Source organism: Myotis yumanensis, unplaced genomic scaffold, assembly GCF_028538775.1.
Source record: "Myotis yumanensis isolate MYYU_CA2020_CCGP unplaced genomic scaffold, mMyoYum1.0.hap1 SCAF_2, whole genome shotgun sequence".
Lineage (NCBI taxonomy): Eukaryota > Metazoa > Chordata > Mammalia > Chiroptera > Vespertilionidae > Myotis > Myotis yumanensis.
Window position 1 is genome coordinate 159,705,098 of NW_027223753.1, and position 124,856 is coordinate 159,829,953.

The following is a 124,856-nucleotide window of genomic DNA, read 5'->3' on the forward strand; positions in this document are numbered from 1 at the left end:
CCAGCAAGTATCCCCTGCTGAAAGAAGCCCACCTTGAGCCTGTGATAGGTCATGGTGGTCAACTCCAGGGCAGAGGTTCTTCAACTGTTTTTGGTATTTAAATCACCTGAGGTGTCTGCTGAGACTGTAAATCCTGGCCCATTCCAAGGGAGCCAGATTCTGTAGATATAGAGGGTGCCCAGAAGCCTGCATTTGCAGCAAGCACCTCAGATGCTTCTGAAACCCTTGGTTCCCACAGCCACTTAGGACCCTCATGGGCCCCAGGCACTTTGGCCTTTGTGGGTCTCTTACCCTATTAAGTATTAAAACTTCTACTTTTTAACTTCATTGATATAAACATGAATGTACTTGAGGATGGATTAAACTTTTTTTTTAAAAGAAACTAAACCACTTTTGTGACCCTTGAAAGCTCAGGGGCTCTAGCCACTGTGCCTACTGTATAGGTCAGCCTACTGTGACTGTAGGCACAGGATGAGCTTGTAATCCTTAATCCCTCTAGCCTGTAGCACAGTGGTTCCCAATGGGGGTACACACCCACTGGGGGGCAATTTGATTTTTAGGGTGGGCAATTTTAGAATGAGTTATTAACAGTGAATTTTTTGCATTTCTTATGGTTCTAGGGGCCTCATACCAAGTATATAAATATATATTGTGACATATTTATGCATTTCAGTTCTCTTTGTTTTGAAACTTTATTTGCTATTTTTTCATATCACTTCATATTATTATTATTTTTTAAACAATTTCTTAGTGATTTCTTCCTCAGTACTTCAATTGTCTTTTCATTCTTTTGTTTTTCTCTTTCATGGATGCCATGTTCTTTGGAAGCTTATTTAGACCAAGTTAATGGCCTTTAAGGCTTCTTCCATGTGAATATGAGTTCACTTTTTGAATAATAAGAATTATATGTCACAGGGAGTGGGGGGACATCAGGTTTTAGAGATACTGAGGTGGAGCATGGCTAAAAAAAGGTTGGGAGCCACTGCTGTAGAGTAAGTGCTTTAATAATTGACTTCCACTCATTCAGGCAGCTCATTTGAGAAACAGAGGATGAAACAGGTCCGAGGTACACAAGAACCACTGCTCTAGGGTAAGTGCTTTAATAATTGAACTGCCCTAGCTGGTTTGGCTCAGTGGATAAAACGTCGGCCTGCGGACTGAAGGGTCCCAGGTTCGATTCTGGTCAAGGGCACATGCCTGGCTTGCAGGCTTGATACCCAGAAGAGGGCTTGCAGGAGGCAGCCAATCAATGATTATTTCTCATCATTGCTGTTTCTATCTCTCTCTCCTTTTCCCTTCCTCTCTGAAATCAATAAAAATATATTTAAAAAAATAATCGATCTCACTTACTCAGGCAGCTCATCTGAGAAACAGGATGGAATAGGACCGAGGTACCCAGGTGGCTGACAGCCTGCCCTTTCACTCTCTTCTCTCTCAGGCTCCCCACTTGCAGAGAGCCAGGACCTCTTGCTGCATCATAATCTCTTTATTTGAAGTCAGGAAATTATATCCTATTACCTATTTACACTTTGAGTCCATTCATACCAATGTATTTTTTAAAAACTGTATTTTTTATTGACTTCAGAGAGGAAGGGAGAGGGAGAGAGAGACAGAAACATCAATTAATCAGCTGCCTCCTGCATGCCCCCACACTGGGGATCAAGCCTGCAACTCAGGCTGGGAATTGAATCGTGACCTCCTGGTTCATATGTGGACGCTCAGCCACTGAGCCACAACAGTTGGGCCCAATGTCTTAATTGTTTCCAGCTCTGCATGTCAAAGACTATAATCTCTGAGTCAAATGTTTTGTCCCAGAACAACTTTCAAATGTTTCTGACCTACACTAAGAAATACATTTTATATTAGGCTCAGTACACACAAAAATATACCTGAAAAGTTTTATGAAATATAGTTACCCTGAAAAAAAATACTTTTTCTGTGAAGTTTCACAGAATACTTACATTTACTATTGAATTCATTGAAATTACCTATTATGTCCAATTAAAAAAATGTTGATCACACTCGATAGGTTGATTTTTTGACTCATTAATGCAGTGGTTCTCAACCTGTGGGTCGCAACCCCTTTGGGGGTCGAACGACCCTTTCACGGGGGTCGCCTAAGACCATCCTTCATATCAGATATTTACATTACGATTCATAACAGTAGCAACATTACAGTTATAAAGTATCAACGAAAATAATTTTATGGTTCGGTCACAACATGAGGAACTGTATTTAAAGGGTCACAGCCTGCAACTTGAAAAACAATGGGCAATGGAGTAACAAACATAAAAAATAAAATTTTTGAAGACAAAGATATGTATATTTCTGCAATAGAGATACACCTACTAAGGCTCATGGACATCATACCCTTGGCTACAACATCTGCCCCAATGTATTTGATGGAGTATTGCCAACAAGGCATCCCTTTAACAATAACCCGCTCAGATATTTAACAAACACCTGCCATATTCTGGTCACTGATCTGGCTCTGTGAATACAGCAATAATCAAAGTCCAAACCCTCATGCTGTGAGATTCTGGTTGGGGAAGATAAACAACAATCAAATAAATAGGTAAATATATAGTGATCAGATGGTGGTAAGTGCTACAGAAGGGTTTTTTTCCAGATCCTCCTTTCCTGGTCATGTTCACACAACACCTCCCTCCCTCGCTCTCACCTGGAAGGCAGTTTTTTTATTTATTTACTGATACCTTCAGTCTGAAGACTGAGAAGGATGGGGCCAGTAGTGAGCTAATCAAAAAGGTGACTTAGTCTATCTTTTGTTATGTATTTGTTTCATAAGTGGCTATGCAGAAATCAATATGCTTTTCTAATTTTTAAATTCTTACAGAGTAATGGTAATAATTATCCCCAGATCTTGCAAATGTAATGAGTGGGATCAATTTCACCAAACCAAGCCAGTGGAAAAGTAGTACATAGAAAGGTGGTATAAGTGGTGAATTAGAAGAGTGGACACTGGTGCAAGGGAACTTCAAAGGTGGGAGAAGCAGGCACGAACCAAAGTCAGGGGCATCCTGGATGAAGGAAGTGTGATTTGAACCAGGGCTGGTAGAGAGTTTAGACAGAAAAGTATGAGGACCTATCAGGAGGGAGAAGTGGCACAGACAAGGGAGGTGGGACTGTTGAGGCACAGCAAGTAGGCCAGTCTTACCACTGCAGATGAGAGATGAGGTGGGAGAGTTAGTTGGGTGAGGGTCTGTGGAGGGCTCTGAAATCAGAACACAGAGTCTGGATTTTATCCTATTGGCATTGGGAGTGGCTGAGAAACTTTGAGTAGGGGGATGGTTAAAATAGCGACATTATGGCAGAGTGTGGGAAGGACGAGAGATTCTTGCAATAGTCCAGTTATTAAATGTTAAGATCTAAATAGGAAGGTATAGTAGACAAAAGCAATGGGCAGAGTCAAGGAGGACTGCACTTGTCCTGCCCCAACTCCACCCCTCCTCCCATGGGCCCTGCTCTGTGTGTGACGGGGTGGAGCCGCAACCTCCCCATCGGCCCTGCCCTGAGTATGGCAGGGGGGAGTACCCAAACCCCCTGATCGGCCCTGCTCTGTGGGTGACAGGGGGTGACGCCCCAACCTCTTCATCATCAAGCTCTCCTGTATTTGCCCTCAAAACCATTTGTGCTTGTCAGACTCAGTATGAGATTTCCTCGGAAGGCTGAATAGAGCACATGGAGATGCCTCAAGCTTTTGGGCTTCAAATTTAGGAAAGTGGTGGCACTGGATATGGACAAGCAGAGCTGCGATGTGGGAAGAGAGCATTTTTCAGTGAGACAGGACTAAACAGAACCACTGGATTCCATCATTAGGAGGTCATGAATGTCCCATCACAGAGTATACTTTCAATACAGTAGGAAGAGAGAGAGCCAGTTTGCAGTGGATTAAGTAATGAGCAGGATGTAAGCAAAACTGATATGATAGACAAAAACACTCATTGAAATTTGGCTAATAAAATGAAAGAAAAAATAAATTACAACCACTTTACACCCACTAGAATTTTTATAACCATAATAAAAATAGTAAAGAGAAATAGCAAGTGTTGGTGAGGTTGTAGAGAAATTGGAACTGTCAGACGTTGCTGGTAGGAAGATAAAACGAAGCAGATAGTATGGAAAAAAGTTTGGCAGTTCCCCCAAAAGTTAAACATAGAGTTACTAATATGACCCAGCAATTCCACTCCCATATATGTACCCAAGAGAACTGAAAACATCTGTATGTACTGTAGAGAGCACCTGGGAAGGCACATGAGCTGATTGTCGGCTGAATCCAGTGGCAGTGGCATTGGCAGAGCCACATTCTGAAAACATACCATGCCAGAGGCAAGTGTGTTGTCAGCCTGACCCTTAGCTCAGGTGCCAGGGGGTGGGTTTCATTATCGAAGTTCAGCCAGGCGCAAGGAACAGACACAATTATCCAGGCTCAGCCAGGAGTGACAATTACAAAGAAGACACAAGAACGAAGAATTGCACCTTGATCTGTAACCATGATTTCCCATATTTTCCTTTGTCTTAAACTATAGTAAAACTTCCTGGATTCATGCTGTATATAATAAATGCACTGAAGCAGCTCTGGGTCGCTGTCCCTCCATCAGAGGGCAGTGTCCCACTGATCCCAGCTTTCCCTACTGTCTCTGTGTCTGTCTCTTTCTTTTTCTCAATCCCCCATTGCCCCTACTCAGGACTCGTTGTCTGCTCTCTCGCCGTTCTGGTCGCGGTCCAGAGGGAGAAAAGTTATATCTGGTGCCCGGAACTGGGAACTGAATAATGGGGAACTCTTAGCCAGGTGAGGGGAATGCTCTAGGATTGTGCACACAAAGAACTCAAGAAGTAAGGTAAGGAGCGTAAGGTAAGAATTGGTTGTAGAACATGGGAAATTCAGGTGTGAATGATGTGACAGCTGCGATCTGCGTGGCTAGGGTTCAGGACCTGAAGAAGGGCTACACAGTAATGGCAAGACTAGGCAAGAAATATGAATTTGGAAATTATAAGGGGCCAGGTAGAGAGCCCAACTCTAGTGTTAGGGCTTCACCAATGGCCAGGCCCTGGTAGCTTTTTATTCAATTTTAGATACACATCTTGCCCTTAGTCAAGCAGGCAATTCCGGTCTCAGACAGACTATCTTAAAGGTCAGTAAATATTAGTATAGATGCACTTTGAGACTATTAGGTCAGGAAATTGCTTAAGCCACCATTGTCTTGACTAAACAATCATTGCATAGCTTTGGCCCTTGCCAAAGCTCAAGGTCCATCAGCCTTCTGGGTTCCTTGTTTACACTTTCCTGATAGTGTAGACAATGGATAGCTTCCAGCATTCAAGGCTCAGGAAAGAGATCTCTACTCTCAAATGCTTAAAACTCTGCTTAACTCTAGAGGATGCTCTGTTAAGTGTAGTCAAATTCTTGATTTCTTAAGTTTTGTTAATGAAACTTGCCTTTGGTTTACTGAAGAGGGAACCCTTAACTCTCAAACCTGGGAAAAGGTGGAAAGCAGTTGCGTGACCGATACACAGCAGAAGGTCCAGAGAAGATTCCTATTCCTACATTCGCACTTTGGTCTTTAATTCGTGATTGCCTTGATCCAGAGCAGGAGAGTTTAAGAATCTCTAAGCAGGGTGTGGCCACGGCTTTACAGCCTATAGTGGAGGGGTGTGAATGTCTAAAAACACCACCTCCCCGCTCTGCGCCACCTCCTCCTCCAACTGCGGCTCCTGCCACCGCAGTTAAAAGCCTGACTGATAAAGATTTACCTCCTACTTATGAGCAGGAGCTAGAGTTTGAGACAGAGTGGGACAAGTGTCACCATGAGCAGGATGACTCAGATAATGAGGAAGATTTTGCTTGCAGTTTGGCGAAAATGACCCTAGCCATCCAGCCTTTAAGGCTAGAAGCAGGCACACAGCCGAAAATGAAAGTAACTTCTGCACTGATGTTGTCTCCATTACAGCAGACCTTATGGGAGGCAAGGGAAGCTGGAGAGGATATTGCAGGATTTTTATTGTATCATGTTGTAGAGAGGCCAAACCCTACCAATCCAGAGCAAACACTGTGAGTACATGAGCCTATTCGTTTTACAACCCTCAAGGACTTTAAAACCTGTTTCTACGTATGGCCCCACATCTCCTTTTGTTTTGAGCTTGCTTGACTCTGTAGCTAGCGAAGCTCTGCCTTTTCTCTACTGGCAAACACTAGCTAAGGCTTGTCTTTCCCCTGGAGATTAATGTAGAAGTCCAATAGGACTGAACTTAGTGCGGAACAAGCGGCTAGAAATCAGCAACGTAATGTGCCTATCACTCTCAAAATGTTGGTAGGAACCGGGGCATATCAAGGCTTACAGGCTCAGATGACATTTCCTTTATCAACAGATAAATATTTGTAGCACTAAGTCTTGGAGAGAGTTGCCCACTAAAGGAGGAAAATCCATGGACATTACTAAAATTAGACAGGGACCTGAGGAGCCCTATTAAGACATTGTGGCATGGTTGCTTCAGGCAGTAGACAGAATAGTTGGAAATCCTGACACAGGATCTCTATTAGTGAGACAACTGGCTTTTGAGGCTGCTAATAGAACATGTCAGGAGGCTCTATGCCCCTACAAGAAAAAGGGGTCAACTTCTGATTTCATCCATATTTGTGCTGATATTGGGCCCGTCTATGTTCAGGGATTGACTTTAGTTGCCACATTAAAGGAGGCTCTACACAGCCACCATTCAGGAGACAAAGGAAAAGGGACTTGTTTCACTTGTGGGAAGCCAGGTCACTTTGCAAAAAATTGCAGGCAACGAGCCACTTCAGGGTAGCAGGGAAGTTCCACTCCTAGCTCCTCATCTCAGCAGCCATGTCTTTGTCCTCGCTGCCGCAGAGGGAAGCACTGGGCCAGTAAATGCCTCTCCCAGGCAGACATTAATGGTCAGCCTCTTGACCCACATCAGGGAAATGGCCAGCAGGGGGGGCACTGTCACTCACCCCGGCACAGCCGTACCATCCCAGCCAGCTGATCAATCCACTGTCAGGGAATTTACTGTGCCACCCCAGGAAGCGCAGGATTGGACCTCTGTCCCACAGCTGAATATGTACTAACTCCTGATGTGGGACCTGCAGGGATTTATAGACCATTACCTAAGGGCACCATAGGACTTATTTTAGGAAGAAGTAGCTTAACCATGAAAGGATTTCAAGTTTTACCAGGAGTAATAGATCAAGACTATACTAGAGAAATTAAAGTTATAGCACAACAAATACCATAATTCAAGTTCTGCCAGAAACTAGAATAGCTCAAATTATACTTTTGCCTTATCATACAGCAGGAAACTTCTCTCCACAGAGCCTCGGGGAGAGGGAGGATTTGGATCCTCTAATCCAGCGGTTCTCAACCTGTGGGTCGAGACCCCTTCGATGGTCGAATGACCCTTTCACAAGGGTCACCTAAGACCATCCTGCATATCAGATATTTACATTAAGATTCATAATAGTGGCAACATTACAGTTATGAAGTAGCAACAAAAATATTTTTATGGTTGGATCACAAGGTAAGGAACTGTATTTAAAGGGCCAGAAGGTTGAGAACCACTGCTCTAATCAAATGTACTAGACACAGCTAGTTAAACAAGGGCGCCCAGAACTAGAGTTGAAATTAAACGGGAAAGCCTTCCTAGGAGTAATAGATACGGGGACAGATGTTTTAGTGATTGCCTCCAGGCATTGGCCCTCTGCATGGTCTCTTAATACAGCCACTGCCAATCTACAAGGCATTGGACAAGTCTCTCAACCTCAACAGAGTGCGCAGCTTATTAAATGGGAGGATCCAGAGGGGAATACAGGATATTTTACACCTTATGTGCTTGATCATCTACCTGTTAACCTCTGGGGAAGGGCCATTCTAGAACAAATGGGGCTATTACTCATGAGTCCTAACACTGTGGTCACAGCACAAAGGTTAAATCAAGGATTTTATCCTGTTAAAGGATTAGGCAAAAGGCAGTAAGGCAGATTATCTCCTATCCCCACGTCCACACAGCCAGAGAGAAGAGGGTTAGGATACAAGGACCCACAGCCTTTTCATTAGTGGCCTTGGTCGTTTCTCCAACCCAAAAGACTGCGGCAAAAATTACTTGACTCTCCAACGACCCTATTTGGGTTGATCAATGGCCCCTAACTGGAGAGAAGCTTCAAGCAGTGCAGCTTCTAGTGCAAGAACAGCTTGAAGTTGGTCATATAGAGCCAACTTATAGTGCTTGGAATACACCTATTTTTGTAATTAAGAAAAAATCAGGTAGGTGAAAGCTTTTACAAGACCTCCGAGCAATAAATAGGACCATAGAGGTTATGGGCCCCCTTCAACCAGGGCTACCCTAACCTACTGCTATTTCTCTTAATTATGAGGTACTCATTCTAGATTTAAAGGATTGTTTTTTCACTATATTTTTGCATCCAGATGATTGTAAACAATTTGCATTTAGTGTCCCTGCAATAAATTTTAAGGAGCCAGTGAAAAGATACTGCTGGAAAATGCTGCCGCAGGGAATGGCTAACAGTCCTACGCTATGCCAGGACTTTGTGGATACAGCTATCTACCTCATACAGCAGCAACACCCCCAGGCATACATCATACATTATATGGATGACATCTTACTAGCTCATGAGAATGTAAACACTCTTCATAAAGCTTTTGCAGACTTACAACACTCTCTTTTAACAATGGGGTTGTGTATTGTGCCAGAAAAGGTGCAGAAAATTTCTCCTTTTCAATATCTAGGCAGTCTAATTGAGGGATGTACTGTGCGTCCTCAACGCTTACAAATTCGGATAGATACATTAGTAACTTTTTAAAAAAATATTTTATTGATTTTTTACAGAGAGGAAGGGAGAGAGATAGAGAGGTAGAAACATCGATGAGAGAGAAACATCGATCAGCTGCCTCCTGCACACCTCCTACTGGGGATGTGCCCGCAACCCAGGTACATGCCCTTGACCGGAATCGACCTTGGGACCTTTCAGTCCAAAGGCCGATGCTCTATCCACTGAGCCAAACTGGTTCTAGCTACATTAGTAACTTTAAATGATTTTCAAAACTTACTCGGGGACATTAATTGGATCCGTCTCTCATTGAAATTGACTACTGCAGATTTAGCTCCTTTGTTTGATATTCTTCAAGGCGATCCCTCGCCATCTTCTCCCAGACAATTAACTGCTGAAGCTGATACTGCTTTAACCAAAGTAGAAGCCACCCTTCAAGCTGCTCAGCTTACAAGGGTAGATTTAACTGCACCCCTTCAGGTGTTAATTTTCCCCACTACTCATACTCCCAAGGTGGTCATTTGACAGGAACCAGGAGTCATAGAATGGCTCCATCTGGCCCATTCTCCGACTAAGGTGCTAACACCATTTCATGATTTAGTTTCTCAACTCATAGTGAAAGCATGATACAGATTAGCTCAACTTGTAGGGCAAGAGTCTTCCCTCATTATAGTGCCATTTACCACGGCACAGCAAAGTTGGCTATGGCAACACTCTATCAATTAGCAAATGGCTCTTGCTAACTCTCCTGGTCAAATTGGGAGTTATTATCCTGCTAATGAGATTTTACAGTTTTTGTCTGTTACAGCTTTTATTTTTCCAAAAATAGTTAAGCAGTGACCTCTCCCTCAAGCACTGATCATCTTCACTGATGGGTCCAGCTCAGAGAAAGCCGGATTTCATAGTGAAAAGGATTCTAAAGTATTTCAGACAAATTATTCCTCTACACAACGAGTAGAAATCCAAGCTCTCATTTATGCTTTAGAAAATTTTACCTCTGAGCCCGTCAACATCTACAGTGACAGTGCTTATGTAGTAGGAAAGGCTACTATTATTGAAACTGCTACCATTGGGCATATGAACTCTGAAGAGCTATTCTACTTGTTTATCACCTTACAAAGAGTTATTAAAAAACAACAGTTTCCATGTTTTATTGGCCATTTTAGGTCCCATTCTGGTCTTCCCAGTGCCCTGGCTGCAGGTAATGAGGAAGTAGATCATCTCATTGCCTCAGTAGAGAAGGTCACTCCATTTTGCATGGCACAGGCCTCACATGCCATACACCATCAAAGGCCTCTGTCTTGCGCAAGGAATTCCATATTTCCTGAGAGCAGGTTCGCCAAGTTGTTAAGCAATGCCCTCAGTGTGTTATCCACCTCCCTGTACCAGCATTAGGGATAAATCCCTGAGGACTTAAACCTAATCAAATCTGGCAAATGGATGTCACTCATGTACTGAATTTGGCAGATTTCGGTGGGTCCATGTCTCTATAGACACATGCTCACACTTCATTTTCACTACTCCCCAAACAGGGGAAAGCGCAAAGCATATAATTAACCACTGCCTAGCTGCTTTTCCTGTCATAGGATGGCCCCTGGAGATAAAAACAGATAATGACAGATAATGGACCTGCTTATACTAGCTTCTCCTTTCAGTAGTTTTGCAAGCAATACCAAACAATGCATAAAACAGGAATTCCTTATAATCTTCAGGGACAGGCAATTCTAGAAAGAGCCAATCGAACCTTAAAGACACAGTTACAAATACAAAAAGGGGAGGTGAAAATGGCGGAATAGACAGACATGTCCCGAGCCTTGTCTTGGAGCAAATAGAATGAGCAGCTGAAACGAATAACATCCAACTGAAATTGGCGAAGGAGACTCAGCTGGTGAGACAATTTGCAGCTGTGAAGGGCAGAGGATGCCTGGAGAAAGGTAAATCAAGGATCTGGGCAGGAGAGTCTGCCAGACCTCTGAGCCCAGAGGGTCAGAGGGAAACCGCACAGCACCGAGCCACGTCCCTTGGGACAGGCACAGTGTCTGACTGTGGAAAGGAGTTCCGCAGGACTGCTGGAGGCAGGGGACTCTAGATCTGGGTCCACAATCACAAAAAACTGAGCCCAGTGGGGCCATCCTGAAGGGCTGAGCATACCACGCAGGGCCGGCAGGAGAGGAGCTCACAGAGGCACAGCCTTTCCCCTCTCTTTGGCCTGTGCTGTTCTTCACTGAATATAGTTCATAGGACCTTTTGGATACAGACACTCACCTGTGGCTGAGGTGTAGGAGAAGGTGTGGACGTGTGGAGTATGGGGAGAGGCTGGGGAAAGGAAGGGGTCCAGGAGAAATGGCAGTGAGTCTGGTGCTTAGTCATTCCTGAGCCCGGGACCTGGGCAGTTATCTTCTCCTGAAGAGATAGCCTCTCCCTCCAGTTTCCAGGTTTCCAATACAGCCACACTCAAATTCCACCCTGAATGGTACAAAGTATTTAAAAAAAAAATCTGAATAGTCCCTGAGAGTCCACAGTGTCTGTTCTAAAGAGAGGCCCTCAGTCCCAGCAAAAGGAAATTGAGAAACCACAGACAATACAGAAGACTGGGATTTTAAGCCAGCCAAAGGAATGAGACTTCACTTTTTCATTTTTATTTATTATTATTATTTTGTTATCTCTTTTGTTCTTCTTTTCCTTTGTTTTCCTTTTTTTGTTTGTTGCTTTATTTTCTATTTCTTTTCACATTATTTTTCCATCATTCTATTTTATTTGCTATTTTTTATTTTTTATACCATTTTAAAATCAATTTTTTGTAAATTTTTATTATTTTCTCGTTCTTTCTCTTCTTATCCACTTGCTGGGGTTCTTGTCCCAGCATCAAGAAGGGTTCAGGAATCTGGAGAAGGGGCTATGCGTAGATGACATAGGAATCCAGAGACTAATAAAGAGTCCGGAGATGAGATATAATTTTGAAAGTCATTGGGGGTCAGGGGATCTTCAGGAACTGAAGACTCCCTCCTTGTCTGGGACCCTTGCTTTTATTAACACAATTTTTCCTAAGGCAAGGTGGAGATAATACACTTCAAAGAGTAAGGTTTCAAAGGGTACAGAAGCATTGTCAGTTTGGGGAATAGCCTACAGCTCTTCAGGTGTTTGGCCAACAGGAGGCAATAACATGTAGATTAAGATGCCCTTTAACTGTCTGGCAGCCACAATCAGTTTCCTATTCAGGTCTGGGGAAATGCCTTTAACTGTTCCCAACAGGTGACTACATGTGTGACTCAACCCTGTTGAGTCCCCAAGTCTCATCAACCTTTTGATGAAACTCATGAAATTATGACATGCTGGAATTGGTTCCCAGCATCCACTCATCCCCTTTCTACTTCATCTATACTGAATTGAGGTCCTCCCCATATTCATCCAATTCTTAACCTTATTTTCTGTATATAAGCTCAGCCTCTACAGATTCTGCCCAACCCACTTTGGTGGTTGCTTGGTGTTTGTGTTTTTTTTTGGGGGGCATTTATCTATTGGTTCTGTGGTGTTTTCTCCCCATACATATACATATTCTCATTTTTCTTCCTTTTTCTTTTCTCTCTTATCTTTTTTCTCTCTTTAAGATAATTTTTGCTCTCTTTTCTCTCCCTTAATTCTCTTTTCTCAGGTGGTCACTTATATTGGGGTTATTGATGTGAGTACATTTGTGCTTTGTTCCCTTAGTGTTGTGTCTTGTCGAGCTGAATTTTATCCTGTCTGACCAATGTGCTAGAGAGCGAGCCACATAACCAGACACTTGGAGAGGAAACTCCATCCACAAACGGGTCAATAATACCCCAGATCCAACTACAAAGGCAGGAAGAAGACGGCAGTGAGGGAGAGAGCATGAATGAGTGAGGGAGCAAAAGAGGAGTGTGTGGTTATATGGTGTGTGTGTGTGTGTGTGTGTGTGTGTGTGTGTGAAGCACAGTTAGATCCCACAGGACCTTTGGGGGCAGGCTAACCGGGCTCACCTAACTAGGCAGCCTCTGCTATCCTTGCAAACAGTACCGGAGGCCTGCTCTTCCTCAGAGGTCTCATCTTTTTGAAGGAGAGAGCTGCTGTAACTGGGATCCCAGCCTCACCTCATCCCAGGGTGCCCTCAGATAACACCTGGGACTCTACAGCCACCCCTGCCAGGGACCTGTTGCCTTGGCTGTGGTCCCACAGTCACCGAGACTCCTGCCACCCCTGGCACAGGCTCCTGTGAGCTCTGAAGCACACTCCTCTCTGACCAGCCCAATGCTTTAGCCCAGGGCACTGCAACTATGTGAGCAGCCCGCTCCTGTCCAAGGAGAAGCAGTCCCATGAACAGCCCGCCCCAGGGCTAAGAACAGCAGCCTCATGTGGCCTGCCCCTATCTAAGGAGCAGCAGCTGTGTGAGTGACCTGCTCCCATGTCCGAGGAGCAGCAACCAGGTAAGCAGCCTGCCCTGTCCAATAAGTAGCAGCTGTGTGAGCCCATACCCTATACCTGTCCAAGGAGCAGCAGCTTCGTGGGCAACCTGCCCCCGTCTGAGGTGCAGTAGCTGTGTGAACAACCTGCCCCCATTCAAGGAACAGCAGCTCCGTAAAAAGCCTGCACCCACTGAAAGAACGGTAGCCACCCAAGCAGCCTGCCCCGGTCTGAGGAGCAGCAGCCACATGAGCAGACCACCAACATCCGGGAAGCAGCAGCCCTGCACAACCTGCATCAGCCTGAGGAGCAGCAGCCACACACAGCCTGCACCCGTCCGACGAGCACCAGCCGGGTGAGCAGCCCGGAACCTTCCGAGGAGCAGCCTGCTCCCATACGAGGAGCAGCAGTCCTGCAAGCAATCTGCCCCTGTCCAAGGTGCAGCAGCCTCACGAGCAGCTCGCCCTAACCGAGGAACAGCAGCAGTATTGAGCCAGTCCCTATCCAAGGATCAGCAGCCGTGTGATCAGCCCACCCCTGTCCATGGAACAGCAGCAATGTGAGTAGCCTCCACCCACCAACAGAGGAGCCACTACTGCTGCAAACAGCACCCACCAGAGCAGCCACTGCATGACTTGACATTGAGATCCGTCAGTAAGATAAAAAATGGGAAGACAAAGAAACCCCCAAAGGAAAGAAAAGGAAAAATCTTCAGAAAAGCATCTAACTGAAACAGAGGCATGCAATATGTCAGAAAAAGAATTCAAAATAAGGGTCATACAGTTCATAAACCAGATGGATGAAAAAATTAATAACTTATGTAAGAATCAAGAAGAAATGGGTGAAAAAAATCAACAACTTAGTAAGAATCAAGAAGAAATAAAGAGTGATATAGCTGCAATAAAAAACAACATGGAAAGTTTCAACAGTAGACTAGGAGAAGAGAAGGACCAAATTAGCAAATCAGAAGACAGGGAAGCAAAACACACCCAAACTGAACTTCAATTGGAGAAAAAAAATTAAAAGACAGGTGGAGATCCTAAAGGAGCGATGGGACAACATGAAACGAAGCAACATACGAATAATAGGGGTGCCAGAACAACAGAAAGAGGAACAAGGCTTAGAAAACTTATTTGAAGAAATAATGTCAGAAAACTTCCCTGAGGTGGGGAAGAAAAAAGTCGCACAAGCACAGAAAGTCCCAAACAACATGAACCCCAAAAGACCAACACCAGGACACATCATAATTATGACGGCAAATGTTCAGGACAAAGAGAGAATCCTAAAGGCTGCAAGAGAGGGACAGGAAGTTACGTACAAGGATCTCCCATTAGATTATCAAATGATTTCTCAACAGAAACACATCAGGCCAAAAAAGAAGGGAAGGAAATTTACAAAGTGATGCAAAGCAAGGGACTGAATCCAAGAATACTCTATCCAGCAAGGCCATCATTCAAAATTGAAGGGGAAATAAGGGCCTTCACAGACAAAAAAAAGTCTAAGGGAGTTTATCACCACTAAGCAAGCAATGCAAGAAATGCTAAAGGGACTGGTTTAAAAGAAGAAATAAAAAGGTAAGAAGGAACACAGGCACAAAAAATAAAAATGGCTACAAACAAATACCTTTCAATAATAACTTTAAATGTAAACAGACTAAATGCTCCAATCAAAAGACATCTAGTGGCTGAATGGATAAAATAAAAAAAAATGACCCATATATTTGCTGTCTACAAGAGACCCACCTCAGAAAAAAGACTCACACAGACTGAAAGCTAAGGGGTGCAAAAATATCTTTCAGGCAATTGGGGGGGAAAGCAAGGGTAGCAATACTTATATCTGAAAAAATAGACCTCAAAGTGAAGGCCATAACAAGAGATAAGGAAGGCCACTTCATAATACTAAAGGGATTGATACAACAAGAGGATATAACGCTGATAAACATATATGCACCCAATGCAGGAACACCCAAATACATTAAAAAATCCTAGACGGTATTAAGGGAGAGATCGACAATACAATCATAGTAGGGGCTTTAATACACCACTGACATCATTGGATAAATCCTCAAGACAAAAAATCAACAAAGAAACAGCAATACTAAATGACTCAGATGGATTCTGAGAGTTTACAGCAATACTATCAGATGGATTTAATTGACATCTTCAGAACATTTCACCCCAAAGCCACAGAATATACGTTCTTCTCAAGTGCACATGGGACATTTTCAAAGAAAGACAACATATTGGGTCACAGGCAAAGTCTCCCCAAATTCAAGAAGATTGAAATCATATCAAGCATCTTCTCAGACCACAAGGGCATAATATTAGAAATAAACTACAATAAAAACAATCCAAAGGACTCAAACACTTGGAAGCTGAATAGCATGCTATTAAACAGTGACTGGGTTACCAAAGAGATCAAAGAAGACATTAAAAGCATCTTGGAAATGAATGACAATGAAAACACAAAAATCCAGAATCTATGGGACACAGTGAAAGCAGTCCTGAGAGGGAAGTTTATAGCTCTACAGCCCTACCTCAAAAAAATAAGAAAAAAAATGGTAGTTAATCATCTAACTCAACAACTCAAAGAATTAGAAAGAGAGCAACAAGAAAAGCCCACAGTATCCAGAAGGAAGGAAATAATCAAGTTCAGAGCAGAAATAAATGACATAGAGACCAAAAAATCAATACAAAAAATCAATGAAACAAAGAGATGGTTCTTTGAAAGGATAAACAAAATTGATGAACCACCAGCCAGGCTCACCAAAAAGCAAAGTGAGAGGACCCAAATAAACAAAATCAGAAATGAAACAGGCAAAAGAACAACAGATGCCACAGAAATACAAAGGATTGTTAAAAAATAATATGAACAACTCTATTCCAACAAACTGGACAAGCTGGAAGAAATGGACATATTCTTAGAAAAATACAACCTTCAAAATTCAATCAAGAAGATGCTAAAAATCTCAATAGGCTGATAACTAAGGAAGAAATTGAAGCAGTAATCAAAAAGTTTGTCAAGGGCGGGGAAAAAAAAGGACACATATGTAATACACTTTGTAATACTTTAAGCAATAAAAAAAACAACAAAAAAACAAAAAGTTTCCAGCAAATAAATGCTTTGGGCCAGATGGCTTCACAGGGGAGTTTTACCAAACATTCAAGGAAGAACTAAAACCTATCCTTCACAGACTATTCCAAAATATTCAAGAGGAAGGAACACTTCCCAGCTCATTCTATGAAGCCAGCATCACCCTAATACCAAAACCAGATAAAGACAACACAATGAAAGAGAATTACAGGCCAATATCCCTCATGAACATAGATGCCAAAATCCTCAACAAAATTCTAGCAAATTGGATCCAGGAGTACATCAGAAAGATAATACACCATGACCAAGTAGGATTTATCCCGGGATGTAAGGATGGTACAATATCCACAAATCAATAAACGTGGTACATCACATAAACAAATTGAGAGATAAAAATCACAGTCATATCAAGTGATGCAGATAAAGCATTTGACAAAATCCAACACCCTTTCTATTTTTAAAAAATATATTTTATTGTATTTTTTTTACAGAGAAATGAAGAGGGATAGAGAGTTAGAAACATCGATGAGAGAGAAACATCGATCAGCCGCCTCCTGCACACCCCCCACTGGGGATGTGCCCACAACCAAGGTACATGCCCTTGACTGGAATTGACCCTGGACCCTTCAGTCTACAGGCCGATGCTTTATCCACTGAGCCAAACCGGTCAGGGCCCAACACCCTTTCTTGTTAAAAACTCTCAGCAAGGTGGGAATATAAGCATCATACCTCAACATAATAAAAGCCATATAGGACAAACCCACAGCCAACATCAAACTCAATGGGCAAAAACTAAAACTATTTCCCTTAAGAATAGAAATGAGACAGGGATGCCCACTCTCACCATTCCTGTTTGACATAGTGCTGGAAGTACTAGCCATTGAGATCAGACAAGAAGAAGAAATAAAAGGCATCCAAATTGGAAAAGAAGTAGTAAAACTGTCCTTATTTGCAGATGACATGATACTGTATATAGAAAACCCTAAAGACTCCATCAAAAAATTATTAGACTTAATAAATGAATTCAGCAATGTAGCAGCATATAAAATTAACGCCAAGAAATCTATGACATTTCTATACACCAATAGTCAACTTACAGAAAAAGAGACTAAAAAGCAATCCCATTAACCATCCCACCAAAAAAATTAAGATACCTAGGAATAAACTTAAATAAGGAGGTAAAAGTCCTGTACGCAGAAAAATTCAGGACGTTGAAAACGAGATAGAAGAAGACATAAACAGATGGAAGAACATACTGTATTCATGTATTGGTAGAATCAACATCATCAAAACGTCCATACTACCCAAAGCAATCAATAGATTCAATGCAATCCCCATTAAAATACAAACGGCATATTTCACAGATCTAGAACAAACGTTCAAAAATTCATCTGGAATTTAAAAAGTCCCTGAATAGCTGCAGCAATCCTGAGAAAGAACAAAGTAGGTGGGATCTCAATATCAGATATAAAGCTGTATTACGCCGAGGCCGGTTTGGCTCAGTGGATAGAGTGTCGGCCTGCGGACTGAAAGGTCCCAGGTTCGATTCCGGTCAGGGGCATGTACCTGGGTTGCGGACACATCCCCGGTGGGAGATGTGCAGGAGGCGGCTGATCAATGTTTCTAACTCTCTATCTCTCTCCCTTCCTCTCTGTAAAGAATCAATAAAATATATTTAAAAAAAAATAAAGCTGTATTACAATGCCACTGTTATCAAAACAGCCTGGTACTGTCACAAGAACAGACATATAGATCAATGGAATAGAATAGAGAACCCAGAAATCGACCCATGCCATTATGCTCAATTAATATTTGACAAAGGAGGCATGAACACACAATGGAGTCAGGACAGTTTCTTCAATAAATGGTGCTGGGAAAATTGGACAGATACACGCAAAAAAATGAAACTAGACCATCAACTTACACCATACACAAAAATAAACTCAAAACGGATAAAGGACTTGAACATAAGATGGGAAACCATAAAAATACTAGAGGAATCCACAAGCAGCAAAATCTCAGACACATGCTGAAGCAATTTCTTCACTGATACTGCTCCTAAGGCAGTGGTCGGCAAACTCATTAGTCAACAGAGCCAAATATCAACAGTATAACGATTGAAATTTCTTTTGAGAGCCAAATTTTTAAACTTAAACTATATAGGTAGGTACATTGTTATTAACTTAATTAGGGTACTCCTAAGGCTTAGGAAGAGCCACACTCAAGGGGCCAAAGAGCCTCATGTGGCTTGAGATTCACAGTTCGCTGACCATGGTCCTAGGGCAATGGAAACTAAAGAGAAAATAAACAAATGGGACTACATCAAAATAAAAAGCTTTTGTACAGCAAAAGAAACATAAACAAAACAAGAAGAAAGCCCACTGCATGGGAGAACATATTTGCCAATGTCATCACCAATAAGGGTTTAATCTCTAACATTTTCAGGGAACTCATACAACTTAACAAAAAGAAGATAAACGATCCAATCAAAAAATGGGCAAAGGACATAAAGAGATATAATTTCAAAAGAAGACAGAAGGAAGGCCAAGGGACATATGAAAACATGCTCAAAGCCACTAATAATCTGAGAGATGAAAATCAAAATGACAAATGTGGTGCAGGCACAGTGACCCAGCACTGACTGCTGAGGGGGCTGTGGATCAGGCCCGGAGAGAGGCCTGGAGAGAGAAGCAGGGTCTGATCCATAGCCTCCATGGCAGCTGTTGATCAGCCCTTGCCTCTCTCTTTCTCTCCGGGCCTGGCCAGCTGCTGCACCGCTCTTTCTCTCTGGGCCTCCATGGAGGCTGCAGATCAGCCCCGCCTTTCTGACCAGGTTCAGAGATAGCCCGAGACCCTGACTGGCATAGAAACCGACCAATCAGAACCAACTCTGGGTGAACTGTGAGGAGCCAATGGCTGCCTAGGAGGCGGAACTTTAGACACTGACTGGCGTAGAAACTGACTAATCAGAGCCTAATCTGGGTGAACTGTGAAGGCAGAACCTAAGGTGGGAGATGAGGAGAGGTTTTAAGGGCAACAGCTGTTTGGTGTAAGGTGTAAGAAAGCAGTTCAATTTTTTAATGACGGGTTTGGCAGTATAGTGCATATGGCTGGCTATCAGTCCAGATATAGGGATTATGTATTTTTGTCTGCCACGTGCATCTCCTCCTGATGAAAAAGGCTCCCCCCCGCCCTCACTTAAGCAATCCTATCCTATATAATCTATCCATACTACCAAAAGTGTAACATGCAAATTAGTCCAGGTCGACTGGCTATCTTCCTACGTCTGACTGCCTTTCGGACAAAGCCATGGTGGTGGGGGCTGAGGTAGAGGCCTTTAGGGACGATCAGGCCGGCTGGGGAGGGCAGTTGGGGGCTAGATCAGGCCAGCAGGGGAGGGCAGTTGGGGGTGTGATCAGGCCAGCAGAGAAGGGCAGTTGGGGGCGTGATTAAGCTGGCAGGGGCAGAGGGGCAGTTGGGAGCGATCAGGCAGGCAGAGGCAGTTGGGGGAGATCAGGCCAGCAGGGGAGAGCAGTTGAGGACTAGATCAGGATGGCAGGGGAGGGCAGTTTGGAGTGCAATCAGTCAGGCAGGAAAGAGCAGTTGGGGGCGAGATCAGGTCGGCAGGGGAGGGCAGTTAGGGGAGATCAGGGATAAGATCAAGCCAGCAGGGGAGGGCTGTTGAGGGCGAAATCAGGCCAGCAGGGGAGGGCAGTTGGGGGCAACCAGGCTGGCAGGGGAGGGCAGTTGTGGGCAAGATTAGGCTGGCAGGGGAGGGCAGTTGGGGCAACCAGACTAGCAGGGGAGGGCAGTTGGGGGTGAGACCAGGGCAGCAGGGAAGGGCAGTTACAGGTGATCAGGCAGGCAGAGGCAGTTGGGGGCAAGATCAGGTCAGCAGGAGAGAGCAGTTGGCGGTGAGATCAGGACTGTAGGGGAGGGCAGTTAGGGGAGATCAGGCAGGCAGGCATAGGCAGTTAGGGACAATCAGGCAGGCAGGCAGGTGAGCGGTTAGGAGCCAGTGGTCCCAGATTGCTTGAGGGATGTCCTATGGGATCCGGCCTAAACCAGCAGTCGGACATCCCCCAAGGGGTCTCCGATTGGAGAGGGTACAGCCTGGGCTGATGAACACTGCCGCCCCCCTTGCACAAATTTTGTGCACCAGGCCACTAGTACAAGAATAAACTTTGTGAGTCTTGTCCAGCTTGACTCAGTGGATAGAGCATTAACCTGTGGACTGAAGGGTGCCGTGTTCAATTCCAGTCAAGGGAATGTACTTCAGCTGCAGCCACCTCGCCAGGTGGCAACCAATCTGTGTGTTCCTCTCACATAGATACTTCTCTCTGTTTTTCCCTCTCTCTAAAAATCAATGAAAAAATATCCTCTGGTGAGGATTAAAACAATAAATAAGTAAATACATAATAAATAAATAAATAAAATTTTAAAAAGCATAAACTCTGTGTTTCATGTACTTACAACTATAAACCTACTTTTGCCTAACCCATGAATAAAGAGTTTCAGTTTAACTCTGATTTTATTTCTTGAAAGTGATTATGTGAGGAAAAAGAAAAACTGTTTGCCCAGTTCTGGTGACCCAAATTCTGGTGAGAAGAGGATGTTGATTTTACTTGTGGTTTGGGGTGGGACACCTTGTGGGGAATTAGTCACTGCTGTGAGGCTGAGGCTATGACTTGCCCTCTGTGCCCTCCCCATTTCCTTGGCTGTGGACCAAGCTGCTTTGAACTGGATGATGAGCACCACCTGCAGGCAGAAAACTGGAGAAAATATCTGAATACAGTTCAGCATTATTATGGATCAAGACAAAAGCCAAGTAAACTCTCTTCGGATCATCTCTGAAATGTAGTTTCTTTTTTATTAAGGGACAATATGTCAGGTCCAGTCCTGCAGGGGGAAGCAGCCTAATTTTGGCAGAATCTGAGAGACTTCACTACCTTCTTCACAGAGCAAACAGAATCCACCAGGGAAGAACTTCCATACCTTCCATCAACAGCCATTCGGAATTCCCCACTTCTCTACTCCATCTCCACCTGTTACTGGTGAGTGGGAAAAGTGTCCCCTTCCTCAGGTTACCACTGCCTTGAGAATTCAACCCCATCTTCTCCCACAACCTGTATCTTCAACCTTCCTTCACTTCTTTCTACCAATATTTAAACATGCCCAAGACTCTTCCATGTTAAAAAGATTTTAAAACCAGAAAACAAACGTAACAATAACTGCCTGATCTTATAACCCCATAAACTGCTGCCTAACTCCCTTTCCACTTCAGTCACACTTCTGGAAGAGCTGGCTTTGCTTGTCTCCAGTTCCTTCCCTTCCTTCACTCCATCCAGGGCCATCTCCGTCTCCTGCCCTGACTAGGAGACAGTGCTTGCAAGGTCCTCAGCAGTCCAAGAGACACTTCTCCAACCTGATGCACTGGTAGCGTTTGAATGAAAATCGCTCCCTCTCACAGGAAACACACACACTCCTAGCCTCTCTTCCACCATTCTGGCTTCCCCTGGGTGTTCCTATTTGGTAGATGTCATTATGATCTAGCCCCCCCACTTTTCAACTATTTTCATCTCATGGCACACATAAACCAATCACTAAAATTCTGTGGCATGCAAAAGAAATTATATTTTTTGCCAATCTGACAAAAAAATAAAAGGTATAATTTTGATTCATTCACACCAGACGGCTATTGTTGTGTTGGATGTTGTCATATTTTCACTTGACAGTTTAAGGGAAGAGAGGTCAATGTCCCTGACTAAATAGTTAGGTATTGCATGTTTTAAAAATTCTTGTGGCATACCGGTTGAAAATCACTGATCCAGCCGGTTGCTTACGCCATCTGTCATCCCACATCCTTCATCCAGGCCTGCAGCTGTGCCTTCAGTATGGATTTGGAATCCTACCTTTTCTCAGAAGGTCCTCCTCTGCCAGCACCCTGGCCTCCGCCACTCTCATCTCTTACCTGTGTCAACGTAAAAAACCATTGAAACCTGTAAAGAATTTTTGTGAGTTTATTTGAGCCAAACTGTCGACATATGCCGGGAAGCAGAACCTCAACGAATTGAGATAGTGCTCCGGAGAATGGCAGGGTTACATCCGTATTTATACATGAAATTCATTGGTGACAGATTTAAGGAGGTGGGATTAAGCGAAGCAGGGGGAAACCTCTGTGATAGGATAGCAGGATCAATTAACATGATAATGAAGGAATTTGTAGTATCTGTCCTGGCGCCCAGAACATTTGGTTGTGCCCCAGGGGCTCCAGAAAAAAGGGAAGTTACAAGGTACCCAGACATTTCAAGGGTATGTTATCTTAGAGGCAAAAAGGCAAATGGGCTCAGTAAGGATCAAAGTTGATCTTGTCAGTGAAGATACTGGCCTAGGACGTAACTGCCCACCAAAACTGCTTTTAGTTAAAGTTTAATTTCAGACCATCCTTTGTGGTTACTTTAGGTCTCCGAGTCTGCAGAACTGCCATGCAGGCCTCTCCTGAGCTTGTCAGGTCAGCATGTGGCCCCTTTCGTCCACACCTGGGACAACACAGTAGCCGAGTGGAGGTTTCCCTGCCTCTTCTCTACCTGCCACACGTGGTTCAGTACACGTACAACACAATGGCATGCCCTCTTCTCACACCTCCAAGGTTATCCCCCGTCATCCTTAGGCCTCAGGTTACACCTCACCTCCCATAAGTCCTCCCCGAACCCCTCCTAATTTGTTCCATTCTGTGAACACCTCTGTATTCCTTCCAAGAGCACTCTTTCCACTGTGTCCTAACTCCTTTGTCCCACAGCTTCCTGAGCTCAGAGAGGGCAGGAACTGTTTCCATCTGTTAAATCCATCTGTTAAATCCATCCCAAGCGCATGGCACCTTGTAAATGTTACGTAAAAAACCTGTGAATGTACTGTCCTCCCCTCTGGCCCCCATTTCTAGACATACAATATTAGCAGATCCGGGAACAAACTGCAAAGGAAGGAAAAGGAGGTAAAATTCTCACAGTTCATTAATTGTTGAAAGGAGTTCCCAAATGGATCCCAAATGTTCTAAAGATCCACAGTTTGATGAGCCATTTTGCTTCCTTGTCAAATGTCCTGTTGAGGCAAAAATAAAGCTGCAGGAAATCTTGTGACACAAAGCCGCTGATTGCCCCTGTGGCTTGTGTGTGTGGCAGATGAGCCCTGGGTTTAGGGACCCCTGTTCACCCAAATACCTGGATGGCCTTGCCCTGGGCCCAGATGAAAGTTAAGAATTTGAGAGGATGACTCATCAAATCTGAGGTTGCTGTTTACAGCCAAAGGCAGTAACCTAAGAGCAGGGAGGAGTTTATCCCTGAAACGAAAGCGAAAGAGGCAAAGTTAACTGCCTGAGCTGGGGTAGGACTAGCAGTCCCTCCCTGAACAGGGCTGAGGATGGCTGCACCCGGCTACTTCCCGCTACTGGTTGAGGGGTCCTGGGGTCCCGATCCCCCGAAGAGCTTGATCACCAAGTTGCAGTTGTACTTCCAGAGCCAGAAGAGATCGGGAGGCGGGGAGTGTGAGGTCCGACAGGAACCCGGCAGCCCGGCCCGCTTCCTAGTGCTCTTCCACCCGCTTGACGGTGAGGGGCGCCGGGGCGGGGGTGAGAGGAGACCATGGGGCTCTTCCTGTGGGGACGCTTGGACTGCGGCGCGCAGCGGGACCGGCTCCAGCAGCAGCAGTTGGCGGTGGGCGGGTTGCAGAATGGACCAGAAATGCGCGGAGTCGCTGCGTTCCTCTGCCCCGCGCTTCTAGGAACTCAGCGGTGCTGCCTCTGCCTGGAGGTGGCCGGTGGGGGCAGAACCGCGCCAGGGAGAACAGAAAGGCGCTGAGAGCCTGGGTACTCGCCTCATTTTAGAAGGCTACATAGTGCGTTAATGTATTAATACACAGAGTGCTAATGGCAGAGTTGCAACTCTAGCGCTTTTTGTCTTCTGCCAATTGAGGCAGCAGTTCTAGAACTCCCTAGGTTTATGGGAACACGATTTTAAGGGAAGAGAAAGTTTCCAGGGATAAAAGTCCAACTATACGTTAGGGAGATAAATTTGGTTGAAAATAGGCACATTGGTTTCTGTTGGGAGAGACCATGAAAATCAGACCTTTGAAGAGATAACTGCAGTTATTCTGAGTGAGGACAAGTGAGTCCTTAACAATGAAAGTCAGTGTGGGGCTGGAGAGACATATTGTGTGCTGTTCTGGATTTGGTAACTGATTCTCTGGGAATGGCTGGTGCTCCATGTGAGAGGGAGGGAGAGCCCCTCTTCTTCTGTTAATATTTAGGGGAGGGGAGAGGAAGGAAAGGGGCTAAGCAATGGGAGGAGCCATGAGATTTCCCCATGTATTGTGGAGCTTCCCAGTAGTTCTGGGGTCACCTGGGCAGGGGCTGAGGCCTGCTTAAAATCACATTGCCTGGGTGACATAGAGAGAGTTATTGCAGGGAGATGACCACTGTCTTTGTTGGCCATTTGCTGGTACCTGTCCCTGGGTTTCAGGCTGGTCCTCAGACTGGGTTGAAGGAGCTGGAAAGTTTTGAGCTTTTGAGTAAGAACTTGCCCCCTCACAGGCAGTGTAGCAGCCTAGTTCTCTCCTCCCGCTTGCTTTTGCTATTGAAGAAAAGGGGAGGTCCTGGCTGGTGGGTTTAGTGGTTAGAGCATTGGCCAGTGCACTGAAGGGTTGCAGGTTCAATCCCGTGTGGATGTGTCTCTCTCACATCGAGGTTTCTCTCTCTCTCTCCCATCCACCTCCTTTCCACTCTCTAAAAATCAATGGAATAAATACCCTCTCGTGAGGATTAACAACAATAACAACAACAACCACAACAAACACACACAAAAAAGAAAGGGGGAGGACGAATATCAAACATCTGCTTGCTTAAGACAACCATCAGGTCCTTCAGGGGGAAGCACATGACCAGACACTCCCAGAGCACACACTTTTTCCATTGGAATCTCCCAGGAGAGGATGTGGACAACTCCTAATCCCGCTTTTCTTCCCTGGATTTGAGAAACATTTGGGCCAGAGGAGAGGCAAGGAGGCTTACAAGGCCATGAGAGCAATTGGAAAGCTTTAAGCAACTATCCAGGAAGGAAAGATGAAACCCAGAGAGGAAAGGGGAACACAGAGGAGTGTGAAAGAAGGGAGGCGGGCAGGGGGCAGTACATGGAAACCTGCTGGGCCCAGAGCTTTATGGAAACAGGTACAGAGTTTTCCAAGGATTAATTTCACCAAGGAATGCACAGAATTGCAGCTATATGATATAAGGCATTTCCTCAAGGATGTTACCACTTTGATTCCAACTGTTAGCATCACCAAGATTCTGGCCCTTAGCAACTCTTCTTTCTTCTTTAGCATCTTATTAACCCTCAGCAGGTTAAACAGACACAGCCCAGCTCTGTCCTAGAGACTCAGGAACCCTGAGTGTGGGTGGGTGAGGGCATCAGCACTTTGAACCAGCACACTCGGTGACTCTGAGGCACTAAAATTTGAGAATGCTAGTTGTTGATGTCCCTGGATCAACAAAATGGGAGCCCATATAGGAAATACACACAGCATAGAAATACAAAAAGTGCAAAATATGATTCTGTGATGATATCATCATTCTGTTCTAGCCCTCAAATTAGAACCTATTTTAGTCTCCTGACAGGTTCTTCCTTCACCTGTTCTAGCCCACGACCCCCTTCTCCCACCCCCCAGGCTGCTCAATGGCCCCTTTGTGTTACCCTCAGCACAGATACCTCATAATCCCTGTAACTGATGACCTTTTGTGGTCAAAGTTCTTGGGGAGTGGAAAGTCCCAGTCAGTTTCGGTTTCCTATCAGAAGCAACTTTCTCAGCAGCAAGTTGCCAGGCAATTTGCTAACAATGAATCACCTGCCCTGGCAGTCCAAGGGCAGGAAATCTTGTCTTTACAGGGAGTCCCATCCCCTCCACACCAGGAAATGAACTAAGCAGGTGCAGTCTTGTCTTGAAACATGCCTTTAGTCATATAATTCACATAATCAGGCTGAGTCCACCAGCATTTCTCTGTGGAAATTACTGTAGAGCAACCTGAACTATTGAGAAGCTGCATCTTACTTTTATATAGTTCATTGAATTTCTGAAAAGTTGAGTGTAAATTGACTTGGGAGATTTTTGGATGCGTACATTTATCATCGTCTCTGGTCATAATTTGGCTTCTGATTTTTGTCAGTTTCTTTGGGGTAAGGAAACCCATTAATAAAAGTAAGTGTGAATGGTTTGAGATTAGTGCAGAAGGGACGTAGATCAGGGTGGCTGGACATCAGAGATTCATCCTTATTCCTCCCAGATTCACCGTTTCCTTGTTGGGGAGCACTTACTGATCTTGCTACCCTCTGTCCTCTTGAAGTAGTGATGCCCATGCATATTGCACACAGAACAGGATGGCACATTTATTTATTTTTAAATTATTTTTAATAGATTTCAGAGAGGAAGGGAGAGAAAGATAGAAATATTAATGATGAAGGAGAATCATTGTTTGGCTGTCTCTTGCATGCCTCCTATGTGGGATAGAGACCGAAACCCAGACATGTGCCCTGACCGGGAAATCAAACTATGACCTCTCGGTTCATAGGTTGAAGCTCAACCACTAAGCACACCAGCTGAACCAGGCTGACATTTTAATTTTATAATTTAATTTAATTGGTTTAATTTATTCTCACCCAAGGATATTTTCTTCCATTGATTGGAAGGTATAGGGGAAAAAGGAAGAGAGAGAAAAAGAAACATTGGTGTGAGAGAGACACATCAATTGGTTTCTTTCTGCACTCACCCTGATTGGGGCCAGGGGATGGAACCTGAAGCCCAGGTACGTGCCCTTGACCAGGAATCAAACCCCTGGCCCTTCCAAGGAAAGGTCAACACTCTTACCATTGAGCAACACAGGCCAGGGCCAGGCTGCCACATTTAAATGTGTGGCCCTAGCCAGGCCCGGATTCCATCGATTCCCGTCAAGGGCACATGCCCAGGTTGTGGGCTCCATCCCCATTAGGGAGCATGCAGGAGGCAGCTGATCAATGATTCTCTCTCATCATTGATGTTTCTCTCTCTCTCTCTCTCTCTCTCTCTCTCTCTCTCTCCCTCTCCTTCTCTCTCTCCCCCTCCCTCTCTCTTCCTCTCTGATATCAATAAAAAAATAAGTGTCTGGATCGGATTCTACCAAAGTCTAGGGAATAATAAAAGGAAGGTATCACAGAGGTCCATGGACAACCTGACTTACAAAACTTAGCTTCCTCTCTGGCACCTGGTTCTTATTCAGCCCTTATGGAAGCTTGGGGCAGCCCCTTAGGAGTCTTTGTGAAGACATCTTTCCTCTCATCAAGAGTGAAATTTGAGTCATATTATTTCTGGGGGTCTATTTCATTCTATTGGCATCCTATCCTTCCATGGACGGTTGAGGTGGGAAAGCTACTTAAGCCCCCTTTTTTGAAAGATTCCTACCTGTATCCTTCGCCTCATCACACCAACCATATCAGAATGCAACATGGTAACCCAATATTCATGGCAGGGCTACAACAGTGAACAGTAGGGAACTCTCAAAGGTTCCCCTTCACCCCGATATTTTTGCACCATCTGACTATGTCGACTACATTTCCTCATCTAAACTCACTCCCTATTCTCCACACTCTGAGATACACTAACATTGCCTTTCTTTCTCTGCCTGCCTCTTATAATTATAACTTACATTTGCATACCTCTTGTGTGTGTTACAAAATTCATTCACAGAACACCGGTTTGAATGAGAAAACAGATTTAAGAAAAGTTCAGATAGTTTCTCAATGTCACTCATCTAGAGTTGGAATTCTGATCCAGGTTTTTTGAATGCTTATGTTCATTGTTCAGTTTTTTTCACTACAGCCCAGCTGCCTGATGTGCGATTTTGTTTTTAAATCTCTCCATCCATTTTTTCCTTTTTCTTTTCCTATCAGATGTGAGGCTTTTCTCTTCACAAGTTAAAAGAATTGATTGAAAAACTTATTAACCAAGCTCATGGCCATTCTGCTCCTAGTTACCTGAGTCACCTTCCTAAAACATGGCTTTTATCATGCCATGTCCCAGCACCCAATGTACACAGGCTCACCGTGACTGATGTTGTAATTATTTCCTTTACTGTACAATAAATATTGCTCCTTTTCTGAGTGCCCACTGAGCATCAGGTACTATACCACATTCTTTATGTTTCTTCAGTCGAATCCACGTAACACCCATATAATACAATCTTTATTAATTGCTTATTATACAAGAAGACTGAGGCTCTGGAAATACTTAAGGTTAAAAAAATAAGTTTAAAGATAGAATTCAAATCCATGCCTGCTTGATACACTTTTCCATTATTTTTTTCTTTTTATCACCTAAAACCTCTCTTGGGCAAATGACTGAGTAATTGATTGATGATGACAAAGGCTTTGAAATATGGAATAATGTTGTGAATAAAGGTTGCTTGATGGTTCTCCTTCTCCTTCTTTTTTTTTGATATTTCAGTTCGGCAGAATGTTCTGAAGAGAGAGAACCATGAGTTAGCATTGCCAGGAAAAGGAACATTTAAGTTAACGGTCAAGTTGCTTCCAGACCCAAATGAAGTCCATGATGTCTCTAAGGAGAAAATTCCAGCAAAGGTTAGTAAAGGAGCAAGTAGCCAGGAAGTAGGGTGTTCTCCCAAGGTGTATGGGATGGGAAGCACAATGAGAGACACCTAGTGGAACAAAAAATATAAATCAAACTGCAGTGAGAAATGCAACTTACAGATGTGATGGGACAGGTATGGAATAATGAAGGAGGAGGCACATTTTGTTTGCTTTTAGACACTTTTGGAAAAGTCAAGATTTGGGGGTTATAATAAGGGTGGTTTGAGATACAAAATTTTAGGTAGCTCTTAACCTGGAACTTGCTGTATTAGTTTTACTTTTACATTGTTTTGAGGAGATAGCATTTCATACTGCATGTACTAAGTATTTCCTAAAATGGTATAGTAATAGTATATTTACCTTGTTGGTTTGTTGGATTGTTGTGAGGGTTGGATGAGACAACCGGTGTAAAGCAAATGGTACAGTGTTCATGGGAAAGACTCAATAAATGTTAAATGGGGAAAAGATGCAGATCTTACCCCATGCCCCGCACACTTGGTAATCACTGGGGTTTCTGTTATTTGTGACTAATTTTTTTTTTATTGAATTTTTATTGTTCAGATTACATTTGTTCCTCTTCCCCCACCCCCCATAACTCCCCTCCTTCCAGTTCCCGCCCCACCCTCCGCCCTCACTCCCCACCCACTGTCCTCATCCATAGGTGCACGATTTTTGTCCAGTCTCTTCCCGAATCTCCCATTCCCCTTCCCCCCCCAAGAATAGTCAGTCCATTCCCTTTCTATGGCCCTGATTCATTATAATCACCAGTTCATTCTGTACATCAGATTATTTATTCACTTGATTCTTAGATTCACTTGTTGATAGATGCATGTTTGTTGTTCACGATTTGTATCTTTACCTTTTTCTTCTTCCTCTTCTTAAAGGATACCTTTCAGTATTTCGTGTAATACTGGTTTAGTGGTGATGAACTCCTTTAGCTTTTCCTTGTCTGTGAAGCTCTTTATCTGACCTTCACTTCTGAATGATAGCTTTGCTGGATAAAGTAATCTTGGTTGTAGGTTCTTGGTATTCAGCACTTTGAATATTTCTTGCCATTCCCTTCTGGCCTGCAAAGTTTCTGTTGAGAAATCAGCTGACAGTCGTATGGGTATTCCCTTGTAGGTAATTGAGTCTCTTTCTCTTGCTGCTTTTAAGATTCTCTCTTTGTCTTTTGCTCTTGGCATTTTAATTATGATGTAGCGTGGTGTGGTCCTCTTTGGATTCCTTTTGTTTGGGGTTCTCTGCGCTTCTTGGACCTGTAAGTCCATTTCTTTCACCAGGTGGGGGAAGTTTTCTGCCATTATTTCTTGAAATAGGTTTTCAATATCTTGCTGTCTCTCATCTTCTGGCACCCCAATAATTCTGATATTAGTCCGCTTGAAACTGTCCCAGGGGCTCCTTACACTATCTTCACACTTTCAGATTCTTTTTTCATTTTGCTTTTCCAGTTGGGTGTTTTTTGTCAAATCTTTGGTTTGATTCTTGTGCTCCTCTGGTCTGCTATTGGGTATAATATTCTTTATTTCAGTCCGTGTATGCTTACTTTCTAATTTCTTTATCGTAGCATCGAGGTCTCATTAGTTTTCGTGAGGCTCTGCTCAAGTTTATAGCAAGCCCTCAAAATTGCGATTTTTAGCTCCATATCCTCCATTTCTGTCATGTTTTTTTGTCTCCGCATCTTTTATGCTTTCTTGGTGCACCCCCTTGTGGTCTTTGTGCGCAGTCATGTTCTAGCCAAGCCTTAATTGTTGTAGTTAACACTAGAGGGATTTGACCACCAGGCCGACTGGCTGTAGGAATCAGCTGTGTGGAAAACTTCAGTCCTCTGGGGAGGCGCTAATCCAGCCTTTGCCTGAGGCGATCCGGCAAATGGCTCTGCGCAGGGCTTGGGCGGGGCGGGCTCAACAGGGGGGGTGGGGAGGGAGCAGCTATGGCTGCTCTCAGTCCGTCCCCAGGGATTCTGCCTCTCTGTCCCCACAACCGCTGCAAACCTCGGAGGGACCGTAGCCAGACAGTCCCGCTTCTCCCGTTTGAGTCTGGGTCCCTAGAGACTCGCCTGGATCTGTAGCCCAGAGTCTGAGACTCACTCCTGATTGAAAACGACAACCACGCCCTCAGCCACCAGCCCGCTTTGCGCGTGCACCACTGTACCTTTAAATTTTCCACACTGCGCCTCCTCTGAGCCTCGTAATGCTGTTGTTTTTCCTTCTAGTTGAAGAGTCTCTCCTCAGCCAGCCTTCCTGTGGTTCTGGTTGATGTCCGTTCCGTCTTTTAGTTGTATTTTTGAAGTGGTTGTTTACGGTGGCATAGCCGGTGTTTACCTATGTCGCCATCTTCGATTCTCCTTGTGACTAATTTTTGCCAATGATTTTTGTTCTGAGTAACTGGAGGTGCCACTACATAAGGGGGGTCATTCAAAAGCATTATTGCTGTATTTTTTCACTATTGTGACTGCTGACGTTATATCTCCAGGCTGGTCTAAGGCACATTTTCTTAATGTAAAGAAATTTGCATTATTGGCAATTTATGAATGTTACTTTATTGTTTGAATTTCAGGAATCCAAGGCCAAAGAACATGCCGAAGAACCAGGTAAGGTCTCAATTGAGATGACTGGCCTTCACGAGGCAGTTTTGTTTTGATTAAAGATAGAACTTGTAGACATACATCATCCTTATCTTCTTTACTTCACAAGGCAGGTTTTTCTCAACTTGGTGGTGCCTTGGGCTCATTCTCATTATACTCTCAGCCAGCTGTTCAGAGGGTGAACACTGGGGCAGCCACTCGAGCTCTATGGCCTCAGGTCAGAAGGATGAAAACAGCTCTCTCTGTGGGGACTGGGAGACACCTTGCAATTGAGCAGAGGACTAAGAGGGCCTGGAGGAAGGTGATGAACTGACCTTTAGAGCCCACTTGTGCCGAAGCTGCCATGGAGAAGCAAGACATATCAGTGGGTGCTGTGTGTGGCCAAGTCAGTTTCTAAGCACTGGGTGTGGGAAGTGCTGTCCTCAGGAGTCACTACAGGAAGGTGTGGGTCCTCTGTGGATGAAAGCTTGAGTGCTGGGTGCAGGATGGGGTGCAACCCTCCAGAGCAGCAGCAGCTCCTCTCCTCCCATCTGCTGTAAGATAGAGCCCGACACCTAGTGGCTGTTGTGGAGTCTGTTGCTTAACTAGTGTCTGAGTGTTAGCCTGTGGCCCCTGACATTTACTAAAGAAGCCAGTACTCTCTACCCCACTTTTCTGGGCTAAGCATGGTGTTATACAGGGGACGAAAAAGTGAAATGTGTTGAATGGCCGAGCAAGAGAGGTAAAGTGATGCATATCCAGATCTTAGGGAAAAGAAAACTCCAAAAAATGTGTAAATATTTTCTTCTAAAGTAGAAATTGTCTTGAGAACATGTTTAGATTTTTTCAACTTTCTCTTTTTGAAAATGGCACTGTGATGAGAGCTTGGGGTCATTGTCAGGGCCTTGGGTCCATTGTCAGAAATCTAGAAATTCATTGGAAAGGTAAGCAAAATGAGGATGGGGGGTGGTTACCTAGAAGGTTCCATATCTAATGGATGAGGAGAGCAGAGGACACAGCACCATGAAGGCACTAGGCATGCCTGAAACCCAGAGCTTCAGGTTAAAGATTGACAGGCAGTGACAGAGCAGGGAAAGGCGCACACCAACATCAGGGGGTATGAGCACTAAGCCAGTATCCGGTTTTAGGTCAAGCTGAACTGGGTTGGGCCTCAAATGTGGAAACCAGCAAGTGGAAGAACTAGGAGAAGAGAGACGAACAAGAGCAGAGAAATTCTGGTCACTTGTGGTCAGAAAATTCTGTTTATTTCGAGTCTATATTTCAAGCCTGGACGCTCTTCTAAATCCCAGAGCTGTGTCTGACCTTTCTGTTGAAAAATATGTTAGGACCAATGTGTCTGAAGCCATGTGTGTCATCTGCCTCCAAACCAGTGCCCTCTTCTGCTTTTTTTATATTTCAACAAGTGCATAACCAGTTTGCCCATCACCTACTAGAAATTTGTCTTTTCTTTAAGTTTTCACATGTGTTGGCCTCATTCATTCCTCCCTCACCCCAGGCCCCCATTATCACTTACAAATCCAGCATGGCAGAATACCCTGCTTGGTCTCTCTGTACCTGATGTCCTTCTCCTTAAATCTGACCAGTCTTTTGTATTGCTGGATATCTGGTCATCTTTTTCACAGAAACCTTCCCTGGCTCACCTTACCACCAACTGCAAGATAAAGTCCAGACCCCATTCTGGATGAAGCTGACTTTTCTGGCCTCATTTCTTACATCTCTGTACATGAGAGCTCCTTGAGCTTTTTTGGTCAGATCACCATTTCCTAAATAGTTTGGCACAACACGATACTCTGCTTGTATTCTGTTGCTCACAGTACTCTCTACCCCACTTTTCTCTACCTAAATCCGATAGACCCTTCAAAATTACTCAGATTCCTCCTCTTCTCTAAACCCTTTCCAAGCCAGCCAATCCCTTTATCTCTTTTTCTTGGAATCCTGACTTAATTGTTGGTGCTCTTTATATGGCAATGCCTCTCTTGTGATGAAGCTTCTAATAGTGGGGTGATAAAACTGTATTGCTAGCAAGGCTCTTATCATTCACTCAGTCCAATACTCGCATTTTTAAATTAAGAGATGTGCCCAAGGTCACATGGCTAAAGAGTGGCAGAGTCAGGGGTTGAACTCATAGGGCCTTACCTCCAGCCCAGTACTCATTCTGATTTGTCATTCATGACTCATTGAATGCTAGTTTATGTTGCTATTGAATCCTCAAGCTATTTTTTATTTGGCATAAGTGTGTGTGTGTGTGTTTTTGTGTGTGTGTGTGTATTTATTGGGGTGATCTAACTGCTGTAACAAGTCCCCAGATTACAATGCAGTGTAGTTGGCAGCTAGGGACGTGGGTGGTGTCTAGACTGCTTTATGCAGTCATTTGGGAATCCAGGCCCCCTTATACATGGCCTGCAAGGTCACTGCAAGAGAGAATGGAGATCCATATGAAGGAGACATGCATAGGTCATGGTTGGAAGTGGAATTCACCCCTTCTTCCCATATTCCATTAGCCACACAAACTTTACTGTAGGAACTTAACTGTAGGAAGTCTGGGCAATATTTCCCAGAAAGAAAACAAAATGGATTTGATAAGCACATGACATTTTACTTCGCCATAATAAACATTTACAAATGTCAGTTTCTTTTCTTATTTTTCTTCATTACCTCCATTAGAAAATAAGTTCCTTATCCAATGTTTTTTGTATGTACCCTCTCCACATATCCAGTACCTTTAACATGCCAAGGGTTCCAACTGTATAGTTGTGTAAAGATTGTCTAAAGATACTATTATACCCATCATGGTTCACTGCACTGGATTAAGAATAGAGTAAGACTGACCTTATGCATATGTGTAACTCACTTATGGTCAACAATGGAGAGGAACAAGCTGGCTGGAGTGATTGCTATTCACTGAGTTTGATGTACACGTATAGCTCTCTAGAGTCTAGGCCATTTTACCGTCTCTGTGTATCCCCTACTCATTCAGTGCAAGCATCTTTTTTTCTCTTCAGTGAAGGGAAGTACTGCTTCTCAGAGCATAAAGTGTTAGATCATGCTCATGTTTGGCATTATCAGATATTCTTGCTTTCCTCCAGTGGTCCAAGCACTAAATCTCCAATTCAACAGACACTCATTGAGACTCAAGTATATACCATGTGCTAGCAATACCAGAATGCATAAACATGTTCCTTACCTTTGAGAAACTGAGTTCAATAATTATACTGTGGTGCTGTGATAGAAGTATATGTTAGCAGAAAGAGGTGTAATAAAATTGAACATAATCATCACAATTCATTTAAGCTAAAAGCCCTCTAAGATCTGTTTTTATTTGAGTTAGCTAAGAGGTTGGGAAGGAAAAAGGGCAGTGTCTTATGATAATTTACTTTGCTGAAATCATGGTAGATAAATATAACATCTTTACCTCTTTTGTATCCCTAAAATCAGATGCGTCAGAAGATACACAAATCTCTCTCAACAAAAGATCAGAAAAAATGGAAGATATCCCAAAGCAATGTGAAAATATTCCCTCTTTGGTTGCATTTGAAAATCTCAAAGCAAATGTGACGGACATAATGCTAACCTTGTTGGTGGAGAACATAAGTGGCCTGTCCAGTGATGATTTTCAAGTGGAAATAATACGAGATTTTGATGTTGGTATAGTTACCTTTCGAAAATACATAGGTAAGATGAACTGACCCTTCATGTTCAGTCTTCTTTGCACAGCACTTTTGAGATTTGGGACACCCAGCTAATGGAATGTCTCTGAAAGTTTGACTCTTGTTAGTAGCTGGTAAGAGACGACGCCAAGTTAATATAGATCATTTTTTATTTGAAAGAGAAGCAATTTTGTTGTGAATCCAAATTATGGCATGTTTAATGAATTAAATTTATTGTATGAGTTTTGTGTGTATGTGAGTGTGTAAGAGAGAGAGAGAGAGAGAGAGAGAGAGGAGAGAGAGAGAGGAGAGAGGAGAGAGGAGAGAGAGGAGAAAGGAGAGAGGAGAGAGAGAGAGAGAGAGAGAGAGAGAGAGAACACACCTAAATGAAAATCTAATGAAGTCCATGGATCTTAAAGTGATTCTGAGCACAGGGGTGAGTGTTTTCACGTGCTACCTCATTGAGAGAAGTAAATATGGATCTGTGTTACCAAATTGGACTTGAAGGTAATAATTATAATACTCGCAAACGCTCAAATGCTGTTAATGTAAATCAGGTACTATGCTAAGATCTTTACATGTATTACTTAATTTGTTCCGTTCAATAACCTTTTGAGATTATTATTATTTACCATTTTACACCTGAGGAGACAGAGGTGCAGAGATGCTAATAAATGAAGAACTGGATTTGAACCCTGGCAGCAGACCTCTATACAGCCTCTTCTGTTATCCCCTTTACCATATATCTTCTCAGTATTTTCAGGGTCATCCACATATGCTGGGAGAGTAAGTGCATGTGATGCAGAAAATGAGTGCTCTTTGAGGCCTGTGGGAGGAGTCTGTGAGTTGGAAGAGCCATCTCCAGAAAAATACAATACAATACAGAGGACTGGACTTGTGTGGCTTTTGTCTTGTTTATTGGCAAAGGTAGAGGACATTTTCCAATTCCAAGTCCTCACTGTTCCATAGCTGAGGCAGTGGAATGGTTAATTAAGAGCACAGGTCATGCCTTGCCCAGGTGGCTCCATTGGTTAGAATGTTATCCCATGCACCAAAAGGTTCTGCGTTTGATGCTGATGTTTTTCTCTCACATTGATGTTTCTCTCACTCTCTCCCTTCCTTTCTCTCTCAAATCAACAAAAACATATCTTGGGTGAGGATAAAAAAGAAAGAGCAAGGCCATGAAGTAAAAATTCTAGCTTCAACATTTAAGTAATTATCTGAGGTTGGCCAAGTTACTATCCTCTGTGTGCTTTGCTTTCCTCACCTATAAAATGGGCATAAGAATACCTACCTTATTCAGTTTCTGTGAGAATTAAAGAAATAGTTTTTGAAAAGCTCTTCACATTGTTCCTGGTAAGGACATGGTAAGGATTCAATAAGGGAGCTATTCTACTTTCAAGTTTATGATTATTTCTCATAAAGGAATAACTAGATGGATCTGCTTTTGTTTATTGAGCAAAAAGTTTGAATGCCTACTATGTGCACATGTCTAGGTGCTGTAGTAGTAATATGAGATGTTGATGTTGCCGAGAGGAATAATTCTTGGTCCCTGCTTCTGAGGAACTCCTACGGGCCAGGGTGGGAACCAATACACAAATGAACAGTGAAGATCAAGAGGAGAAGTTGCCTCCCTAGGCTGTGAACAGCAGACTGTGGGGAACGGGAGGAAAGGGAGCCCAAACAAGGCAGCGTGGCTTTGCCCTGCCTCTGTCCTTCTATGAAGCTTAGACTCCTGCAGTACCAGGCTATCAGGTCCCCAATATACTATGTTCAATGTCACTGCCGTTCCCTCTGCCTGAAATGCTTCCTCCCTTATCTATCTGGTAAACTCTTCTTCATCCTTCAAAACTCAGATTGGTGACTACTTACTCTGGGAATCCTTGGCTGAGTGCCAATATTAGTCTTCCTGCCTCATTTGATACCACAATAGACCACTTGTTTGCTTTCAAGAGTTCCTCCCTCCTGGAAGGTGAATGTTCAAGAACTTGTTGTATTCAACTCCCTCCCCACCTCCTAGTACAGTACCTGGCACAAGGGCCCAGCATCAATATTTATTTATTTGAAAGAGATAATTGGTTTGAGTCCTGAAGGAGGAATAGGACCAAGATAAAAAGTTGGAGGAGGTCATTTCAAGCACAGGAAACCAAATAAACAAAGACAAAGGAGAATGGTTTTCAAAATAATGACTAGTTTCTGTGGCAGTATGAAAATAAAATCAATGGCATGGAATAACCAGAGGTGATATTTAGAAGTCAGTTTGGAGTCAAATAGCAAAGGACATATTTCACCTAGCTCAGGAGTGTGAACTCATGCCTGCAGGTAATGGGGAGCCATTGAAAGACTTGAGAAAAGGATGAAGTGAGGAGAGTTGAATAGTAGAGAGTACTCAGGTGGTTATATCAAGGAGGGTTGGAGCGGGCTATGAGTTGAGGTAAGGACACAACTCTGTGGTAAGACATTCATAGATGCATCATTGTTGAGAGACTCGGAATTTTGGGCAAGTAAATTCATATTTAGGAATTAAAATCTTGCACCTAAAAAGTGAGTGCTTAGCTCCGCTCTTTATCTCTATTAATTCAGACAGTTTTTTATATAATATAAAGATATAATTTTCTGATTGATTAATTTTGGTTTGCAGATGCCATGAAATTTGTTGAAGATTGTGTCATGCACCATTCAGTGACACGACTTCAGCTTTCTCCAAGACTTCTGGAAGTAACAAAAACAATCAGGGTTGAAAACCTGCCGCCTGGCGTTGACTCCTATAATTTGAAATGTTTATTTGAAAATCCTCAAAATGGAGGGGGAAGAGTTGTCAGTATTGAATGTTTTCCTGAAGAGAGTTCAGCTCTGATAGAATTTTTTGACAGAAAAGGTAATGTCTATTAGCCTGATTTTGTATACCTTACCTGGCATAATTTAAATATGTTAACAGATCTTATTATTATAGTTATCAGTTGAATTCTGATGTATTTTATTTTTATTCATATATTTCCTTGGTAATCCAGTTAGGAATCCTGTTCATCTGGGATATGATACTTAATGTGTCCAGTGACTCAAACATTAAAGAAGTAATGTCACTTTGTTGAAAGATATAAAGTTTTTCTTATAAGTCTCTACCTATGATAACTGAAAAATATATAATTCTTAGAATCCTGGAAATACTATGTTAAAAAAGAGATTATCTGCTTTTTAACTGTACACTTGGCAGAAATTCTCAAGTTTATTTCAACAAGTTTAGATAAGGAAATACTCAGAAACGCACATGCTCCTAGAAAGTATCACTATGTCCCCTTTCACCTGTCAGGGTCATCATTCAGAAGTTAATAGGGGCAATTTCACATGATCACAGGCATTCTGATCCCCTGTGAAAACCATGTCCAGCTGAACCTCAGGGAAGCACTCCTGAGGGTTTTGTAGACATAAATTGCCAGTCATCTGAGATACTTGCAAAGCCGGCTTGGAGATTCCATTCATGTTCAGAGGTCAAGGAGGAGGAATTAGAGAACCTGACTTCTTAGGGAAAGAAGAAACATCGTGTTTGGGATTAAATGGGGGAGCATGAGATAGGATCATGTGATATGCCACCCACTTAAGATAAATTGCTTCATGGGGTGTTTGGAAGAACCTTCTTCAGCTTTTATAAGTTGGAGAAGATGGGGTGAAGGTATGTTTTAGCTTAAAATAGAATGAAAGACCTAGTGTTCCTTGGGCAAAGGTAGAGCTACATACAGCTGTCTACTCTAGAACTTAGCTCTCAACCAATAGTGGGAGGTGACAACTTTGGGGTACCACTAATAATAGGAAGTATTTAATTGAGGCTTATTTTATTTTTAAAAATTTTTATTGTTGTGTTACATATAGTATTACATATGTCTCTTTTTCCCCCCATTCACCTACCCCCACCTACCCCACCCCCAGCACATGCCCTCACCCTGCTAGTGCCTGTGTCTATTGGTTATGCTTATATGCATGCATACAAGTCCGTTGGTTGATCTCTTACCCCCTTACCTCCGCCTTCCCACTGAAGTTTGACCACCTGTTTGATGCTTCTCTGTCTCTGTATCTATTTTTGTTCATCAGTTTATGTTGTTCATTATATGCCACAAATGAGTGAGATCATGTGATATTTATCTTTCTCTGACTGGCTTATTTTGCTTGGCATAATGTTCTCCAGTTCCATCCATGCTGTTGCAAATGATAAGAATTCCTTTTTTTTTTAAACAGCAACATAGTATTCCATTGTGTAGATGTACCACAGTTTTCTAATCCACTAGTCTGTTGATGGGCACTTAAGCTATTTCTAAATCTTAGCTATTGTAAATTGTGCTGCTATGAACATAGGGGTGCATATATGCTTTTTGATTGGTGTTTCTGTTTTCTTGGGATATATTCCTAGAAGTGGGATCACTGGGTCAAATGGCAGTTCCATTTTTAATTTTTTGAGGAAACGCCATACTGTTTTCCACAGAGGCTGCACCAGTCTGCATTCCCACCAGCAGTGCACAAGGGTTCCTTTGGCTTGGCATCCTTGCCAGCACTTGTCATTTGTTGATGATAGCCATTTTGACAGGTGTGAGATGGTACCTCATTGTTGTTTTGATTTGCACCTCTGGGATGCTTAGTGACTTTGAGCATGTTTTCATATGTCTCTCGGCTTTCTGTATGTCCTCTTTCAAAAAGTGTCTACTTAGGTCCTTTGCCCACTTTTTGATTGGATTGTTTATCTTCCTTTTGTTAAGTTGTATGAGTTCCCTATAAATTTTAAACCCTTATCAGAAATAACATTGGCAAATATGTTCTCCCATGCTTTGGGCTTTCCTGTTGTTTTTTTGATGGTTTCTTTTGCTGTGCAGAAGCTTTTTATTTTGATGTGGTCCCATTGGTTTATTTTCTCTTCTTTTCCATTGCCTTAGGAGCTGTATTTCTAAAGATATTGCTATGACATATCCGCTATTGGTAAAGATATTATTATGACATGCCTACTATTTTGCTGCCTATGTCTTCTTCTAAGATTTTCATGGTTTTTCATCTTACGTTTAAGTCCTTTATACATTTTGAATTTATTTTTGTGTAAGTTGGTGATCTAGTTTCATTTTTTTTTGCATGTATCTGTCCAATTTTTTCAACACCATTTATTGAAGAGACTGTCTTGACTCCATTGTATGCTCTTGCCTCCTTTGTCAAATATTAATTGAGCATAATGGCTTGGGTTGATTTCTGGGTTCTCTGTTCTTATCCATTTGTCTATATGTCTGTTCTTGTGCCAGTACCAGGCAGTTTTGAGAACAGTGGCTTTGTAAGATAGCTTGATATCTGGTATTTTGATCCCTCCAACATTGTTTTTCTTTCTCAAGATTGCCATAGCTATTTGGGGTCTTTTTAAAATTCCAGATGAATTTTTGGAGAGTTTGTTCTAGGTCTTTGAAGTATAAATTTGGTATTTTAATGGGGATTGCATTGAATCTATAGATTGCTTTGGGTAGTATGGACATTATAATGATGTTGATTCTACAGTTCATGAACACGGTATGTTCTTCCATTTGTTCATGTCTTCCTCTATCTCTTTTTTCAGCGTCCTGTAATTTCCTGAGTATAGGGCCTTTACCTTCTTGGTTAAATTTATTCCCAGGTATCTTAATTTTTGTTGCAATGGAAAATGTGATTGTTTTTTTAGTTTCTCTTTCTGTGAATTCATTATTGGTGTATAAAAAAGCCATAGATTTCTGGGCATTAATGTTGTATCCTGCTACATTGCCAAATTCATTTATTAAGTCTAGTAGTTTTTTGATAGAGTCTTTAGGGTTTTCAATGTACAATATCATGTCATCTGCGAATAATGATGATTTTACTCCTCCTTTTCCAATTTGGATGCCTTTTATTTCTTTTTCTTGTCTGATCACTATGTCTAGCGCTTCCAGTACTATGTCAAACAGGAGTGTTGAGAGTGGGCATCCCTGTCTTGTTCCTGTTCTTAGGGGAAATGGTTTGTTTTTGCCCATTGAGTATGATGTTGGCTGTAGGTTTGTCATATAAGGCTTTAATTATGTTGAGGTATGATCCCTTTATTCCCACTTTGCTGAGGGTTTTTTTTTTTTTTTTTTTTTTTAACAAGAAAGGGTGTTGGATTTTGTCAAATGCTTTTTCCGCATCAATTGATATGACTATGTAATTTTTGTCTCTCAATTTATTTATGTGATGTATCACGTTTATTGATTTGTGAATATTGTGCCAGTCTTTCATCCCTGGAATAAATCCCACTTGGTAATGGTGTATGATCTTGCTGTATTTGATTTACTAGAATTTTGTTGAGGTTTTTAACATCTATGCTCATCAGGGATAATGGCACCTGTAATTGTCTTTCTTTGTAGTGTCTTTACTGGTTTTTGGATTAGGCTAATGCTGGCTTGGTAGAAAGAACTTTGAAGTGGCCTTCCCCTTGAATTTTTTATAATAGTCTGAGAAGGATAGGTTTTAGTTCTTCTTTCAATGTTTGATAAAACTCCCCTGTGAAGCCATTTGTTCCAGGGCTTTTGTTTGCTGGTGGTTTTTAAATTTCATCAGTAGGTATTGGCCTATTCCGATTTTTTGATTCTTTCTGATTGAGTTTGGAAGCTTGTATTTTTCTAGGAATATGCCCATTTTGTCAAGGTTGTCCAGTTTGTTGGAGTAGAGTTGTTTGTAGTATTTTGTTTTTTTTTTACAAACCTTTATATGTCTGTTGGGTTGTTACTTCACCTCTTTCATTTCTGATTTTGTTTATTTGTGTCTTCTCTCTCTGTTTCTTGGTGAGCCTGGCTAGAGGTTCATCAATCTTGGTTATCCTTTCAAAGAACCAGTTCTTGGTTTCATTGGTCTTTTGTATTTTTTTTTTTTTTTTTTTTGGTCTCTATGTTGTTTATTTCTGTTCTGATGTTTATAATTTCCTTCCTTCTGCTTACTCTGGGCCTTTCTTGTTGCTCTATTTCTAATTCTTAAAGTGACAGGGTTAGATAATTTATTACCATTTTTTCTTGTTTTTTTGAGGTAGGCTTGTAGAGCTATGAACATCCCTCTCAGGACTGCTTTCACTGTGTCCCATAGATTTTGGATTGTTGTGTTTTCATTGTCATTTGTTTCTAGGATGCTTTTTATTTCTTCTGTGATCTCTTTGTGACCCAATCATTGTTTAATAGGATGCTATTTAGTGTCCAAGTGTTTGATTTTTTTCATTGTAATTGATTACTAATTTTCTGCCTTTGTGATCTGAGAAGATTTGTTATGATTTCTATTTTCTGACTTTGAAGAGAGTTTTTCTGTGTCCTAATATGTGGTCTATCTTTGAAAATGACCCATGTGCACTTGAGAAGAATGTATATTCTGTAGCTTTGGGGTGAAATGTTCTGAAGATGTCAATTAAGTCCATCTGATCTAGTGAGTCATTTAGGATTGCTGTTTCTTTGCTGATTTTTTGTTTAGAGGATTTATCCAGTGGTGTCAATGTGGTATTAAAGTCCCCTACTATGATTGTATTGCTGTCGATCTCTCCCTTGATATTTTCCAGAAGATTTTTTTTAATGTATCTGAGTGTTCCTGTATTGGGTGCATATATGTTTATCAGAGTTATGTCCTATTGTTGAATTGCTCCCTTTAGTATTATGAAATGGCCCTTCTTATCCCTTATTATGGCCTTCACTTTGAGGTCTATTTTGTCAGATATAAGTATTACTACCCCAGCTTTTTTCTTATATACATTTGCCTAAAAATTTTTTTTCTATCCCTTCACTATCAGTCTGTGTGAGTCCTTGGTTCTGAGATGGTTCTCTTATAAACAGAAAATATATGGGTTATGTTTTCTTATCCATTCAGCTACCCTATATCTTTTGATTCGAGAATTTAACCCAGTTACATTTGAGGTTGTTATTGATAGGTAATTGTTAGTCGCCATTTTTATTCTTTATGCATGTGTTCCTTCTTCCCTTTCTATTTCTTGTTTTTATAGCAGTCCTTTTCACTATTCTTGCATTACTGGCTTGGTGGTAATAAACTCCCTTAGTCCTTTTTTGTCTGTGAAGTTCCTGATTTCACCTTAAATTTTTATTGATAGCCTTGCTGGGTACAGTATTCTTGGATTCAGTCCCTTGCTTTGCATCATGTTGTATATTTCATTCCGTTCCCTTATGGTCTGATGTGTTTCTGTTGAGAAATAAGTTGCTATTCTAATGGGAGATCGCTTGCTGGTAACTTTCTGTCTCTCTCTGGCAGCCTTTAGAATTCTTATTTTGTTGTTGATGTTTGCCAATTTAATTATGATGTGTCTTGGTGTCAATCTTTTTGGGTTCATCTTGTTTGGGGGTCTAGGTGCTTCTTGGACTTGTGTGGCTTTTTTCTTCCCAACATCAGGGGAAGTTTTCTGTCATTATTTCTTCAAACAGGTTTTCTATTCCTTGCTCTGCTTCCTCTTAATCTGACAACCCTATTATGTGGATGTTGTTTTATTTCATGTTGTCCCAAAGGTCTCTTAGGCTCTCCTCCTGCTTTGTAAGTTTTCTTTCCAGTTGCTGCTGTGTTTTTTTCTACCTCGTCTTCTAACTTGCTGATGCAGTACTCCACTTCTTCTAGTCTACTGTTGAAGCCTTCCATTGTGTGATTTCTTGCAGCCATGTCATTCTTCATTTTCTCTTGATTCCTTTTCATATTGGTGAAATTCTCATTCAGCTCCTTATAATTCTCATTGAGTTGTGTGTATTTATCATTCAGACTTTTAAGCATCCTTAAAACTATTACTCTGCTTTTTTTCTCTGAGAAGTTACTTCTCTCCACTTCATTTAATTCCTCCTCTGGTGATTTCTCTTTTTCTTATCTTTAGAGATTGTTTTTTTGTCTCCCCATTTTTTGCTATAACAATTTAATTGTTTCTATGTCTTAGATCCAACTGCTTTTCTACCCAGGTTCTTTTGGGGGTAGTGCTATGTTGTTGATGATTTTGGGGACCCAGTGGTGCAGAATCTCATATTCCCTGGGCTTTGTGATCTAATGGAGCCCCTTACTTGAGCTATTTGGGTTCCCCTGATGTACTTGGGTCTTGAATGTTAGTTTCTGGTTCATAGATAAAGTCTTACCATGGATTGTCTGGCAATGTGACTCACTTCCGGCTTTATTGTGCAAGCTGTTGTGGATGTGATTGTGGTTCCAGCTCTCGTGAAAGGGGTTGCCTGAGGTCTCACTGGAATGTGTTCACTGTGAGTTCCTGGAGTCCACAGCCTGGGAGGAAGGGGTTACAGGGCCTGAGGCTCAAGTACTATGACTTTGGCCATTGTTGTGTGACTCTTGCTTGGGTAGTCTCACTCTGCAACTCACTATGAGGATCTCAGAGCCCATGACGGTGAGGGGCAGCTGTCCTGTACTATGCGGTAGAGGCAATGGAACTCTGGCCAAGGTGATTTCCCTCTGTGAGTCACGAAGGGGTCAGGAGCCAGCACCTGTGGATGTGGGAGTCTCATAGTCTGTGGTTGGAACAGTGTGGGGAGTCCTCAGTAACTCACCAAGGCGTCCAGAAGCCAGCAGTCAGGAGGGGGAAGTCATGGATCCTGCTGAGGGAACTTTGCACCCTTGGTTGGAGAGGCATGTGCCCAGTGGCAGCTCATAGAGGGGCCCCGAATGCTGGATCAGCATGACCACTGTGTTCAGTGGTCATTAGCCAGGGAGGGGGAGGTGCCAGTTTTGTTGCAGGCACTGTGTGTCCTTAGTTGGATATGCGCACACCCAGTGGAGGTTCACAGAGGCACCCTGGGACTTCCTGCCAGGGCAGCAGACTCAGGGGAGCCTGGGTACTGGTTTGGTGCAACTGGGGTGTCTGGAGGTCAGCTGCCAGGGAGGGGGAAGTCCCACTTACTGCTGCAGGGGCCTTGTGCTCTTTGTTAGATACGCTCGTGCACCCAGTGGCGGCTCACAGAGGCACCTGGGGGCTGCCTGCTTGGGTGGCAGACTCGGGGGACATGCACACTGGAGCAGAGCAACCACTGTATCTATGGGCCATCAGCCGAGGAGGGTAAAGTCTGAGTTTTTGCTGCGGGAACCATGTGCCCTAGGAGGTGGATGTCCTAGGGTCTGTAGTTCTGTGGGCAGGGCAGCAGGATTTTGACTTTTGTGACTGCAGGGTCCCAGGCATTGTCGAAGGCCAGTCTGGGTGATGGTGATGTTGAGTTCCTAGAGGAGGCTGCTCCCCCTTGAAGGTGGCATGAGCTCTGTGTCTGAGCCTGGCAGCCCAGGGAGTGCCTGCATCAATGCCAGGGGCTCCCTGTCCAAGAGAGCCTGGTCTGCTAGCTCCTGATACTCCTGCAGTGTCTGACTATCCCTCACTCACTCACACACATAGCACACATATCCACATATCCCCTCACTCACTCACACCCTCCTCTTCACCTCAGTCCTGCCAGCGCCTTCTTCCCACGTCTATTAAGGTTTATTTTATACCCGAGCTACACCTGTGAACAGTAGGATCCTCTCAAAGGTTCCATTTCACTTGACATCTTTGTACCATCTGATTATGTTGGTTATGCCTCCTCTTTAACCTTGCACATTCCCTGTTTTCCAGGGTCTCAGATACACTGACTTTCCCTTTCTCACTCTGGACATTTGAGGAGCTCTGCAGAGTGCTACAAGGTGGACTTATAGACATTGCTTTACAGCCGTTGCTATTATTGTAATCCTTATTTTACAAATGAAGAAACTGAGGTACAGAAAGGTCAAATCACTTGACCAAGGTTCCACAGCTAGTGAGTGACAGAGGCAGGACTTGAACCTTGGCAGTCTGGGCCCATAATCAATGCTTTTAAGTTCTCCACTTTTCCCCAGTTTCCCGTTCACCTATAACATGAATTTTTCTTGTGGGATATTTCACCACTTACGGTGGGTTACCAATAATGAGGCAAAGTGTAGATAAAGATGGGTTAAGAACAGAATTTATTCAGCAGTATTGTTTTATATGTAGATTATTTGAGATGAATGTTAGGTACTTCACTCTGAAATTATTTGGTTCCATTCCCCCAAATCTGATTCACAAAATCTTCAGGAAAGGAACCCTTATGAAACACCTATTGCAGGTGAGATTTTTTGCTGTTTTCTGCCATAGTATCTCACTGAATCACCATAATAACCTGCATGGTTCGATTACTGCATGGTTTGGTTACTCTTTCTTTACAGAAGAGGAAATGGGATGGAAAATTTAAGATCTCTTTGATGGTTCCTGTATCAGATAGATCCATGTTCAAATCTGGCTTTGGTTCTTACTAGCTTTGTGATCTTGGACAAGTTACTAAACCCACCAAATCCTATGTTTTCTCATGTGTAAAACAGAGTTCCTCTATTACTTACCTTGCAGGAACATTATGAGGATTAGATGAAATTATATCTGCAAAGTGCTTGGCACATGGTGGGTGCTCAGTCAGTGTTAGTGGTCACTGGTACTGCCCAGGCTTGTAGCGTGTACGGGGCCACATGGGGAAGTTGAGGCTATGTGTCTGGATCTCTGAAGGCCATGTTCTTTTTATTATGTCTGGCTCAAGGCCTAGGATCCAATCATCACAAGTGAAGTTATTTTTAACATCTTTACACAAGGATGCTATTTTAATCCAAGTTGTTACTGGAATTCATTCTAATTCCCTTCCTTCTTAGACTCCTTGTAATAACTACCACAAAATGAGCGTGGGGAGTAGAGTATCCCCCCACCCAAACACACACATGCCCATATACCATCCTAGCGACTGTCCCAGTAAAAGTGGCAAGAGACTGATTATAGCAGGGATGAGGGAGGTGCAGGACTTGCTGAATCAGTCTCTGGGATGTGCTCTGATGACTTTGAGGATGACCTTGGTTTGGAACCCCTGGTAGAAGGGCAAGAGTGTGGGCTTTGGTTTCAGACAGATGCTGATTTGAATCTTAGCTCAGACATTTACAGTCTGCATGATCCTATTCGAGTTATCAAATTTATACTAGCCTGAGGGTTTTTTTAAGATTTTAATTTTATTTTTATATGTTTTTATTGATTTCAGAGAGGAAGGGAGGAAGAGAGATAGAAACATCAGTGATGAGAGAGAATCATTGAATGGCTGCCTCTTGCACACCCCACGGTGGGGATTGTGCCCACAACCCGGGCATGTGCCCTTGACTAGAATCAAACCCAGACCCTTCAGTCCACAGGCCCATGCTCTATCCACTGAGCCAAACCAGCTAGGGCTAGCCTGAGTTTTATCATTTTATCAAAAATAGTGATGATGATAATAATAGTGTGTCCTATCTCAAGGGTTGTTATGAGGATTAAATTAATTTAATATATGTAAAGCACTTAGAATAGTGTCTGACACTCAGTAAGCTATGATAATTATTATTATGCACCTTCCCTGAGAAGTAATAATGGAATCTAAGTCATCTATTAAGCCTAAAATTGCGAGAGGCACAAGAAACAGCACATAGCATGATTCTTAGACAAGGTTGGCTTTAAACACCAAAATATTCTTTACACTGGTGCAAACAGTATCCCCATGCTTGTCACCAAAGTCATATCTATTTCTTAACCTGGTGGTGATATATCAGTGTATCACAAAAACGGAAAATGGAATATACATAACAGAATTTCACCATACAGTGATCTTGGCCAGAAAGTAATTACTGCATTACACAAGGGATACCTGTGCAGTGTTAATACATATCAGTTCATATTTGAGCACTTTGAGAGTAAAGCTGCCCTTTTAATACTATGTTGTAACATTAAAGTTCTATAAACACTAGGATTGCCCCCCCCCCCCCCCACAATAGGAAAGTTTTGTTTGTTTGTTTTCATTTGAAACCTATTACCCTGGGATTACTTTACTTTATTTCTTTCCTTTTAAGTGTTAGACACCATCATGACCAAGAAGCTTGACCTCAATAATATGCCGCTGTCAGTGTTCCCATATTATACCTCCTTGGGCACAGCTTTGTATGGAAAGGAGAAGCCTCTGATCAAGCTTCCAGCACCATTTAAAGAATCTTTGGATCTTTCTTTATGGAAGTTCTTACACAAAAGGAATCATCTGATTGAGGAGATAAATGAAGAAGTGAGACGTTCTCACTCTGAGCTAACATGGTCCCCACTCAATGGTGAAGTTACCATCAGACCTGCAGCCACCTTAGTCAATCAAGGAAGAAAAAGAATCAAGAACTGGAAGAAAGATGCTTCCGCAGCCTTCTTTGGCATCAGGTCTAGATTTAAAGTTACCCCATTTAAAGTGGACCCAGTAGTGTGGGACGTCATGAAAAATGACTTAGAAGATGAAAGAATTTCGATTGAGTTTGATACAGGTATGGGGATTGTAACCTTAGTGGGGAAATCAGAGGATGTACAAAACATTGAGCCACAAATCAAGGAATTAATAGAAAAGGCCACTCAAAAAATTAAAAGAGAAGAGCAAAGTCTGAAGGAGAAAGTGAACATGTCTCCAAGAAAGTATTCTCTTTTGTGCCACAGCGGAGTGCAGGAGTGTCTCCGCAGGGAGTACCCAGAGATGGAGATTTTTTATGACAGAGCCACCCAACACATGTGCTTTAAAGGACTCGGTATACATGTGTATAAAGCAAAAAGTGAAGTCCAGGATAAGGTGTACACCATGGATCAGAAAAGCATTCAACTTCCCCCGGAGGTTTTGCAGTTTTTGCAACAGGTCAACTGTTCAGAACTCTCCAAGTCTCTTTTCATAAAACAGAAAATTCTTGCAGTTTATGAGCTAGAGGGCACAACTGTTTTCTTAACCGGCTGTTCTTCTAAAGTCCTCTTAGAAGCTGAGAAGCAAATGGTCAGTGCCTTAAGTTATAAGCGCATAGACATTGAGGACAAGGAAGTTCTTAACAGCAAGAAATGGAAAGCCATCACTAACATTTTGTCGAAGAAACTTAATTCCTCCTCAAAGACTGTAACGATCAATGAGTTAACTTCAGGAACCACAGCTGAGGTCATTATTGCAGGCTGCGTGAGAGAAGTAAATGAAGTCTACCACTTCCTTTGTGACTTTGTGGAAAAAAACATGAAAATAGAGAGATTCCTTGAAGTAAAGCCTCCATTAGTGATTGATTATTTAAAGGCAGAGAAGAAGCTATTCTTGCAAAAGATAAAGATGAACAAGCTAAATGTTCAGGTAGATTTCAATTCTAGGAACAAACCCAAAGGCATTTTACTAACTGGCTCAAAAGCCGAAGTCCTGGAGGGAATGAACATCCTCAAGCAAGCCAGGGATTCAGTTTGTGTTAAAAGCATCAGTATTGATAAGCCAGGAGCCAGCCAGTCCTTCCGGGATAAACCATGGTATTATAAACGTGAGGTACGGACACTTGGTTGTTTTGTGGAACTACTGCAGAATGAAGGAAAGAAGGAGGGAGGTGGCAGTGATGGGCAGAAGTGCTCCTGTCGGACAGAATTGGCCCCTGGAGTCTCGCTGATTGTACAGAAGGGAGACTTGACACGGTTTCCTGTTGAAGTGGTGGTGAATGCCGCAAACGAGGACCTCCGTCTCAGTGGGGGCCTGGCTGCTGCTCTTTCAAAGGCAGCGGGACCTGAGCTCCAAGCAGACTGTGACCGGATAGTGAAGGAAAATGGTAAGATCGCAGTTGGCCATGCCACCGTCTCGAAAGCAGGAAAGCTCCCATACCACCAGGTGATCCACGCAATAGGACCCAAGTGGAACAGCAGTGATGTTCTGGGGTGTGTGTCACAGTTAAAGAATGCCGTGAAGAAAAGTCTCCATTTGGCTGCTAAATGCCAGTACCAATCCATAGCCATCCCTGCCATTAGTTCTGGAGACGGTGGCTTTCCCTTATCCCAGTGTGTGGAGACCATTGTTTTGGCCATCAAGGAAACCTTCCAGTATAACTGGGCTGGATGCACCTTGAAAGAGGTTTACCTTGTGGATTTTGCTGAGAAGACTGTTGAGGCCTTTGCTGAAACTGTGAAAACTGTATTTAAAAACAACAAGCCTGGTACTGCTTCCCTGCCCAGTGTACCAGCAGGAGTCCAGCCGGGCCCGAGAAACACTGATGGAAACAGACAAATGCTGCTGTGCCCAGGCGGTCTGAGGATCCTGTTGGTGAAAGGAGACGTGCAGAATGCTATGGTGAGTGTCCCTTTTACAGAACACCCACTGGGTGCTGCAACTCCAGGGAGTCTGTTGCCAATGGAAGATTAGGATTAAGGGAGAATTAGGGAGAAAATCCCATGCTCTCCATGGTGACCTGGAAACAAATTTACTTAGAAAATTGGGCTACTTCATCACAGCATTTACTAATAGAGAGTAGCCAGTTATCTGTGGGACCTGGAAGTGTATTCAGATCACCAGGTTCCCAGTAAATGTGAAAATCCACAATAATGGCTTACAATTACAAGGCTCTCTATATTTGTTCAGGGCCTTTAGACCTGTGATATTTGGGCAAATGTGAAGTTAATTTCTTATCAAATTTACTGATAGCAGATATACAAAAATTAGAGTGTAGAGTGGGGACAGCAGACAGGAATCTTGTCAGTGGAATTGAACCAGGTTGAGCCTGGAGGCCTGAGTCTGAGGGCCAATCAGCACCCAGCACCAGTAAGAAGCTGTGGGAAGGAAAGTGGAAACTGTACCTGGAAGTGGTCTGAGTACTATGTGGGGACAGTTATTGTAGGTCTGCCAGGGGGGGTCATGTGTTTTTTTTTAAAACATATTTAACAACCTCTTCAACACGGGCTCTAGCTAATGGAAATAGCCCTGGAAGCCCCTGCTGTGCCAGATGTTCCTTCCTTCCTTTGAGGATTGTGGGCAGGCCTGGGGAAGAGATCCCTAGGGAAGGCTAATTGCCTATCTTCTTTGTAGAAATACCTATTCATATCGTTTGTCTACTTTTAAATTGGGTTATCTTTTTTTAAAAAAGATATTTTTATTGATTTCAGACAGGAAGGGTTTGGGAGAAAGAGACGGAAACATCAATAGTGAGAGAGAATCCTTGATCAGCTGCCTCCTGCACGCCCTCTACTGAGGATGGAGACTGCAACACGGGCATGTGCCCTTGACTGGAATCGAACCTGGGACCCCCTCAGTCCACAGGCTGACATTCTATCCACTGAGCCAAACCAGCTAGGGCAATTGGGTTATCTTTTTATTACTGAATTTTAAGAATTCTTTATGTATTTTGGACATAAGTCCCTTACCAGATTATGATTTGCAAATGTTTTTTCCCATTCTGTGGGTCTTCTTCCTTATATGTATAAATCTTAAATGATAATTAGAAGACTAATTGCTAACAATGATTATTTAGTATGAGCCAAGCACTTAGCATAGTGCTTGGCTTGCATTTTCTCATTCAATGCCATGAGGTAGATTCCAGGATTATTATTCTTCTCAAAGAGATGAAGGAATGAGACTTAGAGGGGCTAAGTAATTCACCCAACTCTCACAGCTAACAAATGGTAGAGGCAAGATTGGAATCTGTTCAGGCACTATTTAAAAAATGTTATAAAATGATTTAGTTTCTCATTAAAAAAACAAATACATAAACAAGAAACTCTTTTGACCCCTAGTCAGTAATTGGAATGTTCCATTCCCTGTCCATCTTGAACACTAAATAGTAAGATATTTCTTCCATTCCTTTTTCTCCCATAGATGTTTGAGTTCTGATGCCACAGTACCTGCCATGTGTTGCTTGTCTGTGACCCATGCAGGACAGCTTTGAAAATGGCTTAGACACGTTTCTTCTCCTCTCTTCTCTTGGTGTCTTACTCCAGCTGATTAGTCTGCTCACATGTCCTGCTGGAAAAGCTTCCATAGCTTCTCACTGTCTGTCGGGAAGTCCAGATGGCCTGGCACTTTAGGTCCTCTGCAGTCTACCCCCACGGTAACATTGCCAGCCTGATTTGCACCATTTTGCTGTAGAAGCTGTCTATCAGCTCAACAGCTCACACACACCATGCATGTGTTCCCCCTTCTGAATGATTTCCCGTCTCCTCCTGCCTGCTTCAACTATTCCCAAAGGGCCCACATCACACAGGGTGTACTCAGTGGCCACCAATGGCACTTCCTCTGGACTCCTTCAGTGATTCCAATTTTTGACAATTCTCTTTGTCCTGGAGTGTAATTTAAATAAGTATCTAATAACACATTGTCTTGGGTCGTATTTGTCTCTGAAGAAGTCATCTTTAGTTGTCCCCCTTGTGCCAAGTCCAATGGCTCAAATACAGTAATCCTTGGTGAATGCTTTTTGTTAGAATGTGAAACAAATTGTTGGTTTTGTCTTTAGGCTGATGTTGTTGTCAACTCCATTCCTCGGGATCTCGACCTTAATAGTGGGCCCCTTTCTAAAGCCCTCTTGGCAAAAGCTGGGCCAAATCTCCAGAAGGAATTGAACACAGCTGGACAAGGGATAGCTGTGGACTTGGGCACGATTCTTCAAACCACTGGTTGTAATCTGCAATGCAACCAAGTGCTTCACGTGGTGGCTCCAAACTGGAACAATGGCAACACATCTTCACTCAAGGTGGGGTCTAGTTTCAAATTCTCCGGGAAATTGGGTACCCCATTGTTCTCTTTTCAATAATTGCACCCTGTCTGTTTCTCTTCTGCAATAACATCACATTCATGGCAGGTTCCATCATTATGACCCTTTCTTTTAGTATAGCTGACTACTCCTGAAGACTATTTATTGAGATAGTGAAGAGTTATTGAAGATAGCATATCTTTTTAAAAAAATTGATTTCAGAGAGGAAGGGAAAGGGAGAGAGATAGAAACATCAATGAGAGAGAATCATTGATTGGCTGCCTCCTGCACGATCTCCTACTGGGGATCTACCCTGCAATCCAGGCATGTGCCTTGACCAGGAATGGAACCATGACCTCCTGGTTCATAGGTCGATGCTCAACCACTGAGCCACACTGGCCGGGCAAAGATAGCACATCTTTAGTGAGGAAGGTAAGGTGAGGGTATGAAGAATGGAAGAGCATGGAGGATTAGAACAGTAGTTGCTTTGATTCTTTCCTTCATTGCTAAGTGCATGTGAATCTTTTTGAAGGGTTTCTTACATTCTCTTTTCCTTTTCCTGCATTTTTCTTTCCGCTTCTGACTGCCCTGAGCCTGCTTTTTGTTTAAAGCAAAAAGGAGTAGACAGAGATCACAAAGTTGCTAAATTCTTTTTTTTTCGTAACTCCCATTTCTAGGAAAAAATGTATAAGAATGTGCTTTGTACTTTTCAGATCATGCAAGACATAATCAGAAAATGTTTGGAAATGACTGAGAACTTGTCCTTAAACTCCATTGCGTTTCCAGCCATAGGAACAGGCAATTTGGGGTTTCCTAAGACTGTTTTTGCTGAATTGATCATTTCGGAAGTGTTCAAATTTAGTAGCAACAGTCAACCAACAGCTTTACAAGAGGTTTGCTTTGTGCTGCACCCAAGTGATCACGGAAATATTCAGGTACAGCTTCACTCATTTCTGGTTATTTTGTCAACTGAGCCCTAATGGTATCCAATGTCTTCTTGGTCTAACGGGTTGTTTCTTCCATATATTTCCCATGCAGGAAAGTAAAGTAGCACTGTAGGCTAGTTGAAGCACGGTAATTTTCAAGCAAAGTTATGGATATAGAAAAATTAGCTTCTTATTTAGGAAAACTTCAAACATGTACAAACATAAACAAAATAGTATAATAAACTCCCTTATAACCATCACTCATCTTCACAATGATCAACCTATGGCTAATATGTTTTATCTCTATCTTCTTTATTGCCCTTTTCCCATACTATTTTTAAAATTATTTATTTATTTTTAATGGTCACCTGAGAATGTTTTTATTGATTTTTGTTTTTAGAGAGAGAGGAAGGGAGAAAGAGAGAGGAAGAGAGACAGAGAGAAAGAGAGAGAAAGAGAGAGAGAGAAAGAGAGAGAGACATTGATGTGAGAAACATCGCACACATACTTACTGGGAATTGAACCTGAAACCTAGGTATGTGCCCATCCCACAACCTTCTGGTGTATGGGAAGACACTCCAACCAACTAAACCACTTTGCCAGGGCCCCCTATTATTTTGAAGCAAATCCAGAGATACATTTTACCCATAAACAAGTCAGTATTTATTTTAGACATTGGAATTTAAAAAGTAACAACACCATGTCTCTGGCTGGTGTGGCTCAATTGGTTGAGCATTGTCCCATGCACCGAGAGGTCTCAGGTTCGATTCCCAGTCAATGCCTATGCCTGGATTGCAGGCTCGATCTCTTTTAGGGGGCATGTAGGGGACAGTCAATCAATTTTCTTTCTCATCGCTGTTTCACTTATCTCTGTCAAGTCAATAAAAACATAATTTTTTTAAACAAAGAAGGGTTTTCCTTCACTTAAAAAAGTAACACCACCACAATACTCTTTCACACATAAAGTAAATTGACAATCATTCCTTTATTTCATCAATTATCAAGTCAATGTTCAAATTTACAACTGTCACATAAATGTTTTGTTTTTACAGCTTGTTTGTTTGAATCAGAATCCAAACAAGGCCTATATATTGCAGTGGAGTTGACATGTTCCTTAACCTTCATTTAGTGTATAGTATTTTCTTCCATATGGTCACAGAAATTTTTATCTTTAATAATAAAAGCATAATATGCTAATTAGACCAGACAGCCTAACAACCTTGCAGACATCATTCTGCACGTCCTTCCAGATGAAGCCGTGGTGGTGGGGGTCGAGGTAGGGGCGGTTAGGGGTGATCAGACTGGCAGGCAGGTGGATAGGGTCGATGGGGAAGGCAGTTGAGCTGATAGGGGTAATCAGGCAGGCACGTGAGCAGTTAGCGGTGGTCAGGCAGGCAGGCAAAGTGGTTCGGGGCGATCAGGCAGGAAAGCAGGCAAGCAGTTAGGAGCCAGGGGTCCTGGATTGAGAGAGGTATGTCCGACTGCCGGTTTAGGCCTGATCCCACTGGCAGTTGGACATCCCCCCAGGGGTCTCGGATTTTGAGAGGTTGCAGGTTGGGCTGAGGAACACCCCACCCGTGCACTAATTTCGAGCAATGGGCCTCTAGTACATAATATAAAAGCACAGTTGTGGTCCTATAAATAGGAGATTGTCAGGAAGAAATACAACTGAAGGATATGGTAAGAATGAACTCAGCACATACCCCGTGGAATAGGAGATTTGGTACCAGAAGTCAAAGAGAGTTCATCGACCAGCTCACATTTGCTGAATATCAGCTATGGGTGAGCCACTGGACTCTACATTATGGGAGAACAAGAGGCATTTAATAAGAGATCATTATCCCTGCCTCCAAGTCCTTAAAGTCCAGTAGAGTAAATGACATTAAATGTTTGAAAACTTCCATGGTCGTGCAAGAATTAAATGATCAGATCAAGACCAGCAACCCAGCAGATGTCCATGAATGGTTGGACCATTTGAATTTTTAGGTCATTCATTTTTTTCCTGGATCTAATACTACCTTTAAGTTCTTACAGGCAAACAATTCTAATCTAAAGTCTATTCAGACAACCAAACCACCTGACCAACATAATATGGTCCATTTAGTTGGTCTGAATAACTATAGTAATTTCTAGTCAATACATGCTTTTTGAACAACCCCCCTATGACCGGCATTATACAAGGCGATGTGGATCATGGGATGGGTATGTAGGACACACTTCCCCTCCTGTCAATCATAATTACTCTGGGAGCTAAGATTTATACACATAAAATGAACTAAATTAGAGAGAAAGTGCTGAGCGTTTTTGAATGGGTTAATAGGGGAGCGAGTCCTCTGACATGGACCTGAACCTTCAAATTTCATTATTGCTGTGCAACCCCAGGCCCTGTTTCCTTTCCTAAAGGCTCAGGATCCTCTGCAAGTATTCAGGAGGAGGATTAGTTTCTGCAGACACCTTTACTGCCACTGGAAATAGTATTGATTGTCTGTACATGGCTGTGACACTTTTTCACTTAAGACTTTTGAAGACAGTTAAACTTTGGTTATATTTGCACACAAAAACAACAACAAACTTATTGAGATGTTTAGAGGTAACAGAAGTTGCAAACAGCAGCCCATGGTTTGAACATGGCCTCTAGATATGCTTTATTTGGTCTAGTTTTAAAAATTGTTGAATCAGTTCCTAATATTTTAAAATCAAACATTTCACATAATACTCCAGATGTCCACTTGTACCTAAAATTTCAAACATTCTGACATATTGGGAGTGGGTTTCTGTCTGAACAGTTTGCTGTGGCTGAATGGCAGGTGCTGTATGGTCCTCCATAGTTACATCCTTCACTTTTACACTTGTAGCTTCCTACCTGGCCCCTGTAGGTCTATGAGTCTGACACCCTCAGTCTATAATCTGTTCCAGTCCTTTTCCTTTATTGTATCAGCCTTTTAGCCAAGATGTTACTTGGTACTTTTTGTTTTTTACCAACAAAATTATCTGTTGCTTGTTTACAAAATAGTGATGATTTTGGAGTGTCATTACCAGGCAAAGAAATGGAACTCATAAGTTCATTAAACCTAAAATACAGTCTCTTGCTCCAAAATGCACTACTCCACTAGCCATTCCTCTTTTGGTATAATTAAGAAGTTATAAACTGAAGTGTTCTTGTGATTGTCTTTCCATTAACACTATATTTTTAACAACTGACAACTTACTTGCTCTTACGGAATATGAAAGAAATACATATTCATTGTAGAAACTTTGAACAATGCAAAATGCATAAATTATTTTAGTCATATTTCATTCTAGTCTTCTTCTATATATATGTACTTTGCAAAGTGGTGTCATAATAATATAATTAAAGTTAACCTTCTTTCATTTAATAGTGTAAAGTGAGTATTTCCCTATTCCATTAACTACTCTTTGAAAATGCAATTCCTAATGGCTGCTAAATATTTTAACACAGGGATATACTAAAATGTATTTAACCATTTCCCTATTGGATTTTAAACTGTTGTATTTTCTTCTTGATTTTAATAAAAAGCACTGTAATGAATATTTTTGTATTTATATATTTGTTTCCATTTTTATAATTTTCATGGGATGCATTTGTAGAAATAATATATGTATTTTTATAACTTTAAAATATATAATGATAATAACAGTACTTTGAGAATTGTTCTCTCATCAATATTTGTGCATGCATGATCATAAGCTGTGATGAATCAAATTTGTCTATCTACTAAGGATTGTAGTAATCAAAACTGTCTTTGTGTTTCCAGGCATTTTCAGATGAATTTGACAAAATAGCTAATGGAAATTTCATCAGTGACAAAATTGCCAAGACTCAGAATACACAAGGTTCAGTAAAGATATAATTTCATATTTCTTAAATTTATTTCATACTTATTTTGTTGTTCTTTTCTTGGGTTCAGAAAAAATATTAAATTAAGAAATTATTTCTAGTTATTAAATGACTACTTAACGATAAGTGAAAGATGGCAATGATGATTTTTATGAAAAAAATCCATTTGTGAGAAAGGAGATATTAAATCATATTCCATACACCTGGGCATGCAAGACACTGGCCATGATTGACAATCTTGAGGGGAAGATTAAGCAATCCAAGTTAGATAATCTGTACAGAGGGCTTTAAGTAGTGATGAGGCTAGTATTTCCTAAGGATGATGTGACCTGTGTTTTTGGAAATAGACACATTTAAAGAGACAATGCCAACCAAATGCTGCTTCTCTGTCAAATTTGCTGTTACATGTTTGGCTTTATCCTATTTGGAGTTTTCTGAGGCTTCTTGAATCTCAATATGTACGTCTTCCATCAAATTTGGGAATTTTTCAGGCATTTATTCAAATAGTTTTCATGCACTCGTCTCTCATCTCCTTTGGGGGCTCCAATAACATGAATGTTTGGCCTTTTGATGGTGTCCTGCCAGTTCCTGAGGATCTGTTCTTTTTTTCCTTTTAATCTTTTTTTCTCTGTTTTTCAGATTGGATATTTTTTATTGATCTGCATCCAAGTTCACAGATTCATTTCTCTGTCTACTGTTGAGTCTATCCAATGACTGTCTAAATTTTCAGATATTGTATTTATAAGTGCTAAAATGTCCATTTGATTCTTAATTTATAATTTATATTTCTCTGCAGAGACTCCTATTTTTCCACTCATTCCAAATCATTTCCATTCATTCAAATATATTTAGTTTGACTTCAGGGAGCATATTTATAGTAGACACTTTAAAGTTTTTGATAAGTCCAACATCTGGATCATCTTGACAGAAGCATTCATATTGAGTATCTTTACCCTTGAGAACTGCTCACATTTTCTTGGTTCTTTGTATGACAAGCAGTTTGGGATAATAGAATGGTTATTTTCATTATTATGTTGTGACACTTGGGTCTTGTTAAAAATCTCCTGGAAAATGGTAATTGTTTCAGCAGGCAGTCAGTCAGTTAAGTTAATCCTAACATCCTGTCTCACCTTCTATGGGCAGTGTTCCCATGTCACTTCAGTTCTCAGAGCCTTTGCTGTGCTGTTTGGGACAGCTCCCCCATGTGCAGCTCCGCAGTGGGCTTAGGATTTATTCCAGTTTGTCACAGAACCGGGACCCACCTTCTCCAACTATCCCCTCAGCAGAAATCCCCTCACACTCCTGGCTTGCAGGAGCCCATTTTCTAGGCCTCTCCCCAGAGAGACAATGTTCTCTTAGAGTTTAAGTTGCCTGTTCTGTTGCCACATAACTTTGTGTGATCTGGGTTGTCCTTGGGAAAGAAAAGAAGAGAGAAAAAAAATAACAGGTATTTCCCACACACAGCCATGTACACTTTTCAGACCATAAGGGCCCCTTTCTCTTGATCTTCTGGATAGAAATACAGAACTCTAAGAGCTTTAATTCCCTGTGGGGCCACTATGGAATTCTGCAACTGGGGTCACCTTCGGGTAGGACCTGGATTTAAAAAAAACAAACATGGGACATGTATGCATGCATGTAAGCATAAGGATGGATGCAGACAACAGGGGGTGAGGGTGAGGGCAGCACTGGGGGTGGTGGGGGTATAATGAGGGGATAAGGACACATTTGTAATACCTTAATTAACAAAAAATGTATATAATGTAAAAAAAAAGAATATCAGAATAAGAAATGTTTGATTCAAAAAAAATATTAAGTATATGTACACATACATTTTCCAATGGAAGCTGTGCCAATTTCTAAATAAAGCTCAATTGGATCTCAAAAAAAATATATATATGGAAAATAACAAAGATCCCTGCCATACTCTTCAGCTCACAGGGCCCCCTTTTCTCAATCCTCTGGTCACAAAGACAGGGATCCTCTGAGAGTTTTGTTACCTGTGCTCGTGCAGTTCCACAAGTAGGGCCACCCTTGGGTCAAAGCTGGGAGAGAAAATAAGAAAATTTCAAAACTTCCCTCTTTACAGGTTGCCTCTTCAGGTTTTGACTCCCCTTCCCAATCTGCCTGCTGTTGCTTACTTTTCCTCAGTTACTAGATATTGAATTTGCCCCTTGTCTTAGTTGTAGTCAATTGGAGAGATAGGCTCTCTTGGGCTGACTTCACCTTGGCCAGAACCAGAAGCCCACGTTTGATATGTTTTATCTAAATATGTAAAAGGCTCAGGGACTGTCTGACTGTCAGACTGGTAGCTATGACGGGCAATGACCACTAGGGGACAGACGCTCAATGCAGGAGCTGCCGAGCAGCCTTGACTTGGCCGTGGTGGTTCTCAGAACCAGAGACTAGGGAGCCGGATTCCGGGGAATGCCACCCGAGAACTGCCCTCTCAAAATCTGGGACCCCTTGGGGGATGTGGGAGAGTTGGTTTTGGCCCAATCCCCGCAGGCCAGGCTGAGGGACCCCACCTACAGGAGGGATTACCCTCACTCCGCAGATGCCCTTCAAGTCACAGTGCTGCCCCAGGTGTGGCCGGCCTGTAAGGGACCTCAGGAGGTTGGCTCCAGGATATGCCTGGCCCATCTGGCCCAGTCCCACCCTGCCAGCCACCTTCTAATTAATTTCCTTCAGTGTGCACGAATCTGTGCACCGGGGCACTAGTATTTTCTAATGCTTTTTCAGAAACAGACCATCCTTGGGGCTAAGGGTCAGGACCATATTGAAGGCCAGAGATACAGGGTTTGGGATGGAGACGGAGAGAAGTACTGTATGGGAGGGCCACATGGGAGGAGCATGAGACTGAAGTCATTCTTGCTATTGTTAACTCGATTATTAACTCCATTTCTTTTTTCTTTTCAGGTTTGTATGGGACTGTTACCAGCCCCGCTTCAGGAGTGCACGAAATGAAAATTGGCCCCATCACCTTCCAGGTGGCCACTGGAGATATTGCTAAAGAAGCGGCAGATGTGATTGTGAATTCAACAACAAAGACATTTGATCACAAAGCAGGTGCGTTACTTGTAGGACTGTTGCTACGGTAATGGTCACAGTAGATCCCTTGAAGGAGGGTTTCTATAACCAAACTATTCTGCAGCTGCTATAGCCAAACTAGTTTCTACAACTTTGGCTTAGTAATATGAATTAATAATTTTAAAATTATTTTGACATGGTTTCCTATAATAGGTAACAGTTATTTCCTGAATTTTTCTTTTTTTGATCAAAAATGCCCAGGTTGTAAGATTCCTTTAATAATGGGGAAAGACTTTAGATAATGAGGCAATCATTGTGATCTAAGTGTACTGTATTGATTTTTTATTCATGTTTGTAAATATGTTGATGTTCTCATGTAGGGGTCTCCAAAGCAATTTTGGAAAAGGCTGGACAAAATGTGGAAATAGAATGTTCTCGCCTAGGTAAGGCACAATGCTTTTTTCAGTGCTAAAGTGTAAGTGGAAGGCTGAATGTGGGAGGCTGTGGAGAGGGAGACAACATATTAATCTTAAAAATCACACATTTTACTAAAGAATTCCACTCATAGAGAAATAGAAATGAAGAGGAGTGAAAAGTGAGATCATGGCTGAAAAGAGAAGGTAAGCGAGAGAGATTCATCAGAGGTAGTATTTCAGGAGTCTCTTATTGGAGTAAAATGCTTTATTTGACAAAGCAGACATTTTGCTTTGTAAACAATCAGAGAGTAGGTTCAGCATCTGATTTTGCATCTTTCTGTTTTGTGTTTCTTAGCTCAACAGCACAACAATGGGTATATAATTACTGATGGTGGATCACTGAAGTGCAAGAATATTATTCATGTCGTTGGTGGAGCTGATGTCAAGAGATCAGTTACCTGTGTTTTGCAAGAGTGTGAAAAACGGAATCACTCGACCATTTGCCTCCCAGCCATTGGGACAGGTTGGTAGCCTCTCAAGGCTAACTTCTTAGGTGTCCCTTTTCCCTTTGATTTCCTGCTGACTTGAATGTAGTTGATGCTGAGTCTGAGTAAGGGCAGCATCCTCACCCCAAGGCAGTCACTGAGGGAATGAGCAAGACATCTGCTCTCTAATATGGAGGGGAAGAGAGAGGAAGGGAAAGGAGCAAAGAGAAAGAATGGCCATCCCTCCTTCTCTTTTCACCGGTTCCTGTCTCTTTTTCCATCCCTTCCATATCCCCCATTATTTAGTACTTAACCTTCCCCTCCATCCGCTCTCCATGGAGAACATCAGTGCATTGCCTCCCACCTCCCTGTAACTGACTCCCAGATGAGCATTGCCAAGCCTCTTCTCTCAGCTCTTGAGCAGTGGCTGTGCAGGTTGGCCTTAGGGCATCTCTGCACAGAAACCTTTCAATCACCTTAACCCAGTGGGTTCTAATGGGTCAGAAACTCAACTCATCGCCTTTCTCTTCTCAGCCTCCTTGCCTCTTTCAAGTTTCCTGTTTTCCTCTAAGTATATAATGATTGTATGATTGATTCTCCATATAGAAAGATGTGCTTTGGGTTTATCATTACTAAGGTTAGGCTCTTTGAGCTCGTTTCCCAGGAATCTGAGTTCTATGCATTGATTAGGAATTTTTGCTTGGTGTCCCTTAAGAGAGCTGGTCAGGGGAGGCAAATTCCCTCAGGCTTGAAGTGGAATGGAGCTGATCCGTTCCAGATGGGACCACTCGGCCCTGGATTGATCATTCCACTGCTCAGGAATCTAAGTTTGAATGTCTGCACTGGCCTGGTAGGCCCTCCAGAAGTTTAGCCTCAATAAACTCACCCATCCTTGTCAGTTTCTGAACCTGCAATTTAGCTGGTTCTCCTTGCTTATCTTCTTTGCCTATCTCTATCACCACCTGAGCTGGTCCTTAGACTAATGGATGGGGACGCTTTCTCCCTTAGTGGTGTTTATGAGTTGAGTTTGACTGGGAGGGATATAGACAGCATCTGGCTGTAAAAGAAGCCCTCTACCTAGTACCTACAGATATCTGCCCTCAAGGAGAGAATGGGTGGTCAGTGATTCCTGCCAGCACCTCAAGTTCAATGAAAACTCCAAACCCAATTCATTGTCTTCTTTCCCAAAAAACTTACCTCCTGTTATATCCCTGATCATATCACTTTCTATCTAGAATCCTTGACTCTACTCTCTTTATCACTCCCATGTTCATTAGTTTATTAATTAGTTTGATTAAATGTTTTCTGAGTGACTGCCATGTGCCGGGCACCATGCTGAGGCCTGGAGGACAGAAAGATGACTAAGGAAAGGATTCAGTCCACAAGAACCACCTAGCTCATTGTGAGACAGACATGTAAACAAACAACCGCAGTGCTGTGTGCCAATGATACACACATGAAGATGTGTGGGTGACAAAAGCAGGTACATTAGGTCAGGTACACAGAACAGGTATATAAGCAGTTGGTCCCTAGGTCCTCCTGACTTTATTTCCTAAATATCTCCTTGCTCTAGTCCCCTTTTTATTTAGCTCTTGTCGTTGCCTAACCTTTAATTATAGCCTTCTATCTAGACGTGGGTTCTCTGCTCCAGTGCGTCCCATGCCCCCCCCCCCCCCCCCCCCGCATGGTAGGCCCTGCAGACTTATTTTTCTCAAAAACAGATCTATTTCCCTGAGCACACCAGGTGAGGTTGCACATATCACACCCCTATTACTCAATTCTAGGCTTTCCTTCAGTTTTCCATACTTCACCTATTGAACACCATTTGTCTTTACATATTATATGCATTGTGTCCTAAGTGCCTAGATGAGCATCTAGTTTTTGATGGGACACATTAAATATTTGTTGAAAGTGAGTGACTATATCTTTACACTCCTATTTAAATTCTTCCAAATATCATGAGATAACCACAGCTTTGCAAAGGAGAATTTCCCTCTTTCCCTGCTCATCTAATTAAAAACAAAAGCAAAAAACCTGAACAAACCTTCTTGGTTAGTTTTATGTGGGGTTTATCTACACTCCCACAATCGTCTACAGAGCCAAGTCACAGAGGTCTACTCTTATTTCTGCAGTGATGGTGGGCACCATCGATGGAGATAAACCTAGTGGGCCCTTAGTCTGTCACACCAGGTTTGTCAGGGGACTTCTCCACTGTTACCTGCTCCTCCCCCACCCAATGTGACAGCTGCTGTTCAGATGGGACTGCTTCCATGGTTTTCCATGAGAATTTTCAAGGAACTTGCCATGATCTTACCAAGGCATTAAGCTGAAGGAAAAAAGGTATGGAGCATGCTTAATTAGGAGACGACCTGCTCAGGTGGCAACCTTAATTCCTGCTAGTCAGCTAAAATCTCACCAAGTGTGGGAAGAAAGACTTCCTGGAGGTTCAACATAACTTGCATGTAAAAAGTTCTATATAATAACAAAAGCTTAGAGCTCTAAGCATCTTACTAAATTATCTTAGCATAAATCAAGTCCACAAAGAAAAAGGATACCTTGTAAAGTTAATTGATGATTAAGCAAAACAAAAATTGTTGTCTTTAAAGAGCATGATAATTCATTATGTATTAGTATCTTTTACTTTGGATGCTTTGAGAACACTAGTGAGCCAAGAAAGATTAACTGTGCTTGGTAACACAGAGAAACACAATGAACTGGACTCCGCTAAATAGAGCAAATATGAACATCAGACATCAAAAGTTAGATTTCCTTTTTTTATTGTTGGGCTTTTGGCTTCTTCACATCCTGGAACAAGAACTCTCTATTGCATCTAGGGCTTCAAAAGCCTTTGCTGATGGATTGTTAGAAAAGTACATGGAGGTGAAAAATTTGGGGTGTGTGGATACATTCTTTGAGAATTGGAATCCCTAATTTATTCCTCAGCCTTTTCCAATTGGGTCTTTATTTTTCTAGTCATTTTTATTTGCCTTTCTAGGACAAGCTCAACAAGACACAGATAAGGTTGCTGAAGCCATGATGGATGCCATTGAAGACTTTATCCAGAAAGGACTTGTCCAGTCTGTGAAAAAAGTTAAAGTTGTTATCTTTCAGCCTCAAATAATGGATGTTTTTTGTGCCAACATGAAAAAAAGAGAAGGCTCCCAGGCTCCCTCACAGTCTATAATATCTAAAGTTGCATGTGAGTTATTGATTTTTATGAAATGCATGTTCCTAATGTTGAGGTCATGTGAGAAATAGCTAAAATTGTACATTATTTTTTGTGGTAGTTTATTAGCTTCCCCTGGTTGTATTGATATATAATTGATATATGTCACTGTTTAAGGTGTACTGCATAATGGTTTGACTTTACATATGTTACTGCAATATGTTTAGTTAGTTTCCATCATCTCATACATGTCTTAAACAGAGAAAGCAAAATGATTTTATTTCCTTGTGATGAGAACTCTTAGAATTAACAGCTTTCATATATATCATACAGGTGTGTTAAGTATAGTCATCCTGCTGTACATTGTATCCTTGGTCATTATTTATCTTGTAACTGGAAGTTTGTACATTTGACCTCTTCTTTCAGTTTCCCCTTCCCCCAATCCACCTATGGTAACCACAAATGTGATCTCCTTTTTCTATGAGTGTGAGTTGTTTTTTTAGCTTTTTTACTGAGATTCTTAAAAATATATATTTTTGTTGATTTCAGAGAAGAAGGGAGAGAGAGAGATAGAAACATTCATGATTAGAGAGAATCATGGGCCGCCTCCTACACGCACCCTACTGGGTTTGAGCCCACAACCTGGGCATGTGCCCTTGACAAGAATTGAACCCAGGACCCTTGGGTCCTCAGGCTGATGATCCATTCACTGAGCCAAACCAGCTAGGGCTGTAAGTGTGATCTTATGGTATTTGTCTTTTTCTGTCCACCTTGAATCGGCTAATCTTTAATGAAATATCAGAAAGAAAAATTAAGAAAACAATCCCATTTACAATTGTATCAAAAAGAATAAATTATGTAGGAATAAATTTAACCAAGAAGATAAAACTGATAACGCACTGATAAAAGAAATTGAAGAAGACAAAATAAATGCAAAGATATTATGTGCTCACGTATTGTAAGAATGAACATTGTTAAACTATCCATTCTTCCTAAAGCAATCTACAGATTCAGTGCAATTCCTATCAAAATTCCAAAGGAATTTTGTCAGAAACACAGCAAACAATTGTAAAGTTTGTATGGAACCACAAAAGACCCCAAATAGCAAAAGCAATTTGAGAAAGAATAAAAAAGGTAGAGGCATCACAGTTCCTGATTTGAAAGTGTATTACAGAGCTACAGTAATCAAAACAGTAGGGTATTGGTGTAAAAACAGAAACATAGATCAATGGAAGAGAATAGAGAGCCCAGAAAGAAACCCATGCATATATGGTCAATTAATTGATAACAAAAGAGCCAAGAATATACAATGGGGGAAGGGTGGTCTCTTTAATAAATAGTGTTGGGCACCTACTTCAGTAGCAGATATCTATATAAATAAAAGTCTAAGTGACTGATACGACTGGTTGACTGAATGACTGGTTGACCAGTCACTATGACACGCATTGACCACCAGGGGAGATGCTCAACACAGGAACTGCCCCCTGGTGGTCAGTGCGCTCTCAAGGCCAACCTCCTGCTGTCCCTCCCCCAGGGAGGCCGGCCCAGATTGGCCCTGATCAGGCCAAGGCACCCCACCTGTGCATGAATTTGTGCACCGGGCCTCTAGTGCTAAAATAAATAAATGGTGTTGGGAGAACTGGACAGCCATGCAAAAGAATGAAACTGGCCACTATCTTACACCATACACAAAAATACACTCAAAATAGATTAAAGACTTGAATGTAAGACCTGAAACCATAAAACGTCTAAAGGAAAACATAAGGGGCAAGCTTCTTAACATCTGTCTTGATAATAATTTTTTGGATTTGACACCGAAAACACACACAGCAAAAACAAAAATAAGCAAGTGGGAATATATCAAACAAAAAAGCTTCTGTAGAGCAAAGAAAACCATCAATATTTTTCTACTGATTGAGAGAAAATATTTGCAAGTCATATACCTGATTAGGGGTTAATATAAAAAATATATAAAGAACTCATACAACTCAATAGAAAAAACCCGAACAATCCAATTTAAAAATGTACAGAGTATATGAATAGACATATTTTTTCCAAAGAAGATATACAAATGGCCAACAGGTACATGAAAAGGTGCTTAGCATCACTAATCATCAGGGAAATGCAAATGAAAATAGTAATGAGCTATCACTTCACACATATTAGAATGCTATTATGGAAAAGACAAAAAATAAGTGTTGACAAAAATGTGGAGAAAAGGGAATCCTTGTGCACTGGGAAAGTAAACTGGTACAGCCACTATGGGAAATAATAGGAGGTTCCTAAAAAATTTAAAAATATAACTAACATATGATCCAGTAGTTACTCTTCTGGGTATTTATCTGAAGGAAATGAATCATTATCTCTAAAAGATATCTGCTGCCCCATATTTCATTGAAGCAGTATTGAGTAAGCCAAGACATGGAAACAACAACATTGGCAAAATAAATGGATAAAGATGTGGTATATACAGGGTGGGGCAAAAGTAGGTTTATAGTTGTGAGTATGTGAAAATGAGTTTATTCTTGTATAACTACTTATAAATTGTTGTATTACTAGAGGACAGGTGCAGGAATTCATGCACAGGTGGAGTCCTTTGGCCTGGCCGGCGATTGGGGCCGCGGAGTTTGGCTGGTCATGGCAGCTTGGCTGTGGGAGTGCACTGACCCCTGATGGTCAGTGCAAGTCATAGGTACGGGCTGGTCATCTGGTTGTAACAGTCCCTTAGGCTCTTATATGTATAGATTTTCCATATGGACAACTGTAAACCTACTTTTGCCTAATCCTGCATAGATGATGGAATATTATTCAGTCATAAAAAAGGAAATCCTGTCATTTGCACCAACATGGAGGGACCTTGAGGGCATTATGTTAAATGAAATGTCAGACAGAGAAAGACAAATAGTGTATAACAAGTCTAATCTGTGGAATCTAAAAAAAACTGAAGTCAGATACAGAGAACAGATTGGTGGTTGCCAAAGGTGGGGTGGTGGTAGGTGGGCAAAATGGATTAAAGTGGTCAAAATGTACACACTTCCAATTATAAGATTAATAAGTCCTACAAATGTGATATGCAGCACAGCAACTATAAAAGAAAAAAGAAGGAAAGAAGGTAGGGAGGGAGGAACAGAGCAAAGGAGAAAGAAAGGGAGAAACAGCTAATAGCTAAACATTTTTTTTCTTTTTAAATCCAAAACAATTGTTACATTTCCTTGTGTTTCTGTTTTAGCATTTTTGGGCTTCTCAAAGAAACCTCCCCTCAAACCAAAGCCTTTGGTTTTGGCGAAGAAAACGGAATCAGCAATTTTTCAGGTGTGTGGTGAAAATGAAACATCTGTACAAAACGCCCTCTCCTGCCTACAGAATCTGATGGAAAAGGAACAGAGTCTTTACACCAGTGAAGAGGAATGTATCAGAGACTTTGATGAAAAGGAATATCAGGAATTGAATAAGCTGCAGAAGGACTTGAATATTTTGGTGGAATTGGACCGTCAGAAACCTTTGATTAAGGTTTCAGGGATTAGCAGAGATGTGGAACAGGCTAGAAATGCAGTTGAGGAGATGATCAAGACAGTTAGATCAGCCAAAGAGCAGGAATCCAGAGCAGATTATATCACTGAGTTTGTAGAATGGCAATATGACGACAATAACACTTTTCGTAGTTTAGACAAAATGACCAATTTGAAATTGGAGGAGGCCAGAAAAAAACAGGGAAAAACAGTTGATGTCCAAATTAATAATCAGAACTACACGGTGGACATGAAAACATGCATTGCTACAGATGCAAATGGACACAGTTTACAAATTCAGCGCATGATGAAACCTCAAGGTGAGTCAAACTATCACGCTTGTTATCCACTATTTTACACTTACTTTGGGCTTAACACTATTTTGTATGTCTATCAACAATGTAGTCAAGTAGATAGAATTCAAGTAACTCTTATGCATTAAAATAGAAAACTTACGGAGTTTACATTAAGGTCGGGAAAATACAGCCTGGGTGAGCCCAACATCCTGAGGATGACCATCTTAGTGGTAACATAGCCAAACCTTGCCTTTTTGTAGTTCACAAGCTTCCTAGAGCCAGTTCTTCTGGGAGGTAATGGCTGCTTCAGTCCGGAGAGGGACAGCCATGGGCTTTAAAGAAACGTGGCCCAAGGTTTTATTTAGAACAAAAGGGAGAAGACAGCCTGGTCAGAATGTGGGTACTTTCTGCCTCTGTGATTGGTACCCATAGAGGCCCCGGAGCCTGCAGGATCTCCCAGAAGTCACCGCCTCCTTTGCCCTGAAAATAAAGTTCCTAGACACACGCATAGGAAGCAGCCTCAGATTCTCTGACTGGATCTGTTTCTGAGAAGGGAATGCTTGTCTCATATAGAGGTGAGACAGACTTCCAACCACAGAAGTCCCCCACTGAAAACTAGTAAAAATGGCTTCCCTTTCAGTACCTTCTCTTCATCTTTTGGGAGATCAGTTGGAATGAATTCCTCACACCCAGAGCAAGCCTGGGGCAATGAGAACTCAAGAATAAAATTTCATTCAGCAGAAGAGGAGATGGAGCTGCCCCCACAAACTGCCACATAGCAAAACCCACCACCCACTCAACTCTTAAGGATGGTGTGAAGAATAACGAAAGAACAGATGTGGATGGCCTTGTGGTGGGAGCTCTAGCAAAAATCTATGCATTTGTAAACAAGACAATAGCGACTATTTAAAACATCATATGGAAATAATTGTTAAATTATTGAATTATGACAGATTAGAGACTGAGCAGAATATGCAGTCCAGTCTGGACATGATCAAAACTTGTGAAGATGTAGGGACACAGGTTCTGTCCCTCAGAGATTTTGAATTGATGTGTGTGTATGTGTGTGTGTGTGTGTGTGTGTGTGTGTGTGTTTTAAGCATTACAGTTGGTTCTGTGATGGTCTGTGTTCCATGGTTTGAAAAACATTCTCCTAGAAATATAAGAAATGTATTGAATACATTGAATCAGGAGTTTGTAAAACAAGAACACACATGCTATTCGGTTTGTTGAAGCGTACCAGGGAGGGGGAATGTGTAGATGAGCCTTCCCGGGTGCAGAGTGTCCTCAAATGTCTACTTTGCAGTTGAGATCCCAGGACACTGGAGTGATATGAAGCAGCAGCGTGTCTGTCTGGTTGAGCTACAGCCTGGCCAATCAGAATACAGCAAAGTGGCAGATGCCTTCAATCAGACCTGCTCACAGTTCAAGATAGAGAAGGTAAGCATTCTGATGACATGGAGTTTCTTAATAGTGAAAATAAGAGGTATTGTGTTCCTGGATAAATACATTTATATTTACTTCCTAACATATTTTTAACCCAGAATTAGAATATTTCATGGTAATTAGATTTTATATTCTAGATTTTCCTCATCTCCCCATAATTACTGAGACATTAAGACTGAGATTTTTGAGTCAGTTATTACAAGATAGTAGATTGCAATATGATATTAGAATACTGAAGACATATATTTCCTTTGTGAAGCAAGCTAATAAAGATCCAAAGATATGAGAAGAGACTGGCGAAGGCTTCTCAGGGTTGGGTTATGTGCCTTTGCCCCACTGTTCACAGGCCAACAGTGTTTGCTTCCTTAGTAAACCCACTAGTACTTTCACTGTTCATCTCATTTACTAGTATTTTGGCATCTCCTACTCTTAAAAATTAATATTGCTATTTTAAATTTGTGTTCTTTCTTGCCTTCTATGGCAATAATACTTTGATGTTTTCTTCTTTATTAATTAATTCTCCTTTCATTATCCTGATATCTGTTTCTCCTCCAAAGCCCTCATCCTAGCTTTGTCCACAGGGTTTATAATTTGGTCTTCTGTCTCTGCACTTCACCAGGGAATGTTTTTACCCTTCATGGATGCAGCTCTCATTTTAATGTTAATAGCTCTCAAATCAACATATCACCAACCTGGATCTTTGACTCTAGCTCTAGAACATATTCCCAGTGGACTAAAAATATCTCCACTTGAATATCTATGTGCTAAATCAATTTCTTAAAACCTAACTCATCATCTCTAAGTAATTATCTTCTTCTTCCTTCTCTTTTCTGACCTTGGTTCCAGCACTTACTGAATAAAGCTAGAGATTTTTTTTTTTATTGTCTAAAATTTTACATGTCTCCTTTTTTCCCGATTGATCCCCCAAAGTTAGAGATTTTTGAGTTCCCTCTCTTCATCCATAATAATGAGTGTGCCAATAAAGTGTACATTTTCTTTCTTTGCAAATTTTCTTTTACTTCCTATTTGCACGGCCACAACTGCTCTTTAGAACTGGGGCCATGCCCCAAACACCAATGTGAGGGGATGCTCTGATGAACTCCAGCTGCTTCTCCCAAGAGAGTGAACCTGAGACAAGTGCATTTATATGTTAAGTGACTGGAGAACACCTAAGTCTTAGCATCGCTCCAGACTTCAGAGGCCTAGTTCTCAGCCTGGCCTCCCTGTGCTGTGCAGCCAGACTACATTGCTATTTACTGCCCTGGCCTGGAATCCTGATTTCCACCATTATGTCGTCATCCTTCTATTGCCAACTGAAGGGTGCCAGTGCCTTTTGGCCCCATTTGTGGTATTCTCCCCCATTCTGTTTACTCATGTAGTTAAGCACATAATAATTCAAAAAAGATTTGAAATGTCCTAAGAGATATATACCAGAGAGAAACAAAAATAGTGGAAAAGGAAAATGCTGACACTTGCATCTTCCCACAACCACATCAAAATTACAACTAAAAAATAGAACAACCATCACTCAGAACCACCTGAAATTTGGCTGAATAGAAGTCCTACATCTAGAGAATTAAAGAAGAAAGCACATTGCCCTAGCTTGCTTAGCTCAGTGGATACAGCGTCAGCCTCTGGACTGAGGGGTCCCAGGTTCCATTCTTGCCAAGGACACATGCCTGGGTTGCGGCCTCGATCAAGGATTCTCATCATTGATGTTTCTATCTCTCCTTCTCCCTTGCTCCTGAAATCAATAAAGAAATATATTTTTTTTAAAAAAGAAGAAAAAAGCACATTGACACCGGTAGGAGGGGTGAGGTACAGAATGGGCTGGTCTGACACTCACATGTGGTATGTTTTTAAACCGGAGTCCAATGTCATGCCCCAAGCCCTGGGTTGCAGTGCTAGGAAGAGAACTCCCCGTGACCGCTATCCGGCTGTAAAAACCAGTGGGGATTGTGCCTGAGTGACGTGGAGGCTGCTGGAATCCCAGGCAATTCTTCTTAAAGGGCCCATGCACGGACTTAGGCTCATTCCCTCTGAGCTCCTGCTCTGGGGCAACAGCGTGAAAGGATACAGGGACATATGGGGACATAAATTGTCTTGCAGCAGGGCAAGCCATCTTCTCCCTCCTTCTTTTGGTTATTGTTGGCATCTCTAACCCTTTTCCTTTTCAACTTCCTATAACTGTGTAATTAAGATAATAGCATATACGTACTTGAGTTTTGTTTTTTATTCATCCATTTGGATCAGCTTTACCTTTTTAAAAATATGTTTTTGATGATTTCAGAGAGAAAAAGGGAGAGGGAGGGAGGAATAGAAACATCAATGATAAGAGAGAATCCTTGACTGGCTGCCTCCTGCACATTCCCTATTGGGGATAAAGCCTGCAGCCCAGGCACGTGCCCTTACCAGGATCAAACCTCAATCTTCTGGTTCATGGTTGGATGCTCAACCACTGAGCCCCCCCTGGCTGGGTCAATCTTTATCTTTCAGTTGCAGTACTTAGTCTGTTTAATGAATTTACTGATATATTTGGGTTTAAATATGCCATATTAATCTTCCACTGAGCCAACCAATTAGGGCTAATCTTTTTTTCTATGTATCATTTCTACTCTGCTCCTTTTCTCTCTTTTCCTATGTTATTTTATATTAAGTTATTTTTATCATTCCATTTTTATGCCCTATTAGAATGCTCATTATACATCCTATTACAATCCTTTTATTGGTTACTTAGAGATTATTGTATTAAACTCTAGTGCAAATTAGTATAGTTCTCATTTCCCAAACAATGCAATGAACTTTGAACACTTTAAACCCACTTGTCCCCTCCTGCCTCTTGTACTACTTTTACCTGTGTTTTAATTCTATGTATATTTGAAACCCTATAAAACTTTTTATTTTTTTTGATGCAGTCATTGTATATTCACCCTTTTAGCCCACTTCCCTTCCATTCTTCTTGCATTTTCATGCCTACACCTTGGGATCATTCTCCTTCTGGTTTTACTTTTCTTTCGGGTGTAGATCTGGTTGTGATGTTTCTGGTAGTCTAAGTTTTTGTCTGAAAATGTCTTCATTTCACTTTCATTCTTTGAAGGATATTTTTGCTGGGTGTAGAGTTCTGGGTGACAGTTATTTTCTTTAAGCACTTTGAAGGTGTTATTCTATTATCTTCTGACTTTTTTTTTTTTCATTCTGCACTGCCTTTCTATCTTGGAACTTGGCCCATCAAATCCTTAGTCTGTTTAATGAATTCAAAAAGCTCTCCCCCTTGCCCTCACCCTCAAGCCCTTCTAATAGTTGTTGGCAAGAGGATTGGTCTGATACAAATAGTTTAGTATAGCCAGAAGCCTACTGCTAATATAAACCTACTAAGTAAAGTTTTAAGATTTACTTGCAGTGTTTTTTTTTTTAATCTTATAATTTATCTCATTAGGAATATAGAATCAGATTTCTGTTTTGAAAACTACTTGAAATAACTCTTTTCTTTGTGTGATTATTAAATTTGAGAAGGTTGGGTGCTAGCTTCAGCAGCACATATACTAAAAAAAAAGGTGAGGAACAAGAATGAAAAGACTAAGAAGTAAGAATTACTTCAAAACTCTTTAAGATGAAAATTTTAAGGCTTTTGGAAGATGAGTAAAAGAAATAAAATTTAAGGTAAATAGAAATGGAATAGAAGTAGGCAGTTTAAAGATTAGAAAATTATAGATAAAAAGAAAAATAAATTTTAAAATCACAAATCAGATAAACAAAGTGCATGATAATGCAGAGACTTTGAGCTAGAGATCAAACTATATCTTAATTAAAAATAGGAATCCCAAAACTGAAAAAACAAACAAACCGGATGATGGCAAGTAACAGTATTAGAACTGAGAGTCCTTTAGAATGGAAGAAGATTCTGACAACTTTATGGAACTACCACTGCCTATTGATTAGGGAAGGTTTTTTTGTGTGTTTTTTTTATTTTCTCCCCCCCACACCCCCTGCTCCCGGGCACCAGGCTTGCTGCCTGCCCCTCATCTCTACGGAGTGGGTGCTCCCCAAACAGAGCTGCTGGGTGGTGCCCCCTGCAGCTCTGTCCACCAATTGAGACTGCTGAGGGGCAGCCAAACAGGAGACAGTGCAAATCTTCAGTCAAGTCAAGTCGGGGAAAGAGTCAGAACTGGGCAGCAGGTGAGGAATAAGGGTTAGAAATGGGAGAACTTAAGCAGAAAACCTTAGTTTTCTTACTGCACCATTAGGACTCCCATTTTCTGACACCAGGTAACACTGGGACAGAATGAGAAGAGGAACTTAGGAAGACCCTGAGCCAGGGTTGGTGCTGGGGGGTGGGGACCCCTCAGCCAGGGCACCTCAAAGGGCAGTCTGAGGCCTGTGTCAAAGTAGTTTGGGGAGTTCCTTATGATGGAGATTCCAGCACCTGGCCTTTCAGGGGTGGGGCCAGAACTGCATGTTAAGCAAGCCCCCCAGCAGCCTCTGAGGCACTCAGACTCTGCCATTAGCCCAGCCCCTCCCCCTACTCTGGTGTACCCCCACACAAGACTGGAGCCCTGGGAGGTGGGAGGTAGGACAGGGTCAAGGCCTTTTCCTCACTGCCCTCCATTCCACCTCTCCTCCTCCTTAGGCAAGCCAGTTTTCCAGATGTCTCTGGGTCAGCAACAGTGGAAAAAAGTGACCAGCTGGAAAGTGACCTATTTGAGGCATGATCACACCCTACCAGTGCCCCAGGCTCTCTCTGGGAAATCCATTCCTGTGTGGGGGTGGAGGAGGCAGCCTTCCTGGGGATGAGGCCTGGGGTCAGGTCTTGCAGGAATCACAAGGGGAAGGGTCTGCTTGCACCATTCACACTGTCATCAGTCTGCATGATGAGCTTTCCCAGAAGGTGGTCTCCCTGTTGTTATACTCAAGGATGCAGGAGCTGGGATTTGAGCCTGGGTCTCTCTGACCACAGTCCATGGTCTGTCTAGGTCAGTGATGGCAAACTTTTTGAGCTCGGAGTGTCAGCATTTTGAAAAACCCTAACTTAACTCTGGTGCCGTGTCACATATAGAAATTTCTTTTTTTTTTTTTTAATATATTTTATTGATTTTCCACAGAGAGGAAGGGAGAGAGATAGAGAGTTAGAAACATCGATGAGAGAGAAACATCGATCAGCTGCCTCCTGCACATCCCCCACTGGGGACGTGCCCGCAACCCAGGTACATGCCCCTGACCGGAATCGAACCCGGGACCCCTCAGTCCGCAGGCCGACGCTCCATCCACTGAGCCAAACCGGTTTTGGTGTTTCTTGATATTTTCAACCATAGTATAAAAAAAGATTTATATTTTTGATATTTATTTTATATATTTAAATGCCATATAACAAAGAAAAATCAACCAAAAAGAAAATGAGATTGCGTGTCACCTCTGACACGTGTGTCATAGGCTCACCATCACTGCCTTAGGGGACCTCAGAGGAGTCACTCTCCCCTGAGACTCCTTTGTGCAACCAGTACTTGATGAGCACATATCCAACAGCAGTCTCTGCTTACAGGCTCCCAACTGGAAATTCTTTCATTTTACAAATGGTTATGGAGTATCTCCTATGGGTAAGGCACTCTTCCAGGGCTGGAGATACAGCAGGGCAAGACAGGCCAGCTCCCTGTCTGCATGGCATTCACATTCCAGGGAATATCGTGGTGCCATAGTGGCAGGCTTAAGAGCAGAGACCCTATAACCATCGGTTCAAATCCTGGCTCTGACACTTTTTTAAAAAATAAATCTTTATTGTTCAGATTATTACAGTTGTTCCTCTTTTCCCCCCATAGCTCCCCTCCACCCAGTTCCCAACCCCACGCTCTGCCCTAACACCCCCTCCCCCCACTGTCCTCATCCATAGGTGCACGATTTTTGTCCAGTCTCTCCCCGTACTCCCCACACCCCTTTCCCCCCCGAGAATTGTCAGTCCACTCCCTTTCTATGCCCCTGATTCTATTATATCCACCAGTTTATTCTGTTCATCAGATTTTTTATTCACTTGATTTTTAGATTCACTTGTTGATAGATGTGTGTTTGTTGTTCATAATTTGGATCTTTATCTTTTTCTTCTTCTTCCTCTTCTTAAAGGATACCTTTCAGCATTTCATATAATACTGTTTGGTGGTGATGAACTCTTTTAGCTTTTTCTTATCTGTGAAGCTCTTTATCTGACCTTCAATTCTGAATGATAGCTTTGCTGGGTAAAGAAATCTTGGGTAAGTAGGTTCTTGCTATTCATCACTTTGAATATTTCTTGCCACTCCCTTCTGGCCTGCATAGTTTCTGTTGAGAAATCAACTGACAATTGTATGGGTACCCCTTTGTAGGTAACTAGCTGTTTTTCTCTTGCTGCTTTTAAGATTCTCTCTTTGTGTTTTGCTCTTGGCATTTCAATTATGATGTGTCTTGGTGTGGTCCTCTTTGGATTCCTTTTGTTTGGGGTTCTCTGCGCTTCCTGGACTTGTAAGTGTATTTCTTTCACCAGGTAGGGAAAGTTTTGTGTCATTATTTCTTCAAATAGGTTTTCAATATTTTGCTTTCTCTCTTCTCCTGGCACCCCCATAATTTGGATGTTGGTACGCTTGAAGTTGTCGTGGAGACTCCTTACACGATATTGATATTTTTGGATTCTTTTTTCTTTTAGTTTTATTGCTTAAAGTATTACAAAGGGTATTACATATGTCTCCTTTTCCCCCCAACCCTTGACAATCCCCTGGCCTCCCCCACCCCCCAGTGTCTTATGTCCATTGGTTATGCTTATATGCATGCATATAAGTCCTTCAGTTGATCTCTTATGCCCCTCCCCCCTTCTACCCCCCTAACCTCCCCGGCCTTCCTGCTGCAGTTTGACAGTCTGTTTGAGGCAGCTCTGCCTCTGTATCTATTTTTGTTCATCAGTTTATAATGGTTTTTATTATCCATGAATGAGTGAGATCATGTGGTGTTTTTCCTTCAGTGACTGGCTTATTTCACATAGCATAATGCTCTCCAGTTCCATCCATGCCACTGCAAATGGTAAGAGTTCCTTCTTTTTTACAGCAGCATAGTATTCCATCGTGTAGATGTACCACAGTTTTCTAATCCATTCATCTACTGATGGGCATTTAGGCTGTTTCCAGATCTTAGCTATGGTGAATTGTGCTGCTATGAACATATGGGTGCATATATCCTTTCTGATTGGTGTTTCTGGTTTCTTGAGATATATTCCTAGAAGTGGGATCACTGGGTCAAATGGGAGTTCCATTTTTAGTTTTTTGAGGAAGCTCCATACTGTCTTCCATAGTGGCTGCACCAGTCTGCATTCCCACCAGCAGTGCACGAGTGTTCCTTTTTCTCCACATCCTCTCCAGCACTTGTCGTTTGTTGATTTGTTGATGATAGCCATTCTGACAGGTATGAGATGGTACCTCATTGTTGTTTTGATTTGCATCTCTCGGGTGATTAGTGACTTTGAGCATGTTTTCATATGTCTCTTGGCTTTCTGAATGTCCTCTTTTGAAAGGTGTCTATTTAGGTCCTTTGCCCATTTTTTGATTGGATTATTTATCTTCTTTTTGTTAAGTTGTATGAGTTCCCTATAAATTTTGGAGATTAAGCCCTTATCAGATATGACGTTGGCAAATATGTTTTCCCACGCAGTGGGCTTTCTTGTTGTTTTGTTGATGGTTTCTTTTGCTGTGCAGAAGCTTTTTATTTTGATGTAGTCCCATTTGTTCATTTTCTCTTTAGTATCAAGTGCCCTAGGAGCTGTATCAGTGAAGAAATTGCTTCTGCATATGTCTGAGATTTTGTTGCCTTTGGATTCTTCTAGAATTATTATGGTTTCCCATCATACATTTAAGTCCTTTATCTATTTCGAGTTTATTTTTGTGCATGGTGTAAGTTGGTGGTCTAGTTTCGTTTTTTTGCATGTATCTGTCCAATTTTCCCAACACCATTTATTGAAGAGACTATCTTGACTCCATTGTATGTTCTTGCCTCCTTTGTCAAATATTAATTGAGCATATTGGTTCGGGCACATTTCAGGGCTCTCTATTCTATTCCATTGATCTATATATCTGTTCTTCTGCCAGTACCAGGCAGTTTTGAGAACAGTGGCTTTGTAATACAGCTTGATATCTGGTATTGAGATCCCACCTACTTTGTTCTTTCTCAGGATTGCTGCAGCTATTCCGGGTCTTTTTTTATTCCAGATGAATTTTTGGAGAGTTCGTTCTAGATCTGTGAAATATGCTGTTGGTGTTTTAATGGGAAGTGCATTGAATTTATAGATTGCTTTGGGTAGTATGGACATTTTAATGATGTTGATTCAACCAATCCCTGAACATGGTATGTTCTTCCATCTGTTTATGTCTTCCTCTATGTCTTTTTTCAACGTCCTGTAGTTTTCTGAGTAGAGGTCTTTTACCTCTTTAGTTAAGTTTATTCCTAGGTAGCTTAATTTTTTTGGTGCGATGGTAAATGGGATTGTTTTTTGAGTCTTTCTGAAAGTTCACTATTGATGTATAGAAATGCCATAGATTTCTTGGGGTTAATTTTGTATCCTGCTACATTGCCAAATTCATGTATTAAGTAATAGCTTTTTGGTGGAGTCTTTAGGGTTTTGTATGTATGTATATCATGTCATCTGCAAATGAGGACAATTTTACTTCCTCTTTTCCAATTTGGATGCCTTTTATTTCTTCTTCTTGTCTAATTGCAATGGCTAATACTTCCAGTACTATGTTGAACAGGAGTGGTGAGAGTGGGCATCCCTGTCTTGTTCCTGTTCTTAGGGGAAATGGTGTTAGTTTTTGTCCATTGAGTATGATGTTGGCTGTGGGCTTGTCATATATAGCTTTTATTATGTTGAGGTATGATCCTTCTACTCCCACCTTGCTGAGAGTTTTTATCAAAAATGGGTGTTGGATTTTGTCGAATGCTTTTTCTGCATCAATAGATATGACTATATGGTTTTTTTCTTTCAATTTGTTTATGTGATGTATCACGCTTATTGATTTACAGAAGTTGTACCATCCTTGCATTTCTGGGATAAATCCTACTTGGTCATGGTGTATGATCCTTCTGATGTACTGCTGGATCCGATTTGCTAAGATTTTGTTGAGGATTTTGGCATCTATGTTCATGAGGGATATTGGCCTGTAATTCTCTTTCATTGTGTTGTCTTTACCTGGTTTTGGTATTAGGGTGATGCTGGCTTCATAGAATGAGCTTGGAAGTGTTCCTTCCTCTTGAATTTTTTGTAGTAGTCTGAGGAGGATAGGTTTTAGTTCTTCCTTGAATGTTTGGTAAAACTCCCCTGTGAAGCTGTCTGGTCTTGGGCTTTTGTTTGCTGGAAGCTTTTGGATGACTGCTTCAGTTTCTTCCATAGTTATTGGCCTATTGAGATTTTTAGATTCTTCCTGATTGAGTTTTGGAATGTTGTATTTTTCTAGGAATTTGTCCATTTCCTCCAGGTTGTCTAGTTTGTTAGAGTAGAGTTGTCCATAGTATTTTTTAACAATCATTTGTATTTCTGTGGGGTCTGTGTTATTTCGCCTCAATCGTTTCTGATTTTGTTCATTTGGGTCCTCTCTCTTTGCTTCTTGGTGAGCCTGGCTAGAGGTTTGTCAATCTTGTTTATCCTTTCAAAGAACCAGCTCTTGGTTTCATTGGTTTTCTGTATTGTTTTTTTAGTCTCTATGTCATTTATTTCTGCTCTAATCTTTATTATCTCCTTCCTTCTGCTCACTCTGGGGTTTTCTTGTTGCTCTCTTTCTAATTCTTTGAGATGTAGAGTTAGATGATTGACTACCATTTTTTCTTGTTTTTTGAGATAGGCCTGTAGAGCTATAAACTTCCCTCTCAGGACTGCTTTTATTGCGTCTCATAGGTTTTGGATTGTTGTGTTTTCATTGTCATTAGATTCCAGGATGTTTTTTTTTTGTTTTTTTTTATTTTTATTTTTTTAAAAATATATTTTATTGATTTTTTTACAGAGAGGAAAGGAGAGAGACAAAGAGTCAGAAACATCGATGAGAGAGAAACACCGATCAGCTGCCTCCTGCACACCTCCTACTGGGGATGTGCCCGCAGCCCAGGTACATGCCCTTGACCGGAATCGAACCTGGGACCTTTCAGTCCGCAGGCAGACGCTCTATCCACTGAGCCAAACCGGTTTCGGCCCCAGGATGTTTTTAATTTCTTCTTTGATGTCATTGGTAACCCAATCAATATTTAATAACATGCTATTCAGCTTCCAAGTGTTTGAGTATTTTGGGTTGTTTTTATTGTAGTTTATTTCTAATATTTTGCCTTCGTGGTCTGAGAAGATGCTTGGTATGATTTCAATCTTCTTGAATTTGGGGAGACTTTGTTTGTGACCCAATATGTGGTCTATTTTTGAAGATGTCCCATGAGCACTTGAGAAGAATGTATATTCCATGGCTTTGGGGTAAAGTGTTCTGAAGATGTCAATTAAGTCCATCTGATCTAGTGAGTCATTTAGGATTGCTTTTTCTTTGTTGATTTTTTGTCTAAAGGATTTATCCAGTGATGTCAGTGGTGTATTAAAGTCCCCTACTATGACTGTATTGGTGTCGATCTCTCCTTTGATATCTTCCAGGAGTTTTTTTTATGTATTTGGGTGCTCCTGCATTGGGTGCATATGTTTACCAGGGTTATATCTTCTTGTTGTATTGATCCCTTTAGTATTATGAAGTGGCCTTCCTTATTTCTTGTTATGGCCTTCACTTTGAGGTCTATTTTGTCCGATATAAGTATTGCTACCCCAGCTTTCTTTTCCTTTCCATTTGCCTGAAAGATATTTTTCCATCCCTTCACTTTCAGTCTGTGTGAGTCCCTTCTTCTGAGGTGGGTCTCTTGTAGACAGCAAATGTATGGGTCATGTTTTTTTATCCATTCAGTCACTCGATGTCTTTTGGTTGGAGCATTTAGTCCGTTTACGTTTAAAGTTATTATTGAAAGGTACTTGTTTGTAGCCATTTCTTTTTTTGTGTGGCTGTTTTCTTTCTGAGCTTTTTAATTCTTCTTTTTACACCAGTTCTTTTAGCATTTCTTGCATTGCTGGCTTGGTGGTGATAAACTCCCTTAGCCCTTTTTTTGTCTGTGAAGCTTCTTATCTCCCCTTCAATTTTGAATGATAGCCTTGCTGGATAGAGTATTCTTGGATTCAGTCCTTTGCTTTGCATCACTTTGTAAATTTCCGCCCATTCTTTTCTGGCCTAATATGTTTCTGTTGAGAAATCATTTGATAATCTAATGGGAGATCCCTTGTATGTAACTTTCCATCTCTCTCTTGCAGCCTGTAATATTCTCTCTTTGTCCTGAACATTTGCCATGGTAATTATGATGTGTCTTGTTGTGGGTCTTTTTGGGTTCACCTTGTTTGGGACTCTTTGGGCTTGTATGACTTTTTTCTTCCCCACCTCAGGGAAGTTTTCTGATATTATTTCTTCGAATAGGTTTTCTAATCCTTGGTCCTCTTTCTGTTGTTCTGGCACCCCTATTATTCGTATGTTGTTTTGTGTCATGTTGTCCCAATGCTCCCTTAGACTCTCCTCCTATCTTTTAATTTTTTTCTCCAATTGCAGTACAGTTTGGTTGTGTTTTGCTTCCTTGTCTTCTAATTCACTAATTCGGTCCTCCGCTTCTCCTAGTCTACTGTTGATACTTTCAATGGTGTTTTTTATTGCAGCTATATTGCTCTTCATTTCTTCTTGAGTCATACATAAGTTATTGATTTTTCATCTGTTTCTTCTTGCTTCTTGCATAAGTTGTTGATTTTTTTCCTCCATCTGGTTTATGCACTCTAAGACCCTTATTCTGAATTCTTTTTCTGTCATGTTGAATGCCTCTGTATCACTTAGCTGCTTTTCCCGCGAGTCCTCCTTTTCTTTCCTTAGGGGGTTTCTTTGTCTACCCATGTTTGATCTCACTGACATATCTAGATGTTGAGTCGTTCTGTGGCTGCTCCCAGGGTAGCAGTGGCTCCGCGGCCTGTGGTTGCTCCTCGGGCGGTTGCTGTAGCAGCTGCTCCTCAGTTGGCAGCAGCTCCTCTGGTGGGTGCTGTTCACAGCTGTAGTCTGGATTCTTTTTTCTTTTTGCTATTCCAGTTGGGTGTTTTTTGCTTCTTCATATTTCAAATCTTTGACTTGATTCTTGTGATCCTCTAGTCTGCTGTTGGATCTTTGTATATTATTCTTTATTTCAGTCAGTGTATGCTTAATTTCTAGTTGGTCCTTTTTCATATCCTCAAGGGTCCCACTAAATTTACCAGCAGTTACTAGAAAATTCTTTAAAAACCTTATAACCGTGGTTTTGAGCTCTATACCCAGTAGTTTGCTTTCCTCTATTTATGTCATTTGTGACCTGTTTCTTTGTCTCTGCATTTTGGCTATTTCCCTGTGTTGATAGAGTGGCTTTTTGTGCTAGTTGTCCTATAAGGCTCAGCCTTCCCAATTACCTGAGGTGGACACTCTTGATGCACCACTTTGTGGGCTGTGTGCCCAGTCTTGTTGTAGTAAAGTCTTGGTTGTTGTTGGTATCATTGGGAGGAATTGACCTCCAGGCCAATTGGCTGTGAGAATCAGCTGTGTCTATGGTGGGAGAACTTCTGTGCTGGAGACATCCTTCTGGGGCAAGACTTGCTTCAGTGGGGCTTTGGTGCTCACTGAGTCTGCCCCCTGAGTGTGTCCCTTATGGATCTGAGAGTTGTAATCTGGATGGTCCACTCTGACCACTGGGTACACTGGCTCTTGGATCTAAGGAGGTCCTAATTTAGCCTCTGCCTGAGAACACCTAGCGGGAGCTACGGAGAGATATGCAGATTCCTCTTCTTTTTTGGGGATTTGGAGGTGCCCAGATGAGGCTCAGCTGTGAAGCAATGCAAGCTGCTGTGGGGTATGGGCCTTCTTTTGGATATTCTGGTTCTCTGACCTAGGTGCAATTTGTTAGGTAATTTTAGATTGCAAAGGGCCAGGGCATTCATATGCAAGAGCCTCTGCACACAGTTTGGGTGATATGGGGTCTCAGGGAATCAATAGGGTGGAGTAAACAGCTATGGCTGATTCTCAGCAGTGCCCTAAGAGGTCCCAGGTCTCAGTGTCCTGGTAATCACTGCAAGCACCTCTGAGAGAAAGCCTCCCTCAAATTACAACTGATGCCAGACAGTCCAGTTTCTCCCCATATGAGTCTGGGTCCCCAGAGTCTCGCCCGGAACTGGAGTTCAGAGCAGTCGGGAACTTGAGACTCCCTCCCGATTAAAAAAGACAACCGTGTCCTCAGTTGCCAGCCCTTTCTGAGCACATGCATCCGTACCTCTGCACTTTACTTCCGCACTGCCTCTGAGTCTCAGTGTGCTTTTCTCTTTCCTTCTAGTTGTAGAATTTCCACTCAGCCAGCCTTCCTGTGGTTCTGGATGATGTCCGTTTTGTCTTTTAGTTGTAGTTTTGAAGTGGTTGTGCGAGGCAGCAATTTCCGGTGTTTACCTATGCCGCCATCTTGGTTTCTCCTTGGTTAGGGAAGTTTTGAAGCTGATCTGCAATCCAGGACCCAAGGAGTTTTCACCACAGCCCTGGAACCACTGCCCAAAGAGGATGGTCAGAGCATGGCCACTGTGAAATGCAGATTGGTGTAGCCATTATGAAGAATAATATGGAGGTTCCTCAAAAAATTAAAAATGAATTGCCTTATGACCCAGTGATTCCACTGCTGGGACTATCTCTAAAGAAAGTAGAAACACTAGTTTGAAAGAATATATATGTACCCCTATATTCATTGCAGCATTATTTACAATAGCCAAAATTTTGAAGCAGCCCAAGTGCTCATCAGTAGACGAGTGGATAAGAAAGTGGCAGTACATTTACACATTGAAATACTACTTTGGGCTGTAAAAAAGAAGAAAATCCTACCTTTTATGCCAGCATGAATGGAAATAGAGAGGATTATGCTAAGTGAAATAAGTCAGAGAAAGACAATTGCCATATAATTTCACTTACATGTAGGATCTAATGAATAAAATAAATAAACAAAATAGAAATAGACTCATAGATAAAGAGGACAGACTGATAGCTGTTAGAAGGGAGGGTATTGGGGGACATGGTGACAAAGATGAAGGGATTAAGAAGTAAAAACTGCTAGTTGCAGAATGGCCACAGAAGTGTAGATTACAGTGTAGGGAATATAGTCCATAATATTGAGATAAATGGGTATAGGACTAGGTGGGTACTTGACGCAGCAGGGGGACCACTCTGTAAAGTACATAATTTTTTAACTAATTTGTTGTACACAGTAAACTAATAGAGAATGGTACTGAATGTAAAATGTAATTGAAAAATAAATTAGAAAAGAAAAAGCATGGCCACTTTGGTCTACAGCCAGATTCCTTGCCTCCAGGATTCATCATTCACTCTTTCAATTGGATGAGTTTCATTAAATAATTTCCTTCTTGCCTAGACGCTCTAGTGCTTCTCCGTGGTTAGAATTTGGCTAGGTAAACCAATATCTTAAAAGGACTGAAGAGGCTGAAACCGGTTTGGCTCAGTGGATAGAGCGTCGGCCTGCGGACTGAAGGGTCCGGGTTCTATTCCGGTCAAGGGCATGTACCTGGGTTGTGGGCACATCCCCAGTGGGAGATGTGCAGGAGGCAGCTGATCAATGTTTCTCTCTCATCGATGTTTCTAACTCTCTATTCCTCTCCCTTCCTCTCTGTAAAAAAATCAATAAAATATATTTAAAAAAAAAAAAAAGGACTGAAGAGGATAGAGGCAAAGGGACAAAGAGGGATAGACTGCAACAAGAGCAGTAATTACAGTGAAAGTAAGAAGCAGGAGTTGAGCTGCCTTGGTTGTCCAAGATCCTAAATATTGCTTGCTGCATGTGGTGCATAAAAGATGTTAAAAATTAAAGTAACTTTTTCCCCAAGGCCCGATTTGTGAAGCACTGGATGTAAAAAGATTTCTGAATGCAGTTAGCTGGCACCTGGCATTGGATTTGCTGTTTATAGTAATTTTTACTTATAAATAGTAGTGATCATGCCCTGGACAGTGGTGGCTCAGTTGGTTGGAGTGCCATCTGGAACACCAAAAGTTTTTGGGTTTGATTCCTGGTCAGGGCATATACCTAAGTTGTGGTTTTGAGTCTTGTTTGGGCACATATGGGAGGCAATAGATCAATGTTTCTCACATCATTGCCTCTCTCTATCTCTGTCTCTATCTCCATCTCTATCTCTTTCCCCTTCCTCTCTCTAAACATATCCTTGGGTGAGGATTAATAGTAAAAGAAAAAATAGTGCCCTGGCTGGTTTGGCTCAGTGAATGGAGTGTGAGCCTGCCCAGGTTCAATTCTGGTAAGGACACATGCCTGGGTTGCAGGCTCAGTCCCCAGTAGGGTCATGCAGGAGGCAAGCTGATCAATGATTCCCTCTCATCATTGATGTTTCTCTCTCACTCTTCCTATCCCTTTCTCTCTGAAATCAATAAAAATATTTTTTAAATAAAAATAGTGATCATGTTTCATTTGATGTATCTTGCCACGGGTACATTGGCACTGACAGAATATTTTTCCTTATTGATTTGCAGATTGAGAGAATCCAGAATCGAAGTCTCTGGCAGCACTACCAGACAAAGAAAAAAACCATGGATGACAAGAATGGCCATACACAAAATGAGAAGCTGCTCTTCCATGGGACAGATGCTGACTCCTTGCCACATGTCAATCAACATGGCTTTAACCGCAGTTATGCAGGAAAGAATGGTAAGGAAGTAAGTCACGTGGCTGCTCCAAAGGAGGTGTCAGCCATGAGAAGCCAAGCTTGCTCAGGGATCCCGCGGATTGCATTGTGTTCCCTCATGGCTCATGGTCAGGGTGCAGCCAAAGTTTCAGGTCAGACTCTATATTTCCTCCCAAAGGGACTGACTGGCCCTTTGAGGTGGAGGAATGATATTTTGAAATTACACACACACACACACACACACACACACACACACACACATTATTTTTAAGGAGGCTTTAGAAATAATTGAACATTATATTAAAATTATTTGACATATTGAGTCAATACATCAAATTATAGACAAATTGGAATTCTTAAAAATGTTGTTTTTCTTTTCACAGCTGTGGCATATGGAAAGGGAACCTACTTTGCTGTCAATGCCAATTATTCTGCCAATGATACTTACTCCAGACCAGATGCAAATGGGAAAAAGCATATGTATTATGTCCGTGTGCTTACTGGATTGTACGAACGTGGAAATCATTCATTACTTGTGCCTCCTCCAAAGAATCCTCAAAATCCTCTTGACCTGTATGATACTGTCACAGATAATGTGAACACTCCAAGTTTATTTGTGGTATTTTATGACTACCAGGCTTACCCAGAATACCTCATTACTTTTAAAAGATAACATTTTGGTATCCTTCACAGAAGACATTATTTATCTACACAAGTAATTTTCAACTCATGGCATACATAAACTAATTACTAAAATTCTGTGACACACACAAAAATATATTTTTTGCCGATCTGACAGAAAAAAACCAATGGTATGGGTTTGATTCATTCACAGTTTTTGTGCTGGCTCTTGTCATTAAAAATACATATTTTTATTGATTTCAGAGAGGAAGGCAGAGGGAGAGAGAGAAACATCAATGATGAGAGAGAATCATTGATCGGCTGCCTCCTGCACGCCACACACTAGGGATTGAACCTGCAACCTGGGCATGTGTCCTGACCAGGAATTGAACCGTGACCTCCTGGTTCATAGGTTGATGCTCAACCATTGAGCCACGCCAGCCGGGTGGCTGTTGTCATTTTTTTACTTGACAATCTAACGGAAATGAGGTCAGCGTTCCTGACTAGTCAGGTATTGCATGTTCTATAAACTTTTGCGGCACACCAGTTCAAAATTGCTAATCTATACTATGCACAACAAGTTTTAGATTTTTTTCTCTTAACCACTTATTCTAAGATCAAAGGATCCTTGTCACTGAAGTCAGACTTTCTTCAGCGTCTCTTTCATAATTGCAGCGACCTTTTCTTGAAATCAATACATTTGAGAATTTAAATTAGATTACTTTAATTACAACTGTGTGTCCACAACCATGGACATCAAATCTGTAGAAGAAAAGAACAGGTTTATATTTCTAGGAAAAAAAGGAAAGCCTTAATCTTAAAAGCAGAGGGCACAGCTATGCAATTTCAGCTGCCACTGAAGGGGACAGCTGTTACCATGTCAGGATGCCATATTACTGTGGGGAGCACAACTTCCTGAGTGGACTGCTGTCTTTCCTGGGGCAGAGATGGTGTCTTATTCATTTTATTTTATCCCTGGACTGAGGCCTGCATCTGAAGTCCAATGGATTTTCCAGAAATGTTTCATAAACCAAGTAAGAATGAAAAGGTCCCTCCAGTCTGTTTGACTAGTGGATAGAGGGTCAGCCTGCGGACCAAAGGGACAAAATGTGCACCAATGAAAAGTTGCACATTTAAGTCAAGGTTCGATTCAGTCAAGGGCATGTAGCTTGGCTTCGGGCTCCTCCCCGGCCCAGGCCCTGGTTGGGTGAGGATTAACAAAAAAACAAACAAATAAACAAAAAGACTGAAAAGGTCTAATCAGACTCTTATCCAAGTAGGAACCATTTCTTCTACATCCTTGACTTATTGTCATGTTGCCTTAAATTGAACAGATTCCATGATAGGGAACTTCGTTTTTCATGAGCCAGCCCATGACAAGGACTCCAGTTGGGGCTCTGGGACTGCAGTGCAGCTGGGCCCTGCACAGCCCAGGCCTGTGGTCTGCCTTGTGGCGTAGATGAATCGTGTCCCCTGGAGTTGTGCAGCACAGCAGCCCAGGCCCCAGTTGGTCCTTTTAATGTTGAATCCGAATCTGCCTTCTTATAACTTTTCATTGGTGCACATTTGGTCCCAGTGGAAACAGTAGGATAATGCCTGCTACATTTTCAGTGTGAAACCCTCTATTATGTTAAGATGAAATGAATTCTAAGATTATTAAATGGCATATTTTCTTTGGCAGCCTAGCTTTTGATGATTTAAATCAAATATACACACCAAAGGAATGAAATATAATGCTAATTTGCTAACTCAGTATCTGTTGGACGGTAAAGGAACATTTCTTTCTTAACTTTTCCCTAGGTAAATTTCAGGCTCAAACACTGCTTATTGAGCACTTAGCTTGTACTAGACAGTATAATAGATGCTTTCATATACAGTGCTAATTGTATTCCCCAAACAATCCTGTGAGGTAAGAATTATATCCCCATTTTAAAGCTGAGGAAACTGATGCTCAGAGTGCAAGCAGTTTCCTTGCCTGAGGTCAGTCATCTAGGTAACGGCCCTCACAGCCAGCAGAATCAGGTCCTGTGTCATCAAGCCTCTGTTCTTCTCATGACAGAACATGGCCTCTAGATGAATGTTATGAATCCAGGAACATCTCAGCTAATCTGCGAACCACTTTTATATTTCCTCCACTTTTTTTTCTGGCTCTGGTTCCTATCCTAGTTTTCATTTGAAGCTCTGTGGGCTGAGATCAGAGCTGATGCCCAAGCAAAGCCTGTGCAGATGGTGCACTCTGACACCAGGGTTGCTCTTCCCTGGCCATGGGGAACAGCACCTGCCCTTCAAGTAGAGGTAGGTGGCTGAGAGGGCCACAGTGGCTGCTTCGTTAACAGATATCTTGACATTTCTCTTGCTGTTGTTTGTTTTGTAAGGGGATTGGGCACTGGCATCTTAATTAGGGCTTGACGATGAATGTAAGAAATAAAAAAGGAGAGGCCCGCTCTCTATTGCTGTTCCTCCAGTGGTTTGGTTAACTTAGGACAAGACTGAATATCAGGGTGCATTGAATCAAGGTACAATGATCCAGTCAGTAAATGTTAAGTTATCCCCAATCAAGAGAAATATGTCACTTATCTGCTTTTTGAATAAAAGACTTGGAAAATGTCATGTGGTGGTGAACATTTTTATCCTCAAGGGCAAATACAGGAGAGCTTGATGATGAACACAGGCCACTGCTGAGAAAGACCACAATTACATATGACAGCATCAGAGGATCCTCAGAGTAGTAATACTATTCGGCTGAGCCCTGGCAGGGTGGCTCAATCGGTTGGAGTGTCGTCCTGAGTACCAAAAGGTTTCGGGTTTGATTCCCAGTCAGGGCACATATTGAGATTGTGGGTTCGATCCCTGGTCCGGGTGCATACAGGAGGAAACCGATTGATGTTTTACTTTCTCATCGATGTTTCTCTCTCTCTCTTCTCTCCTCTCGCTCTACAATAAATAAATAAATAAAATTTTAAAAATCAAAAAGCATATCCTCAGGTGAGGATTAAAACAAAAATAGTCTCTCTTTAAAAAAAAAAAATGAGCTAAAATTTACAAGAAGGGCACAGCCCAGGTTTAGTTCAGGAAATCTGAAGGGCAAACTGACCCCAGCAAGTATCCCCTGCTGAAAGAAGCCCACCTTGAGCCTGTGATAGGTCATGGTGGTCAACTCCAGGGCAGAGGTTCTTCAACTGTTTTTGGTATTTAAATCACCTGAGATGTCTGCTGAGACTGTAAATCCTGGCCCATCCCAAGGGAGCCAGATTCTGTGGCTCTAGAGCAGCCGTGGGCAAACTACGGCCCATGGGCCGGATCCAGCCCGTTTGAAATGAATAAAACTAAAAAAAAAAAAAAAAAGACCGTACCCTTTTATGTAATGATGTTTACTTTGAATTTATATTAGTTCACACAAACACTCCATCCATGCTTTTGTTCCGACCCTCCGGTCCAGTTTAAGAACCCACTGGGGCCCTCGAGTCAAAAAGTTTGCCCACCCCTGCTCTAGAGGGTGCCCAGAAATCTGCATTTTCGGCAAGCATCTCATGCTTCTGAAACCCCTGGTTCCCACAGCCACTTAGGACTCTCATGGGCCCCAGGCACTTTGGCCTTTGTGGGCCTCTTACTCTATTCAGTATTAAACTTGTACTTTGCAACTTCATTGATATAAACATGAATGTAATTGAGGATGGATTAAACTTATTTTTTTAAAGAAACTAAACCACTTTTGTGGACCCCTAAAAGCTCAGGGGCCCTAAACACAGTGCCTACTGTATAGGTCAGCCCTACTGTGAATTTAGGCACAGGATGAGCTTGTATTCCTTAATCCCTCTAGCCCAGTGGGTGGCAAACTTCGGCTCACGAGTCACATGAGGCTCTTTGGCCCCTTGAGTGTGGCTCTTCCACAAAATACTGACTTCTGCGCACAGGCCAGGAAGTTTCAATCACACTGTACGTGCGCGCCCACACATGGTATTTTGTGGAACAGCCACACTCAAGGGGCCAAGAGCCGCATGTGGCTCGCAAGCCGCAGTTTGCCGACCACTGCTCTAGCCTCTAGGGCGGTGGTTCCCAATGGGGGTACACACCCCACAGGGAGGCAATTTCATTTTTAGGATGGGCAATTTTAGAATGAGTTATTAACAGTGAATTTTTTGCATTTCCTTTGGTTCTAGGGGCCTTATACAAAGTATATAAATATATATTTTGACATATTTATGCATTTCAGTTCTCTATGTTTTGAAACTTTATTTGCTATTTTTTTCAAATCACTTCATATTATTATTATTTTTTAACAATTTCTTAGTGATTTCTTCCTCAGTACTTCAATTGTCCTTTCATTCTTTTGTTTTTCTCTTTCATTGATGCCATATTCTTTGGAAGCTTGTTTAAAGCAAGTTAATGGCCTTTTAGCCTTCCTCCACGTGAATATGAGTTTACTTTTTGAATAATAAGAATTATATGTCACAGGGAGTGGGGGGACATCAGGTTTTAGAGATACTGAGGTGGGGCATGGCCAAAAAAAGGTTAGGAACCACTGCTCTAGGGTCAGTGCTTTAATAATTGATTTGCCCTAGCTGGTTTGGCTTAGTGTGTAGAGTGTCGGCCTGCAGACTGAAGGTCCCAGGTTCGATTCTGGTCAAGGGCACATGCGCGGCTTGCAGGCTTGATCCCCAGAAGGGGGCGTGCAGGAGGCAGGCAATCAATGATTCTTTCTCATCATTGATGTTTCTATCTCTCCCTCCCTCTCCCTTCCTCTGAAATCAATAAAAATATATTTAAAAAAATAATTGATCTCACTCACTCAGGCAGCTTATCTGAGAAACAGGGGATGGAATAGGACCGAGGTACCCAGGTGAGTGACAGCCTGCCCTTTCACTCTCTTCTCTCTCAGGCTCCCCAATCGCAGAGAGCCAGGATCTCTTGCTGCATCATAACCTCTTTATTTGAAGTCAGGAAATTATATCCTATTACCTATTTACATTTTGAGTCCATTCATACCAATGTATTTTTTTAAAACTGTATTTTTAATTGACTTCAGAGAGGAAGCGAGAGGGAGAGAGACAGAAACATCAATTGATCGGCTGCCTCTTGCATGCCCCACACTGGGGATCGAGCCTGAAACTCGGACCGGGAATCAAATCGTGACCTCCTGGTTCATATGTCGACACTCAGCCACTGAGCCACAACAGTTGGACCCAATGTCTTAACTGTTTCCAGCTCTGCATGTCAAAGACTATTACCTCTGAGTCAAATGCTTTGTCCCAGAACAACTTTCAAATGTTTCTGACCTACACTAAGAAATACATTTTATATTAGGCTCAGTACATGCACAGATATACCTGAAAAGTTTATGAAATATATTTACCCTGAAAAAAAAACTTTTCCTGCAAAGTTTCACAGAATACTTACATTTATTATTGAATTTATTGAAATTACCTATTATGTCCAATTAAAAAAAATGTTGGTCTCACTAACTAGGTTGATTTTATGACTCACTAATGCAGTGGTTCTCAACCTTGGCTGCACATTAGAATCACCTGGGAATCTTTTTAAAATCCTGATTTAAAATCCTAATGGGGTGAGGCCACAACATTAGTAACAAAGAAACAGAATTTCCGGAGTATGAGGCCCAGGAATAACGATTTTAAAAAGATTCCCAGGTGATTCTAATGTGCAGCCACGGTTGAGAACCACTGCACTAATGGGTCACAGCCTGCAACTTGAAAAACAATGGTCAAAGGAGTAACAAACATAAAACATAAAATATTTGAAGACAAACAATGTGTATTTCTGCAATAGGGATATACCTATTAAGGTTAATGGACATCATACCCTTGACTACAACATCCTCTGCCCCAATGTATTTGATGGAGTATTGCCAACAAGGCATTCTTTTAACAATAACCCGCTCAGATATTTAACGAACACCTGCCATATTCTGGTCACTGATCTGGCTATGCGAATACAGCAATAATCAAAGTCCAAACCCTCATGCTGTGAGATTCTGGTTGGGGAAGATAAACAACAATCAAATAAACAGGTAAATATATAGTGATCAGATGGTGGTAAGTGCTACAGAAGGGTCTTTTCCAGATCCTCCTTTCCTAGTCATGTTCACCCAACACCTCCCTCCCCAGCTCTCTCCTGGAAAGCAGTTTTTTTTTTTTTTTATTTATTTACTGATACCTTCAGTCTGAAGACTGAGAAGGATGGGGCCAGTAGTGAGCTAATCAAAAAGGTGACTTAGTCTATCTTTTGTTATGTATTTGTTTCATAAGTGGTTATGCAGAAATCAATATGCTTTTCTAATTTCTAAATTCTTACAGAGTAATGGTAATAATTATCCCCAGATCTTGCAAATGTAATGAGTGGGATCAATTTCACCAAACCAAGCCAGTGGAAAGTAGTATACAGAAGGGTGGTATAAGTGGTGAATTAGAAGAGTGGACACTGGTGCAAGGGAGCTTCAAAGGTGGGAGAAGCAGGCACGAACCAAGGTCAGGGGCATCCTGGATGGAGGAAGTGTGATTTGAACCGGGGCTGGTAGAGAGTTTAAGACAGAGAAAAGGATGAGGACCTATCAGGAAGGAGAAGTGGCACAGACAAGGGAGGTGGGACTTGACGCACAGCAAGTAGGCCAGTCTTACCACTGCAGATGAGAGATGAGGTGGGAGAGTTAGTTAGGTGAGGGTTTGTGGAGGGCTCTGAAATCAGAACACAGAGTCTGGATTTTATCCTATTGGCATTGGGAGTGGCTGAGAAACTTTGAGTAGGGGGATGGTTAAAATAGCGACATTATGACAGAGTGTGGGAAGGATGAGAGATTCTTGCAATAGTCCAGTTATTAAATGTTAAGATCTAAATAGGAAGGTATAGTAGACAAAAGCAATGGGCAGAGTCAAGGAGGACTGCGCTTGTCCAGACTCAGTATGAGATTTCCTTGCAAGGCTGAATAAAGCACATGGAGATGCCTCAAGCTTTTGGGCTTCAAATTTAGGAAACTGGTGGCACTGGATATGGACAAGCACAGCTGGGATGTGGGAAGAGAGCATTTTTCTGTGAGACAGGACTAAACAGAACCACTGGATTCCATCATTAGGAGGTCATGAATGTCCCATCACAGAGTATACTTTCAATACAGTAGGAAGAGAGAGAGCCAGTTTGTAGTGAATTAAGTAATGAGCAGGATGTAAGCAAAACTGATATTAATGACAAAAACACTCATTGAAATTTGGCTAATAAAATGAAAGAAAAAATGAATTACAACCACTTCACACCCACTAGAATTTTTAAAACCATAATAAAAATAGTAAAGAGAAATAGCAAGTGTAGGTGAGGTTGTAGAGATATTGGAACTGTCAGACGTTGCTGGTAGGAAGATAAAAGGAAGCAGATGGTATGGAAAAAAGTTTGGCGGTTCCCCCAAAGTTAAACATAGAGTTACTAATATTACCCAGCAATTCCACTTCCATATATGTACCCAAGAGAACTGAAAACATATGTGTGTACTGTAGAGAGTGCCTGGGAAGGCACATGAGCCGACTGTCGGCTGAATCCAGTGGCAGTGGCGTTGGCAGAGCAACATCCTGAAAACATACCATGCCAGAGGCAAGTGTGTTGTCAGCCTGATCATTAGCTCAGGTGCCAGGGGGTGGGTTTCATTATCTAAGGTCAGCCAGGCACAAGGAACAGATGCAATTATCCAGGCTCAGCCAGGAGTGACAATTACAAAGAAGCCACAAGAATGAAGAATTGCAGCTTGATCTGTAACCATGATTTCCCATAATTTCCTTTGTCTTAAACTCTAGTAAAATTCCTTGAATCATGCTGTATATAATAAACGCACTGAAGCAGCTCTGGGTCGCTGTCCCTCTATCAGAGGGCAGTGTCCCACTGGTTCCACCTTTCCCTACTGTCTCTGTGTCTGTCTCTTTCTTTTTCTCAATCCCCCATCGCCCCTACTCAGGACTCGTCATCCTCTCTCTGGCCATCTGGTTGCAGTCCAGAGGGAGAAAAGTTATATCTGGTGCCCAGAACTGGGAACTGAATAATGGGGAACTCTTAGCCAGGTGAGGGGAATGCTCCAGGATTGTGCACACAAAGAACTCAAGAAGTAAGGTAAGGAGCTTAAGGTAAGAATTGGGTGTAAAACATGGGAAATTCAGGTGTGAATGATTTGACAGGTGCAACCTGCGTGGCTAGGGTTCAGGACCTGAAGAAGGGCTACACAGAAATGACAAGACTAGGCAAGAAATATGAATTTGGAAATTATAAGGGGCCAGGTGGAGAGCCCAACTCTAGTGGAGGGCTTCACTGGTGCCCAGGCTCTGGTAGCTTTTTATTCAATTTTAGATACACATCTTGCCCTTAGTCAGGCAGGCGATTCCAGTAGCAGACAGACTATCTTAAAGGTCAGTAAATATTAGTATAGATTCACTTGAGACTATTAGGTCAGAAAATTGCTTGAACCACCATTGTCTTGACTAAACAATCATTGCATAGCTTTGGCCCTTGCCAAAGCTCAAGGTTCATCAGCCTTCTGGGTTCCTTGTTTATACTTTCCTGATAGTGTAGACAATGGATAGCTTCCAGAATCTCCCCCTTTTCTTACCTTAATAAATCTTGACAAGTGAATGCCGCCTAAAGGGTTCGAGTCCTTTCAAGACTCTTCATTCCGCATCTGCAGACTAGAAATAAACATATAAGAAGAATAATGAGACAAGCAATAGTGGTTATGCTGTGAGGGAAATGTAAGGAGATCCAGTGGAAGGGATTAAATTTTTTCATGTCCTCTTTAAATTGTTGCCAGGCATCTAAGGTATTAGTTTGTAAGTTTGCCTGAAATAATTGTATAATATGCTATTGTAATTCTAAAATATCAAGGGTTGTATTACCTATACCCCAAGCACCAAGAAGGTTATTTTTTTATTGATTCCCAATGGTGTAAGGTACAATTATAGGGAATGGGGGTAACACAAATATGGGAAATATTATGATGACACTACAAGGATATTCTGTGCTCTAGGCTGTGGATTTTATCACCAATCCACAAGACTGTAGACTTTAGTGCTGATAATTCTATCTCAAACTAGCTGTCAATTCTTTGTTGTATAGATAAGGTTTTAGTTACATTTTCCTTAACTTGTTGTACAAACTGAGAAGTTTGAACAACCTGTACCATGGATGAAGCAGCAATGCTCACAGAAGTAGGTAAAATTATGAGGGCAAATTCCTGCAATTAACATTCCAAGAAATCTTTTTTGTCCTTTTAAGATTTTTACCAGATCATGTAACAGTTGGTAGGTTTGATGAGATCCCCAAGACTCAGTTAGGTTAGTAGGAACTCAAGCGAAAGCAGGTTGTTTTAAAATCATGAGGGAATCTTTTTGGAATGTAGAATTAATACAATGGGATAGTGTGCAGCCTGTGCATGACACCTCATACAGATGGCTTGTAGCATTAAGGCGCATCTGGATGGGGCCTGAGAGGAGTACAAAAGGATCAAATACACAGGCGGTGGCAAATACTGTTATTGGGAGTTACCCATAAGGTACAAATGGAATTATCTGAGCTATTCTTAAAACTATACCATTTAATAGGTGCAAGCGCAGCAGCTAATTTCCATTGTGTATTTTGTAGGGGTCAATTGTCATGTTGTAATTGAGATCCAACAAATCCTCCTCTATGCCATGAGATGGAGTGACTAGCTTCAACATATAGATAGAATGTGGTCCCCTTCCATTTAAGTTGCTATTGTTACTGTACGCAGACCCATAGGGGCTCCAATGCACAAAGGAAAAACTATTATTAAGTTTGCTACTGGTGGGGTAGTTACTTTAACAATTTTGCCAATTAATTTCTTCCTCAGTGAGGTGCCATTCATGACTTTTTACATCATGGCTTAGTGGGGGAGGGAAATTTAATATTTCTGGCGGGGACCCACACGGGCCTGGAGAAATTTTCTGGAAATGAACAAGCGTATCCTCGACCAAATGTTAACAGGGGATGGGGGCCCTTCCATAAACCAGACTCAAGATATTTCCATTTAACCAGACCATTTTCCTTTGGCTTATTCTGACACCAGTGTATTTCTACGGGTGTCTTGCCATCGGCATTACAAATGAAAAAATTTCAAGTAACTAAGGCTTGGTGTAGTCTGCTATAGGTGATTTCTTCATAATCCCCCCCTTTTTTGTGTTAAATAATATTAAGAGCCTTTTGGAAATCCTGCAGTGTGCTGAATTTTCCACTTTTTACAAAATTGCTGGAAATGACAGCTTGTGTCACTGAGTCATTTTAATTGAGTAACAAATTTGTCACTCCTTCCATAGAGATTTTTAGATAAGGTCTTAAACAATTAATGTCCTTTAATAACTTCTAAAAAGTCGTTTAGGGCCGAAACCGGTTTGGCTCGGTGGATAGAGCGTCGGCCTGCGGACTGAAAGGTCCCGGGTTCGATTCCGGTCAAAGGGCATGTACCTTGGTTGTGGGCACATCCCCAGTGGGAGATGTGCAGGAGGCAGCTGGTCGATGTTTCTAACTCTCTATCTCTCTCCCTTCCTCTCTGTAAAAAATCAATAAAATATATTTAAAAAAAAAAAAAGTCATTTAGGGTTTTAAGGCAACTCTTTTTGTATTTCTATACTTTTTAAGGCCTAATATATTGACTTTTAATTACAGTTTCTAAATATTTGAAGGGCATTTCCCTTTTTTCCTTCCAGAGTGATCTTTAAGCTACATTTAGGGAGTTTCTTTTAAAAACTTTTTTCTTTCTTCTAAAGAGAGGAACACACTTTGTTGCTATTTTGATTCTGGCGAATACTGCCATATATACATGAAAAGAAACTCTCTTTTTACTTATGGTGTCTCATTAATGATGAGACTTAATGTTTGAACAATAACTTTTAGCTTACTTTGTAAATATTAGCTGAAGAGATTTTAAGATTTATCCTTTTTATTAAGCTTAAAATTTACTTTTAAAGGGCATTCTTTTTGGCTAGTGCTCATTTGCACATGTATACAAATTTCACTTTGAACTTTACTAGCCTTTGTTTAAACTTCCCTGAGATTTTATGACCCTTTTACAACTTTTGCAAATAGTTAACTTTAGAATTCATTTCTCTTTCAAAACTTCTTTTTATGGCCTTTAAAAATGCATTTTCACTCTAAAATTCTTTCTTTCTGTCATTAACTTGTATATACCTTCAGCTACTTGTTATAGAACTTTTTCCTCTTTTTCCTTTAAAATGTATGTCCTGTCTTTTATTATTAAAACTATATAATATTTAATCCTTAATTTTCCAATGATAATTAAAAGTAAACAGCCAGCATTTTTTAGACTAGCATTTATTAACATACATTTGTAATTATTCTAAGAGATATCAATTAAATTTAAACCAGCTTTAGTATTAAAAAGTTGATATTAAACATTTGGTTCAGATGATAGAATTAATCCTCTTTTTTAATTAGGCTAATAAATTATTATATTCTAGGTTGAAATTTTGCCACATGTAGTACACATAAGGATTACAATATATTTTGAACTACTAATTTCTCCAGAGAAAATATAACAATTACTTTTCTCAAAAATGAATTTCTATACTTTATGTATTTTGTTATTACAATAATATAATTTCTTCCAACTTAATTTGAATTTTAAACTCTAGGAAGCCTCAAACTTTAGGTGGCAAATTAAATATTTAACATTACTCAGATTAGTAATACTTTCACATTTTAAGGATATATTTTAAGTAAAATACAAGGCATATTTAATTAATAGATTCAATTCTATGCTTCTATCTGTGCTTTTGGCCACCTGTACCACTTATATTCTCTCTCTTCCCATTCCTATATTCTGTTTGCTCTGGGGAAATTTAGTAATGGCCTGGCCATCTACTATTTCTTTTCTATTAAATTAAATTAAAGTCATGCTTAATAACCTAACAATAAACAACAAAAACAGATAAAATAATAATCAATAGATACACGGCCAATGATTTCCTTTTTAATATCTAGGACATAAAGAGGTTGAACCTGCCTTTGTTTGATTCAGGAGGAAGAATGCTCACGCCTTTCCCTTGGGTGCCACCTTGTGTCCTTCTTGGTTGCCTACATTCTTTTCTGAAATGTCCTGTTTTTTCCACAATTAGAGCATTTTTGTAGGACCATTTTGTACTATGCTCTCACGCAAGGCCTTTATCAATTTAAAGTCAAATTTGTCATGCTGTGTTATTATTTGATTTGGGAGATGTGGGTCAGCTAATAGGAAAAGCAAGTATCTCCTCCACCGTCATGTCCTTTAATCCTTTTTGGATAGCTCTTTGCATAGGTGATTCTATTAGTGGTGAATTAAATGTTTCAGGATTAGGACATGGAGGTGGAGTGGGGCATGAAGGCCGTTCCTCCAATGTGTCTTTTTGCTCCTCTTTAGGAGTGGAGGTTGCAAGGGGAGGAGGTTTATCCTCTTTTGCCTCTCTAAACAGCTCTAGCAAATGCAATACCATGTTCCACAAGGAGAAACAAATTTTTCCCCTGCTGATGAGCTTTTTCCAAGTTCTGACACACTCTTTCCCAACATTCAACCTCTAATGTATCCTCTTCTGGAAACCAAGGAATATGTTCTATAATAATATGCAAAAACTGTAAGAGAATACCTTCTGACGCTTTAATTCCTTTATCCTTGAGCATGCAAACCAAAAGTCTACAATAAATTTTCTTCTATTTTAACCTAATTCTTCCCCATTAACCTTGCTAAAAAAGATGTTCCCACCCCATTTACAGATTGTGATTTGTGCAGCTTGCGTGGGCTTTGAATGCTGCAATTTTTTCCACAACTTTTAGGTGATTTTTTTTCTCATCTTTTTGGTGATTTTCCCCCCACCTATCCGGTGAACTTCATTTTTTTGCTCTAGGCCAGTGGTAGGCAAACTCATTAGTCAACAGAGCCAAATATCAACAGTATGACAATTGAAATTTCTTTTGAGAGCCAAATTTTTTAAACTTAAACTATATAGTAGGTACATTGTTATTCACTTAATTAGGGTACTCCTAAGGCTTAGGAAGAGCCACACTCAAGGGGACAAAGAGCCGCATGTGGCTTGAGAGCCGCAGTTTGCCGACCATGGCTCTAGGCCAGCCGTGGGCAAACTACGGCCCTCGGGCCGGATCTGGCCCGTTTGAAATGAATAAAACAAACAAAAAAAAAGACCATACCCTTTTATGTAATGATGTTTACTTTGAATTTATATTAGTTCACACAAACACTCCATCCATGCTTTTGTTCTGGCCCTCCAGTCCAGTTTAAGAACCCATTGTGGCCCTCGAGTCAAAAAGTTTGCCCACCCCTGCTCTAGGAGAATCTTCTTCTCCAAGTGTCCGTCATTCAAGATGCCAGATGTGAATGATATGACAGCTGTGACCTGCGTGGCTAGGGTTCAGGACCTGAAGAAGGGCCGTGCACAAATGATGAGACTAGACAAGAAATATGAATTTGGAAATTATAATGGGCCAGGTGGAGAGCCCAACTCCAGTGACAGGGCTTTACCAGTGCCCAGGCCCTGGTAGCTTTTTATTCAATTTTAGATACACATCTTGCCCTTAGTCAAGCAGGCAATTCCAGTAGCAGACAGACTATCTTAAAGGTCAGTAAATAATAGTAAAGATTCACTTTGAGAGTTGCAGGAGTCACAAGGAGCTGAGAGGCGTCAAGCTCCTGGTGCCATGGCATCTGCCGGTATAGCACGATGAAAGGATTTACAAACAGGTCAATGGAGAGTGTCAGAGAAGAAGAAATAAAAGGCGTCCAAATTGGAAAAGAGGAAGTAAAACTGTCCTTATTTGCAGACGACATGATATTATACATACAAAACCCTAGAGACTCCATCAAAAAACTGCTAGACTTAATACATGAATTTGGCAATGTAGCAGGATACAAAATTAACCCCAAGAAATCCGAGGCATTTCTATACACCAATAGTGAACTTTCAGAAAGAGAGATTATAAAAACAATCCCATTTACCATCGCACCAAAAAAATTAAGCTACCTAGGAATAAACTTAACTAAAGAGGTAAAAGACCTCTACTCAGAAAACTACAGGACGTTGAAAAAAGAGATAGAGGAAGACATAAACAGATGGAAGAACATACCATGTTCTTGGATTGGTAGAATCAACATCATTAAAATGTCCATACTACCCAAAGCAATCTATAAATTCAACGCACTTCCCATTAAAATACCAATGGCCTTCTTCAAAGATCTAGAACGAACTCTCCAAAAATTCATCTGGAATAAAAAAAGACCCCGAATAGCTGCAGTGATCCTGAGAAAGAACAAAGTAGGTGGGATCTCAATGCCAGATATCAAGCTGTATTACAAAGCCACTGTTCTCAAAACTGCCTGGTACTGGCACAAGAACAGACATATAGATCAGTGGAATAGAATAGAGAGTCCAAAAATTAGCCCGAACCAATATGCTCAATTAATTTTTGACAAAGGAGGCATGAACATACAATGGAGCCAAGTAGTCTCTTCAATAAATGGTGTTGGGAAAATTGGACAGATATATGCAAGAAAATGAAACTAGACCACCAACTTACACCATACACAAAAATAAACTCAAAATGGATAAAGGACTTAAATGTACGACAGGAAACCATAAAAATTCTAGAAGAATCCAAAGGCAACAAAATCTCAGACATATGCCGAAGCAATTTCTTCACTGATACAGCTCCTAGGGCAGTTGAAACTAAAGAGAAAATGAACAAATGGGACTACATCAAAATAAAAAGCTTCTGCACAGCAAAAGAAACCATCAACAAAACAACAAGAAAACCCACCTCGTGGGAAAACATATTTGCCAACGTCATATCTGATAAGGGCTTAATCTCCAAAATTTATAGGGAACTCATACAACTTAACAAAAAGAAGATAAACAATCCAATCAAAAAATGGGCAAAGGATCTAAATAGACACCTTTCAAAAGAGGACATTCAGAAAGCCAAGAGACATAGGAAAACATGCTCAAAGTCACTAATCACCCGAGAGATGCAAATCAAAACAACAATGAGGTACCATCTCACACCTGTCAGAATGGCCATCATCAACAAATCAACAAACGACAAGTGCTGGAGAGGATGTGGAGAAAAAGGAACACTTGTGCACTGCTGGTGGGAATGCAGACTGGTGCAGCCACTATGGAAGACAGTATGGAGTTTCCTCAAAAAATTGGAAATGGAACTCCCATTTGACCCTGTGACCCCACTTCTAGGAATATATCCCAAGAAACCAGAAACACCAATCAGAAAGGATATATGCACCCCTATGTTCATAGCAGCACAATTCACCATAGCTAAGATCTGGAAACAGCCTAAGTGCCCATCAGTAGATGAATGGATTAGAAAACCGAGGTACATCTACATGATGGAATACTATGCTGCTGTAAAAAAGAAGGAACTCTTACCATTTGCAACAGCATGGATGGAACTGGAGAGCATTATGCTAAGTGAAATAAGCCAGTCAATGAAGGAAAAATACCACATGATCTCACTCATTCATGGATAATAAAGACCATTATAAACTTATGAACAATAATAGATACAGAAGCAGAGCTGACTCAAACTATTGTCAAACTGCAGTGGGAAGGCCAGGGAGGGTTGGGGGACAGGAGGGATGGGAGTAAGAGATCAACCGAAGGACTTATATGCATCCATATAAGCATAACTAATGGACATAAGACACTGGGGGGTAAGGGAGGGCAGGGGTTTGTCAAGGGTGGGGGGGAAAAAAGGACACTTATGTAATATCCTTTGTAATACTTTTAGCGAAAAAAAAAAAGATATGTACATAACTAAAATTCAAGGTAGAAAACAGTAAGTATTATAAAGAGAGATAAAAAATAGAGGGGCCAGAAATAAATGTGCTAGAACTACAGTAGGTGATAAAAGTGATATTTAAACAGTAGTGAAAAGATTGATTTATTCAATAAATGGTATTAAAAAACCAAAAAAAAAAAAAAATGGAGAGTGTCAGATCCAGTAATGATGTGGGGGAAGAGGCCATGTTTGTATCTTTCCAGAATGTGCATCTAACCCAGCCGTGGGCAAACTACGACCCGTGGGCCAGATCCACCCGTTTGAAATGAATAAAACTAAAAAAAAAAAAAAAAAAGACCGTACCCTTTTATGTAATGATGTTTACTTTGAATTTATATTAGTTCACACAAACACTCCATCCATGCTTTTGTTCCGGCCCTCCGGTCCAGTTTAAGAACCCATTGTGGCCCTCGAGTCAAAAAGTTTGCCCACCCCTGGTCTAACCCCATCTGGGTGCCAGAGTGAGCAGTGAATCACCACCATGGACCTAGGAGAACAGCTCATCCTGCTGTTCAAGAAGCTGAAGATCAAACCATCCGTGATGATGCCAGTTCAGCCACCGACCCCAAAGAAGAAGAAGAGCAGAAGGCAGGTGACCAAGACCACCCAAGAAGGTAGTGTCCCCCCATGGGGTCAACTGAAGAAGCTGACCATTGATGCTCGGCAAGTGGTGAAAGAACAGGGGGGTCAGGTAACCCCCTCAACCCTTTTTGTTGTTATGATGGCACTTGTCAGCTGCCAGGTAAGTATGGCTGCAGCAGAAACTTACTGGACATATGTTCCAGACCCCCCTGTGGTCAATCCAGCCACCTGAACTGGGGAATCAGTACCAGTGTTTACTGACAACACCAACATGATTGGGGGTAGCTCCGACAAGCACATAACTCCTTCTTCCCAAGGTGATTATACTTATAATGGCTTTAGTAGGGAGCTCCCTATTTGTTTATCTAAAAAGGGGACTTCAGGATGTTTACAGCTTGGCCAAGAAAATAAGACATCCTATAGAGGCAAGGCACCCGATGGTATCTGATAAACATTCCCCAGCTCCCCTACTGTCCTAATAACACCACTACTGAGCTGGGAGCATTTCCTCAATGGCAAGATTGTACCAACCTTGTACCAGTGAGATAGAATATTTCTGGCTCTGACTTGTATGTTTTGGATTGGTCTCATAGGCTTAATGCTAAACATCCCCATCCACGAGACTATGTCACCAGGAGGGTTTGTGGGTAACGCCCTGGCCATGGAATTAGGAGGTTTGCAGAAGGATCTTTGGTGTTTAGCCGCTGCCCTTGACTTTCTTAATTTTACTGGCTCTTTCTTAGCTGATATTAAAGGAGCATGTTCATCGAGCCCTTGCTATGACTTATGAGCCTGTGTCCAGCCCCCATATGTATTGTTGACTGGTAATGTGAACATCACCAGATTAGACACCCATTTTGCTGTCTAATGCCATCAATGTAACCTTACCAGCTGTGTTTCCGGCATAATCTGAATGAAAATATATTCATTTTTAAGCAGCCTTCTTTTATTATGCTTTCTACCAATATAACTGGAAAATAGTATCATGATGCGGGCCTCCAGGCATTGCAGGAATTACACAATCAGCTATCCCAGGAAAAGCATTCTTTGGGATTTATTATTTTTGCTATTGTTACCCTAGTTACTGTTATTGTGTTTGCTGTGACTGCTTCTCTTGCATAGACCCAAAGCATCAAGAATGCAAAGTTTGTCAATGAAATGACTCAGACCACTTTGACTATATTTCTTTTTTTAAAAAATTAAATCTTTATTGTTCAGATTATTACATTTGTTCCTCTTTTTTCTCCCCATAATTCCCCTCCTCCCAGTTCCCACCCTACCCTCCGCCCTCACTCCCCACCCACTGTCCTCATCCATAGGTGCACGATTTTTGTCCAGTCTCTTCCCACACCCCCCACACGCCTTTCCCCCCCAAGAATAGTTAGTCCATTCCCTTTCTATGTCCCTGATTCTATTACAATCACCAGTTCATTCTGTTCATCAGATTATTTATTCACTTGATTCTTAGATTCACTTGTTGATAGATGTGTATTTGTTGTTCAAAATTTGTATGTTTACCTTTTTCTTCTTCTTCCTCTTCTTAAAGGATAACTTTCAGCATTTTATATAATACTGGTTTGGGGGTGATGAACTCCTTTAGCTTTTCCTTATCTGTGAAGCTCTTTATCTGACCTTCACTTCTGAATGATAGCTTTGCTGGATAAAGTAATCTTGGTTGTAGGTTCTTCGCATTCATCACTTTGAATATTTCTTGTCACTCCCTTCTGGCCTGCAAAGTTTCTGTTGAGAAATCAGCTGACAGTCGTATGGGTATTCCCGTGTAGGTAACTGAGTTTCTTTCTCTTGCTGCTTTTAAGATTCTCTCGTTGTCTTTTGCTCTTGGCATTTTAATTATGATGTATCTTGGTGTGGTCCTCTTTGGATTCCTTTTGTTTGGGGTTCTCTGCGCTTCCTGGACTTGTAAGTCTATTTCTTTCACCAGGTAGGGGAAGTTTTCTGTCATTATTTCTTCAAATAGGTTTTCAATATCTTTCTCTCTCTCTTCTTCTGGCACCCCTATAATTCGGATGTTGGTACGATTGAAGCTGTCCCAGAGGCTCCTTACACTATCTTCGTATTTTCGGATTCTTTTTTCATTTTGCTTTTCTGGTTGGGTGTTTTTTGCTTCTTCGCATTTCAAATCTTTGACTTGATTCTTGCGATCCTCTGGTCTGCTGTTGGGAGTCTGTATAATATTCTTTATTTCAGTCAGTGTATGCTTAATTTCTAGTTGGTCCTTTATCACAACATCGAGGGTCTCATTAGATTTCTTGAGGATCTCACTATATTTATCAACGGTCTCACCAGTCTTTTCGAGGGCCTTACTAAATTTATCGGTGGCTTCTAGACAGTTCTTGAGAGACCTTAAAAGTGTGGCTTTGAACTCTATATCCTCCATTTCTGTCATTTGTGTCCTGTTTCTTTGTCTCCGCATTTTTTATGCTTTCTTGGTGCAGCCCCTTGTGGTCTTTGTGCGCAGTCTTGTTCTAGTTAAGCCTTGATTGTTGTAGGTAATACTAGGGGTATTTGATCTCCAGGCCAACTGGCTGTGAGAATCAGCTGTGTCTGCAGTGGGAGAACTTCTGTCCTCTAGGGAGGTGCTAGTCTAGCCTTTGCCTGAGGCTATCCCGCAAATGCCTCTGTGCAAGGCTTGGGGGCAGGGCGGGTCCCAGGGGATCTACAGGGCGGGCGGAGCGAGCAGTTATGGATGCTCTCAGTCCTGTCCCCAGAGGCTCTGCCTCTCAGTGTCCCAGCAACTGCTGCAAACCTCAGAGAGAAAGCTGCCCTCGAATTCCGACTGATGCCAGACAGTCCCGCTTCTCCAGTCCCGCTTCTCCCATATGAGTCTGGGTCCCTAGAGACTCGCCCGGAACTGGAGCTCAGAGCCTGAGACTCCCTCCCAATTGAAACAGACAACTGTGCCCTCAGCTGCCAGCCGGCTCCGCACGCACCTCCGCACCTTAGTATTTTACTTCCGCACTGCGCCTCCTCTGAGTCTCGGTATGCCTTTTTCTTTCCTTCTAGTTGTAGAATTTCCACTCAGCCAGCCTTCCTGTGGTTCTGGGTGATGTCCGTTCCATCTTTTAGTTGTATTTTTGAAGTGGTTGTGCGAGGCAGCAATCTCCAGTGTTTACCTATGCTGCCATCTTGGTTTCTTTGACTATATTTCATGAACAAGAAGATATAGACAAAAAACTAGAAACAAAGCTAAATGCTTTGGAAGCTGTAGTAATAGGACTAAGTATTCAATTAGAAAGTATCAAGATTAGATAGCAACTGCAGTGTCATGCTGCATTTACATATATTTGTGTGACTTCACCCTGCTACAACAGTTCTCTATGGGATTGGAGTAAAATCAAAATGCACCTACAGGGAATATGGCATCATAATAATATCAGTATAGACCTAGTGTGGCTACACAAACATGTGCAAGCCATTCAGAATAGTCATGATGAGATTATATCTCCTGCAAAACTGGCAAAACAATTGCTAGATGATTTAAAAGGATTTAATCCATGGAAAATGTTAAAACACACCACCAGGTACCTAGTAGGATTCCTTTATTTACTACTAATTGTAAAGTTTGTGATGCAGGAAAACAAAGATAATCATGCCGGTCAGATAAGGGAAAGAGAAGGTTTAATCTGCACTCCCGGGAGAGACCCATGGGCCCCAAAGGCAGGGCCAGTGAATTCGTGCCAACAGGGAAGGGGGCACTTCTTTTTATATAGCTGTTTGGTGAGGGGTGGGGGGTATGAGCTGAGGAAGTTCCCGCCGTGGGGGTCATCACGGTATTCAGCTGATGAAGTTCCTGCCGCGGGGGTCAGCATGTTGACCTGTTAGGAATTCCAGGGAGGGTCCACTATCTCCATCACCATCTGCCTTAAGGTGGCATGCATCTGCTCCTGAGCTTCCCTTGGACCTAACATCCCAGCCTTTTGGTGATAGGGCATGCTGATTCGTTCTGACTACTTCCTGCTGACCAGGGATGACGAGGGCGGGGTTTAAAGGTCAGGGTCAGGTAGAGGCAGGTGGGAGAGCAGCCGAGTATAGGGATGGAGCAGGAGCTGGTTTACAGTCACCTGTGACATCTCCACAATCCGGGAGTGGATGAACTTGAGGAGGCAGGGGGCTAGGATAAAAAAAACACAGATGAGAATCAGGGGCCCTATCATGGGAAGGACCCAGGTAGCTAAGGGGCTTTGGAACCAGCCGAAAAGAGAGTTGTCCCGGGAGTGCCTTGCATGTAGTTCTTTTGCACATTTTGCTCCATTACTCTGGACTTGTTGATGTAGTAGCAGCATTCTTCCTGAAGGAATATGCAGGTTCCTCCTCTTTCTGCAGTCAGAAGGTCAAAGGAGCGCCAATTCTGTAGGGCTACTTGGGCTATTGATGTTATTTGTCGCTGTAGGGAGGCTAAAGAGACAGTAGTAGACTCCAGGGCTAACTGAAGCTTGTCATTAAAGTCCTGAGCAGTGACCAGACTGTTCCTGAGGGCCTCCCCGACAAGGCCTACCAAGGTAGCGATACTCACCCCTAACATGACAGGGAGGAAGGCGGCCCGGTGGGCCTGGGAGCAGGTTGAAGGGAGCAGCCAGGTGAGCTCCGACTCTCCATACAAGGTTAGTTGGGGAACTACTGTGACCATGAGGCAAGGCCTGGGGTCAGAGGAGTTTATGCAGTTGCTTAAGGTATCATTGCACCAAAAGAAGGTACCCGGGCTGGCTTTGGTGGGACTGGCTGCGGTGTGGTTTTGGGTACAGTTCCAAGTGACTTGTCCCCCAGTTACTGGATTACTGGTCTGGTAGCATATCCATAGGGGCAGGGTGGGCTCTGGAGTTTTGGGAGGCAACACGGACCTTGAACCTCCACACATAAGTGGGTGGGGGTGGGTGTAGGTTTCTCAGGGCTGGGAAGAGGGGGAGGGCAACTAAGGCAGACCTTAGTCGGCCCAACACCTCACATTTATAGAAGTCATGCTGCTCTGGGGTCCTCTTGAGTCTGGAGAGGTGGTGCCATGACGGGTCGCCAAGCAGCTTAGCCACACTGGGGGTTGTGAGGATTACAGTGTGAGGTCCCGTCCACCTAGGCTCCAAGGGTTTTGGATGTAGATTCTTAAGGAGGACTGAGTCACTAGGGTGAAGGGCTGGTCCTCGGGAATCCTGGTCGGTCCGTTCTGGCTTGGGCAGAAACCTGTCCATGTGTTCTCAGAGCAGCTGCCTGAGTAAGGACAGGTATGGAAGATAAGAACCCAGGGGAGGAGGATCAGTAGGGAGATGGTGGTTGAGCAAGAAGGGTCTCCCATATAGGAGTTCAAAAGGGCTTAAGAAGGTGGGGCTCCTTGGTGTAGCCTGGATTCTGGTCAGGGCCATGGGCAGGAGGTCTGGCAAGGAGCTGCAAATTTCTAGAGAGAGTTTAGTTAGATGGTCCAATAGGTTGGGATTGACTGGCTATGATGAGGGTTCCAGCCAGTGACAGAAAAATCCAGCAGGATGTAGAGAAGGAGAGATTGATGTTAGAGAGTAGATGGAAAGTTGTGTTGATAGGGTTGGACAAAGGAGTAGGTCCAGGTTCTGCAGGGCAAAAGAAAATATCCTTTAGTGAGGGAGGGATAGGTCGGGGATTAATATAGGTTTTGATAAAGACAATTATAGTAGAATTGATGACTCCTTCATCATTCCATGTCCGTTTCACCTGAAAATATTAAAAACCTTCATTGGTGCATCCATTGTTAGCTCCTTGTAGGAGCATTATGGTGAGGAGACGAGACACATAAAAAGGAATTAAAAAACCTGAGCTTCTCAGGAGTAAAAATTGGAGGGTCACTTGCCAGGTAAGAGCCTGTGAGGAATGATGGGTCATCAGGTCCTGGATGGTGCCACTGAATCTTCTTCGGGGATGGTGGGAGGCATTTGGTGAGCCTGAGATAGGTAGGTATTGCAGTGAAAGTGGGAGGGAATGTTAGAATGCACTGTTATCCAAGGGAAAAGAGAAAGGGAAGGGAAGGAGCAGTGGAAGCCAGGGACCTGGATATGAGGCTGGAGAAAAGGCAGGGCGAGGAGGAAGCAGCCCCTGCAGCCTGTTCCCAGGCCTCTAGCTGCTTGGATTTTAAAGTTCCCACATTTTTTTTTAGAGATAATGATCTCAGTTTCTGATACTAGCCGGACTGTTGAGTAAACCTGTGCATTCAAGGAAGTTTCCTTTGGGAAGGGTGCAGTGGGGGAGGGGGACAGGGCAAGCAGGCGCCGAGGTCAGATCAGTTTTCAGAGCATTAAATGTTGGCCTTGGGATCTATGGGCTTAGTGAGGAAGTCCCCTCACCATGTCACATCATAGAGGAGCTTTGCAAGAAGACTAAAGTTGTGAACCCAGAGGTGAGAGTGCCCAGTGAGCCTGAGGAAGAAGAACATTTCTTGTTCAGAGGAGGGGACTGTCATGGAGGAGATAAGGAGATAAGGCATCCACTGTCCCAGGAATGGCATGGCCCTGTGGGGTGAGAGAGCAAAACTGAAGTAGGCAACTGTGGTTTGGGACAACTGGGCCCCATAAGGGGACACATGGCAGCCCTGGCTGGGCACCCAGGCAGAATGAGAAAACAGTGAATGAGGGAATTCAGTAAGATGCATTGTAGAGTGAGGTGGCTAATGGCTGTGAGACTGATCCGTCAACCCCCATAATAGAGACTGAGGAGTGGACAAGGGTCAAATTCAGAGAGGGCAGAATAAGTGGCCCTAGTGTCAATTAAAAAGGAGATCTGCTTATCTGCCACCACAGTCATTACCCGAGGCTCTGTCCTGGTCGTGTAAGTCTGTGGGGCCCTGTCGGGGCCTGGGCAGCTTCTTGGGTGGGCAGTCCCAGGAGGTCTGGGAACTCCAAACCGGATCCAGAGGGTGGCCATCCTGGACAGGCTGAGGCCTAACCTTGGGGGCCAGACTACATTCCGATTTCCAGTGGCCTTTCCCTTCCGCACCTTGGGCAGCGCCCAGGTGGGGGTCTCGTGTTTGAGCAGGACTGGGCTCACTGTCTTTCCTTGCTGCTTTTGAGGCATGGGCCCGGAGGAGGCTTAGCCCCTGACTTACCCACAGTTGGAGGACTGGCATGTCGTTTGGGGTTCGTGAGAGCGATGGCTAGGAGCTGGAAGGCCTCCTAATGGGCCTCAGCCTTGGCCTGATCTCAGCTTTGATTTTGGTTTTGGGACTCCTCATCTCTATTATTAAAGGTCAGGTTAACGAGGTCTTCTTGAGGGGTTTGTGGAAGTTTGTGGTGTATGTCGGGGGAGGAAAGGTGGTCAGGTCAGCGGAAAAAGACCTGAGATGGCTCTCAATCTTTTAGGCTGGACATAGAAAATGGGACATGGACTCAGACTATGCCCTCAGTTCCTGCTGCCTCCCTCAGGGGTAGAATGGACGAAGAAATAGAAGAGGCTGTTGAGGAAGGCAGTCTTTGGGTGGCCTGAGAATGAGCGTTAGAGAGGAAAGGCTGTTTTGGAGCTCATGTTCTCAGGATGTGGGCTCTCAGTGATAGGGGAGAAGGCAGCTACTGGTTAAGAGGGTCTGAAGAGAAAGAGCCAAGGCGTTTTTTAATTTGAGGAAGATCAGAAAGTGAGAGAGAATGGCTACCTGAATAATATCCTTCCCTGCTGCAACCTTTTCGCAAAGGGAACTGGCCAGCCACCTGCTAATTCAATTGCTGGAGATTCGGTGGAGCACACAGGGGAAGGCGGGCCGTTAGAATTCTCAAAGGGTACAGCGTGGGGCACAGGTTTCTACAGCAGGGTTTTAAGGGGCAGGGGGGCGGTGAGAGCAGGAGAGGTGAAGATGAATGATCCTGGGCAGGCAAACGCAGTGGGGTTGGCGGAGAAGAACCCCAGCGGCTTCTCAATTGCCCTCAGACGCCACAACCTCCGGGGGGGGGGGGGGGGGAAGGGGAGGAGGAACCTGCGAATGCATGTGTTTACTGACTGGGGAAGCAGACGGGGGTAGAGGAGGGGGTAGTCTCCCGGCACCTGAGATTCCGGCTCCTGCAGTGGTCTCGGGGGTAGGGGAGGGTGGGGTCTCCTGGCGAGTTGAGCTTCGGGCTTCTGCAGCTGCCGTGGCCTTGAGCAGAAGAGGTGGGAGGTCAGCAGGTAGAGGAGAAGGTTTTGCTGGAGAGGGTAGCAGAGGGAGGAGGAGAGGGTGCGGTCAGTGAGGCAGAAGGGGCTTTGGGGGAAGGGACAGGAACGCAGACCTAAAGAGAGGCTTCAGCATATTTCCCAGTTCGCCGGCAGAAATTACTGAGGTCAGTAAGGATGGTTAAGTCAAAGGTCCCGTTTTTGGGCCATCTGGACCCATTGTCCAATTCATACTGATGCCATGCTATGTTACAGAAATAAACGAAAAGTTTAGGATGCAGATCCAGAGACAGGCCTAATTTTTAGCCAGGTTGGCGGGCAGGCACCCTAGAGGTGTGCTCGGATCAGGTTTGGAATTTTGATTCCCCATGCTAGATACCTGAGGTCAGAAGCCAGGGCCAAAGGGCCAGCGTCCCAGCGGTTTGGCCAGGGCTATGGACAGACGGAGGAACCGGGGAAGATAGGGACCTCTCTGCTACTTCCCGTGGTCCAGAGGAGCCCTTCCTGGAAGGGTCCAGAAAACGAAGGACAGTCTCTGACGCGGCCGCGCTTTACGGACAAAGATGCTGGAGGGTGACCTCAGGGATAGACATGGGGCGGGATTTACTGTTTAATGCTGCCAAGCCGGAAAAGAAAGCTGCTAAGCTGAGGAAATTCGGTCCTGAGGGGTCCTGGGCCACGAGGAGGGAGAGGAGGGCACCCCGAGCCATGGAGCGACAGCTGAATGGGGTGCTCATGCCACCCGGGTTTCAAGGCACTAAATGTAAAGTTCATGACACAGGAAAACAAAGAGAATCAAACCGGTCAGATAAGGGAAAGAGAAGGTTTAATCTGCATTCCTGGGTGAGACTTATGAGCCCCAAAGGCAGGGCCAGTGAATTCAGGACAACAGGGAGGGGGGCACTTCATTTTATACAGCTGTGTGGTAAGGGGCGGGGGTTGTCACGGTATTCAGCTGAGGAAGTTCCTGCTGTGGAGGTCGGGATGTTGACCTGTTAGGAATTCCAGGGAGGCTCCATTATCTCTGTCACCATCTGCCTTAAGGTGGCATGCATCTGCTCCTGAGCTTCCATTGGACCTAACACTAATGTTATCCTGCTTTCTTTCAGTCAGCAGCAAGCTCCTGCAATCTCAAATCCGAAGGCTCCAATTAGATGTCCATAAACTACATTTAAAAATAAAAAAGGGGGAGATGTAGAGAGCGCCCGGGAAGGCACGTGAGCTGATTGTCAACTGAATCCAGTGGTGTCGGCAGAGCCACTTACTGGAAACATACCGTGCCAGAGGCAGGTGTGTTGTCATCCTGACCCTTAGCTCAGGGGGTGGGTTTCATTATCTAAGTTCAGCCAGGCACAAGGAATGGACACAATTATCTGGGCTCAGCCAGGAGTGACAATTACAAAGAAGCCACAAGAATGAAGAATTGCAGCTTGATCTTTAACCATGATTTCCCATAATTTCCTTTGTCTTAAACTCTAGTAAAATTCCTGGAATCATGCTGTATATAATAAACGCACTACAGCAGCTCTGGGTTGCTGTCCTTCCATCAGAGGGCAGTGTCCCACCTGGTCCCAGCTTTCCCTACTGTCTCTGTGTCTGTTTCTTTCTTTTTCTCAATCCCCCATCACTCCTGCTCAGGACTCCTCGTCCACTCTCTGGCTGTGCTGGTCACGGTCCCAATAGAGAAAAGTTGTAATGTACAAAAACTTGTACACAAATGTGCATACCAACATTGCTTATCATTGCCCCAAAGTGGAACCAACCCAAATATCCATCAACTGATTAATGGATAAACAAAAAAGATCTCCATACAGTGGAATATATTCAGCCATAAAAAGGAATGAAGTACTAATAACATTCTACAGCATGGATGAACCCTGAAAACATTATGCTGAGTGAAAGGAGCCAGTTCTCAAAGCTCATATGCTGTAAGAGTGCACTTATGTGAAAAGTCTAGAACAGGTAAATCTATAGAGAAAAAATAGGTAAGTGGTTGCCAAGGGCTGTGGGGGAAGGTGAAGGGGAGTAACCACCAATGGGTGGAAGCAACTTAGTCATATTGTTTGTGTTGGAGTACTCAAGTGTGAAGGAAGCAGGAAGGGAGCCAGGGAAAAAAGAACAACAGGAGGAAAACAGGCAGGAGAGAAGGATAAGGGAGGGAGTAAACTCTCTGTAAGAGACTAAGAATACCTTTCAAATGGTTAATAAAACATCAGACAGCAAATGCCAGTGCTGTAAAGGTGATTTTCCCTCCTGGGTAGCAGCACAGAGTACAATACTTTTGGAAATGTTTCAGAGACAGTTACAAAAGCAACATCCACTCTTGCTTAAAAGCAAGTCAGTTGCCTCTGTAATGCCTCTGCCCCTAGATCAGGGGTGGGCAAACTTTTTGACTCGAGGGCCACAATGGGTTCTTAAACTGGACCGGAGGGCCGGAACAAAAGCATGGATGGAGTGTTTGTGTGAACTAATATAAATTCAAAGTAAACATCATTACATAAAAGGGTATGGTCTTTTTTTTTTTTTTTTTTTTTTTTAGTTTTATTCATTTCAAACGGGCCGGATCCGGCCCACGGGCCATAGTTTGCCCACGGCTGCCCTAGATGCACCACAACGATATGTGTCTGGGTTCTAGCACGGTTGAACATATATAAACTGTGAATAAAGTTTCCAGAAGTGCTCAAATACCTATGCCTTGACACTTGCTCTTAACATAAAAAAAAGAAAATGACTTTGAGAGTTGTCTTCCTCCACAGTGCATTCTCTTCTTTACCAATAGAAGGACCTGTGATCCCTCCTCCCATCTTTCCATGACCTGAGAAGCAAAGAAGTATGTATGTGAAGCCTACAGCTGGAAAAGCTACCTTCCAATAGCAGAGTACCAAGGAAGAAACCCTTCTTATTTGTATAGTACGAAGTAGCAGAAAGTGAGGAAAGGGAGAGGCATGTGTCCTAAGGCCTAGATACAAGTCCCAGCTTCCACATTACCTGACCTGGGCTCATTGTAACCACACGTCTTTGAGCTTTCTGGAACCTAGGAAAACCTTTTACATCAGGGTTGACAACATTGACTTGACTAAACACATTAGATTCTTCATAAGGGACTCTATTATGCCCAGATTTCAGGATCCCCAAGAAACCACACCAGAGCCATGTCCGATGAAAAGCATAAGAGTCTTTATTCAAGCCCGGGCTTGGCTCCCCTACCCTCCTTACTGACGCAGCAGCAAGTGGCAGAGAGGGCTAGCCCTGTGGGAAGAGGGGTTTTATAGGGTGGTTGGAGTGAGGGGAGGAGAAAGGACTGTGGGCCCTGCCGATTGGCCGGGAGCAAGTCGGTGTCTGTTACACTGGATGTGGTCATATCTATGGTGCGCACTTCCCTTGATTGTCATTGGTTAGTTTAAAGAAGTCCTGGGTGTGGCTAGCAGAGGCTTGGGCTTCTGGGAAGAAGCCTTGCTGAGCACATGGCTGCCAAAAAATGGAGGATCCAGGGTAAGATGGAGGGCGTAGCCCTTACCCTGGGGCAAGATGGAGGGCGTAATCCTTGCCCTTTCAGACTCTAGTTGGATAAAGGAAAGGAGTATCTTCAGGGGAAAAGAGATGCTATCTTTTCCTAATTTAAACAAAGAAGACATAAATTAGAACTCTGAACTTGAGAGAAAACATGTAAAAAGGCAGCAGTAAATATTCGTTTTTACTCATTTTCATTCAATCCATAAAGGTATAGAGGAGCAACGTCACTGGTCACTTGGCCCACCTCTCAGTAAGTGCTGGCATCTCTGCTGAACAGAGTGGAGGGAGGGCAGGAAGCAAAGAATAATCTCATGATTCCCTGAGGCAGCCCTTTGCTGGGACAGGATCGAGTTTGAAAGGTCATTCTTTCTTCCCAAATCAAAGTCCTCATAAATTGTTCCTATTCCTCATTCTAGAGCTACTCAGAGAAATCCCCACAATTCCAGATATGGCCATTCTTCTCTTATCCAGAGTAAATACCTGTAGCTTTATCCTCTAAATAGTTTCCAGACTTCTTCCTGTTTGGTACATTTTTTAAGTTAAACATTTGCTATGTTAATCCATTAAGAAAGACAAATGCATAAATGATGCCACATAACTAATATAGTATAGTGTAATAGAGGAGTTTTCAAAAAGAGAAAACTGTAAGAAGTTTGTCACTTTAAAAATTTATGAAAAATGGAGGTGATAAATTTTAACTTACACAACACCAGACACACCCATACTTCCAGCCAATAGGGGGAGGGCATGGGAGATAAAGGAGGAGCAAGTGTCAAAAAGAAAGAGACACAGAAATACACTGTGGGGAAGCAAAGAGAAAGACAGGTAGAAAAACACACCGGGTTCTGAGAAAAGCCTGAATCCCTCTCGTGACCCAATGCAGTTCCACTGGGGCTGTCATGTCCTTTCAGAACTGGAAGCAGCTCTAGCTGGTTTGGCTCAGTGGACAGAGAATCAGCCTGCAGACTGAAGGGTCCCAGGTTCGATTCTGGTCAAGGGCACATGCCTGGGTTGAGGGCTCCATCGCTAATAGGGGATGTTCAGGAGGAAGCCAATCAATGATTCTCTCTCATCCTTGATATTTCTATCTTTCCCTCTTTCTTCCCCTCTGAAATCAATAAAAATATATTTAAAAACAACAACAAAGAACTGGGAAGCAGTTGGCTGCCATTTTCAAACTAGGGAGTATACACTCAGGTCTCATTTTGCTTTAGAGATGATAAAGTTGCTCCATTCCACTATACCTATGACTAGTTTAGAAAAATGTTGGTTATTTAGTATCATTAGAATGTTGGAAGGACTCTTGAAAGATCATCAGTCTAATTTTACTTGCAAAGTAGTGGTATTGTTGCAGAAGACCAAAGAAATACCAAGCATGCTTCCTAGAGAAAGGGAGAAACCCCGTTTATTAACACTAGTGGACTCAAGGAATAATTTCCAAATCAGAGTGAAGAAACACACAGAGGGCTTCATTTTTTAAAATCTTCTGGGGTCTTTGTCTTCTGCCCCCTTTTGTGGGCTTACAGGAAGGCTCCCAGGTGTTGGGGTCCCCAGGCCATATTGGATGATCTCTCCTGGGGCCAGCAATAATGAGCCTCCCCTCCCCCCCAGGGCAGTGCATTGTTCACAGTTTTTATGGCCTGACACACTTTGCAAGACCAGTTTCCTCCTCATTCCCCCCCTTGTCCCACAAGCTTCTTTTAGCCTTGTGGAGCAACGACCACAGGATGTTATGGTGAACAGTGGTGATGACCGCTCTTAGCTACTTCCTGCTGGAAAGGGACAATAACCAAAGGGTTAGCATTTCGCTACTTCCTCTCAGAGGGGTTTGTTGGGAGTTCTTCTGGTTTCAGGCAGGCAGAGGTAAGCAGTGGTCCCACATGCATAGAATGTTCCTGCAGGGGGCACCAGGGATAGGTGGTGTTTTCAGCCTTGGGGGTAGAGTTTCATAGTTCACCTGGGAGGTGACCTGTTGGATGTTGGCCCTGCATACTACTGAAACAAATAGGAGCAACATTAGTTAGCTGCACATTGACAGTGACAAGTCCTATTATTATTTTTTTCCATCCAATACAATCCCCCCTCCACGTGCATTTGGTAGTAGAGTTGTAAATGCAGCAGGCTGATAAGTATAGCTAACAAAAATCTGGCTTGATTGGGTTTTCTCGTGGACTACCCAGTCTAGCATATTTGGGTAGCGAGTTTCTAATCAAGGAGCAAAGGATGGCATGGCAAGGTGTAATCCAACAATTTATGATAAGGCCTTTGTTTCCTTGCTGTGTGGGGAGCAGTAATTTTATGGTGCTTCTGTGTCCCAGCAAGAGCAGATGAGTTCTCCTCCTGGTACTCCTCTCAGATTCCACTGACACTCATAAAAAGACAAAATAAAAATTATTAGATAAAACCAGTGATTATCCAGAAATACTAGAGCATGTTACGTTAGGAGGAGATAAGAAAGCAAGATTAGTTTAGGGAGAATTCAGCAGGATGTTATCTGAATTCCTTGGAGCAGGTTGCTCAGCCAGGTCTGCTGTCTTCTTGAGGGTGATCCACAGGGGGTGTTTCTGGTCAGAGGTCACCTTCCACTCAGACTGGATGTCACTTGGCTGGTGCACTGCCTTCACCCGGGAGTAGTGGATCCAGGTGTTTAGTCCTGCAACCTTAAGAGCTGTGGGGGTGGTTAATATGACTGGATAGGGTCCCTTCCAGGTAGGCTTGAGGGGCTCCTTTTTCCAATCCTTTACCCAAACCTGGTCTCCAGGTTTATAAGGATGTACAGCTGTTCCTAGAGAGATGGGAAGTCGGTCAATAAGCCACCCGTGGACCTCAAAGACAGTTTTTCCAAGTCCTTGTAGTTGTTTCTGAATTTCTAAGTTCCCCATTTCCCCCAAATCTCCCTCTGGCCAAATTAAGGGAAGGGGTCTACCATATAGAATTTCAAAGGGAGAGAAACTTGCCTTGGCCCTTGGGGCACAGCATACCCGCAGGAGCACAAGAGGCAAGATATCTGTCCAGGGTAAGGTTGTCTCTTGGCATAGCTTAGCCATAGCCTGCTTTAGAGTCCGGTTCATGCCCTCCACTTTCCCTGAACTCTGAGGCCTGTAAGCTGTATGTAGATTCCATTTAATTCCTAAAGCCTTGGCTACCTATTGTACTATTTCTGCTACAAAGGCTGGGCCATTATCAGACCCCATGGTCAGAGGCATTCCATACTGTGGAATTATATCCTTCAGCAATGCCTTAGTGACTTCTCTCGCCTTTTCAGTGCGAGTGGGATATGCCTCGAACCAAACTGAAAAGATGCAAACAAAGACGAGCAGATACTTATTCCCTCTGCTAGGCCCTATTTCTGTAAAATCTACTTCTAAGTCCTCAAAAGGAGCTTGCCCACAGCACTGAACTCCTATAGGTCCCACAGGACCCTGTTTAGCGTTGTTCTGCGCACAGAGGAGGCAACACTGAGAGACTGAGGCACACAAGGAGGAAAAACAGGCAAATAGGTAGTACCTGCCTAACAAAGCTTCTAGGGCAGCCTTTCCTAAATGAGTGAGTCCATGCTGCTGGAGGACTACCTTATGGGCTAACTGTTCTGGGACATAGACCCTATAATCTGGAAGTATCCACCAGCCTTCCATTGTTCTCTTGCCCCCTTCTTTTTGGGCCCATTTCTCTTCCTGAGTGTATTTTGAAGGTTCAGGTAATTGGGGGGCCAACATGATCCATGCCAGTGCTGCTTGTTCTTCAGCAGCCAGCTTGCCTGTGGCATCAGCATGCTGGTTTCCTTCTGATACTGAGTCTTTCCCTTTCTGGTGACCTTTGCAATGGATGATGGCTATTTCCTTAGGCTTCCAGACTGCTTCTAGTAACTTTAAAATCTCATTCTGATTTTTTATTCCTTTTCCTCCTGCTGTCAAGAGCCCCCTTTCCTTATATATGGCCCCATGGACATGCAGGGTAGCAGAGGCATAGCGTGAGTCAGTGTAGATGTTGGCACGCTTATTTTTACTGAGTTCTAGGGCTCTTACTAGGGCCCAAAGTGCTGCCCTCTGCACTGACCATCCTTCAGGCAGGGCCTGTGCTTCAATTATCTCAAAGTTTGATACCACTGCATATCCAGCTCATCTTTTTCCTTCATCTAAGAAACTGCTGCCATCTGTGAACAATACCAAGTCCGCATTTTGCAGGGGCCTATCCCTTAGGTCTGGCCGGCTGGAATAAACTTCCTCTAGGACTTCCAGGCAATCATGCTCAGGGGCCCCCTCAGTGATGGGTAGAAAGGTGGCAGGATTAAGTGTTCTCACTGCTTCTAATTGTACCCGCGGATTCTCACATAACGGCCCTTGATACTGAGTCATTCGAGCATGAGTCAGCCAGTGCTGCCCCCATGCTTCCATCAGGGTGACAACAGCATGAGGTACTTTTACATTTAAGTTTTGTCCTAAGGTAAGCTTATCCGCTTCCTTGACTAATAATGCCATGGCTGCAAGGGCCCTGAGGCATGGAGGCCACCCGGAGGCAACTGGGTCAATCTGCTTGGAGAGATAGGCTACTGGTCTTTGCCAGGGTCCAAACTCCTGGGTTAGAACTCCTAGGGCTACCCCGCTGTTCTCATGAACAAAAAGATTAAAGTCTCGAGTCACATCTGGTAGTCCTAGTGCCGGGGCCTCCGTGAGCTTTGCCTTTATGGTGATGAAGGCTTTCTCCTGTTCGGGACCCCAGTTGACGGGTGCCCTCTCTTCTCCTCTTAAAGCTTCATAGAGAGGCTTGGCCAGATCTGAAAACCCTGGGATCCAAATTCGACAGAATCCTGCTGCTCCCAGGAATTCCCAAATCTGCCACCAGGTGCTAGGGACTGGGATGACACATACTGCCTGCTTCCTTTCAGTCTCTAGCCTTTGTTTCCCTTGGGTGATCCGGAAGCCTAGATACTTGACTTCTTTCTGACAAATCTGTGCCTTTTTCTTAGACACCTGATAACCTGTTTCAATTAGTAGTCTCAGAAGGGCTCGTGTTCTCTCCCAGCACTGAGCTCGTGTGGAGCTGGCCAGTAGGAGGTCGTCTACATACTAGAGTAGAACACACCCCAAGTCCTGTCATGGGAACTTAGACAGATCAGATGCTAGTGCTCCACTAAAAAGAGTAGGGGAGTTCTTGAACCCTTGTGGCAGTCTGGTCCAGGTGAACTGCTCCTTGGCCCTTGTAGTTGGGTTTTCCCAGTCAAAATCGAAGAGAGGCTGACTGGAAGGCACTAATCGAAGATAGAAAAAGGCATCTTTCAGATCTAGGCATGTAAACCATTCTGCCTCTGACAGAATGAGCCCCAGAAGCGTGGAGGGGTTCGGCAGTGCTGAATGCAGGGTTATAACAGCCTCATTAACAGCCCATATAAACCCTGCACCCGGCGGTAATTGTTATTCCCAGGCTTTTTGACAAGCAATGGAGGCGTGTTCCATGGAGATCTGCATCGTTAAACAAGTCCCCAATGAACCAGCCGGTCTAAGTGAACCTGGATTCCTAGGTGTGCTTCCCTTGGAATTGGATATTGGCGGATTTTAACAGGCTGTGCCCAGGCTTTAACTCGATTAGCACTGGGGCATGGTCCTTAGTCAGGCGTGGAGGATTCCCTTCTGCCCAGACCAGCGGGAATTCTTTCTCTAATTCAGGTTCTAATGGTGAGGCCTTTGTTTGGGAGGTATAAAGTCTCCATTCTTCCTCCCTCGTCACTGCTAAGGACAGGATCATTGGGGAGGTTGCCTCACCTAGACGAAGCTGTGCTTAGCCATCTGGAGCAAATGTGATTTCTGCCCCCATTTTGTCTAAAAGGTCTCTACCCATTAGCGCAGTATTTCTCAACCTTCTGGCCCTTTAAAACAGTTCCTCATGTTGCGACCCCCAACCATAAAATTATTTTCATTGCTACTTCATAACTGTAATTTTGCTACTGTTATGAATCGTCATGTAAATATCTGATATGCAGGATGGTCTTAGGCAACCCCTGAGAAAGGGTCGTTAGACCACCAAAGGGGTCGGGACCCACTGTTGAGAACCACTGCATTAGAGGCACTGGACTGTCTGGCAAGTACAGGAATTCATGAATTACTTGATGACCGGCAAGTTGGCATCAGCGAGGGCGGCAGAATGGTCTATGGGTCTGGTCCCCAGTAGCTCCAATAATGGTGACTTCTTTTCCTGAGAGAGGCGCTACTTTCTGAGTGACTACTGAGTGCTCAGCTCCCGTATTAACCATAAAGTCCACAGTCTGGCCCCCAATTTTTATTCTGACCACGGGCTCGTGGTGGCCTAGCTGAAGCGAGCCCTGTCTGTCCTAGTCGGAATCTGCCATTGCTAGCCCAGTGAGACCTGCTTCAGGTGGCTCTGGTTGATAGCAACTGGGCGGAAAAGGGGGCCCAGTCTTTTTACTTTGCTGTTTGGGACATTCATTCTTCCAGTGTCCTGTTTCCTTACAATAGGCACACTGGTCTCGTCTCAGGCTCGCTCTTCCTTTTCTCCCTGGTCTGTATCCTTGCTGATCTGTCTGGGAGCCTGAGCCTATAAAAGCCGCTGCTATTATATTGGCCCTTCTTTGTATTCTCTTTTCTTCCTCTTTCCTTGCTGCACTGTCTCGATTGATGAAATCCTCATCAGCTATCTCTAGCAGTTCAGTAGAATTCTTTCCTGCAAACCCTTCCAGTTTCTATAATTTTCTCCTGATGTCAGGCTGGGCTTGGCTTACAAAAACGGCATTTACCATGGTTTGATTTTCTGGGGCCTCAGGATTAAAGGGGGTGTAGATCTGGTATGCCTCACATAGTCTCTCATAGAAAGCTGCTGGACTTTCATCAGGCTTCTGGAAAACCTCAGAGATTTTAGCCATGTTGGTGGGCTTCTTGGCTCTGGCCCTGACTCCCTGGAGGAAGGCCAGCTGATATCTCTCTAGCCTGGTCCTTCCATCTTCTAAGTTTGGGTTCCAATCAGGTTCCTCATTTGGGAAGGCCTTCCTGGCCCATCTGTCTGTATCTAATATTCCTGCCGGGGTCTGGGTCTGGAGCCACTTCTGAGTCTCTGTTACTACTTTCATGTGCTCCTCAGTGTTAAAGAACATGAAAAGGAGCTGCTTGCAGTCCACCCAGGAGGGCTTCTGGGTCTGGAAGATCGTTTCTAGGAGGTCTATCATGGCCTAAGGTTTTTCAGAATAAGCTGGGGTGTGATGTTTCCAGTTCAAGATGTCACTGGTGGTAAAGGGCTGATAATAATAGACTGGCCTGCCCTCCTGCAAGGTCCCATCTTCGCCAACTACTTTGGCACCCCGAATCTCCCTTAGAGGCATCTGACGTGCTGGTTGTGGCCTGGGCCCTTGATCGGCTTAATGCAAGCACCACCCAACTGGCTCTGGAGACCCTGGCTGGTGAGAAATGGAAGTGGGCAGCGTTTCTGGACCTTTCAGACAAGCTGGGGAAGCACTTGGTGCTGCCTGCGGCACATATGGAGATGGTAAAACTAGCGGGCCTTCCTCAGGGGATCCTGGCAGAACAATGAGTTGGGTTCCCTTCTGAGAGACCTGCTTCTTTTCTCCTACTACTAAAACCTTACAGAACCAGACCCAAGGGGGCAAGGTTTGAGCAATTCCTAACCAGCTGTCTATGTAAGGGAACTGACCTGGGTGTCCAGAGTCTGTCATGACTACATTCCAGACCGCCCTGACAAGTCCTACATCTAAAGAACCTTCTGGAGGCCAGCTGACCCCAAAGGCTGGCCATTCTAATTCACAGAATTTCCTCAGTGTTTTGGGGTTCATTTTAATACCATAGTCCTCAATAAAACCCTTTTCAAAATTTTCAAACATGCAATTCAGAACAGTGGGTTTACTTTGTCCCAACCCCATGAGGATTGGTGGCGAAAGACAGACAAGGGTGCAGGGAATTTTACTAAAAGCCTGGAGGGTCTCCTTAGAGAAAAGATCCTTAATCAGCACAGGCAGGGGCAGGGTGGGTAAAATCTCTCCACCCTGTGGAGCTGTGAGCCCCGCCCCTGAAAGTCCCAGCCAGCCAAAAGAGACAAAAAAAAGCCACAAATACCTTTAAATCTACCCCAGAATTCCAAAATTTCAACCTAACACAGCAAAATCCCAGAGCAAACCAAAGCCCCTAGTAAACAACATAGACAGAAATTTTTATGAACTATCCCTCCATGATAGAGAGCAAACGTCTATGAGAAAACTAACTCAACAGCACTGCTTGAGACTTTTGCAGACCATCACAGATTCAGGCTTCAATAAATCAAACGTTTTAACCAGATGAGCAAAGAGAAAATCAAAGTAGCTTTTGCTTTCACACAGACCAGTTAATCAGCAGATAATTATGCCAAGACAGACAAACATCCATACTCACACTCTCTCAGTAGACTAGCCCAGACTGGAGCTGAGCAGATAATGCCTAACTCCCCAGATGTGTATGGAGGCACTCCCGGCACCCACGCCCCCGAACAGAATTCTTGACCAACATCTCGGTGAGAACCTACCAGAGGAGTTAAGACTGTGTCCAGCCCCCCTTCTCGATAGCAAATTGGCTAGTCCCACACACAAACAGAAGAGTAAATCCATAATTCCTTAATCAAATCTGAATTCACTCACCTCCAGAGTCCTGATTCCTGGTGAAGTCCTATGACTTCTGGGGAGGTGATCAAGTCCCCCCTTCCACTCACTTGGAGTGGCCTGACCTACTGGGGCCCTACATTACTGATTCTGTCGGCAGGTCCAGAGGTGTCCATCCACTTTCTCCAGATGCCAGCTGGGTCCTGGGCTCAGGTCCAGGAGCACCTAGAGTCCTGGTTCAATTCTGCTAAAATCAGCAGTGCATGCCTTCCAGAGGTCTGTTTCATGCCCCCAGGCCCCAAACCTTGTCTACTCACTGGAAGCAAGAGCCAACGTGGTTAACTTCCTGATTAGGGAACCAAATGTTGCAGAAGACCAAAGAAATACCAAACACGCTTCCTAGAGAAAGGGAGGGACCCCGTGTATTAACACTAGTGGACTCAGGGAATAATTTCCAAATCAGAATGAAGAAACATGCAGAGGCCTTCACTTTTTATAACCTTTTGGGGTCTTTGTCTTGCAGATATGATTCCACCCCCTTTCTTGAGCTTGCAGGAAGGCCCCCAGGTGTTGGGGGTCCCCAGGCCATATCCGATGATCTGTTCTGGGGCAAGTGATAACGACCCTCCCTGCCCCCCCAGGGCAGTGCATTGTTCGCAGTTTTTATGGCCTGACATGCCTTGCAAGACCAGTTTCCTCCTCAGTATTGTGGCAGAATGCATGGGAGAATGATCTGCCAGCACTCTGAGAAAGGAAAGTTAACCTGTATTTCACAGATCTGCTAGTTAGGGGAATTCTGTATCCAAAGCCTGAACTGAACTCGCGGGGAGGTTCTGACCTATATATCTCCTCCTGTGGTGAGCCCCTGAGGGTCCCTGCAGCTCCACCCAAGTCAGCTGTGTGGGGGCCCTGGGGTTAGGCTCTGCAGCTCCACCCAGGTCAGTTAGAGGTGGGAGGTAAGACTACAGTTTTAAGCAGATACTGAATTAGGTTGCAAACCCCCACCCCTCCATTTTCCTTTTCATTCCCCACTCTTTTTCCACAAGCTATTCTTAGCCTTGGGGATTACAAAAGACTAAAATATTGGGGATAAAGTTGACGACCGCTCTAGCTATTTTGTGCTGAAGGGTGGTGGTGGGGGAGGGGGCAACAAAAAAGGGGATTCAGTATCTGGCTAAGGCTTGTCTTGAGATAAATGCATGTGTGTCTGATTCAGTGGTTACCTACTAGATGACCAGGATTGATCTTTACTCTTCATCTCACACAAACTTGGAAAGATCTAGTTTATTCTGGGCTCTTCTGTAGAAGTCTCCCTCCACTTCCAAGCCGATGGTAGTATTAGTGAACCTAAAAGACTTCCGTGGGAACATGTACATGAGGAAATACTGTACTGGTAGAGTGAAATGTCTGAGGACTGAACTTGGAGTGGTAACAGAGAGGGCGGCTTACTTCACTTCTTCTAAAGTCACATCCTATTCAGAGGACCTAGGCCAGGAGTTCCAGGGACAAGGACAAGAGGTGCTCACAACTTGCTGGTTCAGAACAGATGGGAAAACCACCCTTTCCCCAGTGTACATTGCAATGGGTGAAATGGGGAGGCTTTTTAAAGAGGTCTATTGAGAAGTTGAAAGGAGCCTGATGCTAGAAGTTTGCATAGAAGGTTGTAGAGAAGCCGAAAAGGGAAATTTAGATGAAGCAGAGAAAGGGAAGGTCAGCTCAAAAATGCAGCTATAAATTTTATACTAAGATCAACTGGCTCCCAGTTGGAGTGGCTCAGGGGTTGAGGGTTGACCTATGAACCAGGAGGTCATAGTTTGATTCCCAGTCAGGGCACGTGTCCACATTGTGGGCTCAATCCCAATGTGAGGTCTGCAGGAGGCAGCTGATCAATGATTCTCTCTCATCATTGATGATTCTATCTCTTGCTCCTTTTCCCTTTCTCTCTGAAATTAATAAAATATA

General features: G+C 42.6%; 1 protein-coding gene across 2 annotated transcripts; it reads left to right on the top strand.

Moving 5' to 3' along the window:
- Window positions 1–23,689: 23,689 nt before the first annotated feature.
- LOC139003905 (protein mono-ADP-ribosyltransferase PARP14-like) lies at window positions 23,690–88,852 on the top strand. 2 transcript variants are annotated; one of them, XM_070406333.1, is made up of 17 exons: window positions 23,690–23,933; window positions 28,850–28,983; window positions 31,549–31,582; window positions 35,012–35,248; window positions 37,865–38,101; window positions 48,097–50,348; window positions 52,501–52,737; window positions 53,451–53,672; window positions 57,440–57,518; window positions 60,442–60,591; window positions 60,933–60,995; window positions 61,324–61,491; window positions 64,449–64,652; window positions 67,849–68,448; window positions 69,731–69,864; window positions 85,470–85,644; window positions 86,005–88,852. In XM_070406333.1, exons 1-17 carry the CDS (start codon window positions 23,747–23,749, stop codon window positions 86,292–86,294), a joined length of 5,403 nt encoding a protein of 1,800 aa, XP_070262434.1. In that variant the 5' UTR covers window positions 23,690–23,746; the 3' UTR covers window positions 86,295–88,852. The 2 variants fall into 2 exon arrangements, with proteins under 2 accessions (XP_070262434.1, XP_070262435.1); XM_070406334.1 differs by lacking the exons at window positions 23,690–23,933; window positions 28,850–28,983; window positions 31,549–31,582; window positions 35,012–35,248; window positions 37,865–38,101 and adding an exon at window positions 45,810–45,870.
- The last annotated feature ends 36,004 nt before the right edge of the window (window positions 88,853–124,856 follow it).

Bases quoted from the DNA above. Each gene is read 5' to 3' on its own strand.
- LOC139003905 (XM_070406333.1), top strand. From the start codon at position 23,747: ATGGCTGCACCCGGCTACTTCCCGCTACTGGTTGAGGGGTCCTGGGGT. The intron at 68,449-69,730 runs GTGAGTCAAACT...TCTACTTTGCAG, and splicing joins GCGCATGATGAAACCTCAAG to TTGAGATCCCAGGACACTGG. The intron at 85,645-86,004 runs GTAAGGAAGTAA...TTCTTTTCACAG, and splicing joins CAGTTATGCAGGAAAGAATG to CTGTGGCATATGGAAAGGGA.